General features: G+C 29.8%; 2 protein-coding genes and 1 long non-coding RNA gene across 5 annotated transcripts in view; 1 reads left to right on the top strand and 2 right to left on the bottom strand.

The window, feature by feature from the left end:
• The window catches only part of LOC142323227 (scavenger receptor class B member 1-like), a 222,397-nt gene extending 210,510 nt beyond the window's left edge, over positions 1-11,887 (top strand). For both annotated transcript variants that reach the window (XM_075362588.1, XM_075362589.1), the window contains 3 exons: positions 1,321-1,442; positions 6,883-7,008; positions 8,243-11,887. In XM_075362588.1, coding sequence (XP_075218703.1) covers positions 1,321-1,442; positions 6,883-7,008; positions 8,243-8,473 — 479 coding nt within the window. In that variant the 3' untranslated portion in view covers positions 8,474-11,887. The remainder of the gene's footprint in view (positions 1-1,320; positions 1,443-6,882; positions 7,009-8,242) is intronic.
• LOC142323228 (uncharacterized) overlaps positions 1-35,947 on the bottom strand; it is a 44,066-nt gene extending 8,119 nt beyond the window's left edge. The window contains exons 1-4 of the long non-coding RNA XR_012756056.1: positions 35,743-35,947; positions 17,685-17,788; positions 11,880-12,036; positions 2,105-2,629 (exon numbers count right to left, since the gene is read on the bottom strand). This is a non-coding gene — a long non-coding RNA (uncharacterized LOC142323228). The remainder of the gene's footprint in view (positions 1-2,104; positions 2,630-11,879; positions 12,037-17,684; positions 17,789-35,742) is intronic.
• Positions 35,948-44,981: 9,034 nt separating this feature from the next.
• LOC142323226 (uncharacterized) lies at positions 44,982-136,249 on the bottom strand. Of its 2 annotated transcripts, XM_075362586.1 has the most exons (8): positions 135,886-136,249; positions 115,616-115,739; positions 109,935-110,156; positions 92,443-92,514; positions 81,334-81,435; positions 73,251-73,479; positions 63,512-63,712; positions 44,982-51,939 (listed from the first exon to the last, which is right to left on the bottom strand). In XM_075362586.1, the coding sequence occupies exons 1-8, from the start codon at positions 136,127-136,129 to the stop codon at positions 51,859-51,861; spliced, it is 1,275 nt and encodes a 424-aa protein (XP_075218701.1). In that variant the 5' UTR covers positions 136,130-136,249; the 3' UTR covers positions 44,982-51,858. The 2 variants fall into 2 exon arrangements, with proteins under 2 accessions (XP_075218701.1, XP_075218702.1); XM_075362587.1 differs by lacking the exon at positions 92,443-92,514.
• Positions 136,250-144,179: the final 7,930 nt, after the last annotated feature.

The raw sequence follows: 144,179 nt of genomic DNA, 5'->3' as shown, positions 1-144,179 counted from the left end.
ACAATGTTATATGCACAAAGTAGCTGCATGTTTTGCTGCAGAGTGACTAGATGTGTTCTGGATAATGGTTGAAGAATGAAGATGTGAATCATAAATATTACATTAGTAATACAGTAAATCCATCAATAAAAGAGCTCATTGTTGTTTCTCTTGACAATGACTGTTTAATCTGATGTTGGCAGTTTACAGATCCACTGAATTTTAATTAATTAACTTTTACCAATTTAGGATCTAAATATTTTAGTCCAGTAGTTGAAGATATACAAGACATCAATTCATAAAAGCCATTGATATGTAGTATAAAGGAGAAGTTCTTAAATTAATAAGTTATATTTAGTCGTTAAGGTTGGTTTGAACTTCACAACAATCAATCATTACAAATCGCTCACCATCAATCATTATACAAAGACTAGACAGTATTGATATTGTATATCCCGTTAAGAGTTATTATGTAATATCCCCTTCTGAAGCATTCTGTCCTGAGTGATGATCATGCTTTACTCATAAAAAGTGTAAATATTAAGATTAATGTAGCTGCATCATTTATTAACAAAATAATTGCTATCAACCTGAGTATGGACAGACAATTTTTTTTAAGCATTATATACTTTTACTTTTAACCCTATCTCTGCTAAATTGATAAAGTGTATTTTCATCTCTGTGAATGAATTAGAAAATGTTGTAGGTTGCTAAAAACTTGCAATAGTACATATATAAATGACAAATTAAAAAAAAAACTGAATGAATAAATTAATAAAACCAAAAATAATAAGTATGTATAGAAGAATATAGACCAGAAAAATCCCCATCTCCATAAATATAAACAAATGGATTGATTGCACCAATTGGATTGTTGTATCTATTCTGTAGACTAGTATTCATAAAAAAAACTTACCAAAATTATCTTTAAAACTTTTTTGAAGACTAATTATATGATGTTTCATTCAGTTTTATTTTGTTAAAAAAACTATGAAATAAAGAATTATTTGTATTAAAAATAATAAAAATTATTCCTTTTTTTCTTGAGTGAGGAAACCTTCACTTACTGGACGGGGGGATACGAGAAAATAATACAAATTTTTTAACACTTTTATAGCAATCTATATATCCTAATAAGAATGAAGAATTACAGAATTCTATTTATGTTTACAAATAAAGCCCTGCTGAATAAACTTAAAAATGTAAATGTATCATGTAACTTAGTTAAATTTATCTAAATAAATAATAATAAAAATGTATTTTTACAAACACCAGACTTATTGTACACATCAAGCCTTGTTTTATAATTTTATTCACTGACTTTTAAATTTTAAATTTCAGATTTTCCAGTAGCAGTATCATTTCCTCATTACATGAATGCAGATCCAATTGTTTGCAGAAAACTAGAGGGTTTAAAGGAACCAGATCCAGAAAAACATGGCTCATTCGTCATTGTTGAACCGGTAATAACTTTATACAACCCCACTTACTACATACAGTGCCAAAAAAAGTATATATATATAGAATGATTCCAGATTGCTAGGCAATCACTGAGGAGATGATTCTATAGCCAAAAATAAGAAAAAAAGTTCATATACACATAGGTAAGAAAATGGTTCGTTAGCGAGTTTCGTGAGAGAAACATTTAGCCCTGCTTCCTACTCCCTCTGTGAAATTAAACCGTACTAAAATTCTTGGGAAACAAATCTAGAGGTAAATTGGCACTTCCTTATGGTTTTTGATCTAAGAAATTGAATAAAAGTGGTCTCAAACCTCTATCTTATTTAGGTTTTAAGAAAAACGGGGTAAAACGTGAAAAAGGTTTTCGGAAAATACATTTTTTTAGGTTTGGAATAAAACAGCTTTGTTAATTTACCAATAAGCAAATAAAAATTTCTAGCTAACTTTGTAGAGAATCTAATTCTGAGAAAAGTTATGTAAATAACATTTATTAAAATTAAACAAAACTTTCAGAAGTTCAACATTAATTAGAAACAAAATATACAAACTGGAGAATGATTTTCATAAGTGTCTGAACAACATAATGTAAATGAAAACAATAGAAAACAATAACAAAAAAACTAATAAAAAATAGATTTAAAAAAAGGAAAAATCACATACATACCTTTTGGTTTTTTCTGAAAATTATTAAATATCAAAATCGTTACTCGATAAAGCTGCAAATATTTCATCAAAGCAGTTGCTCAATATGACCGCCATTCTGTTCAATGCATAGTTCAGCTTGGTGAATCCATACTAGCCAGGTATGTCTAATAGCATCATTATTATTCCTAACGGTAACACCAGTTTCTGTTATACAATGTCTCAATTCTTCTTGTGTGCCAGTATGAGCAGAATAGACTAATAAACCTTCATCCAACCCCAAAGGGAAAAGTCTGCTGATGTGAAATCAGGAGATCGAGGTGGCCATTTTACTGGTATGTTTCGAGACCAATCCACTACTTACTAAATGTGTTATTTAGATGATGAATAGTAGTGAGCAGGTGCGCCATCATTGAAAAACCACATCTGCACTCTATCTGCAACTGGAATATCTTCCAAGAGTTCCAGCAGATTTGTTTGCAGGAAATGCAAGTCTACTTTCCACTGAGTCTTGACGGCAAGAAAAAAGGGCTTATGAGATTATCACCTAGAACATCACACCACACATTATGAATGAATGTTATTGTATGGATTGTTATGTTATTGTATGCATTATGAATGTAAAATGCAATAAAATTGTTCATGCATCATGTTTTACCTCGTTTTATTGTTAACACAATTTTTCTGTCATTGCAACTTTGAATGCTTATAATTCGATAAAAGAATTAACAGAAAACCAGGTTTCACCATTGTTTTTCTTGTAAAATTTTAAATCTAAATGATGTGTCATGTGATGTGTCTACCTTCCTATTTAAAAAAATTAAGTTTGATTCAATATGGTGAATCCAAGATGGCAGACAAAAATTAAAAACCCATCACACCATAATGCAGATTTTTTTTAACTATTTTTTTTTTTTTTAATATTTCTTTCTGCCTCCAAATACTTCTCAGATATGCAATATAGAGCTATTTCCATAATTAAATATCACCCGGTATAATATTAAATATAAGGTACTATAAATAAATAAATTAAACTAAAAATATAGAACTAGAATATGTTGCACATGCAAAAATTTCTATCATCCCAAAATTTTCCAAGATAAATTTTCCTCTATCTAAAGAATTAAAAAATTGATATGCACACATAAAACTACCCCATATGAAACGCCTAATTAAAAAAAAATTCCTTGTCACATTTTAATATTTTCTGGAATGACATAACTAAAGGAACTGTCACAGCATTTTTCTGGAGCTGGATGAAATGCATGAAAGTCTTGATCAAATGACCTTCACAATACATAAAATAAAATTAAAAAATATACAGTTCATATGAAGTGTGTGTGTGTGTGTGTGTGTGTGTGTGTGTGTGTGTGTGTGTGTGTGTGTGTGTGTGTGTGTGTGTGTGTGTGTGTGGGTGTGTGTGTGTGTGTGTGTGTGTGTGTGGGTGTGTGTGTGTGTGTGTGTGTGTGTGTGTGTGTGTGTGTGTGTGTGTGTGTGTATGTGGTAAAATAAATTCTTCCTTTATTGTTGTCCATATCTTCCTCTGTACTAATTATATTAAAGAATAAAAGTAAAACTCAACAATCCACCGCAGTACAGAATCTAGCATTTCTTGCCTTATTATTACTTCTTCATTTGTATATCAAAACTGCTTTTGTGGATGTTCCCTCATCGTCAGTTGATCAAAAAATTAAAAACTTTAAAATTACGCATTAAAAAGTAAAATTATCACATATATAGTGTAAAATATGCAGTAAAAAATTAAAATTAAATATAAGTACTGTCTTGACAATACTGTATTTAATGGCTGGCTATAGGCATGTATAGGAAATTTGAAAAAATATTGTAAAATTTAAAAAAAAATTGCTATTAAGAATGTTTTTTTAATATTTAATTTTAATTTTTGACTGCATATTTTACACTACATATGTGATAATTTTATTTTTTAATCTGTAGTTTTTAAAAGTACAGATACAGTTTTTAATATTTTGATCAACTGACGATGAGGAAAATCCTCGAAATTGCTTTTGATGTACAAATGAAGAAGTAATAATAAGGTAAGAAATATTGTTAGATTCTTTATTGTGGTGGGTTGCTGAGTTTTACTTTTAGTCTTTTATATATATATATATATATATGAGTCTTTAATATATATATAAAATATTGTAAAGAAAAACACCATACACAGTTACTGAAAGATTTAATAAAATTCCAATAGTTAACTTTCATGGAATCCCACATAATAACAAAAAGCCCACTAACAACTTTTTCTTATAATACAAATAAAGATATAGAAAAAATTACCAATGATTACAATAAAAATATATATAAAATGGCTTACAAACCTAATAACCATATTATAAAATATTTAAGGAATAATAATATAAAAATGATGGAGAAAGTTTGAGTGGAATATACAAAATTAAATGTAATGAATGTAATAACATATATATATTGGTAAAACTAACACAGCTTTAAAAAAAAGATTTACATAATATTATAATGCCTACAAAAACAAGAAAAGAGATGCATCTAATGACTGACCATCTTTACAATATAAACACAGCATCACAGATTATAAAAATAATTTAGAAATTTGCAATGACAAAAAAGTGAATGGGGGGATGATAATGATCGCATTCGGTATAGCTAACACCACGTGCCCCTGGATATCTTTGAAAAATAAGAGACTAAATCACTGCTAACGTCTCTGTCAGCCCAGCAACATGTTTGGACCAAAAAGAAAATGGTTACCTGCAATCAGTCTTTATAAAGACCCTGATAACACCCATCTCAAGGTACTAACTTGGAATGCAGGTGGATTGACCACGACAAATTCCCAGAATTTAGAAAGATAATTTCAAATGAAGATGCTGACGTTTATGGCACAGTCAAGGCCGGAGCGGCTTTGGAATACTTGAATATCTTTAAATACCCTGGGTAGACCTATGCTCTACCAAGACAAGACTCCATTCATCTGGAATCATAGTCAACCTAAACGCTTCCTCAACGCAATAGGGTTATGCCTCCACAGGTGGAGTTGAAAGAGTAGTGGAAGAGTTCATTGACTCAAATCCAGTTGCTCATATTGAAAATAATGATTCTGCCTCCACCATTCTATCTTACTCTGGAAATAGTTCTCATCCCGACATAGTCCTTGCACACATGTCTTTAAAACCTACTTTAAAAAATGGACTTTTATCTGCACCAGGAGGATTTGGACACAATATCCTGGTGATAGAATTCACTGAAAAGGCTAAAGATAAAAATAAAGGCAACAAATTTAAGTGGAACCTGAGGAAAGCAAATTGGAATGCATACACCAAATTAACTGATGAGTTCTCTCTCAAGGACTCATTGAGGAAAACCCTGACTCCTCCCTAAACAAGATTATGAAAGTACTCTTCAAGTGTACAGGTAAAGCAGTACCAAAAGGAAGGGTGAAGAGGTACATTCCGTTTTGAAATGAGAAGCTGAATATGCTAAAAGCCAAACATGATTGAGCAAGATTAAAGGCACAAAGTGGGGCAGCTCAGGATTATGCAGAGCTAAAGCACAAGACTGCATTATTGAAAGGAAATATACTAGAAGCTAAAAGAAGTTAGAAGAAGTATAGTTAGCTAGAAGAAGTTCATACAGGTCATCCTCCAGAATCTAGACTGCAGAAGAGATGGGACAGCTGCACATAAATTTTTGTCAAGATTAAATAATGAAAAAAGCACATTCAATAATCCTATGAAACATGGAAATAAGCTCCTCACTACTGACCAGCAAATAGCGAACCATTTTAGTAAACGCTACACGAATATTAGCAATTTCACACCTAACTGTAATAATAAGACCCTAGCCATTCAAATCCAGCAATGGGCTGAGGGAAACGAGATGTGTGTCAGTGCCTTGAAAACCAAATTTCAGCTTTTCGTACTCTAACCAAGGACATCATATAACTTTGACCTATGCATAGGATTAAAAAAATGAATATACTTGAAAAATACTACATTTATAAATTTAAAGAAAAACATAAAATGATCAGTCAACAGATAATTTTTGAAAATGATGATGATTTAATCAAAGACACAAATTGTCATGCAAATTACATGAAGATTAGCAATTTCACACCTAACTGTAATAATAAGACCCTAGCCATTCAAATCCAGCAATGGGCTGAGGGAAACGAGATGTGTGTCAGTGCCTTGAAAACCAAATTTCAGCTTTTCGTACTCTAACCAAGGACATCATATAACTTTGACCTATGCATAGGATTAAAAAAATGAATATACTTGAAAAATACTACATTTATAAATTTAAAGAAAAACATAAAATGATCAGTCAACAGATAATTTTTGAAAATGATGATGATTTAATCAAAGACACAAATTGTCATGCAAATTATAGCAGTTGAAACAATATTTACAAACAAAATTACATAAAAATTTTAAATGCACATTATTCCAACTGATTTATACATCATTTAAATTTGTTATTTATTTATTTTTTTCATATAATTATAATATTATTTACCAACTGATGATGAGGGATTCCCTGAAAGTTAACAAATGGAATTTTAAATCTTTCTATAACTATGTATGGTGTTTTTTCTTTACAATATTATTTTGAGATCAATTAACACAGTGGTAAGTATGTTAATGAAATATTTGAATTTTCAGAAAATAATATATATATATGTGTGTGTGTGTGTGTGTGTGTGTGTCTGCATACTATTATTGTGTTACTAGTGTTTAACTTTACTATTTCTACTATTACTAGTGTTTAACCTTACTTATTTTATTTTAAATTCAGACAACAGGCGTCCCAATGGAGTCAAGAGCACGAAGTCAGTCCAATTTGGTTATGCGCCCAGTTAAAGGAATAAAAAGAGTAGAAAAATTTAGTGATATGTATATACCAATTTTCTGGGCTGAATATGTAAGTAAACTACTAAAAAAGTTTAAATTTGAATGAATTTGAATTATTTTTTCTTCTGAATTATTATGTATGCATCTGGCATAAATTTTCATCACAGGAGATGAAAATGTGTAGAACATACAACTATGAAGATTGTAATCATTACTATTTTCTACAACTATGTAATCAGAGACCATCATAAACACAAGGTGCTTAAGGAGCAATCAGTTTACATGTTAAAGTACAAATAATTACAGTACTTGGAACTATATATATTTCATACTTTTGATTCAATTACACCATTTAAGCATTAAATTTGTATATCTCTTATGAGCCCACCATAAAAATGTATGACATTTTTAGTAAAAACTGAACTTTGTCGTGTTTTCTAAATATTGTCACATTTTACAAAGTGCAATTACTTCAGCTTGCTGAATATAAATGTTAATCAAGTTCTTTGCATCAGAATTAACTCATTGTAAAATTAATTTTGCTAATGTTTGACAACAACAAAATGATTCTATTGTGTACACAGTGAGTGTCAATGGCTATAGCATGAGATATTTCTGGGATGTGTTATTTTAATAAATGATGATCTTCAACTGCTTTATCCCCGCACCGCCTGTTTTCTTTCAATATAACTGAAGTCAAAAGTGTGTATCAGTAGGTTACAATAACTGAAGATCTGAAGTTAGCATTTAATTCTAAGCAGTGACAGTACAAAATGAAATAATTATAATAAGGCCGGTGATAAACTTAAAGACATGTTTAGAGGAACATGCATGAAATAATGTCAATCATGTATCAGACATAATTTTCAACAAAGTTAACTTTATTATTAATCGGTATAAATGAAAGGTGGTTAAATGAAAGTATGTCAAATATGATGATAAACTATTTCATGACTTATATTATAATTTGTTACACTCCTTTCAAAAACATTTTTGATTTTTTTATCTGTTTCTTTGTAAAAAAAAGTTATTAAATTTTGAAAACATAAAGTTTTAAATATGTTTTTGTAATAAATATTAATTTATTTTTTCTTAATATATCTCTAATTTGTCCTTAAATATTAAAAATTCCTTTCTATTCTATGACACTATACCTCAATATTAACTAATGATACAAGTAGTCATTGAAAATGTGACGATGATTAAAGAACACACCAAAATAGAATTAAATTCTGTTACATTATTTATGAACCATTCTACCTTTTTTAAGTTAATTAACTATTTTTTTTTTATATAAATTTCAGAATCAAGTTGGACTTCCATGGTATATAACAGCTCTAATGTACTTTACTGTAATAATTTTGCCAGTATCACAGTTCTATATATCAGTCAGCTTCATCATATTTGGTTTGTCACTTTGTATATTTACATTTTATCGTCTCACCAAAAGAAAAAAATTTGATCAAAAACCACTGTATTCATATAGTTCTCTAGATTTATTACCATCAACGCCTTCAACTGGTTCAGAATGCTGACCCTAGTATAAAATGAAAATAATGAACTATATTTAACTATTTTTTAATGTTATATATTTATTATTTAGAAATTATATCAAATTTACTGATTACTTGCAGAATTATACATAAAAGTCTGCTGCATTATAAGTAACTTTTTTTTTTAAAGAACTGTGTATGTGTACATATGTATGTGTGTTGTATGTGAGGTGCGAAACAAAAAGCAATAAGACTGGAATAAGAAAACTATATGTAATTTCTTATCAAATTATTATATAGTATTATGATGATGGCCTTCAAAATAGTTCCTATAATTGACACTCTGATATTTACAACACTGATGTAGATATAAACAGTATTGTAGGTCATCTTTCAGTCAGTTAGTTGTTATAAGAGCTTCTACATGTAATTACTGTAATTTAAAAGTATTAAAATTACAAAAAATAATAATTGTGGATAAATTCAAAATTCAGATTGGAAAGTTTTCAAACATAGGAAATTAATCTGTACATTGAAAATTCAGGACTTTTCATTTTAAGAAAATTATTAATGTTCCTAATTTCTTATTATTTGATTAAAAAAATAAGTGTAAAAGCATACCAAAAATTTTTTGATTTCTATCATTTGTTCTTTTTACAATGAATTTTATCTGTTGAGTTATACAAGAAACCCTTAGAACCATACACTTCTTAGCTTATTAAAAGGTTATCTAATCTCTTGCAGTTTTATTCAGAAAATGTATGAAAAATTATAAAAGAAATGTACTTAGGATAAAACAGTGAAAAAATCTTACCTACCAATACATAACAAAATTAATTTTTTTTCTTCATAACACCCTATTAAAAACTGAAATTTGCTTTTCCAATTTCTTTAACAAAAATTATAAAGAACAATAACAAAAGAGCTTTTATATTAAATGTGAAATACAATCATGCTTAATGCAAAATTAAGCAGGAATATCTATTAATTTAAAAAAGTCTTATTAATAAAAAAATACTACAATTAATAATATTAAGTTTTTCTAACATGGCACCGTTGGTAAAATGCAATTATTGTATATAATATAAACTGCTTACCAATATATTATTTGTTTCCCTTGAGCGCTTTCAGCTATTCTGCCACCTTCAGAAGAATTATAATTTATGATTAAAATTATAAAATTTACATAATTAAATTGTATACATAACAACTGATTGTCATTTTTTAAAGTTTGTCAAAAGTTAAAGTGACTATGTCTGTATTGTAATAGTCTCACAATTGTTATGAACTCTGTAAATTGTGGAATCAGTTTAGCCAACTTAATTGTTATTGTTTATTATTTGCTTATATAAAATATCATCATCGAATTTAATTTGTTCATTTATTAATTTATTATTTTTGTATATATGGAATTTTTCAAGATTAAAAGTGTTATAATAATTATTAGAATAATCCACTACTTCCATGAATTTATTTGGATCATAATTATGTTTAGTTTCCAAAATATGTTTAGCAAAATTTGAATTGTCTTTATGTTTCTTAGTTATACAATTAATATGTTCTTTAGTTCGAATTAAAAATGATTGATTGATCATACCAATATATCGTAATTCCCAATCTTCACATTTTAAGCCCTGTCCCTGTTTTAAGCCCATTTTTTTATGCCCTGTCCGTTCAAATTATATTTATTACTATTTATTAGGATTGGATCATTTATTAGTTGGATCTCTATTATTAATATAATTTATGATTCTATTATTAGTTGTATACGCTGTTTTTAGATTAAATGATTTATATATTTTATTAAATTTTCTATAGTTTAAATTATATTCCATTTTTACATAATATGTAAAAATTAACTCGGGTTCATTTCCCGAGTTATTATGTTTTAGTTTTTTCTTTTCTTTTATATATAATTTATTTTTTTAATCTGAAGTATAATTTATCTATTAAATTATCATTACATCCATTCAATGTGGCAATGTATTTAATACTATTTAATCTTATTGAATTACGTTTGAGATATTTAATTCCTCTGTATATTAATGAACTGAAAGTGGCTATTCTCTGGTCCATGGATGAAAAGAATTACAGTGTATTATAGTATCTTCTTGGGCTGGTCTCCTAACAACTCAACAAATTAAACTATTGATGAACTTTAACAAAATTACAACCAATTGTTATGTATATAATTTAATTATGTAAGTTTTATAATTTTATAAATTTAATCATAAATTATAATTCCTCCTAAAGATGGCAGAATAGCTGAAACTGTTTGAGAGGAAACAAATAATATATTGGTAAGCAGTTTATATTATATACAATAATTAATAATATGTATTATTAGGGCAAGTCTCTTTTAGTGTAATATTACCATAAAATGTGCTTTTGTAGTATCTGAGAACAATTTATTTAAATCTATTTTAATAAAATATATTAAATTATTATATCTTTACCATACAATATAAACTAGAAAAAAATAAATTTATATAACGATGAAGGAGATCTTTTATAAATCGCATTTGATGATAAATTTTGAACAGAGAAGGTTATTTAAGGAGGCTCTTATTATAGTCTATCATTATTTTTGTTTCCACCTCAAAAATAAAAAACCAAAAAAAAAAAAAAAATTAAATAATTTGCTTTTAGACCAGAAAAGTTTTTAGTTTGAAAATAGAATAAATACTTTATAATTTATGTTACAAAATGTCACTCGATTATTTTAAGTTTATTAAGAGCAAATTTTGTTTTTTTCTAAATCTTTCATAAAGGTTTAGAGCTTGTCATAATGATTAATTAATAACTCAATTATTTTTTAAATTATATGTAAAATGAGATTGCCAGTTACCACAATGTACTCAGTATGAAAAATTAATATGGAGTTGTTTGTTAAGAAGTTATATAAAAATCACCAGTTTTATTTTTTGTTAACATACTTAAGTGTTCTCTTGTGGAGATTTATAAACCATTTTGTAGGACTTGCCAAAGTAACAAGTCTATCTTGTAGACAATTTTTATAGCAATAAAAAACGTTTAATAACATTTTTTCTAAAGGACATCACAATTTTTTTTTTTTTTTACTTACATGAATATTAGTTTTGTACAATAATACAATTATTTTTTTTAATTTTAGTTGATATTCATTAAAATATTTTAAAAAAACAATGTTCATATAATCTGTAGCAATCCTATTAAAAAGAAAAACAATCAGGAATTTATTCTTTCCTGTAATATTCTATACAGTTATATAAATTTGAAAAAAAACACAGTATTGATCTCATTGGCTCTAGCATTTTTATAGTATTGTGCAGCATCATTCAATCACTGAGATTGAGGAATAATAGTTTAACATACTTCTAGCACCAAAATTGCCAGGATTTGACACAATACAGTACTTCAATACTTTATTCAATTATCATTCAGTAAAATAATAGAATTCAAACCTTACCAAACTTTTATATCAATTATTAGACTCAGGATTACATCGAAATCAAGTGTGGTAGATATTTTTCATTTCTATATATAAATGCACAAACACGAGGGTGATTCAAATGAGCAGCATGGGAAAATAACATTTTGAACTAGTATTATCCTTTTTAATCGGGCTGTAGCAAAAAAATAAATGAATGTGTAAACAGGTATGTTACAAAATTAATTTGTTATAAAATAAAATACTTATATTAAAATTACTCACTTTTTTCTGTCTTATTTTTCTCTTATAACATGAGTGCTCTTGTAAATGCACTAAAATACTATGTTTTTCTTCAAATGAATTATTAAATCATTCATGCATTAAAATTTTTAAATAATAGAGAGAAATAAGAGAAACTGTGCTGTTAATTATTTCATCTAACAGTTACAAAGACTTTTATAAATATAAACAATAATTTGTAAATTCAACAGTAGATGCACTTGTAGCAGAATAATCTGATAACCAGGAAATTTTTATTTAAGCATGGCTGCTTTCTTCTCATTATTTAAAAATAAGTTAACATTTAATATTTTTATTATGTTAATTGTTTTATAATATGTCTGTAGATGTAACAGTGCTCTATGAAAGCATTGAAGTAACTAGAAAAATTAAGACAACAAAAAATGAGTAACATGAAATAGGTATTAGACTTTTTCTTTAGCTAGGATACATTTTAATAAAACATTTATAAATTTAATATTCATTTGCTTAACAATGGAAAAATAAATGATGATGATAATAACACATTAAGTATAAGTCAGAAATCTGTATTACTTCAAAATGAATTTGAGGGCTTTTTTTCGTACCCTATTAAGAAAGTATATTAAAAGGAATGATGCTATTGTGGCAGTAAATGTGTTTTAAATAACTATGACTTGAAAGTGAATTATTTATAAAAAAAAACAAAAAACAAAAAATTCCTGAATCTTAAATTAATGTTAATTTAGTTCTTTAATATTTAATTATTCAGTACTGTTTAGTTTGTGTAATCATCTTTCATAACATCATTGTTTCATTTAAATGTCACCATCATTTTCATATGTAATGTAATTTGTTTTCAACAGTCATAGTTTTTATATATTAATTTTTAAGAATATTAAATTTATCCAGATTTATTTAATGTTGTTCAGGTATAATATAGTGTTTGATATTTATGGATACTGTAGTTTATTACACAAGAGTAGATATAGAGTAACTTTAGAGGGTACACGATTTCCAAATTGTTGGAAGGAATCACGAACTGTGCTCATTCCAAAAAAAAAGACAGAAGTCCAGCAAGATGTTGCAGTTTACAGACCTATATCATTGATTAATACGGTTGGAAAGTTATATGAAAGAATACTGGTCGATCGGCTATGGACTGAAGTTAAGGCAAGCAGTGGGCTCTCCCCCAGGCAATATGAGTTCATACAGGGGAGGTCCACAGTGGATGCCCTGAATTATGTGATCAACTGGGCTAGTGAAAGGGCTGATGGTTCCTGGCATCAGAGGAAGATTCCATTACTAGTCCTCTTAGATGTCAGGAACGCATTCGGAAGTCTGCCCTGGCAGGATGTAAATGATGTACTTGCTGCTAGACACGTCAGTGATTATCTGAGGTGTGTGGTAAATAATTACTTAGACAATAGGAAGACCAGCGTGAGCACCGAGGATGGAGGCATCGAGGTAAACATATTTGGTGGGGTTCTGCAGGGGTCAGTTCGTGGGCCACTCCTGTGGAACCTTGCATTCGATGGAGAACTGTGACCGACATATGATGGGGATGTAGAACTCATAGCATATGCTGACGACCTGACTGTTCTGGTCACCAGCAATACAGTACAGGTTGTTGAAGACTCTGTGACTGTTGCCATTGGTAAAATAGTGGATTGGTTGGGGAGAGAGAGACCTCTCTCATGCGCCGAATAAGATCTCTGCAGTTGCTTTTACTGGTAGAAGAAGAATCGGGGACATTCAAGTCCACATCAGAAATACTATCATACCCGCATCCAGGTGTGTGAGTGACCCCCTAAGCGCACAACTTTGTCAGATCCTATGAAGTCCCAAAGGATTTGAGGCGAGGCACCCACTGAGGTTGTACAATGTATTCAATATCGGTCCAACCTCAATGGTAAGGGGAAAAAATTATAAAATAACTGAAATAACTGAATGAACTGAAATAACTGAAATGAACTGAAATAATAATAAAATATATATGTACAAAAGAAAACACAGATAAAACAAAGTGCATTAAATTTTAGCATACTGCACTAAATATACAAATAATACAGCTACGATTTTCTGAAAAAAATGTTTCATAAAAATCAACAACAGTTACAATACTTAAAATACATATTTGTTGCATATATATACATACATCATTTCAATTCAGTTATTTTGTAATTATAGCTCTACAACTGACTGAATAATGTAATGTGCATTAAATTAAATAATTTCATTTGACAGAAAAATATAAGAACACATGATCCTGGGTAATTTGGTAAGTTGTATACAACCTGATAGATTCAAAGTGCTTTGAACATCTCAGTTTTTAAAAATGTAATAAATTAATGTAAATACGAGTAAATAAAAGCAAATGAAGTTTTGAATAATGGTGTATGGGTTGTCCATAAATTACAACACACTATTTTTTTCATTTTAACTCTCACTCTCCTTCATCACATGAAACTTAGCCTTTCTTGCACGTTGTCAAACTTCTGTTGCCTCTTTCACATAATATAAAGGTACTCCTCATGTTTCAAATTGTACTTTAAATAACCTGATGTGTACATAATAAATATTTTAACAACATTTTTGATAGGTCACAGACTTTATCCATGATTCACTCTTAATAATTAGAATAGTTTATTAAAATTGATCTCAAAAAACTTTGGTAAGATGTTATGGAACATTCTATATTCTGTTCTGTTTACCACAGAATATAACAGATCAAAATATAGCATTAGATTTTTATGAGTGCCTTTTATTTCATTAACAAAAGCCACCGATTTTGGCAACAAATACAAAATTGTAAAATCTTTGTCTCTGGCTGACATACTCTTATTCTTTGGATTGATCAGCTAATCAAGATAATTTCCTGTACCAATAAAAAAAAGATTCAAGTCCAAATAAACATTTTATTTGTAACAAAACAACAAATTTCTCTTAGATTTATTCTTGTTTCTAGAGTTTTCTGAAGATTTCTTTGTATGGTTTTTCAATCGATCAGACACTCCTAGAGCCATATAAGTAATTAAATGGATAATTCTAAAGTAATTATATATCCTATACTATTTAGAGGAGACTATACATACATATGTATAGCGGGTGGCATATTGCTGTGCACATAGGCTGACAACTGGCTTACCACCCTATTAACAGTTGTAACAACTCTGAAAATGTACTGCATATTATGTAAGTATATAAAACTATACGAGATGTTTTTGTAAAGGAATGACTATCTAACTGTTCCACCATCAGTTTATCTCTCTTGCATGCAATGTGCACATCTATATGCCACCCACTAATGTAATTATTGTTGAAATATACGAGTATATATTGAGATATTTTAAAACATATTCAATTTTATTAGCACAATCCTTTACGTTAATATACTCATTTTTCACATCTGGGTATTACATTCTAAGTTTAATGTACTTCTACATCACAAATCATACCTTTTCAAATAATATTCATTATTTAAGGGATTTCTGTTCTACTGTAAAAAAAAGTTTGTTAAAATTTGCAATTTTTTGATTTTTTAAATACATATTTTTACATTACATAAATAAGTTTTATAAATTAATATACTATAATCCTTTCATCTATTACAAGAAATACAAATTTTATATTTTAGTGTTCATTAAATAATGAACTTTTAGAACATAACTATTTTAAAAACCGTATTTGATAGAATAAATTTTTGTCATAGATTGAATATATAATAATATTCATACAATAATAAATATTGAAAAAAAAAATTATATTTTAATTAGTAAAATTTTTCGGGCATATAATATGAACATAACAGATTAGAATTTTGTGATAATACTAATACTGCTAACTGTTCTAAACAAATAAAAATGATGCAGATACTTTTTGTCATGTTAGATACAAATTTGAAGAAAACAATTCAAAGGTTTAACTTGAAAAACATCATTAGAATATGATTACTGTTTTTAGATTATTTTCTTTCTGCCTCTTTAATCTTTAGTTGATAGTGCAATTTTTATGAGTAGGTGTAATTTCAATTAGAAATTCTTGAAACAACATAGGAATAATTTCTTATAAAATCTGTTGCTATTTGTCACAGTACTACCGTTCTAGCGTTACATGATGAACAAAGATTATTTAAAAAATGTAAGGCATATTTTAGTGCTATCTGTTTGTGGTACAATAGCTAGCTAATAACCAAAAACAGCATCTTTATAATGGGAAACATTCTAGGGATGTAAAATGCTGTTAAGTACTTGTTGAACAATATTTTTCACAAAATTATTTGGTTTAATTAAAACATAATCTCATATTATGTTTAAATAACATTTTCCTTATTCTGAAGCAACCTACTTAAAATATATATATATATATATAAATGCAATGAAACAACAATGAAAAAAGATTTTAACAACTTTCTGAAAAAATTGATGCCTTTCACATACTTCCAACTTCTTAGTTATTTATTATTCCTGATTAAAAGTACTGCTCAAGAAATATTCTGAAAGTATATTTTTAGAATCAATAAAGGAAACATGGAAAGGTCACAAGGAGAATAGTAAAATTTCCAATAAGTTGACTGACTCCTATGATATTCTGGAAGTCTCTGAATATATTTAGTGCAGCTTTGTTGATTCAGAACTGCAGGCAGCTGTGTCCTTTTCTATTGTAGGAATGTGCTTATAACTTTTTGCATTCCTGGATCCCTAGTCCAGAAATGATGTTAATTAAAATTCAACAATAAAATGCTGTTCCGGAGGCTGTACCAAGTTGCTGTTAGTTTTAAAATGTAACAGCTTCAACCCGATACTGAACCATCAATCATTTTACTGAGAAAGGCACATTCCAACACACATAAGATTTCCAGTAACTTTTATTTTAATAAATGTATAATTATTATGAAAACTGCTAAAACTACTTTATAGCAGAAGAAAATCTGGAAAGCTTTTTTATATGAAATTGAAAGTAGCTGTAGCTATTTATTTGTACAGAATATTTCAACAGAAACGGTGAAATTGTATTCAGTTACTGAAAGCAAAATCTGCTGGTTTATTGAAAGGCAAATATGGGAGAAATTCATAAGAAGCTTGGATCTGGATTTGGAATTTGGAATTAATTAATCTAATGATGTGAAATTACATCATATTGCACAGTTTATGAAAATTGCAACTCTCTTTTTAAATGATTATATATGTACTTTTAATCAATTTATTTCAAGAAAATGCTTCATTCTTTTCCAGTATCATAGTTTTGAAAAAATTTCTTAAAACATATTTTATTATTATATAAAAGAATAAATGTTATTTATCTACCCGATGCTGATCTACGAATTGTATGAAAAAGTAAAATGTAAATACAAATAATATAACAGTTAAAGTAAGTTTAGATTATTTTTTCTTGTTTTTTAAGGTAATAAGACACCCCAAAATATAACATACATCTACACCCAACCTTTGAAGTTTTTTCTGTCCTTTTCATTTTCAAATACGAATAAAATAATTAAAATTTAATTTCAGCAATTTCTTTCCAATCCTGTTAGCACTGAGAATATTTTTATTTTCTAAGAAACTGATTCATTAAAACATTTACCTTAATTAGTTAATTACATCCACTTCTTTAGAATGTACATTTGGTTATTTAACTTTACTTAAATCAGTCATACAGTTAAATTTTAAGATCATTCATTTTTAGAGCTAGTAAAAAAAAATTCAGAAAAAATATATTATTTTTAGAGAAAATTACTTAGGTTACTAGTATACATTATTATATGATAATTTTTACTGTGTTCATTTTGTTTATTTCATAAAATAGGTCAGTACTATATAAACCAGTTTTTAAATTACATTTCTAATGACTGAATTTGAAAAATAAATGTTTGTGCATTTCTAATTTTGTTGAAACTACATGATAATAAATAATGTAATACTGACAAGGACTTATATTTCTGCATTAAAAAACATATAAATTTACGAATGAAACCTTTTTTTTATGGTGATATGTTCTGCCATATGGCAGGCTTAGCCAATCAATCCTCTGTCTATTTCATTTCCGCCTGTAGATAATTTTTTTTAAGTCTATAAATATTACACAAACTTATCATTATATCATTAGAAACATTAATTTTCACATTTTTAACTTACTGATTTTTATACGACTGGTATGTTAATGCATGATATGATATGATACTAAAAATATAAAAACATGTTAATAAAAAAAAAGGATTAAGAATTACTGTTAATTTTAAGATAAAATTACTAATATTTATGCCCATAATAACAATAATTAAAATTTAGCTGTAAAAATGTTTACTTTTATACTTTTAGCACATACTGAAAGTTTGATAATCTTTGTCATATCTGAAAAAATTAACCTGAGGATTTAATTACAACATTATTTAAATTTGCAATAATTTTGTTCACGATGATTAGCAGTGAAAATTAAAAGTATTAACTGTTATGTTTTTCACGCCTATCTTATTAGCTTTAATGTACAAAATTAACTAAACAAAAAATTCAAATTCAAAAATACTTATACGATAACAAATTAGACTACTTTTAAACAGAAAATTATTCAGTAAAAACCAATAATATAAAAAATGAATCTATACATTTTTGATTTTCAGTCTACATCATCTGGTTAATTAAACAAAATTAAATTAAAATGAAGTACTTTTTTTTGTAATTCTATTATATTTATTTTTAAAATTAATTAAAAAGAGTTTAAAATAAGAAAAAATATTACTTTAAGAAACTAATATTATTTTTTTAATGTAAATGCAATTAATTTTTAATGATGAAACGAACCAAATTTATTTTGATACAGTATAACTCAGTCTATGTGGATTATAAAGACTTATTTCGCATCAGGATGTTATAAAACCATTAGTATTTATTTTCACTAAACTTTAGAACATCATTCCTTCACTAATTTTGTTTTAGTATTCTAATTTAAGTTGGTATATTGTGTTATGAAATTCATGAAGTAGAATGAATTCAATTTACCAAAATCAATAAAAAAATGTGATAATTTTTCATATTTACTCAGTCAATTTTATACTATAGATTATAGATCTGTCAGTTAGATACATGCATATACAGACAAGCATTAATAATATGCTGACAATAGTACACTTAACTCATCCAACCCTTGCTTGATGAAATGTGATTAGCTTAATGACTACTGTAATCTTATTATCTAGTTTGTACATCTATTTACTTTAAAACTGATCTTATTATATATAAAGTTTGAATTTATTATTAATACATAGATTAAAAATAATTTCAAATAATTTTCTTACATTTCACATTAAGCTATAATTTAATCAGTCTATATGAAATTTCATTTCTATACAGACTTTCATTCATCCAAGCCATATCCAGATAAATATGATTATATTGTATAATGTTTTGTAAACATAACTCATGATGTTTTCAGTCACTTTTGAGGCTAATTGATTGATAATACAAAATAATTAAAAATCAATTAAAACTTGAATTCATCACTTTATGAGCAATGTCATTATCATTATTTAAATAAATGTATAATTCTTTATTGAATGAAAAATGCCTTATTAACTAGTATAAGTAGTGATTTTTTTCCAAATATCTTAGTTTTACTGGGAGGAGTAAAATGAATTATTTTTTTTTTTTTTTTTTTGTCTTCAGTCATTTGACTGGTTTGATGCAGCTCTCCAAGATTCCCTATCTAGTGCTAGTCGTTTCATTTCAGTATACCCTCTACATCCTACATCCCCAACAATTTGTTTTACATACTCCAAACGTGGCCTGCCTACACAATTTTTCCCTTCTACCTGTCCTTCCAATATTAAAGCGACTATTCCAGGATGCCTTAGTATGTGGCCTATAAGTCTGTCTCTTCTTTTAACTATATTCTTCCAAATGCTTCTTTCTTCATCTATTTGCCGCAATACCTCTTCATTTGTCACTTTATCCACCCATCTGATTTTTAACATTCTCCTATAGCACCACATTTCAAAAGCTTCTAATCTTTTCTTCTCAGATACTCCGATTGTCCAAGTTTCACTTCCATATAAAGCGACACTCCAAACATACACTTTCAAAAATCTTTTCCTGACATTTAAATTCATTTTTGATGTAAACAAATTATATTTCTTACTGAAGGCTCGTTTAGCTTGTGCTATTCGGCATTTTATATCGCTCCTGCTTCGTCCATCTTTAGTAATTTTACTTCCCAAATAACAAAATTCTTCTACCTCCATAATCTTTTCTCCTCCTATTTTCACATTCAGGGGTCCATCTTTGTTATTTCTACTACATTTCATTACTTTTGTTTTGTTCTTGTTTATTTTCATGCGATAGTTCTTGCGTAGGACTTCATCTATGCCATTCATTGTTTCTTCTAAATCCTTTTTACTCTCGGCTAGAATTACTATATCATCAGCAAATCGTAGCATCTTTATCTTTTCACCTTGTACTGTTACTCCGAATCTAAATTGTTCTTTAATATCATTAACTGCTAGTTCCATGTAAAGATTAAAAAGTAACGGAGATAGGGAACATCCTTGTCGGACTCCCTTTCTTATTAGGGCTTCTTTCTTATGTTCTTCAATTGTTATTGTTGCTGTTTGGTTCCTGTACATGTTAGCAATTGTTCTTCTATCTCTGTATTTGAACCCTAATTTTTTTAAAATGCTGAACATTTTATTCCAATCTACGTTATCGAAAGCCTTTTCTAGGTCTATAAACGCCAAGTATGTTGGTTTGTTTTTCTTTAATCTTCCTTCTACTATTAATCTGAGGCCTAAAATTGCTTCCCTTGTCCCTATACTTTTCCTGAAACCAAATTGGTCTTCTCCTAACACTTCTTCCACTCTCCTCTCAATTCTTCTGTATAAAATTCTAGTTAAGATTTTTGATGCATGACTAGTTAAACTAATTGTTCTGTATTCTTCACATTTATCTGCCCCTGCTTTCTTTGGTATCATAACTATAACACTTTTTTTGAAGTCTGACGGAAATTCCCCTTTTTCATAAATATTACACACCAGTTTGTATAATCTATCAATCGCTTCCTCACCTGCACTGCGCAGTAATTCTACAGGTATTCCGTCTATTCCAGGAGCCTTTCTGCCATTTAAATCTTTTAATGCTCTCTTAAATTCAGATCTCAGTATTGTTTCTCCCATTTCATCCTCCTCAACTTCCTCTTCTTCCTCTATAACACCATTTTCTAATTCATTTCCTCCGTATAACTCTTCAATATATTCCACCCATCTATCGACTTTACCTTTCGTATTATATATTGGTGTACCATCTTTGTTTAACACATTATTAGATTTTAATTTATGTACCCCAAAATTTTCCTTAACTTTCCTGTATGCTCCGTCAATTTTACCAATGTTCATTTCTCTTTCCACTTCTGAACACTTTTCTTTAATCCACTCTTCTTTCGCCAGTTTGCATTTCCTATTTATAGCATTTCTTAATTGCCGATAGTTCCTTTTACTTTCTTCATCATTAGCATTCTTATATTTTCTACGTTCATCCATCAGCTGCAATATATCGTCTGAAACCCAAGGTTTTCTACCAGTTCTCTTTATTCCGCCTAAGTTTGCTTCAGCTGATTTAAGAATTTCCTTTTTAACATTCTCCCATTCTTCTTCTACATTTTCTACCATATCTTTTTTACTCAGACCTCTTGCGATGTCCTCCTCAAAAATCTTCTTTACCTCCTCTTCCTCAAGCTTCTCTAAATTCCACCGATTCATCTGACAACTTTTCTTCAGGTTTTTAAACCCCAACCTACATTTCATTATCACCAAATTATGGTCGCTATCAATGTCTGCTCCAGGGTAAGTTTTGCAGTCAACGAGTTGATTTCTAAATCTTTGCTTAACCATGATATAATCTATCTGATACCTTCCAGTATCGCCTGGCTTTTTCCAAGTGTATATTCTTCTATTATGATTTTTAAATTGGGTGTTGGCAATTACTAAATTATACTTCGTGCAAAATTCTATAAGTCGGTCCCCTCTTTCATTCCTTTTGCCCAGCCCATATTCACCCACTATATTTCCTTCCTTGCCTTTTCCAATGCTTGCATTCCAATCTCCAACTATTATTAAATTTTCATCTCCCTTTACGTGTTTAATTGCTTCATCAATCTCTTCGTATACACACTCTACCTCATCATCATCATGGGCGCTTGTAGGCATATAAACGTTAACAATCGTTGTCGGTTTAGGTTTTGATTTTATCCTTATTACAATGATTCTATCGCTATGCGATAGATAATTATTTTATAAACTTAAAATAAAAAATAAATAAACTTTTAGAATCTTTAGATTATGTATCACCGAAATGTTGCAATATTATTATAATTGGTATTTTTTTAAATTTTACATTTTTATTTATTTATTTTAGAAAGCTGACTCAAGAATGCTACCATGACTTAACTATAAAACAAACCAGAAATATTGTAATTATTTTTAGGAAATTATACATGTATGTATTTCATGTACATGAAATATAATAATTCTGTAATATTTTGTTGTAAAATATAAGTTAATACATAATCACAGAATTTGTTTTTATTGATTTGCTTTATGCTTTAATCAAACAAGTATACAAATTATACACTGAATTACGTTACTATGGAAACACAAGCGGTTCTATTAAAATTGGGTCTAAGAACAAACTTGAATAGAGCACAAGCAGGACCACTACGACCGATTACAAATCTTTATTAAAACAGTAAGTCATGTGATTTACTATTCAAGATAAATCATATTTTATGTGAAGGCTTCATTTCTATTGTAGATGGAACAGATGACATCAGTGACAATGAGGAAAGGATGCTGATGTATGTTTAGAATCATTCTTTGTAGGCTCATAGGCAAATGCTCTAGCATTTATACTAAAATACCTCTTCTTTCTACATCCCTCATAACTCAGACCCAATAACCCAGTGGCAAAGTTTAACTTAAATTCAGAAATTAATTCCTTATTAACACATAAAAATATGAAGTAACACTGAATGCCTCTATATAAAGAAAAGTAAACTAATGAATGTCTACAAAATAATGTTTAATGGAGAAGTATTTCAGTATATATTTAACTGCTTGTTTATTGAATATGCAGAAGAAGAGTATTCAGCATTGGGTTTTTTTATAAACTCCATCAAGATAGTAGTATTGTTTTTACGAAAGGAACTCTTTAACATTAAACAAATTGGTGGGAAGTATTTATAAATTATTAGGAAATTTAAAAAAATGACAACAGAAGTATAATTAGGTCCTTTCATATAAACTTCATGGCCTGTTCCAGAGTGAGCTCACCTAACTTTCTGGTCATTCTCACATATGAAGGGAAAACTGTTAATATAGTTTACAAAGAAGTGTCTAAGTTTCTTTTTTGTAATTTTTTCAACTTGCCTAAAAGAATACATATTCTGTGAATGTTAAATATCACTGCTCAGCAGTCTGCATTATATGAACATTTCAGGATAAAACCAACAAATAGAAACAATTTGATAAGACTAAAATCCTCACCAAAGTTAAGTAGATCAACTTGATAATATGCCCATTAAAACATCAAACTTTAAATTACAGTAGAATTTTAACAAAAATTTTTATTTGTTTAGAAAACTTGGTCTTGATACAAATCCAAAATCTATGCCGCAAAATATAGTAAATGTATGTATGTATACACCAAACAGTAACAGAACCTAAAAACCTAATATCAAAAAATATTCCTTTAGTACACTGTATATTATCAGTGTATAAGTCAAAATTTCAAAATACAAATTTAAAAAAAAATCTGTACTCATACTAAAAAGAAAAAAGGATGGTTTTTGAATAGTTATAGGCAAAAATTGACACCATTATTCTTAAAGTGCTAATTTAGTTAATGTTGTTAACATATGTGTACATGTAGAATGGATTGAATATAAATTTTAAAAATTACATTTTAAGGCTTATATTAAATTGTGCTCAAAGTCATATTTCTCATATTAATATGTAACACTTTATAAATAAAATGACTTATAAATAATTTTCAATACATTCAGTGATTGGAGTTTTCATTTTCAGCTCCTAAACTTTGTATTTTTTTTATTCCTATTAATTATTAAACATACTCGTATAAAAAAAAAAAACAAATGAAAATGTTATTCTTGAAGTTTTATGAAAAATACTGTAATGTATGATGTAGAAGAAAAAAACAACAGTTAAAATAAAATTTTCAAATGGTGACTAATAATACCATTCTGGTAACATACCATACTGATAACTAACACCATTCATGATGGCACATCAAAATGCATGATTTTGGTTATCATAGATGCAGACTGTTAGAATTATATAATTTTATGTGGATTCTTCACCAAAGATAAAAGTCTTTATTTTTGGGGACTGGAAAAAGATTGTTAAAATTTGCAGTATCTTAGAGATCTCATGCAGGATTTTGTATTTATAAGAATTTGGTTTTGTACTTAGTCATTATTATTATTATTATTATTATTATTATTTTGTGTTTTATGGGCATCGACTGCCAAGGTCATTAGCCCTCATCACAATCTTAAAAAAGAGGTTAATATCACCATCAGGGTCATCATTAGTAAGGGTGTAAAGGGCCCTTACATTTTTATTTAAAAGCACAAAAATACACAAAACATTAATCCGCAAACAATAAACAACACTTATGGTGTGTAAAAGGCTCCGATATTTATATTAAAGAAAATAATACAAAAAACATAAATGGAAAATATAAGTCTTTACAATACCATTATCTCCTTGTACCTGTTTCGCTTATTTATTTATTTAAGCACCCTCCGAGCGACCAGAACCGCCGTTAAGCAGCATATCAGTCGCCCAGGATGCCATGGCAGTTGACTCCCCCCTAAAAACAGTTCAGTATGACGTAACCCATCGGGGTCCTCCCAGCGTCATAAGAGCAATCCGACCACCTGTTCAGGACGGCCAAAGAGCCTCTCGGCGGGGAGGCTACCCTTCCCGGTCCTGACCTACTTGGCTCTAGGTATGCATTGCGTATACCCATAGCCTCGCGCCCTCAGTCCACCCTTGAGGGTCCCCCATGCCATCATTGGACACACCCCGACCCCCTACTGTTGCATGCAGGCGAGCCCGGGCGGCCTAAGCAAGAGGGCTACCTCCCGTCACTATACGTTCCATGCTTCGAGACTCTCATATATATCAAAACTACCCCTTAGAGTTTGTTTAACACAGCTTTAAATTTTCATTTTTTACAGACTTTTAATAAGTCCACTGGCGTGTAAATAAGCAACTATTTTTTTCTTCATTTCCATTTTCCAAATCAGCAGCAATATCATTTCTTAGCCGGAACCTCTTTCTGAGGTCGTCATATATGGTACACTCTTCCATTAGATGCTTAACTGTAAGTGTTTTATTACAAACACCGCACATTGGTCTTTCTTCGCCAGTTAACAAATATGAATTTGTTATTCGCGTGTGACCGATTCTAAATCTGGTCACAGCCACTTGTAATCGGCAAGTCAACTTCACGTCGCTTTTCCATTCCTACGGAAAAGTTTTGACTGAGTTAATTTTGTATTTAAACTCCTCCAATCAGTATTCCACCTGTTACTTATTGTGTTAATTAGACAGTTTTTAACATCTGCCACCCGTACAGGAATTACATCCAAGTTATAGCAGACTGTCGCCTTTCTGGCAGCTTCGTCTGCGCTTTCATTACCTGCAATACCATCATGCCCTGGAGTCCATACAAATACGCATCGCTGTCCTCGTTGATTTAAAACGTACAAAATGGACAGGGTGTTTGTAATTAGAATATCCTTAATGTTCTTGTTTCGAATTGCAACAAGTGCACTTAGAATCGGAACATATTAGCACTCTCTTTTCGCAATTGTGTTCTGTGTACCGAAGAGCTTGCTGTATGGCAGTAAGTTCTGTCGTATAGACACTGGCCATATCTGGCAGCTTCAAAAAATGGATTTTAATATGTTCGTAACTACTGAGGGTTGATAAAAATTCCTGTTGGATGATCTTCTTCTGTTGGCTTCTTTTTTATTTCTTCCCGAGAGAGATCCAGCCTTGTATTTACCGCTGGCAAAAGCCATGGCGGTATTTCTCTCGTAGAAATTGCTAATATCTGTGGTATAGCAATTTCATATTTTCATGTCAATCGTGGTACCTTATTCCGGCTGGTTTGGAATAGGTAACACAATTTTCATATAATGCAGCCAGAGGATGGTTGTTAAAAAGTTTGTTATTTATATGAGTAGGAAAGGCCCGTATATTTGCTGCATATCTTAGCAGCAGGATCTCTGTTCTATAATGTAATGGAATTATTCCGGCTTCGGACTAGTCGCCGAACTTGTGCGGAATGCGCCTGTCGCATATCTTATTCCGCTATTATGAATTACGTCTAACTTTCTTAAATGCAACTTCCTAGCGGATGAATATACAATAAATCCGTAGTCGAGTTTCGATTGAAACAATGCCTTATATAGTCTCAATTATATTTCTTTATCTGAACCCCAATTGACGTTCGATAAACATTTAATAATGATTGGGGCTTTTTTTGCATCTAATACTGAAGTCCTGTATATGTAATCCCCACGTCAGGGATTTATCCAATAACAGACCTAAATATCTCACATTATCCTTATATTGTACTGGATTGTTGCCAGTTGTCAAAATAGGACTTTGGTGAGAAATTCTCTTCCTACAGAAGTGTACACAGCATGTTTTTTTCTGGAGAAAATTGGAATCCATTATTCCTCGCAACTTCATTACGAGCGTTAATCGCTCGTTGTAATTTGTATTTCACTATAGCTGTCTTATTGCTGGCATACACAATTGCCAAATCATCAACATAGACGCTTTTGCTGATTTCTACTGGAATAGCTAATTTCGTTTGGAGTGTCCTTAATTTCATCTTCATCTGGAAGGCTAGCTATGAAAGCAAAGTTTTTACGTCCACAAATCGCCTTCACTTTCTTCCAAACGTCTGATGCAGTAGTATTTCTGTCAATGGATGACACGTATTGCTGCCAGGATCGTTTCTTAGAGTCTATCATAAGTCGTTTTGCATACGCCCTGTATTTTTTAAAGGCAATTAGGTTATCTACAGTGGGACGTTTCATAAAGGCGTTAAACGCTCTTTTCTTTCTTTTTATAGCTTCACTTATTTCATCGTTCCACCACGGAACGGGTCGCTTCGTAAGTTACCCAGATGTTTTGGGAATACACCTCGATACAGAGTCAAGTATCGCATTAGTTATAGCGTCTACATCAGCTTCGATATCTCCAGTTGTTTCTGGGAGTATCGTTCTAGCTGTGAAGCTCGTCCAATCTCCCTTATCAAACAACCATCTTTTTGCAGATGGAATATGTTTTTATTATAACGTCAATTACAACGGGAAATGATCCCTTCCATGTAAATCCTCTAAAACATGTAAAGTGTGTACCTCAGTGCTATCGATCCACTTATGACTGCTAGATCTATACAGGACGTCGATCCATCTCTGACATTGACAAAAGTTCCTGACCCATCGTTTAAAAGAATAAGAACAGAATTCATCAGGAACCTATGCAATTCTCTTCCCCAAAGCGATGTGGATCTACTCGATCCGATCCCCAAAGAGAATTATGAGCATTAAAATCACCCACCAGTAGTACAGGTGGGAGAAGCTGAGAAATTAATCGTGCTATATCATCCTCCGTCCAATCAAAATTCGGCAAGTGTATGCTGCAGACAGTGACCTGAAGCAGACGCTTCATTCTCATGGCGACCGCTTTTAGGTTTGTATTTAGATCAACAGCTTCGGCGGTAGTTCTAGTCAATGTTAGTATGGCTACTCCACCTCTAACTCTTATATTTGGCGGTTGATCTCGCCGAAATATATCATATCCTCTTAATTGAAATTTTCATTTCGGCAGAAATGTGTTTCTTGCAGACGTATACAATTTGGGACTACATCGTGTACCAAGCATTGGAGATCATGGATGTTTGAAAAACATTCATGAGCACAATATTTCTCTAAGATGGATATGGCCTTCTGGCTTGGCGTACATTTTCTTCTGTTCAAGAGCACTTTTCTGTTTCGAAGATGTATCATCAGAAGGCTGTACTAATATCTTTGGTTTTACAGTTCCTTTATGACTGAATGGCTTCATTTTGTTTTCTATAATCCTCTCAATCATGCTAGCCAAAGTATGCACAAGTTTGTTGATAAGCTGACTTTCATCAATAGCAACTGGAGCAGGAGCAGAAACAGTAGCCGCAGCCTGAGCATAAGTTGTTGTTACTCAAGGCTTACAGGCGTTTACAATCTTTTTAGCTTCAAGGTAGCTGATTTTCTGCAGGGTTTTTACTTTCTGCACTTTGTCTTTGTAGACAGGAGAGTTTTTGGATCTGGACGAATGCTGTCCCTTGCAATTGACACATGTAGGAGGCTCCTTACATGGCTCTCCTTCATGAACTTCATCACCGCACATGCATATTTGCAGTCTCTTGCACCTGGCAGCAGTGTGGCCAAAGCGCTGGCACTTGAAGCATCTCATAGGCTGTGGGACAAATGCCCGCACATCCAAACAATGAATATGTGCTCTAACCTTCTCTGGTAGAGTTGGCTGGTTAAAATTGAGGACATGAGAGGCTGGACGTAGGACCTCGCCATTCATCTCATGTTCAATCTGCGACACTCTATTACTCCCTGAGGTGTCAATTCCTCAACTATTTCTTGCTCTGTACAATTTAGGAGTTCACAACACTCCTTGAGGTGTTTAGCATCCCATGGGGATAGATGCGTACAACAAAATCTCCAATATTCTTGAGCCCTAGGATCTTCTGGGACTGAGCATCATTTATAGTCTCCACTTGAAGTCTATTAAAGGTTTTCCTTATTTCCTTAACTGGGCCTCAAGCACATTTAGTTATTTCTCAAGCAATGAGAAAAGGGCTCACCCTCGAGAAATTTCCATCTATGTAAAAAAATGTATTCATTTACTTTTTTCATTCATAGGTGTAGTATTTTCTGTTTTCAAGCTCTATTTTTTGCGGTAAATTGGGTTCTGGACAAATCAGTAAACTAGCTGGTTTATCCATCAAGATAAACATATCATCCTTCCTCACCATCAATCAATCTGTTTTTCTTATTTCCTGTTATCTTGGTCCCTTCTTTCCCATCATCTATTCCATGGATACTTGTCTTATCCTAATAGTTTCTTTACTAAGACATGAAAATTCAGTACATTCTTTGTATCCTGCATGGTAGAGGATATGTAGTAGAGTCCCTGATATGGTTGATCTCAAGGACTCTGTTTTCTTGTTCAGTGGCCGCATAACAAATGTTATGGCTCAATTTAACATTTTTCACCTTATAATGTATTGCATATGCCTAATGATTTGTTATTCATAGTCTTGTGCAATCAAACAGATTATAAATAATGCAATATATATCATCAGAGATATGGTAGTCTTACAAAATATTTGGAAAAATGCATATCATATCCTTTGTAAGATATAGAGTTTAATACTTGACGAAAGGATATTATTCCAAACAGTTAATCTGATCTTACAACAAATTAATTAGTAATGGATCCTTTTTCATTTGATCCAAAAAATATATATTTTTTTTTTTTTGTATGATAGCATTGAATGTATGAGCATGATTAAAAAAAAGAGGATGGGTAGCATGATGGCAAATCAATAACAGTGAAAATTTAAAGTAATTGTCATATATTTACAAAAGTTAAACGATTTTTAGATATAAATGATGACAATGATATTTTAGTACGACTAAATATAAATAAAACCAAGATCTTAACAAAATTAAACTCATAAGTTGTATGTATGAATTCACTAAACTACAAAAAAAACCATACTGAATGGACAAACACGACATACATAAAATATATTAACATACCTAATTGGTTTCCTAACCTTTATTATTCAGATGATACTAAGTAACAGTGCAACCAGAAACTCTACTGAAGGTCATTATAACATAGGTCAACAAAAAAAATAATAATAATTTGGAACCGAGATAAAAGTAGGTGAGGTACAATGTATTTTTTATGCTGAATCTTTAAATGAAATCAGTTTTTCTTCATCACCCTCAGGATTTTAGTTACGACCTTTTAAAACATTGAAAAACTTCTTAAATAATAGAATGCAAAAATAATAATAATTACAATTAAAAACCTACACTTATTTTTCAGACATTTATGTTTATCTTAATTTCTTTTTTTTATTTTCCTTTTGTATTCGGTGAATTCTTCTCTTTTTATCATCTAGTAATAGTCACTCATCATAGATTAATCCCATCTGCCTTGATAACGCTGTTCCATCTGCAACATATCTTGGTGGAACTTTTCTCCTTGTTCATCGCTGATGTCACCCAAATTTAAAGGGAAAAACTTCAAATGAGAATGTAAAAAATGAATTTTCAATGAAATTCTGCAGCCTAAATTTTTTTTGTTCACTAAAAGTTCATTTATAAGCCGATCATGGTTTTCAGCTTTTTTGTTTCCAAGAAAACCAGTAATGACATCTTTGAATGACTTCCATGCTGCTAGTTCTTTAGATTCAGTTTGCTGTAACATATATTTTTACAAATTAATTTTTCTTATTTTCAGCCCAATGAATATTCCCTCTTTTAATCTGGCTTCACTTAATTGTGAAAAAAACTCAGCTAAATATTTAAAGCCATCTCCATCTTTAGCTAACGCTTTTACAAAATTCATCAGGCCTAGTTTTATGTGTAGAGGTGGTAAAATAATACGATCTGCTTCGACAAGGAGAATATTGACAACATTTTCTTTTCCTGGGGTAAACTGATTTCTTTTTGACCAGTCTTTAACTGCGTAATGTTTATCTGTAGCGTACTTCACAAACACAAGAAACACATATATTTTGTAAAGCCACTCTGGAGACTAAGAAGCCCTATCATTTTCAGGTCAGCAATGATTTGCCACGAATGTTCATCATACTTAATAGCTATTAAAATATTTTACATACTTTCATATGTTTCTTTCATTCCTACAGCATGGGCTACCAGTATAGAAGAAAAGTTATTCAAGTTATTTAACAACACTGCCTTTAAGCTTTTTTTTGATGAGTCTACAAATAATGCCAATCATGAATAACATATTCAATGTCCAGTTCAGACATTAGCCTCTTATTATCATGCCAGAAACAAATTAAATCATCCCTTCTACATTATCTCAGTAAATTTTCATTTCGATTTCTTTACACTGAAATTTTAGTATCCTTGTTTAATAAATTCTGTTCTTTAAGATATGAACCTAGAAGTTCTGCATGTTGTTTCAACAAATACAAGTCACAAATTAGGTCGCTCAGTTCTGCTTGTGTGATGAGGTGAGGTTCAGCATTTGATTCTTTCAGAATGTAATTAATACCTATTGAAGTTGAGAATTCATCAGTTGAGCTTGAGCCTTCTGAAGAATCAGAAATTTCTTTCCAAGAAGTTGGAGGGATCGGAATCAGTAAATCAACGCCATGCAGTACTGGTCTCATAGCTGAACAAACATTTTTGTATTCAATAATGCTTTTATTGTTTGAATTAAAACCAGTAACATTTGTTAATCAAAAATAGTAGTCATCATAATGGTTAGTAGGTGCTCAGCAAATCATAGGTATGCCAAAAGGCAAATGCTCTTTTTTCCTCTTAACCACTGGGTTAGTTTAACATAGCACTTGATGCATGCTACATGTGGAGCCCAGGATTTATCTTGGTCTCCCAAGGGATAGTCAAAATAATGTTTGTAAGCAGTTTTCAGCAGATTTGGTACTGGTTTTCGTTGATTTTTCGTGGTGAATTCTCCACAAACGTAACAAAAAATATTTGTAGAAATTATACAAGCCCAATTTTTATTCATTGTGAAATTCAAAATGTTTTAGTGAATGAAAGTAAACTGAAATATTGCAGAAATACTTAATTATAAAAATAATTAAGTTTTAATTTATAAATACTTAATTACTTAAAATACTTCATAAAATTGTTTCACCATGGAGTGCAATAAAACACAGCACAACACACACACACACATAACTTAGTAAGTCTGGATGTTCAATAAAATAATACCAAAAGTTATTCTATCATAAAAGTTTTTCACTAAATTTATGGCATCACTTATGTCACAATCTATAATATGTGTATGATAAAACCACTACCACAACTAAGGAACACAGTAAATCATACAAAGAGCTAAACTCACACTGAAAAAAATTTCATGACGTTGAATTAGTCATTACTTGACTCACTGACATGTCTACACATGTGTGGCTTGACATGACATCATTCGACTGTTATATATCAAATATAGATATACGAAAGATAGGTATAAAAAAAAATCTAATTCGGCAAAAATTTATATTTATTGCAAGGCTGATTTTTATGTTTTCTCTTATACTCTTGATTATCCGGTCATTCTCTTATTCTGAAATTCAGGAATATCTATGAGATGGTAAGACCAATTTTTTAAATTCAAACGGCTTATTTTTTGCCATGTTGATTGCTAATGTTTTCATAAAAAAGATGTACGCTGGATCACTCAGTTATGCAGTTATCCGTTATTTTCAAAAATTTACTTATATCTCTGGAACAGTACGACCAATTTAAAAAATTCAAACACCATATTTGCTAGCAGTTTGCTGACATTTGCATACAAAAAATATACTCTCAATCATCCAGTTGTTCTGTTATATATATTCATATCTATATCTTCTTCTATATATATACATATCTATATCTTCTTCTATATATATATTCTATCTATATATATTCTTCTATATATATATATATATATATATATATATATATATATATCTTCTTCTATATATATATATATATATTCTTCTATATATATCTATATTCTTCTATATATATATATATCTTATTCTATATATATATATATATATATATATATATATATATATATATATATAAAAGGAGTTGATTTCTTTGAAATGTAAGATTAAGGATCCCATAGGTATATAAAAAAAACCTCATTTTTCCATTTGAGTTCAAAAGAACTTAATTTCCTATTCGATTATCATTTGCAATGACAATAAACAAAGCCCAAGGACAAGTTGTGGGTCTGGATTTAGAAGAATCGTGCTTTTCTCATGAACAACTCTACGTTGGATGCTCTAGAGCAGGAAGTTCTAAAGGATTGTATATTTTTAGCAAAGAAGACAGAAAAACAACACATATTGTCTATCATGAAGCTTCACAGTAAAATTATGAAATCAATGTTCTATTGTTCAGTACTAGCATATCCATCGACCCCCAACAGAGTCCCCAATCTACACTCGCGACGGGTCAATCTTGTACCACCCAGATCTATTGATTTGGCGTTAAAATCTCCCGGTTTTGCCAATGTTCTCATTAACTCTATCAAATCATGAAGAAATTCTTCAAATCTTTCAATGTTGCAATTCGGAGAGATATAGCAACTTACAAGCATGCATTGGTTTAGGGTGACTGCAACGAAGCTCCTTCCAATTTCCACCGCTCTAACTGCCCAGCGATTAGTTACGTCTATTATTTCAGCATCTTCTCTACATCTACTACCCATTTTCCTGATGAAACTATCTTCTTCTTTGGTTCAGCAATAATTAGAAAGTCGACCGCCATGTCTAACGCAGCCCGCCAAAGAACATTATAGGTAACCGACCGTCTATTTACATTAATTTGGAGAAAATTCATGATTTATGTCCCGGCCTCCGGTCCGGTGTCCAACTCTTCCGCAGTCTGAGATTCTCTGAACACGCCAATTCTATGACTCACATTCCCACAGTTATAGCAAAAGTCTGCGCGGTTGGGTCTCTTACAGAATCTCGCCTTATATTCTACGTTCCAGCAACGGTAACATCTTATGTCATCAGTCCTAGGCTCTATACGGCAAGAGTGCCACCCCACACTTTAATTCTCTGTTTGTTTTCCAACACCTTAGCTCCTCTTACAGACAGCATCACCGTAGCCTTCTGTGTCTCACCAAAGGCTGGTCTTAACACATACACTTTAATCGGAATATCTGACCACACGTCTTTACTAACTGCGACCTGAACCTCTTCTATAGTGGTATCCATATCAAGATCCTTCACATGGAATGAAATCATTCTAGAGTTAAGCACTTCTCTAACCACCGCATTCTCCACTTTCGTTCCCAAACGTCTTATCACATCCTCGTGCTTTTGAGGTGAATCAATCATTCGTATCTCCATAGTATCCGTCGTCCTTGCTTCATTTACGGATAGAATATCCTCTGCTGATTCTTCGCCGAAACCATTCTTTACTTGTTTTAATAGGGTAGCGTACGTCGTCCCTGGTTTCCTAATCGATGTGGCCGGCCCTTGGGGAATTCTTTTCTTGGGTTCTACCTCAATGAGATGAGGGACCAATTGCCCTCCATTAACTTCTCTCTTCTTAGCCAGTTTTAGTATGGTAATAGAAATGATAGATAATAAACAATATTATACAATTATCTTACTAAATTTAATACCAGACTCGTCATTTGAGGCTATGAACACAGTTCTTCTTTTGTGCATATTCTGGATCCTACACAGTGCTTTCCTAATTTGTTTAACAGATTCATTATTCTCTTCTTCTACCACAACCGCAAATATTGTGATTTTGTCTTTGCCTTCGTCTTCTGGGTATAATATTTTGATACTCCTAGAGTCTTGTACAACGGTAGCACTCGAAATAGGCATTCCAGTATCCAAATGCCTTCCAATACCCGGAGCCAAATCTCTAATCATGTCAGTGTACGGACTTTTCTTCCATTTTCTTTTAAGGACCAGGAAGACACACGATCCCTCAACTACTCCCTCCCGGAGACCACGTAACACCTCAACCTTCTGATAAAGATCTTTCTGCCATTTAATTTCCGTGACATCCTCCAGATCACATGACAGACACCAACTGTAGCGCTTTCTCAACCTTCTCACTATTCTTGGCCAGCGTTTGAGTACTTTTGTCGTCCATTTTCATAGTCACTTCCGTTTGTGTCTCCTTGTGTTCACCCAGTTTGTGTAGGGCTATCTCATATAAAGATTTCACCACTACTTCCACATCTTTCGCCTTCCCTAAGATAAAGTAGGCACACTGTTTTATTTCGGTGATAATGTTTGTGTTCTGCCGGATCAACATAATCATACGTCGTATCCCCGACAGAAGATGATCTAAATCCGTACCATCCGACACGTCACCCTCACTACTGTCAAGCACGTCTACTTTCATCTTGAACGACTGATCCATTGACTCCTCCTTTTTTCTTTCCAGGATCACTTCTCACTGTCGCTGACGCCGCTGATTGTGTAACCCCCGTTTCTGCCTCGCTTACTCGTCGGGACGGTCCAGGCTCCTTTTTTTCCCGCCTGGGGGCGTGCAACACTCAAAAAATGGAAGGCGTTTCCTTCCATTTTTTTTTTTTTAGTCTGGGTAGTCCTCTCGAAGTAAGACCACCAGATTCTTACTCTACGTCAAATTCCTCGTTGCTTGAGAAAATAACAGAAATTAAATTATATTATTACATCAGTGAACGTAGCGTAATTAGTAAAGCTACGAACAAACGCTATCGCTTTGATAAGCAAGCCGTTTAAATAAAACTAATAATTAGATTCATTCAACTCACCCGATAAGATAAGATACCAAAGTCCTCTTTATATTTTTATTATAAATATTACTTATAACCAATATTACACGTAACCAGATACTAAACACGGGAAATTAGTGTAGCGATTGGAGAAATTTCGTTCGTAAATCTTCAATTATCCACCCTACAGCTTTGATTTAGCTCCCAGCGATTATTTTCTTTTCATCTTAAACAATAGCTTACATCATAAAGGTTAGAAAAATGGCGCACGGAGTGGGCCATATAAGTCACTGGTTGTGGAATTACTTGAAAACGATGAATAATAATAACAAAAATTAATTATTTACCATCGAAAGATCCATTTAATTATAATGATTTTTTTTAATTATAATGAAAATACTTTAGAGAAATATTGGCGGTGGGAAGCCAATCAGTTTTAAAATATCAAATTTTTGTTTCTTTTTTAAATTTTTTGGTTTATTTTCTTGTAACATTATTTTTCCATTATATAAGAATAAATAACCAATGCCAGGAAAGTACAACAATTTTGTTGTCAGATGTTTATTTTTATAATAATTGTATATTTTGTGATTTAATTCTGATCATGATTTTACTACGGTTTCTCTTGATATTTTGCATTTAATAATACCAAATTCCATGCACGTGTCTTGCGTGAACTCTTCTACTATTTTCAGTAGCGACTGCATTTGATCTCTGTTTTGCGCACATAACTTGATGTCATGCATGTACAGTAAGTGGTTTATTGTGTGCCGCCAAGTGTTTGGATGTTTTATTTTGAAGCCAAAGTTTGTGTTGTTCAGTATATTTGAAAGAGAATTGAGGCATAGGCAAAACTATAATGCACTGAGGTAGTTACCTTGGAATATTCCTCTGCTGATTTTGATGTCATTGATTTGTGTTTCTTGTTGGTCTGTGTTTAAATGTATTGTTGTTGTCTTCCATGTTTGCATGATGATTTATAAAAAGTGTCGTAGATAAGGTTCGATTTTGTAGATTTCCAAAGTTTTCAGTAACCAGCTTTGCAGAATGGAATCAAATGCTTCCTTGTAATCTATGTAGAAAGTAGTTATATTTTGTTGCATTTTTCATGATTACACTATCAATTATTATTTGTTCTTTGCATCCTACACTACTTTTTGACATCCTTTTTGTTTTTCAGCGAGTACATTATTTTGTGAAAAATGTTTGTCTATCTTATGTGTGTGATTATGGATGTAGATTGTATAATGTAGGTAAGCATGTAAGTGGTTTGTAATTAGCTGGATTTTGTACTTCTTGTTTTTTTGGTACGATGAATGTTCTTCCTTATGTTAAGAAATGTGGGATGCAGCATGGCTCTAATGATTTTGTTGATTTCTCTTGCTAGGAGTGTGTGTAGTGAAGTGATTGCTTGTACCAAAAATTATATATGTGATCTACTCCGCTTTCAAAATGTATGTTTTTAAAAATAGTTTTAGTTAGTTCTTTTGCTGCAATTATGTGGTCAGTTTATTGTGGTATATTTGTACGTCTATTTTGTTATCCATGTGGCGATTTCTTTGTTGTAACTATACATTTTCCCAAAATATGTTTTTATTTCATCTGTGCTTGGTAGTATGATTTATTTCTTCTTGTTTTTCCAGGCTACTATACATTTTTTTTTTACTTTCTGCTGAATTGGATGTTTTGTGACTTTCTTCTATTTGATTCAGTGTACCTTTTCAATCTTGCCGAATAAAATGCCAGTTTTTGTTTTATTGTCTAATGTTTCTGTGGGTTTTTCCTTGTTACCCTCATTGTTTATAATGTCTTACATGTTTTAAAATAGTTCATGTTAATGTGTTGTTTAGTTTCCTCTACAACATTGTGTCATTCTAGCTACATCTTTTCTAACTGTTTATTTAGTTTTTAAGCCTGATTTGTCATCTAGGTTTCGTTTTATTTCTTTTGGGGTTGGTTTGATGTTGAGCGTTCCATTTTGTGTTGCAACTGTTGTGGCAGAAGTGTATACCTAAGATGTGTCTTCTAGTGCACTTGTGTCATCTATGTACTATTCTAGTTGTGCATTAACTGAATTTATGATAAAGAATCTGTTTTTCTTATATGAGTTTTGGTAGTGGAGGCCTGCTGGCTGTGGCAATTCCCTTCCACTTGGTTATGTTTGTTTCAATTTCATTGTTAACTATCTTCTGTAATTGTAGTTGAATCTATCATGTTTTCTATTCTTACGTTTGTGTCTATCCATTTGGTTGGTGGATTGGTTATTTTGGGGGGGCTGGATATGTTGAGCTAGAAAAGATAGGTTCTGCGTTTGTGTTGACTGCTCTTTCTTGTGTGCTATGGGTGTTTAGTTCTTTTGAGATTTGTTCCTTGCTGTTTTGTATTACCTTCTGTGAACCTTATGTTGGTAATTATAACTTATTTTCATTAGCTAGTCCTTGTGAAGTAATGGTGTTTATCAGTTCCGGGTATTTTTTGGTGAATAGTCTATAGAACTCTGTTCGATATCCTGTGCTGATTGTTTCCAATTTGGTTGCAGTGTAGTAACAATTCATGACAGTGCTGTTCTTTTCTCTTATACATGCCATGCGTTTTCCAGTTTCAGTAGGCCAGGTCAAAGTTCCAACACAACGTTCATCTGATGAGACTTCATTCCTATTCCCTGTGATGTTTGAATAAAAGGGGCTGTCAGTTTGTCCAGCTGTCCTATCCTTGGTCTGAGTCAAAACATGTGTCCTGTGATGTCCAGTCTTGCGGTGCCATCAGGCAGAGTGCTACCACTTGCTCCTCATTTTCTACCTCTGGCTGAGCTTCATGGTGTTTCCAAAAGGTGCCAGACCGCAGCACCCTACCACCCAAGTCATTTTCATTAAGTCGACTTTCCTCCATAATAAAATAAATGAGTATACAGGATAAACTCCTGTGAGCAGGTCTCCGACAACAACCCAATTATAGCTGTCCAGTATGATTACAGAAGCTGACTGAAATGCCACCCACTATGAGAACAAAAGCGTCCAGTTTTTTGTCTGTTTTGATCTGCGGGTGGTATTTTTTTTACTTTCTACCTACCCCACATATTTGTGAAGCGTTCCCCAATCCGCCACCAGGGGACAGACAACCCCTCATGGATTATATTTTTTTTAAAGTTCTAAGGGCATCAACTACAGTGGTCGGTCATTAGTCCCTTTTTATATAAAAAAAATAGTGACAGTCAAATGACTAGTCTTGTCAAAACAAATCATCTAAAGGCTTGTCAAAGAATAAGCCTAAACGAAAACCCTAAACAAACACAAGATTACAAAGGTGCAAAGGGTTCTAACCACTTAAAAAACACTAAAACTAACATTTCAAAACACGTTAATAACACTTAAAACACAAAAACCATTTCCAAAGAAATGATTTCACAATGTATACAAACTAAATTAAAAGATTTAATCATCAATAATTAAGTCAAAGTATAAAAAAACTAACTTCTACTTAAAATCGATCGCCTACATTTCCTTTTAGGCCCCCCTTTTCTTTCTTCTTTATTCCAATCTTCCTGAAGGGGTATTATGTGGAGCTACCTCAATGTCCAAGACTCCGACTTCTTGGATTTGAGTAGCCATAACGATTGAATGTAGTTGACAGTTTCTACAAATAGTTCAACAGTAGTTTTTCTTGTCTCTTTAACTGGTCCTCCAGCAGCTTCCATGATGCCACGAATTATCAAAAAAGGGCTAATCTTCAAGAAATCACCATCTTTTCTCTTGAATACTAAATATTTTGGTATTGCTCTGCTATTCTTTGGTCAAAACTTAGTGGTTTCCTTCTTTTTTCCGGATCTCTGCACTCTTCCTCCTCTTCGTCGGCAAAGACAGAGACTCTCCAAGATGAGAGTTTGTACGTGGACCCTCTGCCAGAAAGTAGAAGATTCCATAAAACTATGTTTAGTCAGTCAATAAGTTGCAAGGTGGGGATGGGAGACAGTTGGGTGTGCCCCATATCATTGATCCTACCTTGGTTTTTCCAGTCAGCCTCCTCCCACAGATTTAACCCAGGCTGCGGGTCAGGTACTGCCTGACCCATGATACCAACATCCCAGGACTTGCACGTAGCAGTAAGGACTTCGATACCCTCACCTATGGGACAATCCCTCCCAAGGGCTGAAGTGACTGACTCACACTGGGTGGCACAAGACTTTGGCAGAGCTAAGCTCACAGCAGCCCATTCTCGATCTGGCTCCACAACCAGGAAGAGGGATAAGCACTCCACCCAGCATCGGCAAAAAAATCACGATCATGCCTCTCACCTCTGCTGCAAGCAGCAAAACTAGGAAGCACAACTGTAACCACCAATCCCATACTCCATGGGGAGCTCCTGAGCAAACAAATTGCCACATTGGCTGACATAAGTGAAAGACAAAGTATAATCCAATAAAGTTAACCTCACTTAGTTACTGTACAGCAGATGGTGGGGGGGATTCCCCACTATGCTGTGGAAGCAGCTTTGTTGTTGAAAAAGCCTGGCTCATACTGAGTAACCTAGACTGATGTGAACGAACACATTTGCAGAATATGTAGCCAACGCCGATGAGTGATAACTTGTTTAAACTTCCGTTTATTTATCATTTAGTTTATGTTTTTTAATAGTTTATATTTTTTTTGTTTGGGATAAGTCATAAGTTTATATTAACTTTTATAATTTGCATTAATATACTAATAAAAATTTATTTACAATTGTAAGAATTTAAAAATTATAACTACTTTAACGGTTCAATTCAATCAGTTTCATTGTCTGCATCTTCAGCGGTGTTGCCGCTCTCATTGCATACCCTACATCCACATCATAGTTGTAACTGTCAATCACCCGTCATTATTATTTTCTCTGCCTGCATGCCCACTACTCCGTCAGCCTCGAAGTAATTGTTTTCAAATTGCAGTGAGTGATCACATCTCGTTCAATATACTGCTAACAGCTCATTAAATTTTTGTTAAAATGTAGTATTGAAGAATACTGTTAAAAATATAGTAGTGAAAAATACTATTTAATGTTAGAAGTAAGATACTGTTAATTTATATCAAGAGTTGCTTCCTTAACCTAACTGTATTAAACACTAAACACAGTCGGTAATACTATGCGATTGTCTCCCCACAACACAGTACACTCCTATCTACTATTCTCTTACCAGACGAATGAGTGTGCATCCAGTTACTACACAAGGCTGTTGGATTATACAATCTCATTACCTGCCCCAGACATGTGGTAGGAAATTATCAGGAACATTATTTAGACAACTGGCGAAGCAATCCTTACTAAGGGAAACAGAATTGTGCCTTAAAGCAAGAGGCTAATCTGCACAATTGTCTGTCAAGGTACTGGCAGTTTGTAGCAGAAGATAAATCTGATGGCCTCAATAGTTGATAATTTGTGAACTGGCCTGTAATGCCTTTGGGTAATATTTCGAGTCTGTTTATCAGCGGTTTATGTTGCAGATTACAAACCTGAGTACTCACAATCTTCATTCTCTGTTGCAGAGCTTCCAATCCCATTCATCACAGTATGAGATCAATGAAAATTCGGCTGTTGGCATCAATGATATTCTGACCTTTATAGTGAAGGGTTTGAGAGATATAGCTTCTATCCTCTTTATCAATTTATTCCTGAAATCTTGAAAGTGGCTGTTTGCTTACCACCTGGAAGTTAGCCTGCATTACTCCTATTCCTAAAGCTGGGCCCCTACTTGCAGAACTACCATCCTATCTCTGTTCTTCCAACTTTAGAAGTCTTTGAGAGAATAACATTCTCCAACATTTACAAACATGTTGAAAAAGCAGCTTCTCCTACACAACATGTTGTTTTGAAAGATCAATAGACATCAACCAACTTGGAGCAATTTTTATCAGCAACTGGTCCAACAACAAAGGCAAGTGGATGTAATTTATTTTGACCTACAAAAGACCTTTGTAAGTTCCCTCACAATTTGTAGATTCATAAATTGTCTAACTTCAGTTATAGTGAAGATTATGTTAGATGGATTAAATCTTCAAGGAAGAGCCTTTTCTGTATGTATTGGCAGCTTAATATCTAAACCTTTTAATATGTCTTCTGAGGTACCCCAAGGATTTAACCTTGGCTCCTTGCTTTTATTATTATTTGTAAACAATATTTGTAATATTGACTGTAATCATTCATTGTATGCTGATCTAAAAATATATGTCATTTTTAAGAATAATGATAAACTAATAAGGAATATAGCTAATATAAATTCTTGGGCAAAAACCTACTTAACCTCAGCTTATTACAACAAATGGCTAGGAGTTTTGTCAATATTCTTGTATTCTTTAAATTATTCTGAGCTTGTGTTCTTTATAAAGCGATAGCAAGATGCCACCTCAAATATTTAGAACTGTGAGAGAGAACATACCTCCACTATCCTGGAAGGTGTCCAAGAAAGGTTTTTTTATGGATCAAGAAAAAATTTTCAGACACTTGCAATGAAGAGATCTGTCTTCAGTTGTCGTGCATCTCCAGTCTTGCCTCTAGAAGAACCTTTTTTGACTTGGTGCAGTTTTATAGTCTATTACACGGGACAAATCTGTCCAGGAATTTATTATTCAAATTCAGATAACTTGTTTCTCAGTAAAGAATCGAAGAATGTTTTTATATGATCAAAGGTCTGATCTATCACATAATGAACGACGTAAAAAAGTAGCCAATGCTTATATAAGGAAATTGACATGTTTCAGTTCAATGAAAACAAATTCAAAAATAAAATAAAGGAAATAATATGCCCTGTATTGATTGTGAAATAGATCAAGGCTAGAATAGTTATTCCATAGTGCAAAATAAAACAAAATTATTATTACTATCAAAAATCATTGTTGTTAATAATAACTATAATTGCTATTGTTTTTTGTTATTATATTATTCCTCTTTTAAATGATTATTACAATTTTAAAAAATGTAATAATAATTTAATTTAAGTAAGTTTTTAAACTATCTTTATAAAAACATGTCAAGATGTAATAATGTTAAACTTCCTAACACTGTTGGAAAAATACAATTTCATGTCACAGTTGTTCCTATCTACAGCATAGGGAGATATGGCGTTGACAGCACTCAATGATTAATATCAGTAGTGTAAAAGGAAAAACATGTGTGCGCTGGTTAATAGGATCCATTTTTTCATTTAACAATTAATAGTGACTATAAAAAGTATGTATTCTAGTGAGTAAGACTTGTTCTTAATTTTTCTAGCAGGAAATATCTTAGAAAATGTATTTGTCACATAAGGTACAGTTTCATTTATCAAGTATATGAATAAATTAACTATTTTTTTATGGCCTTCTGAAAACCCACAGGCATATATGAAAAGACTGAGGTGTATATAGTAAACAGTATGTATCAGAATGATCAGTTGCAAATAATAGTTCACAGAAATAATAAATTACTTTACTGAACATTTTATTTTGTACCCAATAGGTAAGCTTAATGAAAAATGGTGCCATGACACCATTTTTAGAAAGCAAAATGTACACATAAAACAAGTGTGCTTGAGCAGTAGTTGTCAAGGAACAACTATAGTACAGGGATTAAGGATGAAACTATCATTGTTCACCACAGTTATACGCCCCTCCAAAAATATAACAATCCATTTTATCACTGAACCACACATTGGTTCTAAACAATCACAAAATACTACAATTATTTTTACAGACTTTTGAGTCATATCTTAAATTTCAGTTCAGCAAATAGATAGAATGAGCAAGAGCTCAAAGATAGAGTTTCACAAGCACAAATATGGCATGTTGTAACATCATGGAATGTATACCTACCACCATCCTCATGTATATTCGAGTTCAGTTTTACCAGTTTTTCAAACAAAACTTTAAATTTCAAAATAAAATCCTGAAAAAATGTAGTATAATTATATAATTTAATAAAAATATTTCTTCTAAACATAAAATGTACATAATTAAATGTTGGAAACTTATGCAAGTAGTAAATTTTGAACGGTTGAATAGGTAAAATTACCCACTATGCAAGATAATATGTTACTGTATACATACACAAACTATTAATCAACTATTATTATTCTTCCTACATATGAATATATTGAGATTTTTTCTTCACAATGCTTTTGCAGTATTTTATTGAAAAAGATTTTAATAAATTAATACGCATATTCACTTGATGAATGTGCACATACTGTACAAGGATTTCTGAAAAAAATTCTCAAATATAAGCAAGCAAATTTTCTACTATTATGAATTATTTCAATACAAAATTTATTAATACTGCGCATACTGACAAAAAATTAACTTCTTTAGCAGAACGAACAGTAAATGTAGTTACCAAATTACCAAATACACTAGAGTAAAAAAAATAATCTGGAAAATAATTATTTTATGAGAAAAAACTGACAAAGATTTTTAACATAAATTAACTTGAAGCTACTTTTCTATTTAGTCACCATGTACATGTAAGCACTTGTTATTATCTGATAACTTTTTTCACAGATCAACTATATGGGTAACTAAGACTGGCTGAACAGGAAGAGATACCCGCAGGTTACCTGTGTAATGATGTGCAAACGGTACTACTTTCTATAAAACCCCTCGTAATTTGAAGCAACATGAGTTAACCACTCCAGATATGGGCTTAATATTTTCATCGTCAGATCAGGTTTTAATTACATAACAAAAAATAAATACAAAATCAGCTCAAAGGATGCACATACTACTTGTGTCAGTGTATATGTAATGCATTACTTTAATTTCTACACTGCAGTAATTTTAATACTTGTTTTAAGAAAAATATTGTGATTGTACTATCTAATACAAACGAACTTCATTGTACATTATGATGAAAAAAGATCTCATTCCATATTCGTAAGACTGAACAGTCTGAAGTCAAGAGGTTAGGATTTACCAGGAATCTATGAACTTAAATAACATCAACACATACTAAAATATACAGTAAAACATACTGAAACAGAAATCCAAGAAATAAGCTAATATTTTATGCCAATTCTTTATTTAACATGAAACAAGTAACCGATTATTTTACACATTTATTTCCATTAACCAATTTTTAAAATTTCACTTCAATGAGTAACACAGAATTTCTTAAAAATACTGTTGTTTAATTCTTTTATGTAATGGAAAAAATTATGTCACATGAAATGCTACATAAGGCCTCTATTAAGAAACAAGAAATCTCAAACAGATCGTAAAACTGTCAGTCAGAAACCAACCTTTAAATCGGTCTCAGAAAAAAGGATAAAACAAAATAAGTAATAAGTTGCAAACATTAACATTTAATTTTAATTTACACAGGCAAATTTGCAGTCAGTACAGATACCAAAAACATAAATTACATGTAATTCTTCTGATAACCATAAGCTATACTGAAAAGATAAAAATAACCAGCAGGTATCAGTGAAGCAACTATTTAAACTTAAAACTTATGTAAACCCCTTATACTTAAAAAAAAATCATTTACACTGAACTGACTGAACTTCATTGTTCAACACAACCTTTTGTGTTAATTTTATACTTATAAAAGAAGCCTTTAATTATATAATAAACACAATAATAAAAAATTAAGCCTGAATTTAACCACTTTTTAAAATAACAATATACAAAAAATGAATAGATACAAGGTTCTACTGTTAAGATTTTTTTATATTTGAGCAAAACTGATTATTTTTCCAATAATCAGTCTAAAATATTATGCTTAAATGTGGCAGAAATGTCAAAAAACATAGAAATAAAATTTCATCTAATATATTTTCATGAATGAACTAACATAAAAAATATATTTAAAAAAAACTTCAAAACATCAGAAAATTCTATATATCAAAACTAAAATATATTGCTAATCTATCTTGATTAACAAAAATAAAATAAAACAAATTTTAAAAATGCTCTATCATATGAAAAAAAATGCTAATAATAAATTAAAGCATATAACTACATCAAGTTTCACATAATAATCTTTTAAAACTTTTTATTCAAATTTTAAATCAATTTTTTATGCAGGTTATGATAAAGATTATAAACCCAAGCAGTTAGTGTAATCAAGGAATCCTTCATTAAAAAGGCATTTATACACTTAAATTTAAAACACAACTAATATATTATACAGCAATAAAAACTTAAATATATTTTAATTAAGTATAAATTTCAGTCTAACATTTTAATTTATTTTTAATTTGCTATTATTTAACTGGAAGAGAACTAGCAGACTTAAAAAAAATTAATTAATTAAAATTTGAACAATGAAGACCGTAGACTGATTATCAGATCTTTTATTGTAATTTTACAAGATTAAGTGACACCATCACAAAGCAATAAGCTTGATGGTAATATGCAATACCATCAACCACAAAAAAAATGTCCAGTTATAAAAGACATAATTAAATGTAAAGTTTATCAATAAAATTTACAAGAAACTTATAAATTTAATCGAATCAAATTCAATTTTATTTGTAATTATGTTATTTAATGTTTGTTAATCATACTTAAATTTCCCAATACAGACAGCTGAAATACATTAGATATGTTATTGCATATGTATTTAATTTCTAAAATGCATGCAGACTGTTATTTTACATAGGAACATTCATCATACCCACCCAATATATTTCCTTCTTTTTTTTTACAAAAAAATAAACGTATAGGAAGAGGTATACATCAGATATGTTGTAATATATGTATAGTAAAATTTTCATAGGCCAAAATCACATCGATTGCATATAAAATAATTTATAAACATGTTAATTTATAATGCATAATAAAAATATATAAAGTAACATCTTGTTTCCTAAAAAAATTTAAATTTTAAACCATGTTTATAAAAACATACAGTATTTTAAAAAAAAACTTCACTGACATTTAAAATTGATAAAACTATTTATTTAAAATAAAATCTTATCAGAAGAGATAATATGTATTTGTAGTTTTTTAACAGATGTAAGTCCAACTATTTCAAAATTGATCCATCATATAATTATTAAAATAAATTAATCATGTTTAAAATAATTCAGCAGAAATAAGTAAAATACATACAATTTTATATATCTTTTCATGCAAAACAATTTGTACTTTTTTCTTAGTAAGTTTTGTGGAAAAACTGATAATGCATTGTGCAATTGCTTTCTCTCATCAATAATGGTTATATGACAAATATACAGTATTCTGAATACATATATATGTTTGACAAAATATATATACATACATATAATTTGTTGTCTGCTGTGTATTAGAAGCTTCAGAGTCAAAGACTACCCAAAACTACACATGCCATATGATCAGTATAATGGACAGTAATGTTTGTTTTAAAATATCTACACTTCATATTTGCTATATAGGTATTTTGAAGGCATGGAACTAACTACTACACAACAGTCATGTGTTCAGTCTTCTTCTACAGTGTATTTATGTTTTATTCAATACTTAATATTATGTTAAGATTGTTTTTTTTTTTATTATGCAAATTAACTTAGTATATATATATATATATATATATCATAAAGTACATCAGTAGTTTATATTTAAATTTAGATTATTTTAGCAACAGGAAACTAAAGAAGAATGCTGCCAATAGAATCGGATAAAATATACTTCATAAGAAATTGAAGAAAGTCAGCACTATAAACAAAGCATTGAGCTACCAGCCCTCTAAGATTAAAATCAATCTTGCTTAAAGCAAATGAGAAGTTCATTCATATATTTTATTCATGTACCTAAAGACAGTATTGTATGAAATTTAATGATTTTTTTTTTTGAGGGGGAGAAAACCTAAAAATGCATGATTTCACACAACTGCAGCTGCTACTTAAGATACCTGAAACTTTATACTACTTTGCAGTTTTGAAAGTATAATATACTAAATGTTTAAAAACCTGAAAAAAAAAATAAATATTCATTTCTTAAACATATAAGCAATAAATACACAGCAAATAGAAGAAAAACTTTTCGGTTTATTAGTTCCAGGAATAAGTATAAAGTCATTGTAATGCTAATTTATTGATACTGTTATTTATTTTAAGAAAACACTATAACAGAAGACAACTTCAAAAAATTTAACAAAAACCAAAAGTGATGGTCGAAAATGACTACATTATAAGACGTTCAATATTTGTAATTTTAACAAATTTCTGACAGAAAATTCACAAGCAAATTCAAATTATGAACACACAAGAATAGAATGATTCTTTTCTAGACTTTTGTTAATATTAACACAATTATAATTTATTTTTAGTTCATATTATAGAGTAATACATCATTTTATGAAACATCTTTTAAAATCAACTAAAGAATGACTTACATTTATGAACATCTAATACAATAAAATTGCACTTCATCACTGCATTTTAGGATGTAAACGCTTTTCATTTTACTCATGCATGCAATATATTTTTATTCTTTAACTCACCTTTTCATTATGGGGAACTGTAAAAGTAAGTAAATAGTCGTCGTAGAAATGTTAAATGTGGTAGATGATTCAACAAAAATTAAGATAAACAACCCCAAAATAGTAAATCATTTCTTTCACTATATCGATTCTTCTTATCAGGAGGATTTTGGATAACACTGAAATGGAGGTTCTATTCAATCGCAAGATTTCCTTTAAGAAACTGAAAAAAGTGGAATGTTGTCAAACAACTTGGATTCAGAATACAGACAGAAATAAACTCAGGACTAGAGTACTGAAAGATAGACAAAAAACTGTTACCTAGCATTTAACATATGACCATATATTATGCACATTAAGTCAATTTTCACCAAAACTTAAATAATAAATATTTCCCATACAAAACTATTTGTAGTTTTGTAGTATAAAATGTAAAATTAATATTGTTCAGTAAAATAATCAATATTTTACACAGTAACATAAATTTAAAAAAAATTAATACTCTTATAATTTTTATGCTTAATATCAGATTCATAAATTAAATAAATATCACTTTAATTCAAAGTTATTAAAGTTCCATAAAAATTTAATTGAGCACAGTAAAAATTTAAAACCACAGTAGAGCTTGCAGAACCTCGTACATAACAAAAAAATGATACATTATGCCGCTATATTCCACAAAAAATATACAAAGAATCCTTTGTATAAATTTTCTTTATACAAAATGTTAAATTAATAAGAAAAAACAGTAAAATAAAATAGCTACAATAAAAGAACTTATTTCCTCATAAAATAATAAATAATTGATAAAATTTTATGTAATTCAACGTGATACTGTTTCTTAGTATATATATGTATATTACTAAACAAAATTTTAAGAAGTTAAAACTTAACTGGTAATAAAAACAGAAAAATTTGCACCACCACATACTTGAAACAACTCGCACATTCAAAAGAGAATTATAGCCACCCACCCACCCACTCACACACACACACAAACGCCAGTCTATTAAAAATAATATATTATTTTTAACATTTTTTGTCAGTTTATTCAGATGATTTATAATTTGCTAAACTGATATTCTATATATCTTATAAATTTCAACTTGTAATACATAAATCCCATTACTATTATTTATATTATTATTTTTTATAACCACTAGAATGATAATTAAAAAATATTATTTAAATTTCTAATAACTTACCTTTAATATTATGTAATTTATCATTATTCTACATTCACTAAAATTCTGTACAGAAAGTAAAGTGAAAATTCAGATGCACCTAAAGTAAATAAAAATATTTCTATATTACACTATTATGCAATGTTCACCGCAAAAAATAAATAAATATACCTCGCAAATATACTCATTAAAATTAGGGCATCAACTGAAGGTAAAATTAACAACTTTTGTTCTATTGTCAAATATAAAAATAATAACTCTTTCCGTGCAACATAAACATTGTAGTAAAATATTCAACAAATAATATGAGTACAGTCAGTTCTGTAATTATGTAAATCCAGTCTGGAGAAACATTTGTGGCAGATAAAGAAATTATTTCTCCATTTGTATTAAAATGCATACAGAGAAATAATTTTATTACTTATAATCTTAATACAAGTTATGTGTAAATAGAAATTAGGATAAAATTATATTTGAAAGTATTACAACACAAGAACAGTTAAGAATTAACATAAATTATCTGACAATGATTATATGATCATATTAATATTAGTTAATCTTTTTGCTTAATGTGATTTCAAGAAATTAATCCTTGACAGACTGTTCTTTAAAAAGACTGTAGTTTAAAAAAAAAGACTGACATATCTAGCAGTTGAAAACTTAGTCATGATGATTTTGAGATCACAATAGGAAATTACGAGTAGTAATAAGAAAACAGTTCGCCTCACTCATATTTTAATATTCGTAGTAGGAAAAATAACTTTATACGAAAACTGACAGTAACCATTTTTTTTTTTTTTAGAAAAAAAAGATCAGTATAGTTAAATTTACTAAATATACCTTTTTCATTCATATCAATTAAACGAATTAAGAGTTCTACAAAGTATCAATCCCTATTAACTTTAATACAACTAGTCTCAGTAGCATTGCTGAAGCAGGCTATGAATTTAAATGACTAATTTTCAGTAAACAGTAAATAAGTAAAAAGTATAACTACTGTTAGTAAATAACACTACAATTATGAGTACTATGTTTCAGCGTTACTACTGAAACTAGACATAAATAATATTCACAGTATTGAACTACAATTAATAACAAAATTTCTGAATAGCAATTTGTAAAAAGCAGAACCCTTTAAGAAAAAACACACCGTTCAACTTCTTAAAAATCAGAACTCATTAAGAAAAAACATACCTGAACTTTAAATTAGAAATTGTTTAAGAATATCAAATAAAACAAAAAATGTAAGCAGGCAGCCACCTTTTAGAAAAACAAAAAAAAAAATTATTATACATCTAATAAATAAATATTTAAAAGTTGCTATGATTAAAATTTAACTATTAGTAATTTTTACACTGTTAATGAAGAGCTAATCAATCAATCGTGTTATTGACGACAAATATTTATCGCAAAATATTCAGAAACGCAGTCAAGAAAAAATAATAACCGAATAAAAATAAGATTTGATTCTAATAGAAAGAAATCACAATTGAGACCAATCTTTATCATTAACACACCATACCTTTTATGGTATAAGGATGGTAAACCACCTTACAATTTTATTTTGATACAATTGTAATACATCAGGGAATAGCACCCAGAAATCTAAATGAACATAGACAGGATAAAACATTATCAGTATAAGCCAGGCTTAATAAAATGGTTTCCTTAGATCACAGAGTTTCTGAAAATACTACTAGGTGCAGGTTCCCCTAGATAGCACAAGCACACTGTTCACATTTAGTGACTAATGACCATTCATCTATATGAAAATGAAAGAAAAAACCAATTTTTAAAATAAGAACTACAACACTAAAAAAAAAAAACAAAGTGAAAAATAAAGAAACATATTAAAAGACAATTTATAACACTGAAACAACAAACTTTAAGTCAAATAAAGGTATTCTATTTTTTATAAACTGAAAATAAATTAATTTATACATAAACAAATTATAAATAAACAAAATTATATTATGCTCACAGTACTAATTTATTACTTTTGACAATGAATAAGTTAATAAAATTAAAAAAAAAAAAAATTGATGAGTGCCATATATAATTTATGGTTAATACACTCGAGTTATATTTCTAATGCAAATTTTTATCTATATCATGCTACAAATACAAAATTTAGCATTTAAAAATTTACTGCACTATATTATTTCCATTATCCATAAAAAATAGTTAAATGTCAAGATGTACATTTTATATTACATAATTTATTAATATAGAGTAACACGACTCTGTTATTTATTGTTCATTACTGTATGGAAATTTTATTGAGCTACATTTAATTATATAATCGATTAGAAGAACAACAAGATGTTTATTTAAGTTTTTTTTTTTTTATGTAAATAAATAAAGATAAACTACAATTTGTAACTGAGAATTTTGAATTGTGATCACTACACAATATTAAGAATGTCAATATAATTTTGATGAAAATCTTCTTGTACCACTGCACTTCATATTGAAACTTGTAGATCACCACATATAATTTTGAAAATTTGTTTCAAATGGTGATGAACAACCGATTGGTATATCAGTTGTTGACTAGAAGAATGGATGTCTAGCCTAAGGATGGGAAGTCATGCTCATCATCAACTTTAGGAGCACTCTGTCGAGAACCACGTGGATCTCGATCACGCATCTAAAAAATAAAATTGTTAAAATTTAATTATTGATCACACATAATTAGTATTTGCTAATTACATATTCCACATTATAAATATAAGAAATATATGGTCAGCAAATTTTTTAAAATCCATCCTAACAGAAGAATAAATTAAATATACAGTAGACCCCGATAATTCGTCACCTTTGGGACCAAGAGGGTGATGAATTAATGAAAATGACGAATTACCAAATATGTAACAAAAGTCGGTTTACATCAAAATTAACGCTGTACTGGTCTAAGAGTTATCACCCCCCCTCCAGTTATAAAAAGACTTCAAACAGATGAAATTTAACTACAGTATTCTATTGAACATTTAGTATTTTATTATACAGCAAGATGTAGTATACTTACATAAGTAAACCATTCACTAACACAATTTTTTTTATAAAACTGACGTATATGCTGCTCTGTATCGTACTTAAGACTAACACATAGTAACTAGGCCTATGTTTCATTATTTAAGCATTTCTATTCATAAAACTTATAACCTAAAAAGGTAATGTATTTAAATTTATGTTTACATATTTACGCTTCATTTTATTTTTCAAAGAAATCTGTAATCTTACTTTGCACTTTAATGTTCCTTTCTTTTTTAATGCACATTGTTGAACTTGTCATATAGCAATTAATCTTGCCACCTGTGCTTCTTTTTGAACAGAATACCATTCGATGCATTTCATCAGCATCACCCTTACTCTTCTTTGCAGTTCATTTGTCACTGAAATATCATCGAATTCTTCATCTTTGGCACCTTCCTTTAAATTTTCTTTATTTTTAATATGATTAACAATTTCTTCATCATTTAATATTTCAAAGCTTAAATCTGTGTCATCTAATTTTACCCATTCTTTTATCTCATGTGTAATATCACTTAAACCAGGAATGCTGTTACAAATTTCTTTCAGTTTCAAATTTGTCTGTATTTTTTCTTCAGTTTCTGGTTCTATTGGCTGGTCAGGCCTCAGTTTAATCCACCTCAACTTCAATGTCTTTTCCGGGATGTCTTGCCAAGCTTCAGCAATATTATACATTGCATCCTTTATGGTGTACTGTTTCCAAAAATCTACCTGTAATCCATTTTAACAGAAAATTAAACTTTGTATTAATCTTTTAAAACGTCGCTTCATACTTACTATGACCCCTTGGTCCACGGGCTGGAATAAACAGCTTGCGTTTGCTGGAAGAAATGCAGTAATTATATTGGCATCTAGTGCTTCCAGTTTGTCAAATGGGTGGCAAGGAGTGTTATCCATCACAAGTAATGCATCTTCTGGTAAATTATTTTCTCTAACATGTCACTGGACTTTAGGCAAAAAACAGTCATAAAACCACTGGCTAAAAATTTCTTGTGTCATCCAAGCACTCTGTTGAAAAAAATATTTCACTGGTAATAAGTCACGATTTATATGTTTAAAAACTCTCTGGTTTTTTGATTTGCCAATAACACCTAGAGGAAGTCGATGACAACCGCTTACGTTAGAACATACAAGAATAGAGATGCATTCTTTCCTTACTTTGTATTCAGCCGCAGAGCTCTCGGAAGAAGATGCTAAGGTTTTCTTAGGAAACACCTTCCAGGACAATCCCATTTCATCATAGTTATACACCTGCGCACGACTTAAATTAAGCCTCTTAATTTTTTAACTAAATTTACCACATTAGTCAGATACAACCTGACTGTTAGCGCTTAATTTTTCACCCTCAATTGTAAGCTGATGAATTCTGTACCTTGCTTTAAATCTATTTAGCCAACCTTGGCTGGCTTTAAGATCTGGCTCACCATTTAATCATTTTGTCTCAATAACTAATGATCCCCTTAAAGGTAGGTCTTGATTTTGACGCTCTGCAAACCAAATGTACACTCCCTCGTCAAGTTTCGCATTTTCTGCTGTTTTCATTCTCTTCCTGGTTGTTACATCACAGTCAGTAACTTCCATTTTACTCATAAATTCTTTTATTTTAATATCATTTACTGACATACAAGGGTTTCTGAACTCCTGTGATAGTTTAACGGCACTTTCACCCTTATGCAGGCATTGAAGAATCTCAAACATTTTTGTCAATTCTAAACTTTTGTAACTTCGACGATTGCTAGAGATTTTTCTCTGCAAGTACAGTATACAGTAATAGGTACGACACTAGTAAGAACACTGACTCACACAATGCAAAGTTCACTACTGTAATGAATTTCAGGAACGGAAAGAAAATGACTAATACAATATTCTTTTTAAAGTACTATAATGTGTAAGAAATATGTAAACACTGTTAGATAATAGCGCCCAAATAAAAATGCTTATATGAATAAAAGATATACAAAATAATTCTATCAGTTTTTTTCTCACATGATTACTGTAATTTATATATAATGTACAGCAGGCTCACATAAAAACATCAGCCGCAATAAGTGAATTTTTATGTTGTAGGCCTAAACAGAAAATAGAGTATTTTTAATAGTAATTAAAAATTTAATTTCTTTTGTGCATCAGTATTGTACCTCTAAAATAAAGATCACCAATTTGCCAGAGGGGTGATGAATTATTGAATGAGACAAATTAATGGGGTCCTACTGTATTTAATCTGAAGTCATCCTCCTGGGTTCTTTTTTCTCAGGAGTGCTTTTACACACATTACAACTTCCTCAGACAACCTTTTGTATACATGAAATTTAAAATATTAAAAATTCAGATAAACCTCCACTAAACTGTATATCCTACGATGAATGGCTACAAGAATATTCAGTTAAGTTTCTCTCAATTTTTTTTTATTTTTTATGTATAGAAATTGAAGAAACAGAATATAGGGGGGCTAGAGGGTGTAGGGAAAGTAAAAGTGGGTGAAATGATGACAAAGGCAAAAATTATGACTCAAGATAACGGGGAAAATGAACCAGCAGAGGAAATATGGTCAAGGATAAAATCATCTGAAGGAAGCTGCAGAGGAAGGAATCTGTTTCCATAAAGGCACCTGAGCAAAGAAATGATACAAAGAATGGAATAAAAATGAAAATATAAAAATAAAGGAGTACAACAGAGAATCCATTAAAGATTGAATAAAAAATAAAAGAGACACACATAAAGCTAGGGAAAAGTGGCTAAGAAGAATGTATATTTAGAAAAGAAAAGGACGTATAACATGAATAAGAAGATAAAAACCTCCACATGAGATAGAAGAAATACCTACTTATAAAGTGAGAGAAATGAAAAAGAAAGTTGGTAAAAGTGTTTATAAAGAAGATGGGATAAAGAAACGATGGGAAGAGTATATAGAGGACCTGCAGTTGGGAGAAGGAAATGTGAAACATGGGAAACTGAGGTGGAAAAAAATTATGGAAGAGGAAAAAGACCCACCAATTTTGAGATCTGAAATTATACAAGCTGTTAAAGATGTGAAGAATAGGAATAGATGAACTTTTTAAATTTTTAGAAAATGAAGGAGTAGATAAATATTTTTTATGTGCTATAGTTCATGATACTGGAATATGCCCAGAAGATTTTGTTAAAATAATAATGATACCGATACCTAAAAAGACTGGAATCAAAAACTGTGAAGAACACAGAATTATCAGACTTAATACCACATGCTGAAAAATAATGTTGAGAGTTATGAATAGAAGGTCGACTACAAAAATGGAAGAGAATGCTGAGGAAGAACAGCTTGGATTCAGAAAAGGGGTATTCCATTTTAATTCAACAAATTTTCAAAACTTCATCAATATTTTTGATTTTGATATTTGGTATATAACTGCCCACCTTGTAGTGGCCAAAAAATATTTTTTTTTTATATTTAAAAAAGATTTTTTCTTTAGTAATAGACTATTTTCTAACTTGCTAACAGGTAAAAACAGCCATTTTTGTCTCTTTTATCATGAGCTGTAACATTCTTATTTTGCATCATACAAAGGTCAAAAAGGGCTTTTTGGAAAGAGTAAAAATAGAACTTCATCTTAGTGCACTCAAAATACATTTTGTTACAAAATCAAATCTTGTAATGTTTACTGAGGTTAGTTAATTTACAAATTTTTGTTTTGTCAAATTCTGAGCACAAAATAAATAATGAAGGGCTTAAGGTAACAGGCCTGTTTTTTTACCTTTTAACTCTTAGGTACTAATAGTACTTATAAAAATAAATTGGACTGCTACCGTCCTTCATTAAAAAAAAAAAAAAAAATGGCCACCAAATTGTAAGATTTTGAAAATGTTTCGTTTTTGGAGTCCAAAAACCACATGTAGGATAGGTGGAAAGAATCTGAAATTTTTACAGCAGTAAGTACTTTTTATGTACTTTAAAACCATATAAAATTTATTTTGTTACTAAAAGGGGTTGATGAGAAATGAAGCCACTAAAACTGCTAGACACAAATCCTTATAACCATGAAAAATGTATCCAAAAAATTCACAGCATGTATTTTTTCAGATATTAATGTAAGCCTACTATACAAAATACAGGGTTATCATAAAAGAATGGTGCAGTTTCAGCAATTCATAGGAAGATTGTAGGGAAATTTCTAGATGTTATATTGGTATCCCTGAAAGCCTCCAACCCAAAAGTTTGTTTATCAGCAGTTGTAACCACAACGTCAGTTCTTGTATTGTTGTTGCGGTGAGTTTAATGAGTTACTATGTTCTCGGATAAAGACAAAGCAAAGTGTGTTTTATTGATGGCTGAATTAAAATCCGTAATTTTAATTCAACGTGTGTTTTGACGTGAATTCGGAAGAGATCTGCCACACAAAAATAACATAACACGTTGATTCAAACAATTAGAAGAAACTGGATCGGTTAAGAAACAGAAATCAACCGGCAGACCAAGTGTACCAGACGTAACGGTTGAACTAATTAGACAATCGGCAATTAGAAGTCCTGGGAAGTCCATCCCCCGTCGAAGCGTCAAATTAGGTATTCCAAAATCAACAGTTCACAAAGTTTTACATAAAAAACTGAAATTACACGCTTATAAAATCAGATACTGCAGGAATTGAAACCCGATGATGGTGTAAAACGTTACAATTTCGCTGTTGAAATGTTGGACAGAATAAGTGAAAACAAATCATTTTTAATGATATAATTTTTACAGACGAAGTTACATTCCATGTGAATGGATGTGTTAACAGACACAATTCATGAATATGGGGTTCTGAAAACCCACACGCAATTATTGAGAAACAACGCGATTCGCATAAGTTAATGTTTGGTGTGGTGTGGTGTGATGAAAAATCGTATAATAGGGCCTTTCTTCTTTGCTGAAAAAACAATTAATGGAGTTGTGTATCTTGACATGTTAACCAATTATTGCTTTCCTCAGCTGGATGAACTCAAAAACATTCATCGACTTCATTTCCAACAAGATGGTGCTCCCCCGCACATCAATGCATTGGTCACGGATGCTTTGAACTAAAAATTTGGAGATCGATGGATAGGCCAGCAAGGACCCATACTTTGGCCTCCAAGGAGTCCAGACCTGACACCTTGCGATTTTTCTTGTGGGGGTACATCAAAAATGTTGTTTATATACAAAAAAATTCACGACCTAAACCACCTAAAAAACTGGATTAATGAAGCAATGACAACCATTAACAAAGAAATGTTAAACTAATGTTTGGAGAGAAGTTGAGTATCATTTGGGCATTTGTCGAGCGACTAAGGGTGCACATATTGAAATTTATTAATTATGTAAAAAAATGTTTGAGACAAATCTTAAAAATAAAAAACATAAACTGTAAGTAATTCTGTTTTAATTTAAACCATGTTCAAAACCACACCATTCTTTTATGATAACCCTGTATTTTGATATGTCTATAATAAGATAGCTTATATTCTAGATAGTTTGTTACTTAAAGTATGACTCATATACACAAACTCATTTTTAAACACGTACGTGAATAGACATGCTTGGACATGAATGTTTGTAAAATCCTGAATGTAAACATTGTAGAAGGCTACTGTTTAGATTTCAATGTGATATGTTGTATTGTTACTAGTGTTAATGCTGTGATTAGGTAATGTACACTTGGCGTATGCCAAACGAACCATGGTGACGATTAGGGACAGGCAGGCAGCCTTCTTGTCTAGGACAGCTGGGCTCGCTAGCACGCAAGAGCTGGCGAGTCGGACTGCGTCTGATGACAAGATGGACCCTGAAGGTATGAGAGGGCGTGGGGGGAGGGAAAGGGCACGTGTAACGTGTATCTGGACCCAGATAGGCTAGGGATGGGGTGGGTAGCTTCCCTGTGGAGACATCGGGACCATCCACAAGCGGAGGTTCGGGTGTCTCAAGGACACGCGGGAGACCCCGATGGCCAGAAACGTGGCTGAGCTAGGGTGGAGCAATCTGCTTCCACGTCACACCGGGTGTAGCTTGAGGTAATGCCGAAAGGTGATGCCAGTTACCCCCGGGGTGGTTAATAAGATGAAAAAAAAAAAGGTAATGTACATTTGTTTATAAAGTAATCTCTGATTAGCAGTAAACTTCTCTTTTATGTGATATATTTTATTTTTTATTTTATTAATTAGACATTTTTATTTTAGCTGTAGAGGAACTGGAATAAGACAAAGTGAGGTGCAATTGGTAGTTTTACAATTTATACTAACTAAATATTTAGATAAATATTTTCATATTAATGGGAAAAGTTGCTCTGACACATTTAGCTGTCACACTAAACTGGTTAAGAAATCTCTTTGAGAAATATCTTTGACATTTTCAACAAGCAATCAAAATTTAAAATTAATTCCAGGGACAGAACTATGTACAAAATGCTTAAACAAAATACAAAAACCACAAGATGACACAGAAAGCGAACCAGAATGTCAAGATATATTTGAGCCTTAATGTGTTATAGTCGAGTTAGTGAATAAAACTTGTTCAGCACTTGGCATTTTCTTCGTTAAGATTCAAAAATTATCCAGCAGCGCATAGGAACCAATTTTAAATATAAAGTTACAAAAAGAGCCAAGTCTGTAACCAGTAAATTAAAAGATTCCTTTGATTTAAATACTTCTACAGAAGAAACCAGTTTAGTCCACAAAATTATCCTGATTTAGGTAGGGAATATGAAACCCACCAGGTTGGTCTAGTGGTTAACGCGTCTTCCCAAATCAGCTGATTTGGAAGTCGAGAGTTACAGCGTTCAAGTCCTAGTAAAGCCAAATATTTTTACATGGATTTGAATACTAGATCGTGGATACCGGTGTTCTTTGGTGGTTGAGTTTCAATTAACCACACATCTCAGGAATGGTCGAACTGAGAATGTACAAGACTAACACTTCATTTACACTCATACATATCATCCTCATTCATCCTCTGAAGAATTATCTAAACTGTAGTTACCGGAGGCTAAACAGGAAAAAGAAAGAAAGGTAGGGAATATGAAGAATTAATCATTAAAATAAAGGATAAAATGAAAAGTTATCAACCCAAGAAAAAATTAATATTTTAAGTTTATTGCCAAGCAGCTGGAGCATTTAAAAAATTAAAAATGAGTACTGTTAGTCAGTATTTAGCCCATCAATCCAAACAATTAGTTAAAAAAAGTGGAATTTTGCCACAAATCGGCAAAAAGAAACCTAGCCACGTAATTGATGAAAATGTTATTAAATGTATCCAAGATTTTTACCATAATGATAAGCACAACTGAATGATACCAGGCAACGATTGTGTCTCTGTAAGACAAGCTGACTGGAAGAAAATTAACACTTAAAAAACATTATGTAACTTAAAAGAATTATACGCAGCCTTCAAAGGAAAAAATAATTTAAAAAATTGTTTTAAAACAGGTTTTTCAAAATTTCCTGATTTAAAACCTAAATTTTGTGTTCTGGCTGGTGGGTCAGGTACTAACTCACTCTCTCTCTGTCTGTGTGTGTGTGTGTGTGTGTGTGTGTGTCACCCACCAAAATGTAAAACTCATGTTATCTGCTCTAAAAATGAAATTTGATTATAAAATTCTCCTTTCAATCATGGTATGTGATATAGAATATGAAATGTGCATGGTATCACAGCGTGAAAAATGTCTAGGCACTAATGAAGATCTCAGATTACTGCAAGAGGGCTGGAATGACTCTGATTCTGAAATTATCTTCAAACAGTAGGTTTCTGTTGACCATTGTGAAAACTACTCAAATTCTTCCATTTCAAGAGTACTTGGATAAACTTACTGAAAATTTAAATAATCTAAAAAGGTATCATTTTGTTGCAAAGAAACAAGCTAATTTCCTTAACATTAAAAAGGAAAACTTGTTGGGAGGGTGAATGTATTGTAGTAAGAGACTTCTCTCAAAATTGTCCTTTTGTGATACAGGATGTAGTTGTCATATCATAGGTCAAAATCTTATGCCACAGTACATCCATTTCTCATATATTTTTAAAAAGATGGAAAATTAGAAAGCTAAAGCTACTGTATGATTAGTGAGTACCTGAAGCACAATACCACACCGTTCTTCTGCTTCCAAAAGCAAATTATAAATAAAGTAAGAACACTGTTACCACAAGTTAAACAATTTTTTTATTTTTCTGATGGCTCCTCAGGCCAGTATAAAAAACAAACAAGATTTCATAAATTTGTGCTGCCATCGAGATTTTGAAATCGCAGCTGAATGGAATTTTTTAGCTTCATACGACGGAAAAGGACCATGTGATGGTATTGGTAGAACTGTAAAAAGGACTGTGACTAAGGTAAGCCTTCAAAGGAGTCAATTGTTATACCTTCTGAAATGTATAATTATTGCAAAAGTTAAAATATAACATTTATTTTCTGCTCTAATAAAGATGTTCAAGAAACTGAAGAATACCTCAGTTCTCGTTATCAGGTAATCACAACAGTCCCAGAAACAAGAACCTTTCACAGTTTTGTTCCGTCAAGTCAGAAATGTTTTCTGAAAGTCCAGGCGACCTCTGAATCAGAAACATTTATGTTAGTATCGGTACGCAAGGACATTAGTGTTTATGATTGCTTTATAGGTTTACCAAAGCCAAAATGTAAAAATTATGTCTGCTGCATATACAATAGCAAGTGGTGGTTAGGCAAAGTCAAAATACATGAAAATGAAGAGGAATATCAAAATCTTATAATTTTTAAAATCTTATGATTTGGTGGCCATTTTTTTTAATAAAGGACACTCAGTAACAATTCAATTTTATTTTTATAAGTACTACTAGTACCTAAGAGTTAAAAGGTAAAAAATCAGACCTGTTACCCTAAACCCTTCATTATTTATTTTGGGCCCAAAATTTGAAAAAAAAGTAAAAACAATTTGTAAATGTAACTTCAGTAAAATTACAAGATTTGGTTATGTAAAAAAATGAATTTTGGGTACACTAAGATGAAGTTCCATCTTTACTCTTTCCAAAATGCCCTTTTTGATCTTCTGTACGATATAAAATAAGAATGCTACAGCTCATGGAAAAATGGAAGAAAATGGCTGTTTTTACCTGTTGGCAAGTTAGAAAATAGTCTATACTCAAGAGAAAAGTTTTTTAAAAATATTTTTTGACCACTACAAGGTGGGTAGTTATATACCAAATATCATCAAAATCAAAAATAGTGATGCACTGATCATTTGTTGAATTAAAATGGAATACCCCAAAAGGATAAGGAATAAAAGAAGCTGTAGGATTGATCAGAATGATTGGAGAGAGATGTTTTGAAAGAGGGAGGATTGAGCTTGTGTTTTATAGATATAGAAAAGGCATTTGACAGAGTACAACAGGAAAAGTTATAAGAGCTTCTCAAAAAAAAGAGAGCTGATTGGAAGGATAGGAACTGGAACTGATCAGAGAATTGCATATGAAACAAAAGCAGTTGTGAAAATAAGTGAGAATCTCACAAATTGATTAAAAGTAGGCAGAGAAGTGAGGCAAGACTGCTGTTTATCACCAATACTGTTCATCCTTTATGTTGAGGAAATGTTGAAAGAAATATTGGAAGACTAAAAAGGAGTCAGCATAGGAAGAAATATAAATTGTGTCATATTTGCTGATGAACTGTTGATTGTAGCTAAAGACACTCAGACATTCCAGAGAATGAAAAGCATTGGAAGTAGGGATGAAGGAATATGGGATGATATGGATGTTGTTACATCAGAAGGAAAAATTGAACAAGTAAAAAGATGCAGATATCTCAGGACAGTACTAACTGAAGACTTGAGAAGTAAAGAAAAAAATTAAGGGAATAATAAATACAGTTCTTGAAGGCTCCATTGAAGGTGAAAAAAGAAGAGGAAGAGGCTGAAGTAAATAAATGACATAAAGGGAAGGTTATCACACGATGAAAAAGAAAGCATGGGACAAAACAGATGGACACAGTGGTAGTGCCAGGGACTTGTCAACAGGCAGAACACCATATGATGATAATGATGTACACAAAACATTTTCTGAGGAAGTAGTAGTAAGTTATAAAAGCACTTGGCTATAAAGTGAAAAAATCTAGTAAAATTCAAGTATTTTCACTTGCACACCAGCAAAAAATATTATTTAACTGTCGGTCATTTATACTCACTAACCAACTCCTTTCTGACCAACCAACACTAACTCACAGGCTCATTGGCTTACTTTGATAAATTCAGCTCGTTAAGGAATTTCCAGGGAAGGCCAGAGTTACTTTCATGAGCACAACTCATGTGCTCTTGGTCTTTTACTAATCTGATATTTGTCCCTTGTTACACTTTTATATGGAATAATACTGTATAGTAATTGCTGCTGATGAGATCCTGCAAGATTGCAGAACATGTCAGAAAGCTTTACTATGATCCAAAAAATGGCAACGTGAAACAAAAGGCAACACGCAATAATTCCATTCTATGTTTTAAAAATTTGTTCAACTTCATGTTACTGTTTGTTCTACAGTATTACCCACTGATTCCAATGACAAAACTAAAGTACTATCAAAATCACTATTGTAAAAATGGTAACTCTAAAGTATAATTTTTACTGCAATATGGCTGCTTCTAATAGAACACAAATGAAAAATAATTAATTCTAAGTATGGCTATGGAATTAAATTTACTACCACTATAGTCTTTATAAATAATTAGGTCTGTTTTGGTGAGCAATTTGTTACATTTTTTGTGTTCTGCAAACACTTGGAAACAGAAACTGACTGTACTATCAAACACCAAAATTAAAATAACATTATGACAATTAAATTCAAATTATTAAGTCTTTAATAATTTGATATTTCCATAAGTTTGATATGAACCCTGCATGTATGCTAAGTATTACAGAAAATTGTATTCACGGAGTGAACAATAAACATAAACTTCTTGCAACTGTGAAATGAGACACGGCCCTTTTTCAGTGTACTATTGTTTTATTCTTTGTTATTTATTTTTATAATACCAAATTCTTTTACTAGCACATACTTCAAAGAGCTTAGTTTTTATACTGTAAAAAAAAAAAAACTTTTTATAACTACCTAAAGAAAAGCAATAAATAAAATATAAATTTCTATTTTTGACAAGGTGTAACTTTTTTTTTACATATAATTAATCAAATTTTTAGAACGATCAGTCAACAATAACAATTTATTTTTATGAACAACTCAAAAAATACTGACTCCTGATCCTTGGCCTCTGTCTGTCATTCCTGAAGACATATTTCCAGTCCTCACTGATCCTCCTCTTGGCCCACCACGTCCTATACCTCGTCCACCTCTTCCACGACCTCCAGCACGAACATTATCTGCAAAATTGATTTCGATACCAAGCACACGTTTTTGACGGCCAACACGTTGTGGATAATCTGAACTGTCATATTCCTGAAATAAGTTAAAGTAATAAATATACAATCTAATATATTAACAGTATAGAAACAATAAATCACTCTCTTGCACAAACAGAAAAGCCCACAAGTAAAAAGAGGTGCTTTCACTAACTTATAAGCACATGTATTTTTAGTAGCACACTTCTTACCTCAGTTGAGTCATTCTTATAATCCATTTAAATTGGATGTAGAAGAAAATATTTCAAATGTTTTAGCAAGAAATCTATTGTTCTAGTTAATGAAAGGCAAACTACATTCATTCAAAACTTAGTCACTATAAAATAAGAAAATTGGTAATTCAATTTTTAAAAATTACTTTTAAGCCTGGTGAATAAGTCTGTTAAAATCAGTGGTTTTGAAAACCACTACAACAAGCACACAAAATACTCTCCTGGGAGCATATACATAATATATATTAACCATTAAGCTTCACTCTAAAAACATTTGTATTCAAAATGAACAATTGTACACAAACATTCGTATTGGTGGGCATTCTAAATAACATTTAATTTTTTTTTCAAGTTTGTGGAGCAGATTGATCTAGTACTGAATTTTGTAACTGATGCTTGTTAGTTTTATTTAATATCACATTTTATTTTAGATGTACCAATCTTTTCAATAAAGTGTAATACACATGATACTGATTTTTCAACTAAATTCGCTGAGCACTAATGACTTGTTAATGTGTCATACTGAACTTTGCAAAGAGATAGATGAAATGTCAAATGTGTCTGATATCTTATATTGTTTTTATTTGAGCACAGGCAGCTGACTTGGGTTAATTTATGTTGAGCCATCACTCAGAAAGGTTGTTTCAATGCTAATGTATGTTCGAAAAAATGTTCACTTTGAAGAATTTATTATTTTCTTAATACAAATTTTGCTTCAAACACAAAAAACTGCTACATAAATTACAATATAATGGGAAGAAAAACTGTGGAAGAAATAATTAACCATGACATGTGAGTTGTTAATGAGTCATAGAGGTTTATTTATGAACATACAGCTTAGGCTTAGTGAATACAAGGTCTGTTCAAAAAATAACTGAACATTTTTAATTACGCACAAACAGATATATTTAGTGATGTGCGGTTGGCAGCATTTTGTTCCGCATAACAACCTCTATAACATGTTCTTGGATTGTTGATATCTTGTTCAGTTTTCCGGTAATTGATATTTCAGTGCAACTTGTTTAAGTGTTAGTAGCAATTTTTGTAATGTGCGATTTTCAGGAGCAACGATACAATGTAAAATTTTGAATCAAGCTTACAGAGATGATGCTCTGGGTTATACACAATGTTACAAATGATTCTCACTATTTAAAAGTGGTAGTCACTCAATTGAAGATGACCCTTGACCAGAAGGCCTTTGATTTCAACTGACGACACCCGCGTTTAGAAAATCAATGATCTGGTGTGAAAAAATCACAGATTGATGTCAAAAACTTGCAGAAGAGGTTAGCAGCTCAATTGGATAATGGCACTTTGACTGAAAAATTGAACAAGCATCAAGTTTGTTCCTCATTTGATGACCGAGCAGCAGAAAGAACATCGAGTGGATGTTTGTCAGCAACTTCTTGAACAAGCCAATGATGATGAAACATTCGGGTCATTCTGTGTCAAATCAACAAGGTGGATAGCCATTCACAACCCAACCGACTGGGATTTTCATGAAATTTGGTATAGTTACAAGAAAACACTGAATTTCAGACCACCATCATTAACAGTTTTGTTTTTAGAGCTCTTCAAAGTTGCTGGAAAATGGCAAATTTTGACTTGCAGCAATAGTGTTAGGTCGGCATAATTTTGTTATTTATAATGGTAGAAAGAAAAACTTGAATTTATTTTAAAACCTACTTGATGCTCTTTCATATGACATACATACAAGCCTATACTTACATAAATCTTTATTTCAAGGTCACTGCCTTTGACTTTTGACCTTGAATTTCAGAAAAACAGGTGTAATTTTTTTATGAAAAATATATTTTATTCATCATTACATTATAAAATAACTGTGCAAATTTGAAAGGGACTGCATAGGGATGAAGATGAAAAAAATAAAATGTATATCAATGTTTTAATAAAAAAAATCTTTTTTGTGGGGTTTTGAGGTGGTAAATACTTAAATTTTTGTTGGCTGAACTTGCAAAATCAAATAAAATGTCTTGCAAAAAGAAGCTGATATGTTGCTCATTTTTTTATCTACCAATAAAGAAATAGTATATCTCAACTCAATCAAATGAACAAAAATGATGCAATGCGATGTCTCAGGGTAATTAATACAAACTGAAAGACAAAATGTATTGAAGCTTACTATATTATCAGTTTAGTCATAGTCTTTGTCCAGTATTTTAGTATAAACAATATTAAACTGACCTAAAATATCAGATTTATTTAAATAATTTATCTGTAGAACAACATTATGTAAGAAAGCGTGAGCACTGCATAAATATGCCTGCCCTAAAGTCAAGACATTCAGTGTTCGTTTATTGATTGCTAAGTGCTGGTGTAGTTACTTATAGTTTTTTTATAGTTAGGTATCTTTTGAAGTATGACAACTTTTTACAATAATAAATGTTGTAATACATTTCAAGAAACACGTCATAATAATGTTACTAAGAATTTAATAAAAGTGTTACCACAGATGACAGAAAAAAATCTAAGTTTGAAAAGTGATGGATAATTTGTGATAGTCAGAAAAAACTTGCCTCAATTGGTCATAAATCTTCAGAAGAAGCAGAATATGGTGAACAAGCCCTTCATGATGAAATAAATTGTGCATTAGACAGGCTCAATGAGTCTAGTGAGTATTGGGGAATCGCCTGTAAAATCTAAAAGATTGCAACAGAAAACATATCATCCCAAAATAATTGCAAAAATTGAATCAACAATGAGCGAAAAGCATTCCATGTAGCTAGTAAAAACTCTGAGACTTCATCTCAAGCAGAACCTGATAGCAAAATCTTGGTAGTTGAAAGAAAAATTTAATTGTACATGGATAGAAGTCTTATAATAACAATTCTTACTCTTCTTCCATGAAGTTGGAGCAACAAAAAAGTGCAAGGTGCAGAAACTACCAATTGCATGCTATGACAGACTAAACACTAGTTAAAGAACAAGGAATTCTGTCATCACCAAACCCTAAACCTGGAAAATGTCTGGAGCAAAATATAGTTTGATGTATTCAGGCATTTTATAAATCAGATGATGATGCAAGTCGTGTAATGCTAGGCAAAAAAGACAGTCACAATCAAATCACCTTGAAAACATTCAACTTCAAAAAAGACTAGTACTGACTAATCTAAAAGAGATACATCAACAGTTTAAAGAAACTCATACAGGCATTAAAATTGGTTTTTCTACCTTTGTTGCTTTATGTCCTAAAAGTTGTGTTTTAGCAGGTGGCAGTGGAACTCATAGTATATATGTTATCCATCAGAATGTGAAACTCATATTTGAAGGATATAAATTAAATTATTTCATCAAAGAATGCAGCAATCATTTCACTTCTTATAAACACTGTGTGGAACAAATTATTTGTAATCCACTTCAAGAAATCTGTTATGTTGGTGAGTGTAAGAATCACCCAGATTCTGACAATTTTAAAAACATCTTAGATTCAATATTTGTTGAAAATTTTGCAGACAAAATAGCTTTTAGGAAATGGATATCAACTGGTCGTTCAAGTTTAGAAACAGTAGAGAAGAACACAGATTTTATTGAGAAATTATCAATTATGGTTCACCATCATTCATTGCTTCTCAGCAGTCAAACTTCTTAAAATTTTAAAAACTGTAATTGGATCGGGAATCTCTATCCCTTTATGTGACTTTGCTGAAAATTATTCATTTGTGCTACAAGATGAAGCCAAAGGGTTTCAATGGAACAATCAACAGGCTACAATTCATCCTTTCGCTAATTATTTTAAAAGCCAAGAATTTTCAGACACTTTAAATGATAATCTAGTTGTTATGTCTGACTGCCTTAAGCATACCACAGTATCAGTTCACCTTTTTCAGAAAAAAACTAATTTATTTTTTAAAAAAAAGTAATACAGCACAATATAAAAATCTTAAAAATTTTGTGAATTTAACGTATCATATGAATTTGGTGTTGAGGCGGAATGCCACTTCTTTGCCGTATCACATAACAAGAGTGCATGTGATGATCTTGGTGGTACTCTTAAAAGATTAACATCAAAAGCAAGTTTACAATGCCCACACCAAGATCAAATAACAACAGTTGCTCAGCTTTATGATTGGGCTCAGTCAAATATTAAAATATGAATTTCATATTTGTTTTAAGTGAAGAATACCAGAAAGAAGAAAAGTATTTAGCACCTGGTTTAGCACAAGTGGTGATGATTCCAGGTACTCAAAAGTTCCACACATGCTTTTTACCAGTCAGGAAAGGATATCTTAAAATAAAAATTTCTGAAAATGAAGAATATGAACAACAAAGTTTTGCATAAAACAGAAGTTGGTTTTCCAAAAATTTCTGATATAAAAAAGGTTTTGGTCATGTGCATTTATAGTGGTGCTTGGTGGTTCGCTTGTGTATTATCTACAAATGAATCGACAAAAAGTGAAGTAAGTTTTCTTCATCCTCAAGGTCCATCTCCTTATATTTTAAGCACACAGTGATATTCTAATATTATCTCAATAGGAAGAACTAAGTTAATCTGAAAACTGCTACTGAATGTACATAAACATTATCTGAAAAGGAAGCTACTCAGGCATATGAAAAACTGACAGCGAAATAATCAGGTATTTCAAATAAGCACATAAAAACTCTTTTAAAATTTAACTTAATATTAATGTAATTGGTATAATTTTTAAGTAGCAATACTTGAAAGCCAATGAAAATATTAGATTACATTTATTAAATCATTATTATAAAAAAAAATTTATTCAGAAACATTACTTTGAAAAATTAATCAATAGATTAGCAATAATCAATATAAAAGTGCTATTGATGAATTTTATAAAGGCTATTGTTAAAATTAATACAAATTAAAGTATTTATTTAAAATAACAGCTACTAGAATGAAACAGTTAATTAAGAATGTATAAAATTTTAATTTGAAATTTTTATTTATTTGCCTTACTTTTTGAATATTGTGTAAGATTTTAAGACAGTCAAAATGTCCAAACTGTAAATGACATAACTGCACTTATTTAATGACATGCATTATTATATTTTAAATAGTCGTACAATTATTATTCCTATTATTGTAGCTTCTTGTATTAGAAGTGAGTATTGAGGATTATATTTTATACATAATTATATTTAACACTTGAGTTTTTTAGATCATTTAATTGGATGGAATTTCTTGTTTTACTTAAAATTATTAACTTAATTTCACTTTTAAGCATAAGTGTAATGATTTTCAACTTCATTTTTACTTAATTAATATTCACTGCAGTCTTGTTATAAAACTATTTAGAAATTTTTAAAAAAGGAAGTTTTGCTAAAACATTGGTACACATTTTATTTTTTTTATACTGGGACTACAAAGCAGTCCCAGTTTCAAATTTTCTCAATTGCTTCATAGTATAATGACGAATAACATTTATTAAAAAATTGAAGATGTTTTTTACTGAAATTCAAGGTCAAAGGTGGTGAACTTAAAATAAAAATGTTTGTAAACATAGATTTGTGTATCATATGAAAGAGCATCAACAAATAAGCTTTAAAATGAGACCAAGGTTATTATTCTAACTTAATAAATAACAAAGTTATGCTGCGTTAACACTACTGCTTTAAGTCAAAATTTGCCATTGTCCAGCAAATTTGAAGAGCACTAAAAAAACTGTTTTTTAAGGTAGAGACTTGAAATTCAATATATTATCATAACTCTATCAGCAGTTAATTCATATCAAATTTCATGAAAATCCCAGTTGGTCAGGTTGTAGGCGTTGTTGATTTAACATGGAATGACCCCATTCACGCAAAGGATAACAAAAGATGAAAGATGGGTTTACGATTACGACATTGAGATAAAAGTTCAACACAATGGATTGGCAAAGGATCTCCATGCCCCGAAAGCATGTCAGTCTCGATCCAATGTCAAAGTGATGTTCTCTGTTTTTTCAATTTTAATGGAATTGTGCATTTTGAATTCTTGCCTCAAGGCAAAACAATGAGCTGAAAACTATCAGGGTTTTTTACAACAGTTATGTGAAAAAATCCGCAAAAAGAGACCAGAGTTGTGGCGAGACAATTCATGGTTCCTTCACCATGACAATGCACCCGCACAGTCAGTTGTGTGCCAAAAATCAAATGACAGTCCTGTCCTCCTTCATTCAGCCTTCCTACTTGCCACACCTGGCTCCTTGCGATTTTTTCTTATTTCCAAAACTAAAATTTAACTTTGATGAAAGAACATTAAAGATTAAAAAAATAAATTTTGGTTATTTTCTGAAGACATCGTACAATGTTTTCTCATGCCATGCCAAATTTAAGGTAAACCTTGAAACTTTACAAAAAATATAAATAGTAAGAGACTTAAGCACATTATTAACAGACTTACGCATATAACAATCCCTGTCTATTGCATCACAAATCTGAGATGCAAAAAATTTAACTTTTGACATGGTAGTTTTTTCTTGTTCTTTCTAATGGTATAAACATTTTGTTCACTTTCTCATCAAAAAAAACAAAGAATGGTATCTTTAAAACATTACTACATATTTTGTATTGTGACAAACATATATGCATATATTAATTTATGCTTCCATGCAGAACCGTTAAGAGACTACACAGGATTTGTTCTATACCTCTTGAGCAGCCTGATGTTGAAGCACTTTTCTAGGGCATTATTGTATGACATCATTCAAACCTCATTTTATTTTTTTATAATGGTTTTTTTTTTTACTCATACTGCAACATATTCAATTTTTATTCTTAATCAAACTTTTATGCAAAATCTTATCAAATAAACCTAAGTCATTATTCTACATGTTAATATTAAACATGATTTAAAACCTACAAGTAGAAGACTGGTAGATAACTAAATTAGTATAGAGAATTAATATTAGGGTAAGATTTATATAAAAAGAATTTGTGAAAATGTATATCAAGATATAATGCTTTCTCTTTCAGTGCAAAAAAATATCATGAATATCATTTTAAAAGGACAAGAAAAACAAATAGATTCCTCAATGGAGGTAAATAATATAAAGAATTAAACTGAATAATAGTCTTCAAGCAGTACTTTACTTACTAATAAAATTTTGTTGTATAACACAACAAAATATTACATTTAAAGCCAAACTTCCACAAGTCTTATCTTTATATGTATATATATCACTATTTTCAACTAAATTCATAAACTGGCTGTACTCATAACTCAAGTACTGAAAGTACTTGTAGTCAAAGTCACTTGATCATATTACATAATTGGTTGCTTCTTGGGGCTTTGGTCAGTTGCAAAACCAACTTTGGATACACATGTAGCTTGTTATAGGATTAAGGATATAGTTAATAATTAAATTAATCCATTTACAAAAAAAATCAAACATTTCAGTGTTCAACAGTAAGTAAAGGAAAGATGTTACCAGCAAGAAATAGAAAACTACCAAATGAAATGTGAAAAACAGAAAAAAAATGATTTATTATATGATACGCATTAGGATGCTAAGAAAGACTATGGCATAAGACGAGTTTTTTCAATTGTGCATAAAATTAAAGAACTAAGTATGGGAACAAAAACAGAGAAGTTTTCATTGCACATTTTTTTGTGAGCTACATAATATTTACAACCTTAATATATCTAGTGCAGTATTAATGTTCTACTTCCTGCCCGCCAGAAAAAAAAAGTACAACGTGCATTATTTTAGAAATAATCAACAAGTAACGCTTTCACCAGTTATCAAAACTAATGAAGAAGTAATAAATAATCTATGAGGGTCATGCAGAAAGTAAAAACAGTTTTGTTTTTTAAAAAATTTATTGTATTTTTTTCAACTATAATATATGCATCATAATCTTACTTTTTTTAAGCTATTATTCCACATAATCATCTCCTAAGTTCAAGCCTTTGTCAAATTGTGGTATTTGTTTTCATATGCTGTTGTCAAAGAAGTCAGGTGCCAGTCCCTTAAGCCACTCATGAACAGCTGTCATCACTTTTATATTACAGAGACCGTTAACATACAAGAAATTTCACTAAATTTATCTATGTGGAACACTGGTTCTCTGCAACATTTCTGTTGATCTGCTCTTTTAGCTGTTCAGTATTGAGAATAGGGCATCCTGACCATTCCTAGTCATGAATAGATGTTCTCCCTGGCGTAAATAAACGACGCTATTTCCTTATATTTCCTTCATTCATTATAATATCACCAAATATGACAGTTATCTGATGATAAATTTCTACAGCACAAATACCTTGGACATTCAAAAAACTATGATTGATCATATCTCAGTCAGCGGGATTTTCAATTTTTTTATTCATTATAGACATCTGCAAAATCATTCCATGTCAGAGTACAGCTACAAAATTTCATACAACGCTAGCAAAACAATTGAGACCAGCTGGCCTTGACCCATTGTGAGTGAAGCTGCGCACATGCAATGCGCAAGTGTTCTTACTTTCTGAACGACCTACATAACTTGTTCAAAGGTAAAGTACTTCCCATACATTAAACATATAGGAGAAGATATTTTAGTTGACATATTGCTGAAAAAAGTTTGCTTCATATCTGGAATTTTGTAAAGAAATCAAGTTTAAGAAAAGAACATAGTAAAAAATATGTAAAGAAAAATGTTTTATAAAAAATGTAATAATGAATTTAAATTTATAATTTCCACATACCAGTTTTTTTTTCATTTTTAACATTCTGTCTGAAATAACTGAAAAGATGTTTCAAAGATTCTAAATTAGGCAGACAGAGAAAAAATGAGATATTAGGCAGTTTTAGGCCGTATTTTTACAATTACTTTTCTGTGTTTGACATGGAGTTGCAAATTAACACAAAAAAACTTGAAAATCAATTCAGATTATCTTCAATCACTTTACTGCTGTTATGAAGTGAGTAAAACAATAGTTTTATTAATAAATCTTCAAATTTATCAGCAAGAGTGTAATCAATTACTACCATGAAAATGGTATCTCATAAATTTAGAGTAATTAATTTATGAAAATGTAACAATGTATTTCTTTGTTAAACTTTAAAATATTTATGGAATGTCACCTTTCAATAAAATAATTCAATTCTAATAAGGATAATTCTACCTTGCCACTTCAAAATAAAGATTTCAATGTTATGTCTCATGTCTATATAACATGTAGCCAAGTGTCCTATACCAATAAAAATGCCAGCAAAGTAAAATACATTATGGCAGAAATTAAAAATTACACATTTAAATTTGATCTCTTGTAACAGCAAACAGTACATGTCTTGAAAGTATTGGTTTTTTCTCAACAATTACTCCTCTATCTTTAAAAGTAGGATATAATCTGATAAGTCACCCCACATAAAACTATTAACCAATATGATGGATACCATTAATTTTTTTTTTAATTCATACCTCTTCTTCTTCCTCTTCTTCATCTCCCTCCTTTTTCTTTTGAAGTGCATACATCTTTTTCCATTGAGATGGATCTTCTCCTTCACCAGCCTTACGGATATTATACTGTGGTTTTTGTCTAGTTCCTTTTAGTGCTCTGTATTCATCAAGAGTCATTTCCTTCTGTTCTTCTTCAACATGAGGAGCTGTTTCTTCATTTTCAGTACTTGTGCCAACCGGTTCACTATCCCTATAACAAATATATAAGTAGTTAATCTTTCAAGTAAAGAGAAATGCAATAAAGTTAAAAAAAAATTGGTGTGGGGATTAAAACAATGGAAATATAAATGATAGTAATTCCTTTAAAAGGTCTTAAAAACAAGATAACTTGTGCTCAGCAAACACTGAAAATTCATAAAACAATATTAATAAAGTTCAGTTACAGCATATCCTATTACTTATACTTATATTAAGACAGTCTGTTTGCTGTTATTTAAAAAATTATACTAAAATTTAGACCAAGACCAGTATGATTACTGAAATTAAATTCTTAATTAAACAGTATTCTAAACAAAATTATTTCTTTTGTCCTTCCATGGAGACTGACAGCTGATAAAATATTTTCAATTCAAGTACAAAAGGTTCAAGCATATGAAAGCATTAATTATTCAACAATCTTTAAGAAAGAAACTAAACCAGTATTAATTCCAAAAAAATTTAATTAAAATTGCTGTGCTAGTATTTTTTTATTTAATTTAACCTATCAAATACATACAATATTTTAAATGTTTTTTTTTTATTATCTCTTGATTTATTTTAGTTAATACAAAGCAAGAATAACTAAAATCATTGTTCCTAATTAGGATGATTAACAATTACAGATTTTTTTTTTAATACTTAATTTAGAATTTTCATTATGTTCTTGGACATTTCCCTTCTTTTTTTAATATCATGAATGAATGTTGATTTTTCATAATCACCTCCATAAATTTCTACAACTTATTTCCCCATCTATAGAAGTGGCTAGTTTTTTTTCATCAGCATGATTGATCAACCGAAACGGTTATTTAATGTACAGTGATTAAAACTACTTATATTTAAACTTCTATTATTTAAAACTAAATAATAAATTAATAAAATGGATTAAATTGATTCCAGAACTGAAAATAACCTTCCTGCAAACTTTATATCTTAACCTTAATCTTTGATTCGTGCCTCCACGTGCTTTGGCTGGATAGCCCCTGGAAAATTGAAGATTTCTAAGCAGTTAACTAAATTAGAAATCCTCTGACTATCTGACTAACAGCAGGAATTGTAACCCAAGAGTGTGCTCTATTCAAGGCCGACTACCTTCGAAAGTCAATCATGGAAAGGGCTTTTAGAAAAATAATTCCACCGTCCTGCCCACAAACAGAATGGGAAAAGGCTGCATCAGATTCGATGGGCAGCTACCTGAAAGTTAATGGCAGATGGGAGTGCCTGGAATCACCCACAACACAACAGAAAATTAAAACAAAACAAAAAATTACATCACCGTCAGAAAATTAAAAAGCTTCACCAAACAATTAGATTGTCAAAAAATCCTCATCGCTGGCTTACAAGAAATGAGAAATATGAGCAAAGAACTGTTCAAATCACAAGGTTACAAAATTTACAACGGAATACTGGGCATGAGGGTCATGAAGAAAGAAATGAGGAGTTTTCACAGAAATGAGGAAATACACTGGATGACACAGTTCAAACCTCTCTGCGCCTGGCATTAACCAGAATTTAGTTAATGGAAAAATTCCCGGATCATTGGATAACTTCTGTCATCCATCCACTTCACAAAAAATATGAAAAAAGCAATCCAGATAATTACAGAGGGATCTTGCTCTTAGATTGTACTTATAAAATACTCTCTAGAATAATTTATAATAGAATTAAAAATCGATTTGGAGATGATTTGGGAGAATATCAAGGGGGTTTTAGACCCTGGAGAAATTTCCCAGAACAAATTATCCTGTTGAAATTACTAATGGCTTATTATAAAAAATTAAATAAATCTTCAGCAATAAATAACCTTCATATATTTTAGGAAAGTGTACAATTGCATTCATAGACCATCAATGTTAAAAATTCTGAGAAATTTCAGCCTACATCCAAAATTAATTAGAATGATAAAATTAACATTAAAGAACACAAAATTTAAATTTAAAGAACTCTCTAAGCCATTTCCCATAAAAAACCGGATTACGGCAGGGGGGGTGGAATTTTTTCTTTTCAATTCAACTGCGCCTTAGAATTTATTAATGGTGTGGTACAAGAAAATCCAGAGAATGCCAAAACAGGAATGACAGAAGAAAACCTAAATCTTAACTGTCTAGGATTTGAGACGACCTTGCTTTGCTAGCAAACAATCTCCAAGAATAAAAAAAAAAACAGATAAAATGTTATAAAATATAGCGCAAAATATTGGCAGAGAATATCCTTTGAAAAAGAAATATTGCTAACCAACCCCCCATTGGCAAATAAAACCACAATAGATGACCAGAAAATAAAAATTGTCAATAGCTTAAATATTTAGTTGAAATTATCACTTACAATTTAGATGAAAAACCTACACAAAAACAACAGTCAAAACTAACACACAAAAACTCACCAAAAACATGTACAATAAAAAACATCTCTCCATAGTTACAAAACTGTGATCCAACTGAAATATAGCAAATGAAAGTGAAACTCTCTTTAAAACAACTCTTAGTGACAATAGACAGAATCCTGGAAATTGAGAGAAGGATCACACAAACATGCATTAATAAAAAAATATCAGAAAGATAAGACAATGGAGAATTCTCTCCAATGAAGCAGAATATAAAGAATTAGAACCTATAACCAGTACGATGAGAAAAAAAGTATTTCATTCTTAGGACACTTAAAATCTGAACACCTGGGAAGAGATTGGTAAGATGAATTATAGAAAAACTCTAAGATAGTAAATATAACATAAAATGGATCATGGAAATTAAGGAAGGTTTGAAAGAACTTGAAATAACAATAAAATATTTAAGACAAAAACAAATGAAATTAAGAAACTGAAAAAGAAACAAAGTATATTACAACCAAGAATAACTAAACAGGAAGGGAAGGTGATTTCAGAGAGGGAAAGGCAGGAACGGTCTGTAACGATGAAGAAATATTGGAAAAATAGGACTAAAAATCCTCCTTATAACTGACTAAAGTGGTCCCATGATGGCCATAAAACAAAAAAAAAAATTAATTAATACAATTAGAATATGATATACATTACTTTAAGTGAACATTATACAATAATGAGGAATGGAAAATTTCCCAGACTAAGCTTTTTTTTCCTATTTAACCTCCGGAAATTACCGTTCAGGTATTACTTCAGAGGATGAATGAGGATGATATGTACGAGTGTAATTGAAGTGTAGTCTTGTACAGTCTCAGTTTGATCATTCCTGAGATGAGTGGTTAATTGAAACCCAACCACCAAAGAACACCGGTATCCACAATCTAGTATTTAAATTTGTATAAAAGTAACTGCCTTTACTAGGACTTGAATGCTGGAACTCTCAACTTCAAAATCAGCTGATTTGGAAAAACGCATCCACTACTAGACCCAGACTAAGCCTTAAAAATAAATTTTGTGAACACTTTTTTTTTATACACAAATATCTGCTGTCCCCTTCAAAATACATGCCTTGTAAGTATACACATTGATTTAACCACATTTCTTCTATGCCTCGAGAAGATCAGAGCAAAATCCACCAGTAAGAGACTTTTTCAGACGTTTTCTAAGATATTAAAAAATGGGGGGGGCCTTTCAATTTCAATTTTACTTTGTAAACATATCACAAGTCACAGGGAACTAGATCTGGATATAGTGGAAGGTGTGAGAAGACTACTGTACAGTTCTTCCTCAAAAAACTTCATCTTTTTGATGGAAGAGCAAGTGGGTGCACTGTCATGGTTCAATAACCAATTTTATTTTATCCTCAATTCAGGACTTTTTCTCCCCACTAATCTTAAGCACCTCAAAACATCAAAATTGCCAGAATTCACCGTAACATAAGCAGGAAAAACATCTTTGTGAACAATTCCTTTGACAAGAACTGTTGACTTCTGGCCTAACATTGCTCTTTGGTCTTAGAAACCATTCTTTTACCTCCGAATCATAGCTGTAAACCCAACTTTTATCTGTAGTTATTAGAGATAGCCATGTCAAAAGACTCATGACATACGTCAACACACTGTTGCTTTTGTAAAGTGACAAGAGCTGAGGAACAAACTTTACAGTAACACAATGCATGTTTTAATTTTCTGTTAACTATCTTGGCAGATTCCACAATAAATCCCAACTATGTCACACAATTTGTGGGTTATTCTGTGTTGATATTTGTGGAAGATGTTTTGAGTTTTCTCCACATTTTCTGGTGTTCTGGTTGTGGAAGGTCACCTAGATTGATTACCTTCAAGCGACATACTGCAGACCTTGAAACAAGCACACCACACAAAATCCTGCATTCAATATGAATGAATCTTCCTTAAAAAAAACTCATGAGCAATCAGAAAGCCAATTTACCCAGTTTCACAAAAATTTTGTGGAGGACTAATGTTCAAAATCATTGGCCACTACAAAGAAGAGTAATAACACAATGTTATAAAATTGTATCTCTAAATTGAGCATGTGTACACAATTCAATCCCATTTGGCAAACTGATAGACCTGAGTAATGAATTCCAGCATCCTGTATAATATTGTCACTGCAAGTACAGTTCATGAACATTCTGATATCACAAAGCACAGACAAGAATTACTAAATGCTAAAAAATAAAAATTGTTTAAAACAATACAAGATTTTACAACATAGAAATTAGTAAGAATTACGTATAATGTAAGACCTACTGTTCAAAAACTATTAAATAATAAAGTTGAGGTAAAAGTCATAATTAGTGAGGCTTTACAGTTTCTATTTATTTTTAATTTCTTTTGAAATCAGAGCTATTGAAAGTAAATTATATTTCACAAAAATCTGTTTGGTACTTTAGTATTAACACAGGACATCCCCACCACCCTTAAGAGAAAAGTATCATTTGTCCTACTTAATTTTTTTTTTTAATTGTTCCATTATAAAAATGGAGATTTAATTTAGGTCGAAACTATTTATATAATACATCTCATTAATTCTTATAAAAAAATCACAAGTTTCACGTGTTCTTATATTCAAAAGTAAACAGATGTACAGATACATATTTTTCAAAACAGAAGCAATGTGCAAGGCAAGTAAACACAAAGGCATACAATTCTGCTATCCCTATGGTATAATATTTAAAATATTTACTTCTGCAATAAATTATTCACTTGCCAATGTTTAAAAGTAAGATTAATTTTGGAATATTGCAAATATCATCTCTTATCAACTGATAATACTATCTTTTTAATCTAAGGTAACATTTCAGAACTTTTTCTGTATAAATGGGGTGAAAGCAATTATTAAAAATTCATAAATCTCTAATTGTATATGTTTAATTGGTAAATGTGACTTATTTAGCTTAAACAATAGAGGCAAAACACATCAAACATTTTTTATAGTATTATACGAGTTCTTGTTGCAGAAATGTTTTGCATATTTTCATTTGTAAATTTTTCTAAATGAATATTTTTCTTTCCATGCACCATAATTTTATACAAAGTTATACTAATTTTAAAATAAAATATTATTTCATGTCCATTACCTTATTACGAAAATATATCTAGACGTGCCAGTACACATTATACCAATTTTCCTATACCACAGATTAACATAAGATACACAAATAAATTCATAAATCATTGTTTCAATTACTGTTTTTTTTTTTTTTTAAATGATGTACTATTATTTCAAATTAAACTTAACTGTATAAAACCTGTCTTTAGAATAAAAAAAGACTTGCAATAATCTGTCTACAAACAATGGACAGAAAGCTATCCAGAAGTCTAGATATGTAAAATAAAATTTGAGAAATGGAAACATTAATTAAGAGTAGCTTAAATAAGTGACTATTTATATTAATTAAGAGTAAATAAAAGAATCATTTATTGATCCTCTGTACAGCAAGTGTAGACTTCAAATTCACACCTTAACATGTACTATGCATTAAAACACACACACAGCTATATTCTAAATTTTGTGTTAATTGTGAAGTTGATATTGTGCTTCCAATATGTTAAACTAAGTTCTCCATTCTCTTTGTATTTTATTTAATACAAAGACCACACCTGTGGTAACTATGTTACAAACTTCATTATGATATCATCTCTCATCCATTCATCAAATCTGGAGAAAAACTTTTCAATTAAATAATAAATTCTCCAGATTCACTGGGCAAATTACCTCTAGATATGAACCCCCAGACGTTTCTGGTAGCTTACTTGACCTGAAAAAATCATTTAAATGCTTAAAATATGAAAGCAGAGAAAACTATGAAAAACACTAAGATAAGAGCTTAAAATCATTCAACAATATAACTTCAAGAAATGTTTTGAACAAGAAAGGGGAGCTGAGCAGAGTGTGTCGAGTCACAAGGATCATATTTTCAAGTAGGTGTAAATTTTCACCTCTTTAAGGATACTTAGAGAAAAGTGTAATTCCTAAGATTAAGTTTAATAAAGAAGTATTAAAAAATATATACAGCAGCATACAAATTAATCCAAACATAGGTGTTATTTAATAAAAAGCAACTTTATTTAGAAAAAAAACATACCTTTATAATTTGTGAATATCTTATAATTAATATGTCTTCCTTATTCTTAACTTCACATAAACGATTTGGCATCGATTCAAGAAGTGTAGTACTTTTTTATTACTTCATGAAACCATACCAATATTGCTTTAATGATGTCAATTTTTGTGGTATAATTCAGTTTTGAGTCATTTTTTGACTATTACCTAATGATTTTTAATTGAGTTTAAGTCTAGGGAGTTGCCTGGCCAGCGGAGCACTTAATGTTTCATCTTCAAAACTTTTTCCACATTTTTGGCAGTATAACATTGCACCAAATCTTTATCGCACCCTCCACTGCCTTGTAGGAATTTGTAACAACCATTTCCTTCAGATTCTTGATCTATCATTTTTCAATATACCATCTACTGGAAACAATGAACAAGTGCCTTCAAATGTGAGACAGCCCAAAAACATTTTTTTCTGGGGTTGTTTAACTGATTGTTTGATATGAGCTGGTGATGTATTTTCATCTGATATTTTTTTAACGTATGGAATCATTTGCCCCTGAACAAAAAATGTAATTGTCAGAAAACAACATTTTACAAGTGTTCTTTGGTCCAGTTAGTATATGCTTTGGCCCACAAGAATGTTATTTGCACATTGCTGGTGTTAAAATCTGTTTTTAACTGGCTGATGAGCTTTCCATCCAGCTATAAGAAGTCAGCATCTAACTGTTGTCACATGTAAATCTGTTCCACTAGCTGCTAAGTCTCAATTCAAGTCCACAGCAGATAACTTTGAATAACATTTACTTTTTCTCAATAGCCAATTCTATGTTGTAAAGCAAGTTTTCTTTTATGGCCACATTTGACTTTCCTTTGTGGTGAAAAAGAATCAGTTTCTTTAAATTATTTTAAAATAGCATTCTGAGAAAGAGAAACAATTTTTGAATGCTTTTTTGGAGTTATGTACATTATTATATATTCACGACAAACAGAACAAAAAATACAAAAAGATTATTTTGTAATAAAAAAATGGAATAAAACTTTAACAAAACCCTATTTATAGCATGAAAATTGCTTAATAACCAAAGAACAATAACCTGACATTACACAGACAACTTAAGAATGGATGTGGTCCAGCAGTGGAGCCACAACATATGAGGTAAACAAAAAATTACCTGGGTTCGGATTAATTTGCATTCTACTGCATGTAGTTATAAAAGCTTTACAATAGGCTGGAAAAATCGCATAAAATTCTGATACTGTGCGACCGAAAACTAAAATAAAAAAATTATTTATTAAAATGTAACCCATATAATAAAATCTATATTTAATACCTAATTATAGAATTTAAGAACTAACTCCAAACACATAAAATTGTGTTTTATCACTTACTTCTGTTCACCAGTTTCAGTAGGAGGGTTGTCCCCATCAATCTTTTCAATGCTCCAATCACCAGAATCATCTGCATTTTGCTGAGTTGAATTATTGACTTCTCTGAAACAAAATCATTAATCATCAGAAGAAAAACATTACAGAGACCACTGTAGTAAAATAACTGCTGTTGTATATAACATGAATTATAATAAAAAAATATATGCCAACAGAAAACAATCTAATCTAGTTGTATATTATAAGCAAATTAAGTTTTTTAAAGGTTTAGATATCTTTTGCTTTGCCCTAGTAACAAAAGAATAATAATAGCAATATATTATCTTCAAATACAATTCTGCTAATGTATTGGAATATTGATATTCAATCATCACACAAATAGAAATGTGTCACAGTTAATCGAGTTTGGTTTTTAAACTGTCAGTGTTGCTCTGTGAAATTTTTTTGCTGCAAACTGTGTATGTTGGTATGTTGATAGTTTTTACCAGTTCTATTTCTTCTATATACAATCTTCATTTACCTCTAAAAGTAATAAAATAATCAGTTTCAAGTGAACCGATAATATGAGTGTGTTTGGGTCATAATAGTTAATGTTATCTACAGACAGTGTGTCAGGGCTAAAGCTATCCAAAAGTAACAGCTTATATTGTCAGTTAATATAATTTAATTTAATAGCTGTTTTTTTAATTAATACAGCATCTCACAAAGTTTTAATGTAGGTTAGTCAAGTTCAATGTGTGCACCTTTTGTAGCTTGGCAGACGTCTAGACAATAAACTAACTCTTGCCAGGTTTTTAAGAGCATCTGCAGTGTCATTAATCACCAGTTTCAACAGTTCTCAGTTTTGCATAATCCAAATCATGAACTCCTCTTTGGTACACACAACTTTCAATAAATCCCCAGGCAAAAAAGGTCTAAAGTAGTGATATCTGGAGATCTAGATGGCCATGCAGTGGAACCTCCTCATCCGATCCAACATCCAGGAAGAATGTTGTTCAAGAACATAACATATCGATGAAAGTATGACGAAGCACTATCTTATTTGAAACAAAAGCATGCAGGAATCTGAACAAAGTTCTCAAGCATGTCAAGGTATGTGTGTCCAGCCACAGAAAGCTCCATGAAAAAACAGACCAACACCATGTCCTAACCAAACATTGACTTTCCGTGTGTCCCTTTCATAACAATGAAATTTACAATTTTTTTTTTTAAATTTCTCAGTAAGAAATGAAGATATCAACTTGATTACTGGTGTGAGTAATCTTCATATGAATACCTAAAAAATAATTTTTAAATTTTTGTAATTTTGAGTCTAAAGGGGTGAAAAAGGGTAAACTTTTCTAACAATGATTGCAGATTTTCCCCATTTCCGACTATACTTGAGATATTCATTTGATTTTTGCTTGCTAATACTGTTCAGATAAATATCTAAAAACCATTTTGAGGTTTTTTGAATTTAATATTTTAAGGGGTAAAAAAACAAATTGTTTTTTTACATTTTTACAGTTTTTTGCTATTGCTATTGAATAAATCTTTAAAAGATTTGACAACATTTTGAAGGTAATTTATATTAGTAATTCTGATTATATATTTTGTGAGCAAAGCCACAACTAGAAATCTAAAACTAATTAGTGTGTCTTATACTGACCAAACTGTTGCTCTGAAGAAATTACAATACACTGATATGTTTATTGAACAGAGTTTAATTTTTATTTATTATTATTACTCATATAAAATGGGTTTAATGAGCTCAGTGAGGGAGGGGGTTTGCGAAGGGAAATACAAGTAACCATCCATCATGGACGAAGTCACGATGGAGATGCTAGTATATAAGTATATTATATATTAGCATCTATGTGTATAAATGAAACAAGGAGGATTTGAATTTTATTTTTTTAAGGAATCTGCTTGGTTTATTACACTCTCTTGCACCAAGAAAGAAATAAAAGCTGAAAGAGAATACATATTGAATGAATGAATGGTAACCATAAAACAAGTGTTATAAAAAAAAATCAATGTAGTGATGGATGAAACATAATACTGAAAAATGCAAGAAAAAAAGCATTTCACTGAATTACTGTCTTCCTACATAAAATCATGTTTGTTGACTTTTACGCTGCTCAATTCAAAACTAAAATGGATTTTCAAGGTTAAAATAAAAAGTTCTATCTTGGACACACTGGTTGCTGAAATTGTAACAATAAATCAATCTCTAAGCTTTAATGCAGTGGCATTTTAGGTTTTTAAACAGTTGACTATATACACTACTAAATTTCTAAATACAAAATTCAAACTTTGTTATTAGAGACAACAAAATCATAGAACTGATAACTTTCTGAATATTCATTCTGTTTTAAAACAAACATTCAGTTCTAAATTTTACAACAGTAATAAGAGGCCTTTACCTACCTAACCCCATTATCATACATCCCTGAAGCCTTATGTGTTCAGAAAATACTTTTAATATAATAAACTGAGTTGAACCATTTGATGATAAATTAAAACAAATAAAAACATAATAAATATAAACTATAAAAAGAAAAAATCATATATAAATCACTCTTGACTAGAATAATAAAAATTCAATGTAGCAATATAAAATCTATAAAAATACATTACTACCTTTCATCCATCCAAACTCAAAAGATTAATATAGTTACCCAAAACTTTATACCAACTCCTATTATCACACTGTAATGGAAAAAAACAACAGAACTTTGATGTTTCATTATGCACCGGGTATAGTTTTATTAGACCTGTAATATTTATAATGCACGTTTGTGTATAAATAAACGTTGTTGGCTTAAAAAAATTGTTACTTCTCTTTAGACTTCAAATATAGTTGCTCCTAACTTATAGCAGTAATTAGTTCCAAAAAAATATACACAATATTTAGTCAAGTACAATACCTTTTAACTAATACAATATTTAACTACTGCTATGTTATTAATACTAAATGTTTAAATAATTATTTATTATCTATACATATATTAAACTAAATAATTTTTATGATTTTAACTTAACATGAAAAACATAATTTTTATTATGATCACTGTACTTCTATTTCCCTTTCCAAAGGTAAAAGTATAAAACAGAAAAAATATTCATGTAAACCTATAAACCTTACTGAAGAAACCCAGAGAAAATCTCTTGTATCACTTAAACAATTTAACAGTTGACTTAAAAACAACAATTTTAGTAGGTTACATTTACTTTAAAATAGTTTACATTACATTTAGGCTTTAAAATAGTTTTCTTGTTACAACAAAAGCAAAAACTGTACACACCCATATAATGGATGTACAAATACTCCCAAAATTGTTAGTAAAATGTGGGTGTACCCATTACATGGAGGTTAAGGTGAGATACAATGATTATAGATGGACCAAAGTCTCTTATGAACAACAGTATTATTGTTTAGCAAGCTTATAATTAAATTTCAATTAATTATTGTAATGTTTTTCATTTATCATACATTGACCATCATATTATATCCAATTCAATATTTTTATAGACTTTTTTTACCTATACTCTCTACTCAAAAAGAAAAATTATAGATTACATAGGTATTAATAGTATTCTTGTTCACCCATATTACTATATATAAATTACTTGTTTGAATTAAATCAATTAATTATATATCCGATTATTATGTTGTTAAAGGTAAGCAACATTATAATTTTACAACTTTATCTATATAGAACTACTAAATAAAGTTAGTTTTCATTTGAAAATGTTTAAACTCATTTTAAAAAATTTCCCGATTGTAATATTACTTTATTTTATTATTTAAGTTTATTTCATCAGGTCACTTTGTTTCTTCAATAAATTTTGTAAGAGATCAAAACAGAATTGGTTATTCCATAGAATGGAATTACAATCTAATTATAATATCTTTATAAAAGGTGGATAAGGAATACCACCATCTTTAATCCATATGTGATTAGGATTCTACTAACTAGTCTTTAGAATATACATCACCGCCAGTTAAACACGCACATAATAAACATAAGTCTATTTCATCGATTCACTGTAACAAACTTCCTGAAGAAGCATAAAAGAATTAGTAAAATTATTAATTTATCTTTTACTATTAACTGACATTAACTCCAAAACCAGTACAAGTTGAGTTACTACACCTCAACAGCAGCAATGAAAAATTGTGTAGCAAACTGCTGTATACTATTTAATTAGGATTCTAACAAACTACTTTTAATATGGAAACAACATTCTATAACAGAAAGATTTTTAATACATGTCTTTCAGGAAAATGCATTTGAAAATTGTTAAAGTTTTGGAAAATGTATTACCTCTTCTTTTAGAAATACTTATTTGACGATAAAATCTTGCTGACTTCATTTGACACAGCTGCTACCTTTATTGCAAACTGTAAATGTCCACTTATTTTGTTTATTAATTTTTTGAGTATTTCTGATTTAAAAAAGGTTTTGTGTGTGTGTGTGTGCATGCATGCGCGTGTAAATATGTGTTATTAATAAGTCTAATTGACACATTCAATGAGCCTGAAATTTCCAATATTACAAAAGGCAAAAATGAATATATCTTTATCCACATAATTTTTATTCAGATGCTAACTTACCAGATAGTAGTCAAGTTATAAAATATTTTGAGTTCAATAATATGTAACAGCAGTAAAAGTGAATCAGACAATGGAACGGGTAATACCACAACCATTATTACGCAATTACCCTCCTAGAATGTAGTTGTTCCTCCAGAAATTCAAAATAATATTTTAATGCAAGAAATCCCACTATTTGCTAAACTTGTTACCTATTGAAAATATTTCTTTGTTTTACACCAAAAACTTACATACTATTTAGCACAAAACACAGATCAATGTGGAATAAAATTCTTAGAAAGGCATATTTACATTTGTAGAACACGTTCCAGGTTTCATAAACTGACAGCTTTGAACTTAAACAGGCTATAACAATGTTTAGACATCTGCACAAACAGGCCTGTTAGTGTAAAAGCCATGAATACATGACACACATTCATAAATTTTATCCACAGAATAAGAGTATCTTATCCAGAAAAAATAGGTTTGTTAGTTTTCAGTATATGATGAATAAATGTAAATTTGACAAACACATTTGAAGAATATGACAATGAAATCAATTTTTTTCTGTTATTATGTCTTCACTTACAATTATTATATTAACAACCAGTGTCATCAGATTTATACAAAAATAGCACGGTGCTCAGACAAGAAAATTTTCTAAAGGCTTACCAAAAGAACTAATAAAAATGTAATTTTAAACCAGAAGAAACTACATTCATGTACAACAGTAGCTATATTACACTTGCATTAGATTATATTATGCTTGCAATTTCCTCTCTTATCTGAAAGGAAATTGTAAAAACTGTGGTTACTGCCTTAAAACCTGTTAACTTGAAAAAATAAGAAAATAAATCTGCACAAGTAATCACACTTCTTGTGCAATAAACAAGTAAATTGGCCCATATGACACCAACAAACTGAAGCAAAGATGGTATCGGATGTGTGTGTGTAAATTATATATATATATATATATATATATATATATATTTTTTTTTTTTTTTTACTTCTAATAAATATATTTGAAAAATCAGTATATTATAAAGTGCAATAACACTGATAAACCTTTAACCACGTATGATTTTCTAAAATTAATTATTGACAAATTAAATTTCTGAGCACACATCATATCTATATGATATTGTGTCCCAGCAGGTATTGGTCAAACTTAAGGGGCCGATGATACACGACATCTAAATAAACAAAAAAATTCATGTGGACAAATGGTGTAAAATAATTAATAATAATTTCTATTATTAGCAAGTGAAAAAAAAACAAAATTATCAATTACATTAATTTTACAATCTGTTTTAACAATTTCAGCTATGTCTCAACTATTTATCAACCAATAAAAACAACAAATGGAGTATCTTTTTTATTCAAAAAAAAAAAAAGTTTACTATTTTATCTAATAAAATATAATTTGATAAAACTAATATTTTCGAAGTGAATAAACAATTAAAATATTTTAAATGACCACAATTTTGGAAATTTCACTAGTTTATTTTACACATGTTGTTGAACAGAAGTACACCAAATTTCATTAAAATATATCAACCTATTCTTAAGGTATATATTTTTAATGAAAAAATACAAAATGGCAGATGGAGAGAAAATGAAGCAAGACATTTGTCCAAATTAACATTTTATTTTTTTTTATTTTTGGCCCCTAAGTTTCACCAACATTTCTGGGACACTTGTGTAATTGAATGTTTACAGTAATAAAAGAAAGACCTAAATTATGCATAATAATAAAAATATGTAGAACCAACTGTCGGAATCAGGTATGCAGCAATATTGTAATTCATACTATGTTTTCACAGTTTGAAATATCACGCAGAACATGAACAGAGGGCACAAAAAAGTTAATACTAATTCAATAGTGCAAGCGAGCAATAACCTTATTAATATCGAAACATGTACTTGAATGAACATATTTACTAAAATAAAAACTTTGACCTTGATTTTGTATTAAAACAAGATTTTTTGTATATATAATTATATCAATATTTAATTTAAGAAAAAAAACTGTATCTGTGAATAAATTTTATGTCTTATGACAATTAATTTTTAATAAACTAATTATCTTTTCTTTGTGAAATAAATAATTCCTGATAGAAAATAATTTTAACAAATTTTTAACAGAATGATATTTTTTAAGTAATTTGGTAATAACATCTTGCACATACCTTAAAATAAACTGTCACTTTAGAAAATTCTAACTGCAATTGTCTCCAAAACCAGAAAATAGCATAACATTAAAAAAAATCAATCTTAACTTACTGCAAAATTAATAAATAATTTTAAGAAAGATTCTGTAAAATGACATTTACAAAATATTTCACTTAAGTTCTTTTTGAAATTAAAACCAAATTAAGTAATTTCAAACTGTTTCCTTAACGGTAAAAAACTGTTGTATTTGATATGCATCAAAGTGAAGTGTGTTTAAAAATTTTGTCGACACTGATCTTAAACACTTTTTACAATGAACAACATAATCAACCCAATCAGTATATCATTTTTGGTTTGCTACAAAATGTATTCCTTTTCACACTACCTACTTCATCATACCTACCACCATCATGGTAGGTATGATGAATGAGTTCCATTCAATTGAAGAACTCATTCTGTTGCATATCTGGGTGTATACATCGATAACAAATGTAATTTTATTATTTAACTTATCACAATGAAACTGATAAATATTGTATTAAAATGCATCCTAGCAATTACCATAAGATAAATATATGTTTTATTCACTTTCTTTTCTTATAGCTGCTTGTATAATGATCATAACTACTAGCCATGTTTTTTAAGCAAGGGCCATTTTTATATAAAAATTGAAGTAAGCGAAATAGAAAAAACTTAATTATAACAAAATATATAGACATTATTTTTCTACACATTCACCAATCAGTGCAATATATTTTTGATATCTGTTTATCAGCTTCATTATTCCATAACTAAAAAATTCTTCCTCCTCTGATTTAAACCAGTTAATTACTGTTTTGCAATTCCTCATTATCTTCAAACTTCTGATATGCAAACCATTGTTTTAAATGGAGGAAAAGGTAAAAATCACTTGGTGCAAGATCCAAAGTGTAAGGCGAATGTTCAAAGATCTCCCAACAAAATCATCTGTTTTGTTTGTCATTGAGGTCATGTATTAACATGAAAAAACAAAATCCCATTGGTTAGCTTCCCGCACCTTTTGTTTGAATTGAACTTAAGTTTTATAAGCGTTTCACAGCATGTTTCAGCATTAACAGTTCTTCCACAATCAAGATATTTAATCAGCAACATCTCTGACATTTGAAGAACCGTAGCCATAAGCTTTTTCATTGAACTTTTTCACTTAAATTTTTTGAGCTTTGGGGATGATGAATGTCGCCATTGCATTGTTTGCTGCTTTGTCTCAACATTTGAATAAAATATCCATGTTTCACCACTGGTCACATGTTTCCATAAATCATCACCTTAAATTTCATAGCATCTCAAAAATGTTTGAGCTGCAACAAGAAGTTTTTCTTTGTGTGTTTCTGTCAACATTTTTGGTCCCATCTGGAACCCAGTTTTACAGTTAAATGTCATAAATTACTGACTGCCAAACAAAAGGAAATTCAATCAATAGTTAAGAAACAGTAAGATTTTTGCATTCACATTTTCTTTCAATTCATCTGTAATAATAGTCGGGCAACCACTACATTCTTTGTCATGAACATTCATTCTTCCTCCACAAAACAAATGACATCATTGGCGAACATTACCTTTGTCAAAACACTGGGTCCGAAACATCAACAACTTCTCTAAGATTATAAACAGCACATTTGTCTTTCACCAGTAAATAATGAATTACAGATCACACTTCACAACTCGCAGGATTTTATTGTAGCACTCATTTCAGCCAGGCTATACACAGCAACTAACATGAATAACATTAACCTATTGTTGCAAACGATCGTCAATATAAACATGCTACACTAGCGCCATCACTTTCTACCGCGTCTAATGGTGGCAAACTGAAAATGGCCTTTACTTTAAAAAAAACACGCCTCATACTTCACCAAATAAAAACAGCACAAATTTAACAAAGTTAAAATACAGAACATGTTGAGACAAAAAAGGCCTGTTCTTTCAGTGACATTTGTATAGATTAATTATGGTATCTGATGATCCTGCTGCTATTATAATCTAGCTAGATAGTATTTGTAATCTCTTTAAAGCATGGTGAATGAAAAAATAAAATAAAAGTGAAACCAGAAGAGTTACATCACAATAAATATTTAGGTATATATTAGTTACACTGGGAAATTTCTTTTCTATCAAGTACAATGAAAGTATCAAGTATAAAGTACAATGTAATCATTACATTTCTGATACACACAGCAGTAACAGAATTTTTAAATCATCACCTACTTTAAACCTAATGTTTTTGCAATCTATCATTGTTAAATTAGATTTATACATCTGTAACAGATGTGTTAACGTACATTATGCCTCAAAATAAAAAATCGAACACGAAATCTGGCACAGACCTCTCAACAAATATCTTTATTAAAACTACAAAATATTTTTAATTACTTCACAAAATTTAACATAATTAAATGAATACATATTTCCTTGATTTAACCACTTATTTCTATCATTCACATCAAACAAGTCAGTAATAAACCTTTAAAATGGATTAACTATAGTTCAAAACATTGTTTCAAGTGTAGTATAATCCCCATTACCCAGACATTTAACTATCTGGACCGATTCAGATCTGAATATTTAAGAAATAATATTAATTTTCCAGAACCTCACTTTTGCAATTTTAATCTGATTTTTTATTTTCAAGCTGATAAGGTTCAGACTTAAATATACACAAGTAGAGTGAATATACTACTGAAAAACTTACCATTTTTCAAACTCGCTCATAACTTCATTGAAGTTTATATAATAGTAGTAAAATTAAATTATTTGACCGCAATATGTGCTATTGTAGCTATGACATTTTACTGACTAATTTTACAGCCGAGGTGAATGGTGAGAATACCCATCATCAGCCACTTCTGAAAAGTCCTTTCATTTTTCTTATTAAAATTAACAGAATTTCTTTTCATCTAATGTAAATTTTATTTCAGTTGAGATTAGTTCAATCAACTTTAAAATCTGAGCTATAAGGTTGCAGGTGTAAAGAAGTAATGATCGTACTCCATTATAACGTCTTTTGAATTTGAAATTGACTACTTGAATATCTGTGCTTTTATTCAAGTGGAATCACAAACTGACTTATGCTCATTTAGCCTGTTTCTACCAGAATGTATTAAATCTAATAATCCAGCATGACATCCCTTCTTTGTACAGACATACATGTTAACAAATTTATTTAGGAAATCTACACTTCTGACAATTTTTTCCATAAAGTTTGATCTGTACAAACCTGATAAGTATATTAATTACACTAAAGACTGATATTATTTATATAAGAACTTGTCTGGAGGTAACTACAGAAACTGTGAAGTGAGGGTCGGAAAAACCTATCAATAGGTTACTACTTTTCTCTGAATGTTTTATCATCCAGAACATTTCCTATCTTCATAAAATAAGTTGTAATAACTTTATAAGCTGTTGTAATCATTGCTGAAATGCAGCATTTTACACTATTCAATGAGCATAACAAGTTTAACTTTCTCTGAAGCCAACAAAATGTTGTAAACTGCTTAAATTTTAGGTAAACCTAAAATGATTTCAGATCACTTTCTTGTGTTTTTGTAGCAAATTTGGCCAATTTCCAAGCACAAACTGACAAATTAGTAAGCATGATGCTCCTGTTGTAATAATGAACTGAAAAAGTTAGTTACTTGGGCTTTCAAATGATTTATTTCATGAAATTATTTTTTTAACATTACTTTTAAAAAAAATTGTTTCACATTAACTTTTCATGTAACACTGCAAAAGTGTTAGAAAACTGAAAATAGATGTCTTTGGTCTAGAAAAGCTACTATCATATCAATGAATTATCTTATTTTGATAAGATAGTTACAAGCCCTATGTTCTGAACTATACACTGCAGGCTTGAAACTAAAAATGTATTACTACTTATCAAAATCTGACAAATCATCAACAGAAAATATGTATATTTTTAAATCATATATGTATATATCATAAAACAGAGCTGAATAATATTTCCCCTTTCCAATAAAACGGTACTCTTGAAAAGTACAGTAACATTTTTGGCATACATTAAATGAAAAGTGCTTCAAAATTAAAAAAAAAAATAAAGAAGAAAAGCAACCTAAAATTAGAACTTTTAATGGCAGAATTATACCTAGTGTCAGGAAATATAAGCACAAATCACAAACTGATTTGATGTGATCATAGTTGTTATCAACCATTAAACAAGACTGATACATAAAATAGTGACTTTAAATTTAAAGAAGAAAAGAAATAAAGAATCCAGACTGCAATGTTTATAAAATTTTGAAATATTTTACATCACACATAAAATAAACAATTAAAAAAAAAAAAAGAAAAAATTAAAAACTCACTCGAAAACATCCCGATGAGATCCCCAATTGTGGGCGCCTCCACCCTCACGCTTGTTTACAGGTTTTATGCCACTGTAATTAACACAATTATTGGGATCATTAATATATATAAAGATATATTTTTGTGTTGTTTAATTTGGATACATGATATCTACATTAGTACAGATCTAAAAATACACAGATAACATTTTTTCTAAATATACGAGTATTAAATGTACAGTTACCTTCACCAATACTGAGAATAGAATTTCATAGAAGACAAAAGTTAGGTGATTAGCAATTTTATGGCATACAAAATCAGAAAACCTATTCAATTACAATAAAACAATATAATTAAATAAGTAATTTTTAGTTTTAAACATAAACTAAAGGCAAAAATTAATAAAACTCCTACCTACAATGAAAAATGAAGTTATTTGATGGATGGTAATGTTATTTTAGAATGGATGGTAATGTCATTTAAATAAATCGCCAAAACTTCCAAGGTTTAAATATGTTAATAATACTGAAGACAAGCCTTTTTTCTAAACAACTATTACAAAGCAAACAGAAAATAAATCAACATTATTATTATACAATACTATTATTAATTTCAATATACTGATGACATCAAAACACGTAAGTACCTCTGTCAAAACTAATTAAAAGTTAATAGGTTAAGACATCAGAACTACAGAAATATTTAAACCTTTCTTCAACTTTTTATAAAGCTTAAAAAAAGCAACCAGAAAATATTTATGTATTACATATAAATTTTATGATTGATTTATCATAGAAGTTTTTTGCAGTCATGTATTTCTGTACTAAATGATCATATCAATTCATTACAACAGGTCTTTGTTTCACGTTCACCGGACCCTTCTGCACAGCCTACTGGGAATGTAACCCTAATCTAATGAAAACTAAGTAGTTATACAAATTCCCTAAAGCAGTAACATTATTGAAAAATATACAAAAACTTGGGTACTTATAAAAGAATCAATAATTATTCACTCAATATCTCAAATCAAAAGATATACATATAAAAATCTATAATTTGCACAATGCTTAATTTTTAATATTTAATACGATTATGTTAAAGCACTGGTTTAGATTATTAAGTAATTATCATTTAAAAAAAACAAATATCAGGAAATTATAGAAAATACTTAATAATGAAATTGAGTTAACAGCAGCAAAATCAACTTAACTATCGCAAAATACTTGGAAAGCATGGGAATTTGGCCTTATAACTTTTATAACGTATGGTGGTATCAATAAAATTAAAGGCAGAAGATTTTTTAGTATCAAGTGACAAAGAGCTAACAAATAAATAACACATTCAATTAAATAAGCAAAGAAAAGGTAAAACTTTCACTGATGAATGGCAATTGTATTAAAAAATTGAAAAACCACATTCCTTACTTTACAAAAAAAAAAATAGTCCTGACATTGAAAGACCATCAGATTACAGGATTAATAAAAGCAATTATTATGAGCAATTTACTGAAAAAAATGGTACAATACAACATGCAACACACAACAATACTGGATGCGTTCATCTGAGTCCAAGATATACAAATAATTTATGTTGGGTACATACTCATTACATTATTTACATCTCAACATTCTATTGTTTTTAATTTATTTTTTTAAGTAAATAATGTAGCATAATATGAACTGTAGTAAAATTATAAATACTACATTCATAATTCTAGTCATATTCATATCCTATATTCATTATAATAAACGCACTATATTTTAACAGAAGCTAGTGGAGATGACAAAACAACAATTGTCTGGCTTCATCCAGTCTTCAGTCACCAGAAGATTAGCAATTAGATTAAGAAATACCTTTACTGAAAATAAGCTTAAAGAGTCACTAATATATTAAAATTTAATAATACATAAATAAGCTTAACAAACTAAGCTTAACTAAATAAGCTTAACAAACTTATCTAAACAAACTAGCTTTTGGGAGAAAATTTTTTAAAAATGTATCTTTGTAAGTAATGAACAGTGTCCTCTAAAGTTTAGCACATTAACAAGATATGATACTAATACTTCATCCCAAGTTACACCAATATTTTAACTTTTGACAAATTATTTTCCTAAATACTTCACAATAAAAGACTTGTTCATACATTAAAAATTTTTGAACATAATTAAAGGCAATTATAAGAAAAATTATATTTTAAACAGTTTTATAAAAATAGCACTGATTGCATAACAGTCATCCGAAAAATAGCAAATATTTACATATAGCGTTCACACAAGTGACCTCACCGATGACCCAAATTAGTTCTTTAAATTATACTAATCTTAAGTAAGTTTTATTACTGTGAATATAATAGCAGCAATAATAGTTCTCAGAAAGGGAATTTCAGAGCATTAACGATGCGTGAAAATATAAACACCTGAAAATAGAATGTAAAGAATTTACTAGGAAATTTGATGAGTTATACAGCTTTTTAAGCTGTATAACCTTTTAAGGAATAGCCCTACAGACCATAACACACACTGTAAAGGGCGATTCCAAACCCCTTGCAGGAAAGAAAAGACCCAGACCTGCCACAGTGCTCTCTAGGGACCGTACATGGTAGAGGCATGAGGCATAAAGACCAAGAGCTGGCCTTTGGGGTGAGACCCAGAAACGACATAGTCAGGCTTGGCCACCTCATTTCAAAGGTTAGAGGGAGGCAAAAATAAAAGATGCAAACCAGCGAGCTGACCTGTCATACCAGACGTACTGCCGACGAACGGGAAGGCCTGTTTGAGTTAAAAGGACAACCTCCTGAGCTGTGCTAAGCTTAATTCATAATATCCAGCTCGGAAGGTAGGAGGGAAGAAAAAAAACCCACATATAAATATTTATAGACAAGTAAGTGATATATCAAACATATCTGACGATTCTTTAAAAATCTTATAAGAATTTTTATTTACATTAGATAAACTGCTATAAATCTTCCATGAAATGATTTATTTGTGTGAAAGCAAATTTTTGTTAAAATTCTACAACTTAAGTGTCATAATGCACATATTTTTGATCAATTTCATTTTCACAGTTTGACTACAGATTAATTTTCAAGTTTCTTCTTATGAAGAAACTTCTGCCACTAAAGTGGAAGTGGTACATGCGTAATCACAGTCCATCAGGTGATAGAAATATCTAACCCTATTGAACCAAACTAGCTCATCAGTCACAACACTGGAAAAAAGGCCAAATACTCAATTTGAAGTTCTAAAATCAAATTTACTTGCATAAACAGAAATCATAACAAACAGCTGACGACCAAGAAATAGTAGTTTGTATAAAGGTAAATTTTTCTCATTTCTATTTATTTAGAAAATATTTTGTATGTAATAAAACCTCTTATATGCCTAAGTATGTTTAATTTTAGGAAAACCCCATGCTGTTTACCTACCATATTTGAATAATGTTTGTTTTTAAAATTATATTTAATCTTGTTCCTTATTGAGAATGAAAATAATTTAATATTGAAAGAACACTCACAACATCATACTGATTACTTACAACAGGTAAAATTAACAACTTTTGTAATTTAAAAGAAATATTTCCTTATAATCCTATGCATCTATTTCTTAATTAATTACATAATTTTAACTCAGTTTTACAATACAATACGTCCTCTCTATTCATTAAATCTATAATTGTTTCTTTCAGTTAATGTATGCATATTACCCTATTATGGCTTACTTATTTTAAATATATATCTGTCTAATTCCATTTTATACAGTTACTGTTTTTTTTTTTTTAAACTGAATTTTCTCAATGATGAATTTTACCATATTAGTCAGTTATTTTTACTTTGATGCATCCCTTTAAAATCCCCTGATTATGACTTTTTGCTTACATACATCATTATAAGGAATTTTCTATGGCTGATTTTTAGCAGTAAAATATAGTTTTTTTTATTATTATACTACACAATCCTGCCTGCTATAGGACAACATTCTTATATTATGGTGTTACAAGTGACTATTATCTTTCTTCTAGTTGTTTACTCATAAAAAACCCTTAAGGAAATGGGTAAAATTAAGCGGACATCTATAGAATAAGTTTTAGGTATTTGATAATCCCTGAAGTATAATTTTCGTTACTTAATGAGCAGGTACGTTTTTCTCATCTAACAACTTGTTACAATCTATGTTATTCTGCCAATATTATCAAATCTAAAATGTTTAAATATTTTTCTGTTCATTTATTATCATCTTCAATTACAATATCAAAGAGATTAATTTCTTTATCAACCAGTACGCAATTATAATATCATTTACTTTCTAAGAAAATCTTAACACATACAGACTATACAATAGTAATATATCCTAAATAGAAACCGAATTTTCAGAGTAATAATTTCCAGGTTGCCACTATGTACATTATACTTAGCTAATTTTCATTATTTATTAACTATTTTAATAATTGTTAAAACTTACCTTTTTTTTTATTTTTATAAATGTTTTAAGTTTTACTGAATTTTGAAAAATAAATTATGACTATTTACTAATTTTGTAGTAAATTTTGCTTTCATTAAATTCAAATTTCTTGACTATGAAGGAACTGCTTTTAAATTAGAAACTAGTTAATTAGTTACTACTACAAATTAATCCAAAATTACTACATTTTTCATAATTAATATTTCAGACGATTATATAGAGTATGTTTAGATCCGAGATGGAACTGTCACCTGCTAACATCAGAACAGGTAAATCCTTAACCTTTATAATAACAAATTTGATACAAATTGCTAAAGATTTATATTGTTTTTAAAGTTCCAAAAATTTACCCTTTAAGCTGCCATTTGTGTGGAATTTTACTTTAGTCTTGAAGAGGACTAAACCCTAATACAAGAATTTAAAAGAAAAATCTCTTCACAAGAATTACAGAAGAAAGAAGCAAGTGACTTAATTCTGGTCTACTAATAATATTTTTATAAAATATATTAAAGAAAATAAAGCATCAGAAAATATTTTTAAGGTAATTAACAATAATTTTTGAAAGAAATATTCTTCTTTAAATGCACAGAATATAATTTTGAAATTTTTTTCCAAATGTGGGGCCTCTTATGAGAATTTTTGAATACAGTCGGTGGTACAATTGACCATATTTCCAATAAAAAATACAGCATTATGTGCATATACAACAGATGGTGGTTATAAAACTGAAAGGTTAAACGTATAAATGGCTCCTCATTTAACATTATAAAAAAAAGGAGCATGAAATCTGCCAATACTGCATCTCCTCATACTGTACTATGAACCAGGGAATAGGTATGTACCCATGTATATGTTGTGTATACGAGTACATTTTTAACTGCTAAAAATTAAGTATACCATACATAATGTATTGAGATCAATAAATGTCAATAGAATAGCTCATAAAAGTACAAAAATAAAAAATCTTATAATAAATAAGATTTTTTATTTTATAAATATTTTATAATATTTTATTTTATAATAAATAAGATTTTCTGTCCTAAATTTAAGATTTATTTAATCAGATACTATAAAACTAAAAGTGAATTTTTTAGAAATAAAGGATGAATTTATCACTTTCTGTTATAATAAAAAAATCACAAAACCAAATAAAACATAAAAGAGGAAAATTTGTCCAGAAAGAGGAAAAATTTGGATTAGGGGCTGAGATGCCTAATCCTATTAATTTTTTATTGATTATCTGCATACAAAATTTTTAACTCTTTTACTTTATTAGTTAGTTATATCTGTCATCATGACAATATTTACAAACATTTACAACTCCTACTTGCAGAACCAAATTATATTAACAGATATCAATCTATTCAATCATGAATTGGCTAAATAGCTATTAGCACCAATACATTCATTTGCAACGTACATCCTTTTTTCCTTTCTGATATAAAGTAATCTGCAATGTGATAAAGAAACTAGCACTCAAATCCATGCAGTAGCCTATGATAGTTTCTGCACATTTATGAGGTATTAAACATAAGTTCCAAAATGATTTGCTGCAGAGACAGTAGTAATCCGATTGTAATACCTAAACATTTCACATATTCAGATAGCAAAGTGATAATGAACTGGTGAATATATATATACAAGATTTATAAATATCCTGGCTCAGACCAGTCTGTACTCAAGTATTATTTAAACCGGCAGATGAGAAACAGCAAAAAATTGCATAAAGTTCTTTAAACTAGAGAAAACTAAGGAAAAGTCCACACAAAAGATCAAAACAAGAATTTACAGATACCATTTAAGGGATTATGTAGACATATAACTTGTACAACTAATTCAAACATGATCATACAACCAGTTAATATAACTTTCCACAAAATTCTTTAATTGGCTACTCACCTGAAAATTTTCCTCGAGTTCAAGATCCAACCAATTCTTCAAAAAATAATTTCTATTATTTACATTGTCTACATAAAATGCTGTCTAAGCAAGAATTATATAATAAGTACTTTTTTAAACAGTTTACCCATCAAAATTGAATATAACCATTGCTTACTGAATAATTATTCCTACAAAAGTTAAAATTTCACTTGACCACAAAGCTTAATGCCAATGCAAAACTAAAGAAATAACTGGCCCAACTTTTGTTTTTTTTTTTTTTGCTGCTGTTGGCTTCCTTATTAATAAAATTAAGCATTAATTAAACTTGGATTAGAGGATTTGTTTTTATTGGAACTGCAGATGATTAAATTTGAAATAAAAGGGATTCACAGAAAAACTACTAAAAGCTAATAATATATGGTATTTGACCTGTATTTGTGGTCAAATACAAGCTAGCATTTTCATTTATACACCTACCAACAGTAAACTTTAACTGACAAACTAACACAGTAAGACATTACCAGCAACAAATATGCAGGCGACTCCTGGTAATTTATACAAAACTTCTGCAAGTGATCAATATATACAAATTATCACCTTTTTTCAATCTCGCTACCACTATACAGTAAAAACTAATTACAACTTCCTGGGGATTGGCAGAAAATGATTTTAGATTTCTGATAAATAATCTCAATTTTTCAATTTCTTCCCAAAGGCAGAGGTCCAACAATAAGTTAATCTAATAGGTTAGAAAGGGTTAAGTGTTAAAATGAAAATAAACAGTAATGTAAGGATACTGTAAATTTTGCAAATAATTTTTAATAAAAATTCACAGATATCTGCTTCACATAGGCAGCTGTTATGGAATAAAATCTAAATTATCCTCATTATGAATGACTAGGACAGAAATTACAAAAATAAACAACAGTTTTATAATGTTAATAGTTCTAAAGGAAAACAAAGATAACAAATATAAAAAAATATTACAGCACATCATAAAGTATAAGATTACCTGATCCGATCCAATTAACAATTTTCTCCATGTACAGACACCATGTGTGTATGTGTGTGTGTGTGTGTGTGTGTGTGTGTGTGTGTGTGTGTGTGTGTGTGTGTGTGTGTATGTGTATGTGTATGTGGTGATTTTATATATTTATTTCCTTTAAGTGTATAAAAACTTACAGATTCAGTATAGACTAATAAACCAAAACTTTGTGCACCGATAAATGAAATACAGAAATTGATTACAGTAGGTGTAAATTAACCTGAACACAGGAAATATTTGATTATTTCTTTGTTGTGGCTACACTGCTTGACACCCATTCTTTACGTTATCAGTGTAATGTGAGGTTACTGTTCTTTGGTTATTTAGCAATTTTCATGTTATAGTGTTCTGTAAAAGTTTATTTCATTTTTTATTACAAAATCATATTTTTGTACTTTCTTGAATATGTCATAATAGACATAACTCCGAAAAAGCGTTCAAAAATGTTTCTCTTTCTGTACATACACACAAATAACTTTTGTATACAACACAACAAAACAAACACACAAAAATAGACATAACAAATAGCTTCTGTATGTGGTGTTGAACTAAGGAACTAAGGAGAGTGAACGCTACTTTAAAACAATTTAAAGAAACTGGTTCCTTTTCACCTCAAAACAAAAACAAATGTTGCTGTAAAAGAAATACTCTAAAAAAAAATTAACTTGATCCAAAATTATCTGCTATGGATTTAATCAAGAATTAGCAGCCAGTAGAACAGATTTACACATGAAAACTGTCAGATGCAGATTTTTTTGCAGCTGGACAGAAGCTCATCAGCCAGCTAAAAAGCAGCCTTCAACAATAGCAACGTGTAAAAAAAAGCTTTTGTGGCCCAAAATACACGTTAACTGAACCAAAGAAAACTGGGAAAATGTTGTGTACGATGAGTCACATTTAAAGATGAGTTCATACGTTAGAAAAGCATTATATGAAAATACATCACCAGCTCATATTCAACAATCAGTTAAACATCTCCGGAAAAGAATGTTTTGGGATTGTTTCACATATGAAGGCCCTAGTTCATTACTTCCTGTAGATAGTACTGTATGTTGAAAAGTGATGGGTAGATCAAGATTCTGAAAAAAAAAAAGGTTGCGACACAACTTCAAAACAAATTCTCACAAGAAAATGGGAGTGTTCCATCAAGATTTGGTTCCTTGCCATACTGCCAAAAAAGTGAAAAAAATCTTTCAAATGAAACATTAAAGTGCTCCCCTGGCCAGGCAACTCCTCAGACTTAAACTCAATGAAAATTTTTGGGTAATGGTCAAAAAGCGACTCTCAAAGATAAACTGGACCACTTAAGCTGACTCATTGAAGCAATATCGGTATGGTTTCATGATGAAAAAAAAAAGTACGAATCAATGTCAAATAGTATACACAAAGTGATTAAGAAAAAAGGATATATTAATTATTGCTGATTGTAGAAGAGATTGCAGGGATGAGGAATGCGGCCTTTAACGAGTAGTGTGCAGCTGATGTCATGATAGTTATTGTTAATACTTTTCTAAAAACATCCTCACTGACCCTACCTTAAATTTATTCATTCATCAACTTCCCTTTCACTATACATACAAACAAACAAACAAACAAACAAACACACACACACTCACTATCTCTCTCTCACTCTCTTGCATACATATACACTCACAAAATCGCGCATACACAAAATCATGTGATGATATGTCTGCATCCTCAGTTGTTCTTTTTTTTTATCATCAAATATCTTTTCTTTTTATAAATCCTTTTTATATCATTTATGTGTAAAATTTTTTTTTTTTGTTTTTTACAATAAAATTTTTTTTACAAATAAAGGTAAAAAAGAGGATGGAGAAGGGAAAGTTGGGAAAAACATTCAAAATATATATTTTTTTAGTTGTTCTTCGGCTGAAACTTCTGCTACTGGTTCTTCATCGTAATCATCACTATCATCCTCTACTGCAGTGTCACTATCTTTGTCATTAATTTTTATAACAAAATTTCCCATTAACTTTTCAATCAGTCATCAGACATTTCATTTTTCCAATATTCTCTTTCCATATTCTCTACCTTTTCACAGAAAATTCCCCAGTCTTCTTTCAAAATGGATGAAATTGCTTCATGTGTTTTAGTTGAGAGCAGTTATACTCAGATTTCCACCAACATTTTAATTTCTTATTAATTAATTTATTTTACCCCAAATACATTCTATTGGATTTAATTCACAAATATATGGTGGAAGCTGCAATGCTGTGTGACCTTATTTCAGAATTTCATCTATACCGGTAGACCTTCTCTTTGTGTGGTGATCAATTAATGATGATAATTCAACTTCCTCAAGTCTTCATTGAATGGAACAACACTGTTGCTAACCAACCAGTTCTTCATTTCATTTTTTGTTGCATACTTTGTGGATTATGATAAAGTGCGTTGTCTAGAACAATGACACAATTATTTAGCAGGTTAGGTATTAATTTTTCTTGCAACCACTTTTCTAAATTTTCAGCATTCATCTGGCCATGATAATCCCCACATGCTTTTCTTGCCTGAAAAACAAGTTCTGCTCTGGTTGTGAAACCATTTTTTGTGCCAGCATGAACAACAATTAGTCTGTTTGCAGTATTATGATTTGCAGTTATGCTCAAGACTTCATTACTTTGCCAGCATTTTCCAAACATAAGATTGTTGTCCACCCACGTTTCATCAATTTAAACAACAGTTCTTCCGAGTTCTCTTTGACACTTAATGGACTGGAGATAATGAGCGCGCCAGTTCACAATATGTGGTCTTTCCATCAAAATCTTTGTCATATTTTGACACTTTTTCCTTTTGAACCCGATTTTTTTCATAATTCTTTAGTGTATGCATATACAAGAAAAATTAATCGCTTTACGAACAGCCGACCATAATTTTAGTGCTGTAGGAATTACTTTTTTGTTTATGTAGAAATGTACTAATAAATTATGAATTACGTTTCTATCGAATTTATCAAGGGATGATGTTCCTTGATGTTTTTGTCTCTTTTTCCCTGGAGTTGTAAGAACACCTTTTCCTGCTTCTAAATCTTCCTTCCAAATCTTAGATATAGTATGCTCATGAACTCAGTGTATGTCGATACTCTCAATCTCTTTTCTGAATGGGTTGCTCAATTTTCCTTCACTATACTCCTCATCGCACTTATTGATAACTCTACAAATTATTTCTCTGGCTTCACTATGTCCTCATTCTTTGTCCTCGTTCCATTTAGAACTCATTTTTTTAAAAAGCAATACTTTAAAGGAATGCTAGTTACAAAAAAATGTATTTTTGTAGCTATTATATATTTATATAAACATTAATAAAAACATATAATAAAACTTTACTATTGAAGAAAAAATAACATTTTTAAACGTTATGCAGAACTAAGAAAACTGCCAGAGTAAAAACGTCTCAACAGTTATAACGTTTCCTAGCAAATGAATGAAGTAATAACATGTATAATAATATGGAAGCTGAAATAACAAAACACTTGCAACTTCGAACACAATTTTTTTTTCAACTAGTAACAGTACCATGGCTACAAAAACCATACCAAAGACAGTAAATGCCCCTTCTCCAGCTACAGTCGAGACTCGCATTCTTGTTTGCAACCGACATTACTAGATATTTACAAATTGTACCGGTATGATTTTTTTTTTTAAACAATTACTTTTAATTAAACATTGTGGTTGGATTAATTTGCATGGTACTGTATGTTACGGATAAATATCGAATGACCAAAGTACTTTGGACAAGCTTAAAGAAAAGTTTTTATCATTTAATATAAAAGGTAATTATCTTTGTAATACACAGCCAATTTAATACAACAAAGATAAAACTTAAACATACCCAATTATATATGTATCCAAAAAAAAATTATTCACTCCAAAAAAATATTAGCAGGTTAGTGACATAGTTTTAATAAGTGCAAATATATAGTACACCTCAACTCTAAAAAGTATCAGTAGTAACACGAGATACAGATATACTTTTTTCAGCCAATCACTAATTATTACAATTTCACATTAGATTTATGCACTGATAATCTGTAACACTTGCATTTGCAAAACAAAAGCAAATAAATAACAAAGAATAGACCAGCATGAGATGTATATTCTAACAGATTTGTATTCAGGGGATGAAACACAACTGCCTATATTTATATTTAGAAATACACTTGTATTCATAAAAAAAAATTACACAAGTACCCATTTTCCAATCAATAAGAACTAGTACACCATCATGTTTTCATGACACAGTTTTATTCTCATAAAAACTAAAAATGATTAAATGAATGAAATTTACCAGAACAACACAAGAGAATAAAATAACAAACAAATTTAATCGATTTAAATAAACAATTCCTATGAAATGGACCTTCAAAAATAGTAAGGATTTAACAAGCCAAAGGAAAGAATATAAATATTTTACAAACCAGATTAACATAATGTAAATTATCAAAACTAGGATTCTGAAATTGCAAATGGATAATTAATTTATAAGCAAACAGTTATTTTATTCATTAAAGTTTTTAGACAATTATGATATAGCTTAAATATTTAAATTGAATAAAAGGAATGACTTGTAAGGGAGTTTGAATGTAAAGGGAAAATTATTATTAGACTGGATCATGACAGATTTAAAGACTGAGAACTCTCAAATGAGTCAAAACAAGGTCTGTTTTAACAGAGGTAATGATGAAAATTCAGGTCCATTATTTTATCGCTTAAAATCTATCAACCAGTTAATGCATATTTCATATAGTTCAACTTGTACAGCTGTACAGGAAACTGACATTTCACCTAAGCTGGATGAAGGTAATAACCACAAAAAACTTATTGGGTTTATTAAAAACTTTATCCAAAATTATTGCATGGATCATCTTATAACCTACATGCTTTTGAAGTTATCTCTTTATGAACTATGTGTGGTTTGCTACATCAAAAAATAAAGTAGATAAGATTATTTCATTAACTATTACTAAGAATTGTTAATAGAATAACGAAACAGAGATCGATATGCAATTAGTCACTCTATTAGAAAAGTACAAGGGCTACTCGTTGCAATAGAATAATGTACCTGTAACACTATACATGCCTTGATTAATTCTCTTTACATTTTCTTCAGGGACAACTAATTTTTATGGACTAATTTAAATGTTATGGCCCAGATAGTTAATGATATACAAAAAAAAAAATTTTTATTCAATACAACATAACTTGGAAAACTGCAACTAAATCTATGAAACTCACAGTCACACATTAGAAAAAAACCATGACTACCACTATAAGGTCATTAGTTCTGCTATATCCCAACCCACCTTCAAAAAATATATAGATTCATGTAATTGCATAATGCTCCATATGTAATGGTGGACTACTCTGTCTCAAACATTGGCTGGGGTCACTGCATGACTACCACTTCGTTATCTGACCTTTCTAACAATCTCTTACCTTCGGATGAGTGGTCAGGTCAATTAACCTTCAAACTAAGCAACCAGATATGAAATACATGCTAGTGTAACAAAGAGCTAGCTGATATTTTTTTTTAATTTCATTACTCTCTCTATAAGCAGTTCTATTAGTGTTGACAGTAATCAACACTAACAGAACTCCGATACCATAACAAAAGTAGGGCTTCTTCCATATCTCTATAATTTATAAAACAAATCTGAAGCAACTACAGATAATCCGTAATATGATTAGGCATCTCTAATAATGTACCAGGGATCCACAGTAAAAAAAATAGACATGAGTATTTAAGAAGAAAAAAAGAGTAAATTTTCCAGCATTTTTGATAAATTAATTACACTCCAGTTATCTTCCTTGAAAAAAAAAATAGAAGGATATTTACTAAAGTCTTGTTTAGAGGATTTATAACGTACAGGTATTTGAAAAAGAAGAAATACAACATCCTTTACAATGCCATTTTTACTGCATTGGAATAGACAAGTGATATGAAATGAGACACTTATCTTCTCAGTAAGAAAAGTGAAACTCATGATAAAAAAAAATATACTTACACAATAACAAAATTCTCACTAACAAGCAAGAACAAGTTAAAATTAAATCACTAGGAAATAAACCACCCTGAGTAAAATAAAAAGCTATAATTCTATAACAAGCCGAAAAAATATATGTAAATTTAAATCTTCATCTTAAAATAGAAATAACTAAACAAATTTAATCTAGGAGAACATGATATATTTATTAAACAAAATAAAAAAAAAACCTTAAGAAAGTAAATAACTCAAAAGATCCTCAATAACAATAATTTTTTTTTCTGTTTAGCCTCTGGAACCACCGTAAGGTATTACATTACTTCAGAGGATGATATGTATGAATATAAATGAAGAGTAGTCTAGTAGTCTCAGGTCAACCATTCATGAGATGTGAAGTTAATTGAAACCCAAACTCCAAAGAGCATTGGTATCCATAATCTAGCATTAAAATCTGTATAAAAGTAACTGCCTTTACTAGGATTTGAACCTTAGAACTCTCAACTTTGAAATCAACTGATTTGCGATGACGAGTTCTCCACCAGACCAACTTGGTGGGTTAACAACAAAAAATCTATGTCCACCAAAACGATCATAAACAATACCATTTAAATAAAACCAACCAGATGAAAGAAATCAATGAGCAACTATAAAAGAAACAACCCCAACCAATCCTAAATTAGTTATAGTCAACGAACGACAAATAACTAAACTTATATGATAAGCTAAAAAATATACTACCACAATTCTTAATCTATTTGAATTAAAATATACTAATCTAGAAACAACCCAATAAAAAAATAACCATAATTAAAATATATATATATATACAATGAATTAAACCATAACTAGCACGTTTTAACATAATAGTAGCAAACATCATAGAACCAGAAGTAGGAGCCTCAACATGAAGCCCTTAGTAATTATAATGGGCCCAAATAATAGAAATTTAATTAAAAACTAAACTTACAATAAAAAACAGCATTTAACAACAAAACAATAAAGATATTTATTTCCCCAATAGGAAAAGTGAAACTCACGATGGTCTAAAGGTCTTCCATCAGTAAAATTGCAATTGATACTTTTTTTATATCAGAATGTATTGATTATTTACTTGAAGAGATTTAAATATAACTCTAATAGAGCTACATTTAATAAAATTCTTATTACACTAAGTTGTTTCAAGTGACTATACTCATTTAGTCATGTATTTTAAAAAATGAATGTTACGTATCCTGTACAATTTTCGTCAATAAAAAATACATTATCTCATAAATTTTAAAAATAAATAAAAATAAAACAAGGTGACAAAAAAACATTAACACAATACTTTTTTCACACATCTTTTACAGAATCACAAATTATATTATATTTGTATGTAATTAAACACAAATTAATATGAAAGTTTCTGCATCTAATTTGTTTCAATAATAATTTTGGAATGAACAGAAAAAAATTTACTGTTCTACATTCCTGCAGAAAATTCATTAACTTGTAAATGTCAATTTAAAATTATAAAAAAATTTTAGATTAAAATAATTATATAATTTACAAACTATATTTTATAAATAAATAATTTGTAAATGTTGGTGAAAAAAAGTTAATTACTTTATATAAATTTACAACTTAAGCTACATTCAAATTTTACATAAAATATATTTGCTGAAATATTTCATAATTACTTTCAGTAAAAAATAAATCAGCAAAACAAATTATTAAATAAAAGATAGTTATTTATAATAGAATCAACACATACTGACATATCGTTTTTATTCTTTGGGAAGAATGTTGGGTAAGGGCTTAACATTTACAAGAACTTTTTCCTAAATTTTTTAACAACTAAATGACTATATATATTTTCATGATTAATAAGTTATATAAAATAAACTAATTTTAATCAATACGAAAATTTCTTAGCTCTTACAAATATCTGATCTAACAGATAAAAAAAAAAATGGTTTAATGTATGTTTGATACATACATACAAACATTTGGCAATGAATGCTAGTAGTCATTAAATTCACCACCGGCATACAGAACTGCAAGCATTATTTAGCTAAGTCATCTAAAGCTATCAGTTTACTAAATATGGTTTACGCTGTTACCTTATCTTGTGTATTTACATCACTCACTTGCCAGGATACTTTCTGAACTATTTCAGGTTGTAGAACCATCACGTTGTAAGAGATACCATTTTACTTGGCACACTACATTATTTTGCACGTATGTAAAATAATATTATTGTAGCCTATATTTTTTTAATGATGTATGTAAAAAATATTAGTTTACAAATTATGTTACAGAAAAATATGTACCAGAATTATTTATTTAAAATAAAATCAATTTTCTGGGGCGGGTTCTTTCAAGCTTTAAAAGCATTTTTTTATCCAATACTGGCTTCCACTAGACCTATCATAATTTCAAAACCAGAGCCAGGTCTGTTAACTGCCACTTTTCAGCGTTCTTGCTAAAGCCTTTATAACTTGCATTGGTACTAGAGGACATAAAGCCCTTGCTATTACTTCACTCCCATGAGCATTATCGGTACTTACGTATTAACGCCACTGCAGCTACAGCTTTATTTAAAAACAAAGTAGTCAATCGGATTTCGGTGGAAAATGAACAGTCTCTTTATTAATTTTAATAAATGGTTATTTATATTTAATTATTTTATAAATATAATTTAGCCAAACTTAACCTACGCTCGCTTCCCTTCACTAATTAACACCGTAATTTTGTGAGTATTTATTTAATAAATTCAGTAATTATTGCAATTATTTATTATTTAAATAATCAAAACACTCCTGTTAATTAGTCAAGGTTAGCAAGCGAAGCGAGCATAGGTTAAGTTTGGTTAAATTATATTTATAAAATAAATAAATATAAATAACCATTTATTAAAATTAATAAAGAGACTGTTTTGAATCTATGTTAAACTCTATATCGGCCCATTTTCCACCGAAATCCGATTGACTACTTTGTTTTTAAAAAAAACTGTAGCTGCGGTGGCGTTAATATGTAAGTACCGCATTACCTAATTTCATGACTGCCCACTTGACTGCATAGCAATGAATGAGGTTTTGCACTTTTTGTGGAATGAATAGGTCAGATAGCAAAGGAAGAACCCTTACAACTAAAAATAAAGATCCAAGGCTGGAGATGATGTGAGCATGTAAAGAAAACAAAGAAATAGAGGATAAATTAGATAAAAGTACCAGTAAAGAAGCTGAAGGAAGTGAAAGTATGGATCAAAGAGAGAAGAATTGGAGGAAGTCATGGAACAAAAGTGATGGTATGATAGGAAGACATCTAGAAGCTAATGTATCCAATTCAAGTACACTGAGAGCCAACCAGCAGCTGGTAACTGCTCATGATAAAAATCTATTTTAATGACAAAAAAAAATTACTTTATTTTCTGCACTCAAATTATCTTTCCTATTTATTTTAATGTATTAAAACTTTACTACATATTAAAAGCAAAAATGTCAAGCATCCTTTATAGATTCCACAGTAACAATGCGTTAATCATATAAATAAGAATAGGGACAGCAATACATATATACAGAATGTAGTAATATTTTGCTGGAACAATGTGAAATTATTTAAATACAGTTAAATAGTGATGAAATCTGCTGTTCATCTGTGTTCCAGAACAAGTGAAAAAGAAAACTCCTAGATAAAAATTTTTATTCGTTCAATTATAAAAATTATGAACTTGTTAAATACCTATTACTTTTTTTTTTAATTTTAAAAAGCAGAACATATCTAAAACACATTCTTGTCATTATAACCCAGCTTTTTTTGTAGTTAATTGCTTTTAAATAACTTTTTTAGTTAATGTATACAAAATTGTGTCTGAGATTAGTATTTTTTACTTTCAGATAATAAATAAAGATACTAAAAGAGGACTAAGAAAGACCACTAGAAAGATTAAAAAAAACTTAAAACTAAAGTTGAAAAACAAACTTTTAAGTTGGTTCAGTTAGAAAACAAAAAGCTTAATGCACAACTACAAGAATTTTCAAATTAAAAATATATAAATTTAACTCAACAAGCAGCCAAATTTTTTCTGATTGGTAACAAATTATTAATACACAATTGACACATCAACACGCACAACAAAAAACATACGTTTTAGCCGATCCAGACTGACGATCAAATTCTCGTTTGCCTCTACCATCATAGCCTCCACGGCCTCCTCTGCCTCGGCCACGACTAAGTCCACGTCCAGAAATGCCTCGGCCACGACCACGAGTATCACTAGTTTCACCGCTTCGGAATTCTTTGCTTTGAGAATCTCCAGTCCTCATATCCCTATCCCTTCGCTCAAAACGGCCTTCACCTCTATCCTCCCTGAAAAAAAATCATAACACTGGTCAGTCTCAAACTGAAATCTAACATGTAACAAAATCTAGAAAAACTATATTGAGAACTCTAGATAATCACAATTAACAGGTAAATGCTAATTAAACGTTTAAAAAAAATTAAAAATAAGCTATCCTAATATTTCCCACTACATAGATACAATATATATTATTAAAAAAGTCAACTACAGTTAATAATAAAAAAAGCCTAATATATAATAAATGAAATTAAAACAGATGACAAAATATTAAAATAAGACAAAAAATTTGATAGAATCTATTATTTACTATAGAATACCAAAATCCTAACAAGAAAAGAAAGAAATTCAAGACTAAAAACTGAAATCATTATCTTTAAACTGATAAAAAAAATCATGACAAAAAAATAAATCAATTTTATATTAGTTACACTTGAATGGTTCCAAGATAAGAAAGTAGATAAGTTGCATCAATTTATGTTTCTAAAGAACTGTAAATCTCATTTTAAAAAAATAAAAGAACATAAAATAAATATGATACTAACAGTTGGGCCTTATGATCACATAACAGTTTTCATAGATTACCATAACTAACAACAATAAATGCTTCTAGTACAACGGCCCATTTTTGACATTTTGAATCTAATAATTAAAGCAGTTGGTAACACTTGAAAATAGTTCAACAAAGCTACAAAACTAAAATGCAGTTCTGAATAAATTCTATGTACATTCAAAAATTATCCAACTGTACCTTTTCCTCAATAAGTATTTGAACAGGAGTAATAAACCTTGACAGGACAGCAGTAGTACCTAGTGTACATGTATGTTTTATTTTGTAACCTCATTAACTGCATCAGTTACCAAATACGTATTATGTGTTAGTGTAAAAGACGTTTGTTGCCTTTTTATTTAGTGCATGATTAAATAAAACACATTGAACAAGATTATTGCTTCAAGTTCTGCCAAAAGCTTGGTGATACCCTCATACAATAAGAACAGCCACCCAAGAAATTTCAAATCGAGCAGAATATTGTGGAAACAGCGAGACATTTTGAACAATTATTGTAATAGTAAGTTAATAATTTTTTTTTTATTTATAATAGCAAGTTATATTTTTTATTTATTTTTTTACAATTGATTTCGTCTATATATATTTTCAAACGCTGAAATGATTTCAGTTTTGGTTTAAAATAATACAATATACTAGGCCCAGCCAATGTACAAGCTTGTGACGTCACAAGCAGACTACGTATTACTACTAGGCCTGAAAACATCAACTCCACGTATAAAATCAAATTATTACTTATCATATTGTACACGGTAATAACTATCATATTTACATTTACATAAACAATATGTAATTAATTCTTTTATTTGTACTAAATTATTTATTTTTAATAATAAACAAAAGTTTATTTGAATTTTCTTCATGCATCTTATTCAAACTTCTAGTTAGTTCACCATCCTCGTTAAACAAATCACTATCATTGTCACTTTCACTATCAGAGTCTACACATATAATATAAAACGTTCTGTCATTTGATCTATCAATGGTTCCAGTTTTCCATACTCTTTTTCAATATTTTTTACTTTCTCACAATAGGGTTTCCAGTCATCTTCATGGAATTAATTTTCCCCATAGTTAATTTTTCAACATTTGTTAAAGAAAATGTTGTATTATGACTCGCCACGTATCTTTTTATGGCTGACCATACCATCTCGATCGAATTCAAATTAGGAAGGTATGGTGGGAGTCTAAGAACACGATGCCTATGTTTTTGCAAGAGTTCATCCAAGTGATATTTTTGTACCTTAGTTTTACGTAACTTTACTAATTCATATAACTGTGGTTTTAGCATTTTTTAACTATACAGAAAATGGGTTTCCCCAGCCAATCGGTCACATCTTTTCTTTTGGTGTTAGAATTTAGTGCTTTATCAATACCTGTAGTTTGATAAGGGGCATTATCAACAACTACTACTGACATAGGTGGAAGATTTGGAATCAATTTTTCACACGCCTACTTCATGAAATTGTCTGTATTCATGTTGTCGTGGTAGTCCCCACTTTTCCAACTGACTTTCCAAATTAGTAATGCATTCGGAATAAAACTGATTTCTCCTTCAGCATGAATTACTATTAAATAGTCACCTTTATTAATCGGCACATAAAGTCCCTCAACAATACAATCAGACAGACCATGACTTTGTCGAACAATACGAACTTGAAACGTACGTTTCTCCAGATAAACAATTGTAATATTGCTTTGCCTGTACTTGGTCATTGCCTGTAAATATTCAATTCTATTCCGCCTGATATCGGATTTCTCAATTAAAAGTTTTCTGTTATTTTCAGTTTTACACCATTTGAAACTTAACTCTTTCAAAGTAACAGCTAAAGTTGATTCACTGCCTTTAAAATCAATAGATGACAGATGTTCTTAACTTGTTTTTTTTTTTTTTAAAGTAGGTAATTCATTCTTCTTCTAATGAAATTCATTAACTGTTCTTTTAACTACACCTAAATCAAAACTGTCCTAATAGGTTTTGAACGTCGTTTATACTTTTGTCAGCGTGCTGAAAGAACACGATTGGGATGTTGATAGAAGTATCATATCTTTTATTCTCTTCTGAGTTTTTGAACCTCTGTTCTTGATATCCCACAAGCAGCAGCAGTTTTTTTTTTGCATTTCTGAATTCCAATTATGTTTATTGTCAGTTAATTTACCTACTTTTGAAGCTTCTTTTTTCATAAAATCATAATCATTATTAATAATTTCACATGCTTGACTCCCAAGTTTTTTTTCTAGACTACGGATTTAAATTCTGCCATAACAAACCGCACTAACACATGGAACAAAAAATATATTATAAAAAATTTGTGAAAAACAATGAGTAATTATAAAATGATATGATCGCAGAAAAATGCTATCCGAATGCCTTCACTGAAAAATATATAAACTGGACTAAAGTTTATTTTTTTATAAACACACTATGTGCTACAAATGAAGGATCTAAATATAATCATGACAAAAGAGCCATTTTTAACTGCATGTATACATTTTTATAGGCCTGTACATAATACCAATCAAAACATTAGTCATTGGTTAAGGAATTGTTATTGTTTACATGAGTCACTAAGCATTTTTATAAGTGTAATCAACTCAACAAGCACACAACAACATAAATGTATTGTTTGGGCGTTCGTATTGTTCGTAAGTTGAAAAATGAAATAAAAATAATAATTAAGCACAAAAATAATGTTTTGGAAAATAATAATATAAGACATCAGCATATAACGTCACAAGCTCATAGATTCTCTGGGGCAACTATACTTTCTCCCACATTTTGATCCATTTTGTTTTTAATAAATATCAACTTTCTTCATGCTCAGTTGACATTACCTAGATATTCTTAGAATTAAATTCTCTACAAATTTTGTTATAAAATGTTATTTATTATGAGCAATTTAATAAAGTTATTGTAAGTCAAACTAAAAAATTATGTTTTGCAACATCAGTTGTTTGTTTTTTACAATAATTTTAACAAAAATTACTAAAGATACAGTTCTGGGGCCTGTTTAATTAAATTTTTCAAACCATTAGTTTTATTCAAATGGTCAAAAACCATATGAAACTGTCAAATTTAAGTTCCACAAATTTCAATATTTCTTTACGCACCCTAATATAGTTAAATAGATATATATTAAAATACTAGTTCCCTGTGAAAGTGGTTGCAATTGTAAGTAACATTAAACTAACACTTTCAGTACTAGATGTGGCAGGGCTTGCAGTAAACCATTATAAAAAGCTCCAAGCCATGCTCACTGCATCAATGAGTCAGTTCTAATACAAATAAACAGATTAATTTTTCACAATCATATTAAAATTTATTTTATCAATTAGTGTTATGTCCCATACATTTCTCAATAGGTTCAACATTTCAGGATAATCCAGCTGTTTGACAGCTATTTATAAAAATATATCATGTACATACATTTATAACTTCAGTTATATGACATCATTAATTGAGCAGTTAACAAATGCTCAACTGTGTTTATGTAGAATTAAACACATTTACACTGTTCCTCTGCATATTTCATTCCCACTACAAATTCCATACTGAAATTGTATAGCAATTATATTTTTTACATTAAAAATATAAAACTTCACAGATTACTTTTAATTCGTTAATGGATTAATCCGCCAATTCTATATCAAAGAAAATAATAACTGTTCTATAGATTTAAGACACTAATTTATACCAGACAAAAAAAATTGCAATTCAAAAACATTTAAATCTATATGCATTTACATGCACAAATATAGGTGGTATAAAAAAAACCACACAACAAGCCAACAATCTCACTCTGAAAGAGTAATATGAAACCAAACTTACAAAAACTTACCTCATTCAATAACTACAATTAAAAAAAAAAAAAAAAAAAAAAAAATTCAGATGAATAACAAACACATAAGATTTTTTATATATCGCTGAACACAGACACCTATTAACACATATAATTACTTTAAACACACAGTTTTTTCAAACTACTACACATGCACAGGACTAGTGTCTTTTATTTTTATCATAGCACCACAAAATAAGTTTTCTGATCAATTTTTTTGTCATGGCTAGATTGATGAGATTTTTCATTTTTTCTGTTATCTTAATTTCAACATTATATTTACAAGATTAATTTTCTGTTTCATACATTATCTTCATTTTTTTAACATTTTTTATCCTCCACAACTTCTGTTACAAATTAACTAACCCTGAATTCATTAACACGTCTCCCTGATGGAATTCTATATGCATGACTCTACTGATGACAAATTTCTCTTAAAGCTCTCTTTTTTGCTCGATTAGCTAATTTTCAAACACTATTTTACCATCATACTTCAATGGCATCTATCTCTTTCTTTCAAGCTTTCCTATTATCCACATTTTGTTCTCGTAAACCACAACAAAACAAAACATCGTCATTCCACTACTTTAAAGGAGTCATTTAATTAAAAGGCATGTTTTTGTAAATTTACATTACATATTACTCCTTTTTTTAAAAGATTCACAAAATATGAAGCTCAGGAACTTGGGAGATCAGTTGTGCATAAAATTATGCGAGTGCATTTTCTTTATTAATATTATTCTCTCATGTGTACTACAATTTTTTTTTTGTTTTTATTTGTGGCAAATTTCACTGTTTATTAAACGGTGATAACTGAATTCTATTTAGCAGTCCATACCTACTCTAGCTTTTGTACTTGTGCTATAAAACAGATTCATAAATATTTATAAAACAATTTCAAAATGGCGTAACAGAGGCAGTCAGTACACGAGTTATATTTACTAAACTTCTACTTTTGTACCGCATTAACATTAGCATGGAAACTGGAAAACTACTTATAATGCTAACATAAAATTTTAATAAAAAAACATGATTAAAGTAATAAAAGACAAATTGCACATACCGGTGGTATTCTCCACTCGGTTTATCTTCTCTATTTTTCCTATTATTCCTCTCTTCACGGTTCTCATTGTTATATTTAACAACACGATCTCCAGTTGTTCTCATCGATTTTGCTTTGTTAAAATCTAAAATCAAAGAATTATATTTAAAGGTTAGTCATGTTATTCAAAATTTTACCTCTATAAAAATAATACAATAAAAATGGTTAAATATGGATAACACAAGAATGAAGAATACCATTCACTGCGTCAATTTTTTTTTAAATAGCCTACATTATAGCATTTAATGACTACAATGGTGGCATAGGTTGATATGCTTACCAGCTACACTGAATGTTTTGAATTCAATTCTGGACTACATTGATCGCGACATTCTCACAAAGACTACCTCAGAAGTTGGATACTTAAAAAAATCAATAATGCAAAATTATCTGTAAAAACCCCGAACAGAATATACAGCAGTTAAAAAATGTTATATTGGGCAGCAAATGTTTGTTCTTTCCATTTATAAAACCAATGAATACAACAAAAAATGTTAAATACATATAACCAAATAAAAACAATGTAAATTGCAAGTAAATGTAGACATATTTATTTGCTGTACATAACTTCAAAATCAAAAATCAAAAAGTTACAGAATTGAAAATAATCGGCAGTTAATATTTGTACATTTACAATTTATGTAGCTCACTGATAAATAAAAAATATAATTATTTAGTTATCATCAGACCTTGGCACTTACCATCAAAACACACATATAGGTCAAAATTTATCTAAATGCTATTTATTTAATACCACTTATATTAACTTCCTAATAAAAACAATAACTTCCAGACAACAAACAAATCATTTTTAATCATAAGCGATTGAATAATGCTAAATACATATGAAATTGTACCTTTCTATAATAAATCAAATAAAAAATAATACAATACACCTAAAAATAATTAATTATTGTTAATTTGTTGAATATAACTTTATTGCACCTAGCTTTTTATAACTACAGAAAAAAATCATTTTTTGTATAATTTTATTTGAGTGACAAAATTTTCACAATTTTTAGGATCTCTTTCTTATTTTCATGCTCCCATGTTTTCAGATGGAGTCTCCTATTTCTATAATTAGGAGACTTGAAAATATATAAATATTCAAATCTGAATCTCTTCAAACAGAAATAAAATAATTTCCATCACCAATATATCAATACAGTTAAAAGCAGAATAAAGATTTTTAAAAACTGTAAAAATTAAATAACAGAAGAGCATGCATAACTTTTGTGCCTCTCTATATTTTTAGCTGTAAATTACTTTGTACATAAAAATTAAACCAAAAAGTACATAAAAACCTACTTGCATCAGAGGACTTATTTAGAGAGGAAATCCCCTTTAAAAAAAACATGTTTTGATCAAACATTTTTTAATTTTTTAATAAAATGACCTGTGCTACACAAAAAAAAAATCCACATCAGAACATAAAATGTGTTCTAAATGACTAAAGTTTAGTGATTTTGAACAAAATCACTAAACAATAATAAAAGCTAAAATTAAATCAAATTTTCCAACCCACAGAAATAGGTTTTGATGGTATTCCAAGATCTATCATGTAAATAAGTGAAAACAATAACAAAAATATACTAAATGATTACAGTAAACGATATTCACTTATGTTAATTTAATGTTTTGCAGAATATTTGTAGTCATAAAAATTTATTACAGCAATCAATACCAATAATATTTTCCAATCGTGAAAGTATTATTTGTTCTAAAGGTTGCCATCTGATTAAATTTAGATGTCATGATAATGTTAAACCTTAACTAACTACTTTTAATTTAAAAATACATTCATAGCTTTAATTTCACCTGTTTTTTTCAAACAAGAGTAAATAAATAACATATTATATTCAAAGCATTTTCTTTGTACATAAGATATAACCGATCACAAAATTACAACATAGCAAACCGTACAATTTCTTTAATCACTTGTGATCTAAAGCACAAAGTGTCTTGATAAACAAATTTGACTGTTTAATTACCTCCGATTAAAGTGGTTTAATTTTATTAATATTCTCTTTAGTCCCATTTCAAAATTTTTATCATTAATGCACTAATTATTAGGTGTTCCCAATAAGGTTTATTCAGGACTATATTGTAGAAAAAAAAACATACTTTCACTTTTGTAATACTTAAAAAAAAAACTTACACGATTATCACCAGTTAAAACTCCTTAATGAAATTCAGCAAATTAAATATATTATCGAAAGAAAAATTAAGAAATAGTTTCATAACATCACAAATAAGAATGTCGAATTCAAAATATTCTGATCGAGAAACATAATTTCCAAAATAAAAAAAAATTATTCTTCTCAAATTTCACGGAAATATAAAAAAGTATGAAGTATAGACACTGAACATTAGCATTTCAATTAGCTTCCATTACTAACGATTCTACTCAAATTTCATTCATAGAATAGGATACAGATTCAAAGGAAAAAATCCACAATTATAAAATCTTCATAAATTGATGACAATATTTTGGGGTTTGCGTTAAATTTTGTCTTTTTCACTCAATTTCCCAATATCCATCCTTTGGATTACTTTCTACAATTTACAGCAGTATCTTTCATAAAGGTTAGAAGGGGATGTGCTACTAATCCACCAGCTTTTAACTTCTAGACCTCTATATTTATGATAAGTTAGAGATAAACATTTCAGCCACCTCTTGCTATTAACACTAGGAAACTAATGAATTCTCAGAAAAATGCAGTCATCCTTTGCTGAAAATTCTCTTAGGATCATTCAAATTACTTAAACATTTATGTTGTTTCAAACCACATAGACTTCACAGCTTGATACTTTAACTTCTCTTGTAAAGATGTTCCATAAATTGTCAAATTACCTCCTAGTATAATTGAAGTCAATAAATTCATTTTATTAATCCCTCATCCAAAATCTTTTAGGGTTGTCATTTTTAAAAGTTATTTCTAATCAGTTGATTTGATTAATCTTGTTCCTTTTAATGCAGATTTGACCTTGAGGAACAGATAAAAGTCACATAGTGCGAGGTTAGGCAAATAAGGTGGATTGTCTAACACTGGGATATTCTTGGCTAGAAACGTCTTGACAGACAATCCAGTGCGAGCCAGTGTGGTCCTGATGAAGAACCCACTATTTGTTCTTCCACAATTCAGGTCTTTTTTATCTTATTTTTTCACAAAGTTGACCTTCAGTAACCCAGTGAAAGTACACAATCCCATGAATAACAATAAAAAAAAAAAAACAATCATCACTTTGAATTTTGATCTGCTCATTCATGTCTTCTCAGCCATCTTGGAAACGCTTAAACCACTCAAAAACCCATGCACATGATAAACATTCATTACCATATACTTTTTTTTTGAGAAGATAAGTATCAGTAGTGGTTTTTCCCAGTTTCATGTGAAATTTCACAATTCTTTTCTCTAATAAAACACTTATCATTTTTTTGGCAAAACAAAAAACAGATGTTATCCAAATGAAGGCCACAGCCAGTAATATGTCTACAGAACCTGAAGTGGCAACAACTGAAAGAGAAGGCTTCATGCTACACAGCTGTCGGTCGTACAAATTTGGCACATGCGCAGTTCTTCTGTAGCAGCATTATTCTCGTTAATTAATATTCACATCTCATACAAGTTTGTCCTACTCGCAGACATGGGTTTTTCCTTCTTGCTTTTTGAGAAATATAATACAAGGAACATTGTGCAGCAGGAATTCCTTGTTTCAGCCCTCAAGCATCTTCCATAATAATTCTTCAAATTTATCAACATTTTACATCTCTTTAAAGAGGCCTGGCAATTATCTGTAAAAAGAAAAAATCACATGTCATCAGCTTGTTTCTATGTAACAGTTTTCTCATAATACAGTTAGATTATTACTTATCTATAAGTAAATATTTGGAAGAAAAAAAAGACTGTTTGTTTTAATTATAGATACTTACAATTCTAAAATTTATATTTATCCATTTAAAATTGACATTTACAAAGAAAATGTTAATTCTACAATACAATTTGGATATGTTTTATGAGCATTTTCTTAATTTACAACCATAATCAAATATGAACATTGTAGAAATAGAGAATTTCTTGTTTTTCATTTACACTCGGAACAATTTATGAAGAGCCTCAAATCTAATATATTCAAATGTAGAAAATTTAGCTTTATTAATTATATAAGAACAAAAATTCTATTAGGCTTTAAAGATAATCTTGACTAAAAACTCTTACAGGAAGGGAAATCTTTTATTAAGAAGATACTCTAACATATTTTTCATTTCAACAGGCAATTTGTTGAAATACTATACTTCAGGATGCTGAAATATTTAATTTTCAAAAATGTGTTATTTCCTAGTTTTTAAATCATTGTTCTTATTACATAGTTAATAAAAACGATTTGACTTCGGTTGAAAAACATTGACCTGAAACACAAGCATACGTCTTGGATTACAACACTAGCTGAATTTAGATTCTATACTTTCAAAATTATCAATACTATATCCCAACTGAGAACTAGAGAACACATCAGTAACTTTTAAAGTGTTTTGTTGAAAGAATTAATTCAAATATTTTTAATATGGTTGATATACTGAAATGGGACAATATTTAGATGCTGGCAGATTATCAGCCTTTTTTTAAATACTTGATATTCTAGTATAACAGATTTATTAAAAATAAATGTTAAAGGGTAGGCAATATAATTCTATACTTGTTTAATCACATTAATCGACAAACCAAACATCTGTAGTTAATTTTTTTTTTTTTAATTCAGAAATTATATTATTCACGTCATCAGTCATTGTAACTTCAGAAAAAAGTTTTCAATCTGGTATAATTCAGATGCCAACATTAATATCAGTTTACAGAGGAAATAATAAATTCTATGGTCTTAATTATATATTAAATTTTTGAGAACGTCATATTGGTGTGATAAAATAAGCAATTCATGGTGTTAACTACAAATACCACTAACTAGTGGTATTTGTAGTTAACACCATGAAATAAAAAGAACTGTCTGACGGCCAGTTTTTTACAAACATCACTGGATACTTTTTGTAAAATGGAATTATACTGTGACCTTTGTTTATAATTTATATCCTTCATCAAGTGCACTGTAATTTTTTTTGTTTAATTCTGGATTACATTTAAATGCATAACATACACCAATAACTTTGGCTTTAAAGGCGTTTAGATGATCATTGTAAATTTTCATACTTATACTTATTTAATCTTTTTATACTTATAAGAAGAAAACATTCATCAAATGATTTTTAAATATGAAGGAAATGGTAGAATTGTTTCTAACATTAAAAAAGGACACAGTTCTGCAAGATTATCTAACTATTTTAAAATTTAGTGAAGTTTACAATGTTTAAATAGGCTGTGTTTCATGATTATTCCTCTCATTTAGTAATATGAATTTAAAACTAAAAATCAATGTTTAGAATCAAAATGATTTGGATATAGTGCTTGGGTAAATATTTACAATAAAATCTATCAATTTAAAGAAGCAGATATCTGATACTAGTCTCTGCCTGTAAAATATAATGGATTAAGAATGTGCAAATTTTCATTTTAACAACTATAAAAAATAAATGTAATCTTTTACTTGACTTACCTCTCAGAAGAAAAGAGAACTTTCCAATACACTTGAATACAAGTGAAAACACTTTTACTGTTCCGCCATTAACTTCCATAATGACTTGCAACAGAAATAGTTAAAAACTTTTACAGTAGTTTGAATAACATTTCAAGGAGCACAATAACAAAAAGTTGTTTCTAGTAGAAAATGTTTGGTAAATAAAAATTATTATTGCCCTGAAATATTTAGGAATCATTTTTTTATGTAGCTGTTACAATTACTTATTAATAAAATTATCTATTTGCTCATAAAGTATTTATAACAGATTTTTCAATGTTAAGGATATCATATTTCAGTGTAAATAGAACAAAATTATAGTGCAATACATAATAATGCAGCTGCTTGATTGATTTCCATGTAAGCATGTTGCTAGATAGTTCTTTAACAATGGATCCAATTTACACCAAGATTGTAGTGTCGCTAATTTGTTTGCAGTGCGAGCTGAACTTGCTACAGTTACCATAACATTAAGCTAAATACTAAGCACAATTGTTGCAAAACTATCTACAAAATGGATCTCTCTTTATCCCAACAACACTCTTGAAGATGAAATTCAACTACACACTAGAATTTATATTACTCAAATTACTTCATACAATTATTTTATTTAGTCTTTATAGTTACATTTACAAACACTGTTCATAACATTTTTTTAGGATAAGATTTTAGGTTTGACAGCTGAAGAATACTACTTCACAGGAATTATCACTGTATAGAAATTGTACCATTCTGTAAAGCTTGGTTGGGCAAACAACAAAATTAAGAATAGAGAATACAACCCAAAAAAAAAAAATACTGAATAAAGTATATGTTTCTGTAAATACAGTTTTACTACAATTTTTAAGACAAAAAAAGGTAACAAATAAATTAAATAATGTCCTTATTTTCTACACAAAATCAGATAAACTAAAATGCCAGTTTCTTCAGCCTATAAGAATCTGAAAACTCAGCCATCTATATTTATTAAATGTAGATTTTAAGCACATAAAAAAAAGTCAGATAAGGAACTTTATAAACAAAATAACCAATACTATTCCACATTGTTATTTAAGTTAAATATGTTGTTGGTAAATAAACTAAACCTAGTTAAAAATTGATAAGGCAAGCACACATCGTTTTACAACTGAATTTATTAATCATCTTGAGAATCAGTGATACCAATTAATAGTTAAAAGATTCTCAGAAATAAAAAATGTACCACTTCAGTAAGTAAAGAGTATTTCAATATAATGGCTAAATACAGAAAATAACTTGTCAATAATATTTATTTTATCAACTGTAATATTAAAGGTAGATGACAAGTGTTGAACTTTCAATTGAAATATATAGATAAGGCCCAAAACATACCCTCCAAAACTTAAAACAAATAAACTTGTACAAAGTCCCTTTATTTATCATACTTAAAACTACAATTTGTTTATTCAAAAATGTGTTTTACCTATCCACAAGTTAGCGAACTGCTTTTAGTAATCCTAAAACGCACATCTTTACTTCACTCCTGAGTATAAGTAAATTCTTTCTTTATTATCAATTGTAAATTAAGTCATGTTTACAACTAGTCTTTACTGCACCTATTTTAATGTTTTTAAAAGAAATACATGTTTTATAATGTACATTATAAAATGTATGGCTAATTAATATAGAAATAATATGCATAAATTATATAATGCAATTGTTTTTAACGTAATGAATAATATCCCAAATTTAAGGGTCCAGCAATTTTTTTTTTTTTAAATGCCTTTAAATGTTAAAAATAGTAGTGTAGTAGGTAATGTTGCCCAAAATAACCCACAAAGATATGGCCAATTACAAAGACACAGGCTAAGAGGTTGGAGGCACTGGAATCCATATGCTAAATTTGAGAAATGAGCCAATAAGAAAAAGCAAGATAGCAAATCAGCAAATTAGAAAAATGACCTAAGGTGGGTCCTATCAGTGAATTAGAGGGATGACCAGGTGGGTCCTACGAACCCCCCGAATTGGTCTATTGGTGAACGCATCTTGGCAAATTGGCTAATTTCGAAGTCAAGGGTTCCAATGTTCAAATCCTAGCAAAGGCAGTTACTTTTATAGATTTGAATACTACATCGTGGATGCCAGTGTTCTTTGGTGGCTGGGTTTCAATTAACCACACCTCAGAAATAGTCGACCTGAGACTGTACAAGACTGCACTTCACTTACACTCATACATATCATCCTCTGAAGTAATATCCGACGGTGATTCCCAGAGGCTAAACCAGAAGTGGGAAGGTGGTCCTACCAGTGAACAGCTGCAGAAAAAAAATGAAATGGATCAGACATGTAGAGTGCAATGAAAAATGTTAAAAGCAAGATCTGGTAATGGTAGGGGAAAGAAAAAAAGGAAAGCTAAATTAAGATGAAAAGATACAGCAGAGCACATTAACTACTTACTTCAATCTTTTTTTTTAAGGAAATGAATGTTATCTTGCACAATTTTTTTGTTTTGTTTATGTAGGTAATTTAAAAACAATTTTTGTGTATGTGTGTGAGTGTATTTTATACACATACATTTTATATTTGCAGAATTTCAGTCACATGTATATACAAAATATGTACACAATTATTTTATATGTTTACCTACACACAAAATATTTACATAATCTTACATTTATATAGCGATATATTTATAGTAGTTCACATTGTAAGAAATATAATAATGCTCAGTCTGAATACACAAAACACTGTAAATGAACAACTTCCCATTACAACTGCGTCAGCTGATTACAATCAAATACACACAAAACTCCCTGACTCTACACTGTATTAACAACTAACATTATCTATCACTGCTGAGTACTACTAAAAAAAAAAAATATATAAAACGACAGAATATTATTACAGAGAACAAATCAAAACTGGACATTAAGTTGACATCGGAATATTCCGACAAAGGCCCTAATTGTACACATTAGCTATGTTGGAATATTCCATGAAAGATTAGTAAGGGGTTAAGATTGAGGAGGGGGTTAGAGAAGTGAGGAAGCACAGAACAGACAGGATGATGCAGAAGAATTAAGGGTTGAAATTCTGATCACACACGTATAAAAATTACTTAAAAAAAGATAATTAACTAAAAAAAAAAATGCTGCAGTAAAAAGAGAAAATATAGATGAAAAATAATGAAAATTCAAAACGACAGGTGCAATTAAGTCTGCCCTAGATGTTCGTACTGGCATATTGTGAAAACTCTGTAGACATGCAATTCAAGAAATTGTGTACTTCTTACTCTTAAATTAATAATAGACAATGTTCGACCCTCATATACAGAAAGATTCCTCTGTATCCTGCAATAAACCCCCCTTTACTGAAATATCCATGCCGCAGTTGGAGCCAATCAACTTGATATTTTCAATAAAAAAACAAATTCTCATTGAATGCAGTTAAACCAGGTTCCCAATCACAAATTGATTTTCTTTGGAATGCTGCAGGCACATACTTAGTCGCACATAATTGGACCATTCCATTTTTAGTATTATTGTGACTAACTTCTAATTCTTCCTGAGAAAATTTGCTAGACACAAGGCCCCTTAGCTTGAACTAAATGAATAAGACAATCTTACAAAATGGCCATCTTGAACCCATACAGAATGTATCCTTTCCTTTTTCCTGTTTAACCTCCGGTAACTACTGTTTAGATAATCCTTCAGAGGATGAATGAGGATGATATGTATGAGTGTAGTCTTGTATATTCTCAGTTCGACCATTCCTGAGATGTGTGGTTAATTGAAACCCAACCACCAAAGAACACTGGTATCCACGATCTAGTATTCAAATCCGGGTAAAAATAACTGGCTTTACTAGGACTTGAACGCTGGAACTCTCGACTTCCAAATCAGCTGATTTGGGAAGACGCGTTAACCACTAGACCAACCCGGTGGGTTACACAGAATGTATCCTGACAAATTTGTTTTAACCCCCTCTTTGGATCACATTCAATGATCTCATAAACCCAAATGTAAAACCATATTATGCCCTTAAGCACACTGTAAACACTTATGTGAAATTTTGTATTCTTGAGGTAATTCACAGCAACACAGATTGTACACACAAAGAAAGCAAAACGCACTGACTTTTATCCAAATAATACAGTTTAATAATTAATCACTATTCTTCATAAACACTGAAATAACATCATTTAACCTTTATAATTTAAAACAAACAATATGTCAGAATCTGACAAAAATGTTTCTGAAAAACTTAAAAGTGATATCCCAATTTTTTTTGGGGGGAAAGCTAGAACCCCTGAACCTCTTGACACCATTATATACTAGTTTTTTTTCCAGTGGTACTAAACAGTTTAAAGAACTAAAGAAAATTACAAGCAAAAGATAGGATACAGAGATATCACAGAAGAATAAGTTATAATTTGAACTGAAAATTAAGTTTATGTATAGAAGTTACTACAACATATGATTTAGATGAAAACAAATGGGCGATACTAAGAAATGAAATAATTACGGAAGGAAAGATGTTGGAAAAAATGTAACAGTAGCAGAAAAACTTAGATAAGATGTACACTAAAACTGATGGATGAATGGAGAAAGTATAAAAACACAAAGGATGACCACAGAAAATTCTAACATAGAAAAATTAAATTAATATGAATTGTAAAATAACAAAGGAAACCTGGTTAAAGAAGAGATGTAATATGGCAGAGAAAGCTATGATTACTGGAAAGTGAGAAATAGTACATGAAATACGAGATCATTTTTTTTTGGGAAATGAAGCCAAATTTAATTGTATCAGACGTTATTTAAAAAACAGAATCATTCTAACATCACAATACTTCAATTTCAATTAATTTAGGAGGGCTAGGAATGTAGAGATTCATCAGGGGGAAGAGGGACTTTTATAAGTTAAATATAAAATTAGTTACTATTTAACAAAAACACAAAAATGTAGTTCCTGATCCGTAGATTCATTACAAATAAAAATAAAAATATTTAAGTAAAAAATACACATCCGAGATTCATTTAAAATTATCAATTACAAATAACAAATTTATAATTTTCTAATGCAAATGGAACAATAGTGAAATAATTATGCACCATTTACATTTTTCTAATGCTTACAATTACAAACTTAAAAAGGATATTATTTGTAACTGCTAGCACTAATTGAAGAAAACTGAAGATAAAATACTAACAAAATTAATCACTTGTTTTAATTATGTGAAGGTTCATTTTCAAGATTAAAAATCACGTCGGAAATTAATTATATATTTTAAAATTATTAAAAAACCTTGCAACTTTTATTTATGTTATCATGGTCAAGTTCTGAATTCCTCTGGTTAAACAGAGAAAGTTTAATCTTATTTGTGATTTCCACACAGTTAACTGGCTTGACGCCTAATGCTGATAGTAACCTCATTTAAACAGAAATATAATTTTCACTGAATACACATATAAATTGAGGTTATCCACTCTCTTTAATCATAACAAATTCTAATCTTTATAACAAAATATTTAATAAAGATGAACACAACTCAATTAACAACTGTCACACTAACAAATTTAACCTGACCCTCTCCCAGAAATATTATATATATATATATATATATATATATATATATATATATATATATATATATATATACACATATATATATATATACATATATATATATATACACATATATATATATATATATATATATATATATATATATATATATATACACATATATATATATATATATATATATACACATATATATATATATATATATACACACACATATACAGACTTAAATGAAAATAATTTTTAAAACAATTTTGGTCAATTTCAATCAAAATAAAATATTTAAAAAATCAGAACTTAATGAGATAAGATTTATCAGAAAATATAAATAATATTGAACCAGGTAATCTTTATGCATACTGCTGTATAAGTATATACTTGATTATTATTTTAAAGAATATAAATTATTTCATCAAACAGGGAACATCCTCATTTAAATCAAATGATTATTTCCAATGATATTCTGGTGGCCTTCAGACAGGAATAACTGTAGCTACCTATATTTCTAGATTGCCAGGGCAGAATGCTCATTTTGATTCCAAATCACATTCTATCGATCATATCAGAAGACATTATTATCAAGATGCTGATGAGCTTTAAATATAATGATCTAGCTAGATCTGAACTGACAACCTTTCTGCACCACTACAATACCAACTGAAAAATGTTATCAACAATAGAATTTCAGAGAACAATTTAAATATTTTTTAACCACAACTGGTGCTCGCTTGAAACATAGGTGTTGCAAAGTATTTATTAAATCAAACATGTCCATTTGATTATGAAATCAATCAATAATTCTGGTTTTTTATTACAAAAAGCTAGTCTTTTGCTCAAAGATAAGCTTGCAACCATTCTTTATTGTGTGCTTTATTGATTACAGAAAGTCTTTGTGGTTTTCCGTTAAATTCTGGTTAAAACAGATGACTAAATCTGGTTTAAAAATTCCCTTTTCGTTTACTGCCAAGAGAAGAAAAACTGGGAAAGAGTGAAATTATTACCATATTTTAAAAATAAATGAAATTGACATTACTTAGGATAACAATAAAAACTATATTAAAGTACAGCATACTTTCAGGTGAAATCTAGCTACAAGAAAGTGCACACACATTCCCACAGATAACAAAGTTTAAGGACAAAAACTAAAAATTAACTCTTGCTTAATTTGCTGCAGAATTATATCTCTTATCAGAAACAGGTTACTTTCTTTTTATACCATGGGAGAAACTCAAAAGAAAAAGGTGCTTTTTATATTAACAAAACATTCCAGATGTATCAGATTAAGGTGAAGGATGACAGCACTGCAAAATTATTAACAATCTTTCAAATTTAGAGGAACTTGTTTTCTTTTGGACACCTTTTAAAAGTAATTTAGCAGCAATTAAATTAATATTAGCTAAATTAATATTGGAATTGATAGAACACTTGTTATGCCACAGTCTTAAAAAAAATTTTAGATAACTTCTTTAGAATAGAGTTAAATTTTATACGTTCAATTTATGCTTATCTGCTAGTTTAATATACTGTTTCTGATAAAAATACATTAATTGACCAAAACAAAATTTAATTTAATGTAAAATTTCATTATACACTAAAGGTTGCCTAATCTTTTTAAGACTAACATCATTAACAACAGCACCACTAGTATCTTGATACAATAACAAGCTACACACTATCAGGCAAAAGAATTCCCATGCAATTTGAAATTCATTTAAAACTGTAACTAATTTTTAACCTTTCAATTAATACTATTACAAAAGAGTACAAAGATACTGGTAGCATTTGCTTCCTCAGCAAATATGAACAGGTCAAAAAGGAAGAATGAAAGATATCCAACACTATGGCATGGTAATGTAAAAAAAACATAATTAATCTATAAAACCCCGTATAATTAAAATGATCATGAAGTAAAAAAAATTATCACAATATAATGATAAACCAGTAACATACATTAATCACAAAAGCTGAAAAGTAGTAGGCTTATCATTTGAAAAATATTTTTTCCATCAATTACTAATGATTTTTTACTCAGATATCCTGGCATCACTTTTTAAATGCTAAATTACACATAAATTTCATAACTGACTGACCTAACTTTCAAGCACATATCATATGTATCAGATGCTAGCATGACTAAACTGCTCCAGTTTCAAACATTGCCCTACTTCAAAGACGAACTAAAAAAACATGGTACTTTTCTCACCACTCAGATATAATACTTAAAAAGAGAACTTACATAAAGCACATTAACAAATTCAGAAAACAAGCTTTAGGACAGGTCACGAACAAATCAAATTTTCACTATTTTTTGACTTAGCAGTTTTCAAAGCAATGATAAAAAAATAATTTAAGATGACAGTTATAAGTGTATATTTATTTTTAAAGATCACTGCCTCTCATAAATTATTGTATTACAAAAACAGCATAATTTCTAAAAGAAAATTAAAGTCAAAGAGCACCTTATGTTCTGAGGTTTGCAAATTTACAAATAATTTTTTTACAATTACAATAGCACTATTTTTTTTCCAGGTCTGAAAAAATAGTGCTTTACACTTTTTTAATTATATACTTTTATTTACTTTAAATATGTATTATGTAATTATTAAAGTATATAAATGTGTATGTGTATTTGTATTTATACAGCATTCATTCTCTGATAAGTGTCTGCATGAATAGTACATAGTTCCGTTGAATACTTCCTTCACCATAAAATTCAGGGATTGGCAAGGGCTTTCTTAAAGGAAACCTTATGGATCTGAATGAGGAAGCAAATTTTTGAACCATTTTTTTTACTGGTAAATGAAAATAAATACATAGATTAGTAATGTCCCACTACCAGCCTCAATGAAGACATCTTCTATCCCCAAGAGGATCTAAATATTCCTTCGTGGGTTTGTTTTTTGTAGGCTTTACAGTTTTTTATTCGAATATTCTACAGTCAAATAATACTAAAAGTGAAATAACACATTTTGGTGTTATATAAAGTTGAATATTTATGCTTTTGGGTTTAAAGCAGTAAATCCAAGATGTGCCTTGCAGAATTTGTGTAGAAACAACCAATTCTGTAGAAAGTAATATTAACTTGAAATACTCGTATAATGAAAATGTTTTTTAAAAGTCTACTTGTAAAAATTCCAACACTTTAAAGTTGTTCCAGCCAATATAAAACATATGTTCACAAATAAATAAACAACCTGGTTCATCCACGGTTAATAAATTAATGACAAAAGATAAAAAAATTTTATCATTAAGTTGTTGGCATGGCCAGTCTGTAAAACTGAACCATGAATCTCCTTATATTATTTGAACTTCCAAACATAGTATCATCTTGTCCTTTATGATCAACATAAAAATTAGTTAATCCCAAAATATAAAATATTTATAAATATCATATAAAATATTATTCTTATATATTTAATACTATATTTTATTTATTTAATATATTTATCCATTAACATTTACAAGGAGCAAGGAGAGTTCCCTTCTCCATCAGAAGAAACCATGAGCAAACCACCTTTCTTAAAAACACAAACCTCACAAGAATATCCAATAAATTTACTATTATTTCACAAATTTCAGTGGGTATAACACTTCTGTCGCAACTAGGTAACTAATTACACTTGCATTACTCTTATTCTAGCACTGAATAATTCAAATACAATCAAAATCAGAGGTGAGGCCGCTAAAGCCTTAAGCTACTACTTAAAAGGGTATATCTTGGGTGTAATGCTTTTGCACTTTTCTTATTCCAATTTGACTTGAAGTAACATTACTACCAAGTAGAGTTGAGACCACCATTATTCAGTTATCATAACTGCAGTAATCAATTAATACTGTCAGTAAATTGAAAAAATCTAAGAAATGTATAGCAGAAACATTTTCTTACCCTCAGCAACATATTTCAAAGAAAAAAACTTACACCAAATCACTAGCTACAGTAAAATTAACTCAACATAAAGAACAAAATCTCAGGTATAATCACAAAAATGCTTCATATAAACAATTTCATGTTTGAAACCAATCCTTCCATGTTTGGAACTGAACAATTAGGTTGATAAACCACTCTAGTACAACGTCAGATTAGTAAAACAATACCTACGGTAACAAAAAAACCTTCTGTATATATCATCCATCTCATGATACAGCAAGGCATTAGTAATAACAAAAAATAAAAACATAAACTCATATATATATTTATTTAGAATTTAATACAATTGGGATGTACACACTAAGGATTTTCAGTGAACTAAGGACACAATTAGCCAATAACATAGTGTTTGTTAGTTCCAAATATAAATTTTAACGATCTAACCCATTCCAAGTAACAGGGCATCATGGAACATTCAGTATAAGACTGACTGATCCCAGAACATTATGGAACATCCTGAACAATCTGAAACATTTTTTCATTCATTTTAAACAGCGACCATTCCGGCCATAGTTTTAAGCCTACCGTAGTCATTCAAAACACCCTAAGAAAAATTGGTAGTCACAGTCCAAATAAACGAAATATTTTTGGGGCGTTTTTAAATTCTTTTGGTTTTTAATCAACACATCTTCAAACTTATCATTTTAAACAGCTGGTTTAAAAGTTATTTGGCATAAAATATTTCTATCTTTAAGTAAAACACTTAAAATATAAGTATTTTACTTTTCAAACAGTACACAATTTACTCTTAATTCTTTTATTTCTTCACAAAATCTTGAATTATTTAAACAATTTTTTAACTCGATATTTCCATATAAATCAGAATGAGGTACTTAAGGGTTTTATCTCAATAATTTTTTTTTTTATAATAAGTATAGCAACTGAATTTTTTAGCACCATCTTGATTGATGTAATAAAAACTGTTGCCCAGACACTTAATGCAAACCATTTTTATCTATAAAAAAATACCCCATACAAGTAAGGGCAGCTCTGTTAGAATTTATGGCTATATGTATTGTAACATATAACCTGTTTAGTTTGATAGAATTATGTAATCGGGTTCTACTGAATATTCTAATATTGTATAAGTTACTTCTATGTCACTTATATAAATAATTAGAAAATAATAACTGCCCAATTTTGAACAATTATGGAGTTGAACTGAATGATTGGAACAATGTGTGCTCAAAAATTAGGAAGGGATAGAATACCACAAACTACTGAGAACATGAGTTTATATAAACCTCTCTTACCTAGAACCATTCTCGTGTATTTAAGAGTAACTAATGAAATTACTTTTAAATTTGTACACATTTTCTCAATTTAAATTATTTCTTGCTAGTATAATAATGATTCTATTACAGTAATCATTTATATTATTGTATTATAGTAAAAAAAAAGATTCTATTACAGTATCATTATTGTAATTATTATTAAATTACATACTCGTAGCAACATTTTTACTAATCTTTTGCTTTCTTTTATTATTATTATTAATCTTGCAAGTTCTTAAAATGTTCTTTGTGGTATAATTTACTTCAAATTTTTATTTTCAAAAGATTTTAATTTGCCTATTCATATTACCAATATTTTCTGTCATACTTAAGGAATAAAAAAAAGTATTTCCATAAAAATAGTAATAATTTTGTTTAACAAAAACCTCTATGAGAGGTCTACGACATCTCATAACCACTGGCAATTAAATCCATGATGACGACTGAAGACAACACAGAATTTCCCATAATTTTTACTGAAAAAAATTACTTATAACCATAATAAAACGTTACAAATAATGAATACGCTGTTTTTGAGTCTTACTTAAAAATAAAACCTGCGGGGTAGGTTCACAATCTCTAATTTTGTGTTGATCTGGTTAAGCAATTAAATCTACAATAACAGATCTCAGTACTGGATTTTCACTACAAATACTTATCTTGCTAGTAATACACTTTTACAATGAACACTGTCTATGGTCTTACACATTTGTATAAGTTTACATCATGGCATGGCAATGGTAAAATCAGTCATTGTCATTATTTATTTAGGTATTTTACTACAGATTAAACAAATATGAGAATTATAACCAAATTTAGAAACTATGGCAAAAAAGCTTAAATAATAGAAACCTCCTAAACCCTCTCAGACAGTACACATAAAAAGTTTATATTCTTAAGAAAAAAAGATCAATTTACAATTCAATTAGAAAATCATTAGGCACTATTAAATTTTCATTAAACCTATTATAATTAACACTTATTTTTTAATGTACCACAATAGAAGCAGATAACTCTTGACTGCTTTCAGCAAACCTAGTTTTGATAACTAAAAAAAAAAAATAACCAATTGTACAATCACAGTGAGTATGAAGCTAGACTCGGTTATTTTTATGTACCCATGACTACAGTATAAGCCTATGTGTGGATAACCTTACAATTACATACCTCAGGTTAAAGCAATGAGGTGCACCATATGCTTAAGACTCTGTCATCAACTACTGTTATGATAAATTTCTAAAATTTTATAACTTACCAAAACTAACTTGTTTTGGTAGAAGTCAAAAATCTCCAACCACTTTTATTAATTCTGCGCTACTGTTTTGTAGCGCAGAATTAATGTAGCCTTCAGTAACATTATTAAAATTGAGTAAATAATAATTATTTGATAAATGTTTACATTTACCAAATTCATTAAATATAAATTTATCAAATAAACAAAGATATAAAAATCTCTACAATAAGCAACACACATTCATAATGTATTTCATGCTTTAGATCAGAATTTCAAGAAAGTAGTATTAACTGAATGATAGCATTAACTATGATCATAATAATAAGCAGCTTCTACAACAATGAAGACACAAAAAAAAATCTTTAAAGACAGGTGAGATCAAACACTGTATGTAAGTTTATTTATATATACAGAAAACATGATACTATTGTTGACTACACAGAGTACTGTAATGGTATGAGCAGAAACATGGCTTTTTCACTTAAAAAGAAAAATTATTTAATCAAGAAATCATAAAATTAAATTTCCTAACATCTATTAACTATTAAAAATAAAAAAGAAGCGACTATGTTAAATGATATATCACTGCCATTTCTTTTAATTTAATTAATAATTAGATTACACCACCTCCCCCCCACACAAACACACACACACATTACTAAAATCTGAGAATGTTTCTATACATGAAAATGCTAAATTAATTTTATACTTTATCTTTAGAACACATATACTATTAGAGTGGTATAAAAACATATACCAAATCGCATGAAAATATGAAACTTTGTATTAACCAGGATTTCATAAAAATTAAAGTTTAATGGAGGTTACTTATGATAATAAATTGCTAAAAATGAAGTAATTTTAATAATAAAAAGTTTATTATTTAGAGAAAATGAAGTCACATTTTACTTCACTAATTTTATAATGGCAGATTAATTACAGCATCACACTATATCAACAATAAATTATGTATAAATACTATGCACAATGACTTTTAAATTTCTTATTCAGAGATTTTAATTAATGATAAAATCTTTTAATATAAAAATGGTTAAGACTAAAAAGTGAGCTTAGTTAAGACTGTATCAACATATTAGGCAGTTGCAAGTAAATTATTAAAATAAGTAGATCCCTAATTTAGTTCTATGAGAAAAATCAAAGAATATGTTAACCAAAATGGTAGCAAGTTAAAAACATTTGTATACAAATAACATAATACAGAAATAAAAACAAACAGTATCTATCTTCTAAATAAATATCTCTTGTAGAAAACACAAATCTTTTTCTCACAAAATTTCACAAAAAATATATATTTTTCAATTAAAAAAAAAATCAATGAATTACCATAACTAAACATAATAGTAATTTAAATTTCTCTAATCACTTAACTATGCTGAACCAAAACAATCTACAGAAAAATTACAAGCATCCAAAATAAAAATTATATAAACAAAAATTTGCTAGCTTCATTTTTTAAAAATTAAATCAATGAATGCTAACATGCCTATGCTTAAGAAACACAACTGCTTTACAACTGCAAGCATAACAACCCAATGCATCTAGATATAAGGTAAGTTTTTAGAATCAAAGTAAATAGGACAAGTTTTTTCTAAAAGTAACAGATAATAGATGGCAATTTATGACTATTCAGCCCTAATACAAACAGTATAAGATACATTACATAGCCTACACTGGGATATGAACAGATTAACATACTATAGAAAACACTGTAATGAATAGACTCCTAATTCAGACAACTTAAAAATAATAAAACATAATCAATTTGTCTTGGAAAATACAATTTCCACCTATTAAGTTTCTAACACGTGCTTTTTTTCCTAAGCACTCAAACAGTAAACTACCTATCGATTAAAATGTGAACATCACAATCACAAGTCTATAGAATATCTTTACTATAATACCTGGTATAAATTTTAATATATGGATGTTAAAAATAAATTTATTCTGATCAATACCAAAAAAACATGGGAAAAGAAAACAAATTTAGGGAGATTAAACTCTGTCTAGTTAAAGGTTGCTGAAAGAGATTTTTTAAATTAGTAATTCGAAGAAACAATCAACATCTTAATTTTTGACATGCTGGATTGTAAAACTTATGGTCTTACAAATAAACAAGCTCCAGGTAATTTAGTTGAATATATTTTTTTACTATATCAGATATATATTCTATGTTAATTTTTGACCATGCTGGACTGTACAACTTATGGTCTTACAATTAAACAAGTGAATGTGCTCCAGGTAATATAGTTGAATATATTTTTATACTAGATCGGATATATGTTTTACCTTATATGAATGATATGGGTTTCTAAATACAATTAAGAACGTGTACTGAATTTGACGACATATGAGGAACCATTACAGTAATCGAAACGTGATTCGACACGAATACAGAAATATCATATAATATATTAATCAATGAAATAAAATGTTACCTATATGAGGATTTGCCAAATGAAATTCTTGTATGAAAAGTAATAAACGAACAGTATGAACGAAAGTGAAAGAACATGCACATGGTTACACGGCTGTCTGTAGTCGAGCCTAGCCTAAACTTAACCTAATATATATATTACTTTACATACAAAATGATAGAATATACCTTCTTTCGGCTTTGGCACATCCTGAGATTTCAAATTTTGGGTTTCCTTAATGCCTTTCCGAGCAACTGGAGGTACTTTTCCTTTGGCATCAGGTTTGCCCTTGTTTTCTTTCTCCGAGAGCTTAGTTTTTTTCTTAGCCTCCTTTTCCTGCTCTTGAACTTTCAGTACTTCCAAAGGATCATCTTCATTATCGAGAAATAACTGGTAACGATTTGTTACCCCAATCCCATATGCATTCTCCATATTTGCGAAATCTCCCAGTTTGTGGAGAAATCGAAATACAAATTTAATAAATATAACACTAGTGGTCTACACAGTAATATGGCGTGCAGTGTGTGTGCAGTTAAGGGATTCTCCACGAGGTTCATAAAGCAGAGCAAGTGGCGCCTCATGTACCCATGATGGCGATATTTAACTATAACATTTAATTCATTTAATATAGTTTATCTAATTTTTTATCCAAATAAATTTATTTAAGTCGTTATTTTTATCATAACTGTATTAATCTTTATTATTTATTAATATATAAATGTCAGCTTCTCAGAGCCACTTTTTTAGTGAACTTTGTTTAATGGCGGGATTTAACGCAAGCTTTTATATATTAACAGAAGATAAGATCAGAGTTTCTCTGCTTATAAGTTAATGATAAGAAATGCGGTAAAATATAACTACACTCATATTTTGTGCAATTCTTAGATAATCACCAGCATATCATGTAATCTTTTTGTAAAGTAATTTTGTTTCAAATATTATAGCAGACGGAAGTACCATCCCCACTTACCAAGACAAATCAACCAATGGGTGTGTACAAATGAAAAGCCCGCAATTTTGTAACTTACTGGTCTGCTGTTGTGGTGTATGTTTTGGCGGTAATAGGGAGTAAAGAGCTTGTCTTCTTGTACGTAGTGTTTTACTCATTTAACGGGTTAATATTTGTGCGTTCTTTAAAGATTTGTGGATATGTGTAATTTTACTAAGTGTTAAGATGGATTCCAGTCACTGTGCGTCCTCAGTTTTACTTGATGATAAACAATTGCAGGGAGAAGGTTGGAATAACCCTACTTATGATAAAGACACAGATCCTAATTGTGCTCATGAAAACAGGAGAGGCCGACCGAAAGCAGCTTCAATAACAAATTTAATGATGGAAGGTGCTAAATCTCGAAGTGCCATTAAATGTAAATATTGTGGAAGGGTATTCCCTAGAGAAAAATCACTACAGGCTCACCACAGGACACATACAGGTAAGAATATATCTATTTCACTGTACTTTTTGAATCATCTATTATTTACAATGTAATTTTTTAGTTACATATGTACAACATATTTTTCCTTGAAGAAAAAGTGTAAACATAGGCTGATTTAAAAATTGCTTTCAATACAATGATGATTTATATACAAAAATTATAATGTAATCAGTGTTGATTACCCAGTTTCCGATTTATTTTTATTTTTTGTTTTTATATCCATAATTGCAACACTTTTACAAAGCATATTCTTATTAAGTAGACATGTGTTTTTACAAATTAATTCAAATGTTAGTAATGTAATTTATATTGCAGAATTGGACCTTTGGTTTTAAATCTTTGTGTAAAATATAATTAAAATTAGTAATCTTTACTCTGACCTTCAGCCTAACAACTTTAAACCCCCCCAAACATGAATGACTTAAGACAGAAAGTTGTATTACTTATTTTGTTTGTAAAAATGGTAAGTAATTTCTCCAGTTATTGTATAACCTCAATATAAAATAGATTATCTCATGTTGATATTTATTAATTTTTATTGAATATTCAACATTGTTTAAATTTCATTGTATGTAACATTCATTTTGAATGTTACAATTTGTCAAAAGCAGGTAATTTAGGAAGAGTTTTTGGTTAAGTGACATGTCATGTAATTGTGAAAGATGTTTTCCATCATTGTCAAGTTATTCAACTTAGCCACTGTGTTTAGTGATAAGGTTATCTTATCTTTTGGGTTTAGATTTTGAGTATTTTCAATACATATTTAAATTGTCTAACCTAATTTACCCTTTTTTTAGAATGTTTCATAGCCAGTTTTATTATTCTTTAATGTCCTGAACTTTACTGTTATCTTGTGTTAGCATCTAAATTATTTTGGTGAAAAGAATGTAACATCTACTTCAGATTTTTCAGTTGTATCAAGATTCCATAATCTGCTTAAATATTGATGCTTGTATTTTTAAATAGATAGTACAGTCAAGAAGCAAACAAGCAATTTGATAAACTAACCTTTTTATATAAATCTGACAGTAGTAGAATATTTTCTCCTGATAAATAGATAACAGTAATTTTTTTTATTATATTTCATCATTTTCAGTTTTATTTCAAATTCAAACTTTTGTAATAACATACCAAAGAAAATTGCATATTTATACATTTTTAGAAAACTTACTTCAAAATATTTTCGGTTTCAGTTGTCTCAGTGACTGGTGCTTCTTTTTTTACTCACTTTGATTTTTTTTTAATAATATTACTGGCTTCACATTTTTTTTAAGGCCTACACATTTAAATAATGTGGTAACATCAGATGGCACCATTATGAATATAGCACTGAAAGTGATCACAAAGACAACAATTTTTTCATAGTATTTGTTATTTTCTGAAACACTATATATTAATTTTATTACAATTTGATTCTTATAACATGCAATGATATTAATTTTGAATTTTGCAAAACAAACCAAATTTTATAATAAAACATTTTTGGTCATGTTTGCAATCATCTTCACTGAGTGGTGCTGCTTTTCTCAGATTGGTGCAGCTGGTGGATTTTTTTTAACTAAGCAGGCACATATTTAGAATGCAGCCAAAGATTATTTTAAATTTACATTGTATTGTATCTTAGAAACTTTCCTCTTTGATCAATGACAATACTGTGCAGATGGAACAGTTTAGTTTACATATTCCAGAGGTGTTCTGTATGTAATGGTTTGTTTTTTTTGCTGTTTTGAAGGCTGCATGTACCCAGATTTTTTTGGGAGCTACTTTCTTAAAACCTTTGTTATATATGTTAGTGCAGTTTTTTTTGTAATTTATTTTGTGTTGTTATGTCTCAGTGGGTGTGTTGTATTCATTTAAGTGTTCTAAGTATTTAATAGTATTATAAATGGTATGCTACAGAGTTATTCTGTGGTCTTTAGGTGACAAGGGTAAGTTAAGTAGTCTGAACTATAATTCTAAAAACTGACAGTTTATGTGAGGTTGGGTGGTTTGAACTGCTGTTAGTAATAGTGTCTATCACTGTGTTTTTTTTTTGTATATTTTGAAACTGCTTTTGTTGGTTGTTTTTTGTAATGGTAAGATCAAGAAAACGTATTAGTTTATTTATTAATTTATTGTATTTGTATTTGGCTGAAAGTTTAATTTGTGGTGTATTTGTTTATGTATGTTAACAGTTATTTACCGTGAAGATGGTTTTGCCAGCATATCCATGCTATTTTAGTATATTATAAACATGTTTGTTTTGTTGTTAAGAACTATATAAGTTCAGTGTCAGTTAACTCTTCAGTATAGTCTGTAAATAGACTTCATTATTGTAATTGTGGTAATATATGGTGTATATCAGTGATTAATATGTAATCATACATTAGCTGTAAAAGAAATTGTACACCTCTATATAAAAATATCTTTCTCTACCTAACATAAACTTAATTGGCTGCAATCATTTCGATAAATACTGGAATGTACTTGTAAAAACTGCTTGAAGGAATAATATTTTATGTTGCCACTTTAATTAGTTATTTTTTTCATTATGACTTAAGTTACATGTTTTTCTCTTTCAGTTAATCTATTAACTACTATGTAAGTTGATCAGTTTAATCAATGTTAATTTAAATAAAAAGTTATATTTAATATCACTACTTTTACTGTACCACATTGTAAGTATATTAATCCATTTTACTGTGTAAATTGTTTTATAAAAAATATATGTAACAACCAATTCCATGTATACAAGAGCATTTCAACTATAAAACTGTGTTTATTCTTTCTTACCTTTACAAAACCATGAAAGAAATTCAAATCATTCATAATACATAATTGAAACAGTTTTTGTTAAATTTTTGTGACTTTTTTCTGCAGCATACATCAATATTATACACTTTTAACAAATGTAACTTTCTTTTTTCACTTTTTATAAATATTTGAATGATCCTAACGTATTAGTGGAAGTAAAAAAATCCAAAGCTTTTGGGTCTGCAATACATTTTAATTAGAGGTATAAATGATAATTACCTAATAATAAACCTACTCTGTGCCAGAAGTGTGTTAAAAAACAAATCTTAAATAAGTTTATTTTTGAAAAACTTCTTTATGATTTAGTGACTAAAATTAAGCAAAATATAACATTATAGTATGATTGATTATTGTTGATCCCAAATTTTTCGTTACAAAATGTTAGTTGATCTTTTATCCATTTTACAACTATATTTGTAAATGTTGATTGATTGATTTGTATGATGAATATTATACAAATTCAGAATTCCAAAATTGAAAGTCTTGAGGTTTGTGCAATTTTGTAGTCAGGTCCATAATTAACTGCATGTTTTGTTCCTGTAGTGTGAATGACCGATAGCTTGTTACAACCTGGATTGGGAGGCCAGAATTTGTAATTAATTAGAATCCATTTATAGAGTATTGAGGGACAGAACTGAGAAGCCACAGCCATTAAGATACAATTTGTCCATTAAATATTAATTTTTATATAACTTCTAACCCTTTCATAAGTTAAGACCTTAAATGTGCACCTACTTCAATTTATGTTAATAGGTTGTTCATTGTAAAACTTAAAGAAAATTTCAAAATTGTAGTAAAGTATTTTTTTATTACCCAAATGATGTCTTTGCAGCTGTTTCAAAAATCATTTAAACTTATTTTCTCAAAATGGAAACTTAAACATTTAGTCATAACTGTAATTACTGCCCCCCCACCACCTATGGTTTCACCTGATATGACCACATATAAGTAGAAATAAAATAGTGGAGGACTGTAAATTCATTTTCTATTTTTAATATGTATTTGTATGTAAATCTTATATTTGTAAATATTTGAGTGACACAAATATAAATCCTATTTTAAGGAAGAGAACAGTGTTTCTGCAATATTTTTTTGTTTCTTAAAACAAAAATGTTTTTGTCTTCAGTCATTTGACTGGTTTGGTGCAGCTGTCCAAGATTCCCTACCTAGTACCAGTCGTTTCATTTCGGTATACCACCTACATCTAACATCCCTAATAAGTTGTTTTGCATATTCCATTTTGAATATTTGCATATTCAATTTTTCCCATCTACCTGTCCCTCCAGTATCAAAGCGCCTATTCCAGGATGCCTGGATTACTATGTGGACTATTAGTCTGTCTCTTCTTTTAATTTTATTTTTCTAAATAATTTTTTGTTTATCAGTTTGCCGTAACACCTCTTCATTTGTCACTATATCCACCCATCTGATTTCTAACGTTCTCCTACTGCACCGCATTTCAAAAGCTTCTTATCTTTTCTTCTCAGATACTCCGATCGTCCAAGTTTCACTTCCATATAAAGCGACACTCCAAACATACACTTTCAAAAATCTTTTCCTGACATTTAAATTAAATTTTGATATAAGTAAATTGTATTTTTGACTGAAAGCTCGTTTTGCCTGTGCTATACATCATTTAATATTGCTGCTGCTTCGTCCATCTTCCTAGTTCCCAAACAACAAAATTCTTCTACCTCCATAATCTTTTCTCTTCCTATTTTTATATTCAGTGGTTCATCTTCATTATTTCTACTACATTTTATTCTTGTTTATTTTCATGCGGTAGTTTTTGCGTACGACTTTATCCATGCTAGTCATTGTTTCTTCTAACTCTTTTTTACTCAGCTAGAATTACTTTATCATCAGAAAATCGTAGCATCTTTATCTTTTCACCTTGCACTGTTACTCCAGTTCTAAATTGTGCTTTAACATCATTAACTGCTAGTTCTACGTAAAGATTAAAAAGTAACGAGGATAGGGAACATCCTTGTCTGACTACCTTTTTTTATTACAGCTACTTTCTTATGTTCTTCGATTATTACTGTTTTAGTTTGGTTCCTGTAAATGTTAACAATTGTTCTTCTATCTCTATACTTTAACCCTACATTTTTCAAAATGCTGAACATTTTATTCCAGTCTACGTTATCAAATGCCTTTTCTATGTCTATAAATGCTATGTATGTTGGTTTGTTTTACTTTAATCATCTTTTTTATTATTAATCTGAATGTTAAAATTGCTTCCCTTATCCCTATATTTTTCCTGAAACCAAATTGGTCTTCTCTTAACACTTATTTCACTACTGTCAATTCTGTACAGAATTCTAGTTAAGATTTTTGATGCGTGAGTAGTTAAGCTAATTGTTCTATATTCTTCACATTTATCTTCTGCTGCTTTCTTTGGTATCATGATAACACTCTTTTTGGTCTGACATAACTTCCCTTTTTTCATAAATATTATTCACCAGGTTGTATAATCTATCTATCACTTCACACCTATCCTCACCTGCACTGCGCAGTAATTCTCCAGGTATCCCATCTATCCCAGGAGCCTTTCTGCCATTCAAATCTTTTAATGTTCTCTTAAATTCAGATCTCAGTATTGTATCTCCCTTTTCATCCTCTTTGACTTACTCTTTTTTTTCTATAACACCAATTTCTACTTCATTTCCTCTGCATAATTCCTCAATATATTCCACCCACCTACCAACCTTTTCTTTCATATTATAAACCGGTGTAACATCTTTATTTAACACATTATTATATTTTAATTTATGTACCACAAAATTCTCCTTAATTTTCCTCTATGCTCCGTCTATTTTACTAATGATCATTTCTCTTTCCACTTCTGAACACTTTTCTTTAATCCACTCTTCTTTCACCAATTTTTACTTCCTGTTTATAGTATTTCTTAATTGTCGATAGTGCCTTTTACCTTCATCACTAGCATTCTTATAGTTTTTACGTTCATCCTCCATCAGCTGCAATATATTCTCTGATATCCAAGTTTTTCTACCAGTTCTCTTTGTTTCACCTAAGTTCACTTTTGCTGATTTAAGGATTTCCTTTTTAACATTCTCCCATTCTTCTTCTATATTTTCTACCTTATCATGTATGTTTTGTGTGGAGTGTGGCCCTTTCTGAGGAGGTGCTTCGTAGAGTGGGAGAAGAGAGGGCCATTATTGAAAGTAATAAGAAGAAAATGCAGTTGGTTGAGACATGACTGCCTGTTGGTGACAGCATTGGAAGGATCTGTAACGGGGAGGAAAGCAAGAGGTCGGAGACAAATGAAAATGGTAGAAAATATAAAAAGGGAAGGAAGTTACTATAAAATGAAACAGATGGCACAGATCGAGCAGAATGGAGGGCGGCCATGTGAAAACCTGCCTTTGGGCAGAACACTTATTATTATTATTACTCCTGCTTGCCCTTTATTTGACTCTGCATTAATTATTAAAAAAAAAAACATTTTTTTTTTAAATTAGTTTTACAAAATTGTTATGTTGTACATTTTCTAAGGTATATCATTCTTGAGTAATAAAGTACTGGATCTGAGGAAAAATATTATTTAGTTTTCATGATCCTCTAGATATTACCAATCCAGAGAATTCACCCATCAGAAATCAAATCGTTTCCTGCTTACTCTTACTTTATAACTAATATTATTTTTATTATTTCTTTAGCTCTGTTGACAATTAATAATTGGAATATTCCATTTTAATTCAACAAATGATCAGTGCATCACTATTTTTGATTTTGATGATATTTGGTATATGATAACTACCCACCTTGTAGTGCCCAAAAAATATTTCTTTATATTTTTAAAAAAGATTTTCTTGAGTAATAGACTATTTACTAAATCGCCAACAGGTAAAAACAGTCATTTTCATCACTTTTTCCATCAGCTGTAGCATTCTTATTTTACATCATACAGAGGGTCAAAAGGGAATTTTTGGAAAGAGTAAAAATGGAACTTCATCTTAGTGTACTCAAAATTCATTTTGTTACATAACCAAACTTATAATGTTTACTAAAGTTACATTTACAAATTGTTGTTTTCAAATTTTGGGCCCAAAATAAATAATGAAGGGCTTACAGTAACAGGCCTGTGTTTTACCTTTTAACTATTATTTAATAGTAGTACTTATAAAAAAAAAAAACACTGGACTGTAACCAAGTGTACTTCATTAAAAAAATGGCCACCAAATCGTAAGATTTTGAAAATGTCTCGTTTGTGGGCCCAAAAATCACATGTG

This window comes from Lycorma delicatula, chromosome 4 (assembly GCF_047948215.1).
Source record: "Lycorma delicatula isolate Av1 chromosome 4, ASM4794821v1, whole genome shotgun sequence".
NCBI classification, from domain to species: domain Eukaryota; kingdom Metazoa; phylum Arthropoda; class Insecta; order Hemiptera; family Fulgoridae; genus Lycorma; species Lycorma delicatula.
The sequence above is the reverse complement of the archived record's forward strand: the minus strand, read 5'-3'. Positions and strand labels throughout refer to the sequence as shown.

Excerpts from the sequence above, each read along its gene's own strand:
- LOC142323226 (XM_075362586.1), bottom strand. The coding sequence starts at position 136,129 with ATGGAGAATGCATATGGGATTGGGGTAACAAATCGTTACCAGTTATTT. Across the intron at positions 73,480-81,333 it reads ACTGAAACTGGTGAACAGAA|GGATAGTGAACCGGTTGGCA; the intron begins GTAAGTGATAAA and ends TATTTGTTATAG. Across the intron at positions 63,713-73,250 it reads AAGAAGAGGAAGAAGAAGAG|GAATATGACAGTTCAGATTA; the intron begins GTATGAATTAAA and ends AACTTATTTCAG.